This window comes from Gavia stellata, chromosome 6, assembly GCF_030936135.1.
Source record: "Gavia stellata isolate bGavSte3 chromosome 6, bGavSte3.hap2, whole genome shotgun sequence".
Classification (NCBI taxonomy): Eukaryota; Metazoa; Chordata; class Aves; order Gaviiformes; family Gaviidae; genus Gavia; species Gavia stellata.
Genome location: NC_082599.1, coordinates 18,462,750 through 18,584,645, shown reverse-complemented (window position 1 = coordinate 18,584,645; position 121,896 = coordinate 18,462,750). Strand labels below are relative to the sequence as shown.

Sequence of the window (121,896 nt, the reverse complement as noted above, 5' to 3'; positions counted from 1 at the left end):
TTGAGTTTAGTTACCTTTGCCAGTTATATTCCAGGTTTTGCACACTGGTAAACGTGTGTTATGAAAAAATTTCCACAAAGTCATTTTTCAGATTCACTAGAAAGAATAATATCCTTCCTTTGCTAGAATTTTAAAAGAACATGCATAAACTAAGGGTGTTTTGGCTTTTCCCTTCCAGATATTGAAAAAACAAAAATCACAAGAGCTGTCTGGCTATAAATATGCCATTGCATAAGCACATTAATATGATACAGTCACAGTATTTTGTTTGCTATTCCCAAGAGGCAAATTACAGAAGGATAGGCTTCTAAAACTTTAGCAGCAGTAGTTGTGAAGAAGCATAAATGTCAAAACAGAAATAATATACCAGGCATAATTAGATTTTTCAGAGTCAAATTCTACTCATTTGCATTATGAAAATGTGTAACACCATAGATATCCCCAAATCAACCAAGTAACTCCAAATTTATACCACTGTAAATGACAGCACAATTTGACCTCCAGATATTGTATTTTTTACTGAAGGGAAAAGAATAAGTATTTGTTATGAGCTGCCTGCTGCTGTTGTTTATAATAAGACACAGTTTGTCATTGCTGCAAGATGAAACTACATACTTTTCAAAGCTGAGTTCATGGCTGTGTAAGGGAACAGGATTTTTTAAGTGTTCTTTCTGGAATATGCAAAATCTGAACAATTCTGTTATAACTATCTGCTGGCTGTACAAGAATAATACCTTGAGGCAATAAGGAAAACTGAACTTTATTAAAAATTTCATAAAAGAAATGAATAGTAAGCTTGGAGAATAAAAGAGGGGCTTAAGAAACAATATGGCACTGCATTGTACTTTAGACCTAGAAAGATATAAACCTGTAAAAGGTTTTGACTTCATAAGTACTGTATAGTTCAATGCAAAGTCAAATGCTGCTAAATGTCTTTGGAAGTATCATATTTTGTTCTTCAAAGAGCATTTTATGAAATGGACCTAAGCTTATACTTTTGTTACTGCATCTTCTTTTTTGAAATATGTGAGAAGTGGGGAGGCATGGGAGGAAACAAAAATGCGGCTCAAAATATTGATTACTGAAGACCTGAAATACCTGAATTGAATAGCTCAAAAGAGATTTGAAATGGGATATATTACCTTTAATGCCTAAACCTTAGGCAAAGCAGCTGCCATTAATAATGGTTAAAAATAATTCCATTACCTAATCCTCACTGTGAAATTAATCGATATTTCTAGTAGAGTTATTAAGGGGTGTATCTGAACCTCACAAGGAAACTTCCATCCCCAAAAGTGTTCTTGCTTGTGTCAAACTAGTCCTTTGCCCAAAGGTCTTTCATGAAGAACAAGGACCAGCCTACAGAGGTGGACGAACATCAACTGCTGGTTTTAGCATATTCATGGTAGGCAAATAGTTCTCTTTCTCCAGAGCTGTTGACTTGGACACAAATATCCATTATTTCATTAAAAAATTCTGTAAGTAAATGTAATTCGATACTGTAAACAATGTAGAAAACTACTCCTTATGAAAAGTTCTACCCTTCTTAGACAACATCTTTCCATTCTTCATCAGCATGTAGATTTGACTTAGGAATTGTAATGCTAATTTAGTTCTTCATAATTATGACTATTAGGTTTTAAATAATTCATTCTCCCTCCTCGCTGGATTACATACTTCAAAAAGTAAGCTTTGCTAAAATTACATGCTCTTGGATCTGGTAGTTTACAGAACTTTCTCATAATGCTTATGAGACTATGGTCTACTTTCTTAAGAGCCATTTAAAAATATTTCTGTAAAATACACTGCTATGATTCAGACCCTTGAGGAAGCAATACGCATAATTGGTTCCAGCTTCTGCTTGCCACTTGCATAATTTAACTGACTCCTTTATCCCTCAAGTAAAATGAAGGTGCTCTTCAAGCTGGACTGGGGTGTAGTCTGGCACTGGAAGCAACTGCTAGAAAACTAAGACAGATGTGGGACACAAATGAGAACAACATGAAGGGACAGTAGCAGCTTACACACAGCACAAAATGAGGATTGTAAGGTAGCTCAGCACATCAGACTTCAATAGACTATCCTGTGCCATAACACCACTGGACTCGATAACCATCCCTAATCCATCTGTGAAGCGTAGGTCCAGGGTTACACTCAGGATCACGCTTGTCTGCCTTTTCTCCAGACATCACTTAAGTGTGCTCCTTCAGGCTACAACAGCATGCTTCCATACGAGATTTTATGTATCTCAACATTGCCAGGAATGCCTCATATTAGCAACTCACAGGCTCTCCATCAGTAGTTTTGTGAAACACCGAGAGAAGTGTGAGGATAGCAAAGCACTCAGACATGTTAAGCATCACACATTGTGCTCACTGCCAAATCACACTGGTAGCAGAGTACCATGGTGTCTCCTCTCTCGCACCTCAACTGATGGGCATCACTGGTCGGTCTTTCTATCACAGTTCCCAATGTTTACCTTCTCATACATTGGATCAAAAAAAGAATAAGAGCTGGTCATATTTATGATTGCTTTGGAGACTGCTCTTGTGGAGGAATAGAAACACAGCCTAGTTCAACACATAGATTATAATTTGATTTTACAAGCATGTGGTCATTCTCAACAGATACTCAGCAGACGACAGAGAAATGTCATATAATTTTCTTCCCTAACGAATGAGGTCTGGATCTTCAGTTTCAGATAAAGCTGCAGATACATTCCTGGATGTCTGCAACAGATGAGAGGGTCTCCTTTATTACCTGTACTCCACATTTGATTATTGCTAATCCTACATAGAAGTCATTGCAATGAGAATGCAAAACACAGGGATGGCAATGCTAATTAGTATTATATAAGAGCATTTAAATTAACTAGTAATTTGTGATATGTTCTTACAGGCTCACCAATGCTCAAAATTTGCCTCTCATTTACTATTTCATCCTTGTCTCAGGGCATGATAGTACTGAGTATTTTGGGTTACTTCAAGTGCCTCATTCTGGATCTGCAGATCTCACACTCTCACACATCTTCAGTGCAGAGGGCAGCTTCTGTTTCTGCACACAGCCATTAAATATGTTGTCATTTGCATCTCTTTTAAAGCCTACTTCCAGTGAAAGTCTGGGAACTTTCATTATAAAAATGCAGACTGCATTTCTCTTAAATCAATTAAAATGGGAAACGTCATTATAGATTTTCTCAGGTAAATAGAATTTACACATCAGCTGGCCTTAGAAGAGGCCCTTAATTTTTTTATTACTTTTTTGCAATTAACTCCTTGCATGCTCAAAGAATCCATATTGATACAGAGACCCACTTATCTTCAAACACACACTTCCCTTTGATCTGAGCTTCTGTCATTACTACCTACATGGGTAAAAAAGATGATAGATCTTAGCATGTAGCTCACAAGAGCTTTAGAAATCTAGCACTCAAAATGAAAAATTCGGAGAAATTAATCTGTAACATTCACGTGAGTGGAGCTGTGGTGTTCATAACATGGATTCGTCATTTGCCCAGTGTGGGAAATCCTATTTGAACACCTCTGGAAGTGTCAGCTCCTCTCCAGCAAAGCTCTCCCCTGGCCAGCTGGCTGCTGACCTTGTGGAATGTACTACTAGCTCAGCAGAGCAGGGGCTGATTTGCTCTAATTCCCTCTCTCTGGAGCATTTCTTTCCCACCAGAGGGCATGTACTGTGAGCGCACAATTGCCTTCAGAGGAATTTAAAATATATATTGTGTACTAGATAAATGAACTGACTCGAATGCCAAGATTTTGTACTCGATTCTATTCAAAGGGGCTATTAATTCATCCTGTTGCTCACTGGGTAAATTATTCCACTTACTACAAAAGCAATTGGGTTAGCATACTTTTGTTTGACTTCGAAGAGTGCTGGATGCGCAGCGCTTTTGAATAAGGCCATTCATTTATTTAGCTACTGAGCTAGCTGGTGGTACTGTACTGGTATTCACCCTCATCTCTGAACACCATGGAAGTAGTTACTCCCCAGGTTCCAGGCTTTTGAAATCTCATGCCTTACATTTCAATGTAAATAGAAGTCATTAAAGCCATTAGAAAAGTATGTGGCTGCAGTGGTAATTTAGGTGAATTATGTGGAACTAGGTGTGGGTAGGAGGATGGCTGTGAGGAGGGGAGGAGGCAGACAAAGCAGACTGCCAGGGTGGTGGGGAATCTCCTGAGGATAACCGAGGTCCATGAAATGGGTGGAATATGGCATGTTTTGAAATGTTCATTATCATGTAATTGTAGCTATACAAGCAGGGAAGAGAAAGGGTAGGAAGAAGAAGGAAGCAGAGAAAAAGAAACAAGGAAAAAATAAATGAAAATAATAAAGGAGATAACTGTTTCCTCAGTCCACACGGGAGACGCTCCCCAGGATCAGCACTTCAACGGTTTCTCGGGCCCCAGGACTGAATCCGCCATCACCCTGAGCAGCTCCGGGAGGCCCCTGGGGACGGGCTGGCCCAGGGGCTTCTCCTAGGCCTCAGCCTGGTCGCCCGGGCCAGCCGGCCGCCTTCGCGCAGCCCTCGCCCTTCGCCGCGAGGGGCTGCCGGAGAGGCAGCGGCCTGCGATGGCGGCGGGAGGAAGAGAAGGCGCTGAGGGGGGACGGGCGGCGGGGACACCTGCGTGGGGCCCGGCCGTGCCGCGGGGCGGCCGCGGAGCGCGGCGGGCGGACTACGTTTCCCGGCGTGCCGCTGGAGGCCTCGGGGCGGTGCGAGGGGAGGGGAGGGACATACGTGGGAGACATAACATGGGCGCCTGAAGCCGGGGCGAAGGTGGGAGCGGGTTGTTGGCGGGGTTGAGGGTGTTGCGGGCCGCGCTCGGCCTGCGGGGCGAGGCTGGTTCGAGGTGCTGGGCGGGTTGTGCCCAGCCCTGCCGGAGGGGGAGGGCTGGGCGCTAAGGGCGGGGGCCGGGCCGGGCGCGGCAGGGGCCGGGCACCCTGCCCTGCTGCCGGCGGGGTGTGGCTGCGTATGGCCTGGCGCCTCTCAGCCCTTCTCCCGTGCAGCCCGCTGCAGGCACCGCCACGAGGAAGGCTGAGCTGAGCCTGCCCCGCTGGACGCGGCCCGGCGGCCGAGCAGGAGGGGACGGGACGGGGACATGGCGGAGACCGGCTCCGTGCACGCCGCCAGGTTCGAGGCGGCCGTGAAGGTGATCCAGAGCCTGCCAAAAAATGGTAAGTGCGGCCTGGGAGGGGGCGGCAAGTGCGGTGCCATCGGCGCGAGGCCTGGCCACCCGGCTGGCTGCTGCGAGGCGGGCAGGGCCCGGAGGGCGGGGGGAGGCGAGGCCCCTCTCTTCTGCCGACGGCCGCTTCCTCCGGGAGCAGCGGTCCCCGGGCAGGGGCGGCGGCGAGCCCCGCCGGCTGGCCCCGGCCAGGGTAGTAGCGCCGCTCCGGGCCGGGCACCTGTCTGCAGGTGGTGTGACGCCTTCAGAGCTGTTATCATGAGTTCCCTCTGCTGAAAGAGTTACCAGAACGGAAAAGCAAAAAAAGAAGAATGTATCTTTTTGATAACAGTAATAAAAAAAAGTTGCTTATTACATAAATCATTAAGCCTGGTGTAAGTAAAACTGGGTTTGCTGAGGTACTGAGATAAAGGTCACTGTAAACTTCTGCTAATGACTAGAATTGAACCTCAAAGTATTTGATTTAATGGATTGGTTACGAATTTTCCCTGCCAGCTGTTAGTTTTGTATTTACATTTCCTACCTCTACAAAAGTGTGTTCCACAAAGGAAGAAGAGAAAACAAAAACAGGAGAAATGGTGAAACTTATTGAAAGTGCTGTCAAATACTGAAAGTAAACAAAAACACTGTGGAAGGCTGTGGTTTGGGTTTGTTGTGTTTGCGGGTTTTTTGTTGGTTGTTTGGTTTTTTTTAGTTCTGGAGTCTTTCAATAAGTTACTGTTTGTAACAGTAAAGTGAATTGCAAGGTACTTTGTTTACTGGGACCTAAATTTGTCCATGTAAACTGAGTGAAAGGACACTTGCTTTATGTTACTTATTACTCTTTTTTTTTTATTCTAATTGTAGAGTCTGACCTTAGGAGTAGTAAAGGTTATAGTCCCTTAAACTCAATCTGGAACTTGCTGTTTGTAAAGTAAATATTGTCAGTGGTGCTGGTTCATGGTAGATGAAGTAATGATGTTTCCGTTGTCTTAAATTGTACTGATGTCAATAAGACTGTAACAAATTGCAGGCTATTTTCTCACAGAAATACTAAGCTTGTGAAATACTCATAAATAGTCTTGATTACAATTTAATTGTATTTTAAAATGCTTTCACTAGGTTCATTCCAGCCAACGAATGAAATGATGCTCAAGTTCTATAGCTTTTATAAGCAAGCAACCCAAGGACCTTGTAACATTCCACGACCTGGATTTTGGGATCCAATTGGTAGATATAAATGGTAACTTTTCGTGAGTTGTTGTTTTGGGGTTTTTTATGCTTGGAGTGGAGATGTTTAGAAGAGTGGCACTTGGAGAAAGACTTTAGTGAGTTTACTTCTCTCTTAAAAAAAAAAAAAGAACATTCACAACCATTGGTGCTTGAATTTCTTTTCTGTCCTGTGTTCTAACTTTCTAGCTCAGATATTTATCTGAGAATTTATAACTTCTCAGAGTTGCAGGTGAAAACTTTCCCTCGGGTTTTGCAGGTGGGCAGGTTTTTCTTGGGCAAGCACCATCATGGTACCTCTGCATTGTTTATCCCATGTTGTAGAATGAAATTGTAGGTGCTCTGCAGAATAAGTGGTGTACGTGAGCGTCTGGAATTCTTTCTTCTCAAGTTTTCATGTATGATGTGAGCCTGAAGTAAGTTAAGTGCACATTGACAGCCATTGATATAGCTTCAAGCTCTTGGGGAGAGGTCTGGTTTATGTGTCTTTCTGGTTTGTCTGCTCAGTGGCAGGGCTTCCCAGTGTCTGTATTTTCCTTGTGCTAGGAAGACTTCTGATTCACCAAATTGCTGAGAACTGTTTGAAAAGCCATGTGACTTCTTTGCTTATTAATTTTAATAATTATTTGCCCTGAAGAACAAGTATTATTCTGTCTTCATGGTCATCTTGGGATCTGTGAAATGATTCCTTTGACTTCTTTTTTTTTTCTCCTTCCTTCCTTCCTCCCCAGTCTCCCTAAGTCAGGATGAAGGGGGTGTCTTTGCAGAGGACTAGGGCAGTAAGCTTCCACCCACCTGGTTGGTTGTAGCTGAAATGGGAGCCACCAACCTTGGGGTTTTGCTGTAAGTGGGACAAATACTATGGCAAGGGGAAGGGACAGTGTCCAATCTACTGTAAGATTGCATAAGGAAATGTTTTATTCCAGTCTGTGTTCTGACAGATTCCTTGTGCAATACTGATAAATTTGATTGGAGTTTTCTGTCTTGCAAAGCTGGAGAGGGGGAGATACTTTTAGGTCATAAGTAGCTGCTGTGGTAACTGGGGGCAATGACTAAACTATTTACCTACTAGACTGATGTGTCTTTCCCCAGTTGCTAAACTTGAAAAGGACATATTTTTCTTGTAGCCTGTACTAACTTGCTGACAACTGTTTGTAAGTGCTGACTGAAGTGTCTGTGCCTGCTCTTTTTCTGCAGCAGAGGGTCTTAAAAAAATAAAAATAAAATGCACCTAATCAAAAGGGAAATCTGTGTGTGTCATATCTGGGCTTGTTAACAACTTACTGGGTACAAGATCATAGCTGGTCAGTGGGGAGCGTTTCAGTCCCCAAGCTGTTCAGTTTGTTGCTTCTTTGTTGATGTACCACTATGTGATTATCCTAGCAAAATATATATTTGGACTTTAAAAAAAATTGTGATTTGTTGTTGCGTTTTATTTGTGTCAGAGAAACTTTGAGCATTACATAACTGACCTACTTAAGGCCAGGCTGAAAAAATCCAGTAGGCCTTGAAGATACTGAAGATGTATGGGACTTTCTTTTCTAGGGATGCTTGGAGTGCCTTGGGAGACATGTCCAAAGAAGAAGCCATGATAGCCTATGTTGAAGAAATGAAAAAGGTAAGTTTACTAATGATTGGAAGGGATCTTCTAGAACGAATGTTCTAGGAATAAATTAGGGAATGTGAGGAGGTTCTTGCTGACTACCACTGTCAAAGCTCCAGCTGAGTTATTCCCTATGTGAACTGTTACATTTCTGTACTATGCTGTTTGGCCTGTGGGGAGAAGAAAATTAAGTAGTTCCTTCTAAAGCTATAGAATTTAGGTTGTTTTCGGAGAAACACGAGAGCTCTAGCTGATATGAAGCTTAAATGACAGAGCTAAAGAAAGTGAAGTATTGAAATCATGTTAAAGGGGGCAGTGGGGAAAACAGTGGAACTTAAAGTACAACAAAAGAAAAGCTGATTTACTGCAAACTGCCTCAGTTCTCAGAGTTGAAAGAGGTAAGTGATACTTATCTTGGAAAGGAAAAAACAACCCTCCAGAAGGACTTCAGGAGCAAGAGTCTCACTCTTGTGACTGGAGACATGAGTATAATCATATATGTTGACTTAATCATATTTGATTTTTCAGGAAGAACTCAGCAACCTGCATTTTCTGCACTTGTAATGAAAATATTCCTTGTATGTTATATTTGCAGTCAAACAGTTAGAATTAAGTTATTTGGTCTGTCTTTTTCTGAATAGATGTGTAACTTGTAAACAGTTGTAGTTACTATATTAAGCAGGAATTGCAGCATTAACTAAAGTAAACATTCAGAATTAGTTTCTTGTCTTTTATTAACTAACCCTTTTCACTGAAGCTCTTCTAGGTGGTCTTTCCAGTTTAAAGATTATTTACTGTAAATCTGAAAAAAGTATAATTGTAATCTGTTATTATAATGAGGTTAGCATCAAGGAGAGAAAATGTAACTTCTACTCCAAATACACTTGCTTTTCTCCTAGGCCACTATCTTGACATTGAACTCTTAACATGTTTAATGATTGATACAACAAAAACTTTTACTAGGCAGGGAACTGGAGTCTGACTACTGCTGTTTTTCCTATCTGTAATTTTGGTAATTTGGTTCCTGCTGGTATTACTGTAGCTGCTTTAAAACGAAAAATAAACAACTCCAGAAAACACAGAAGGCCAAATATTATTCATTTGGTCAAAAATCCTCTAATTTTTAATAATTCCTTTTGAATGTGTGCCACAAGATACAGTGCTTCATTTCAAGTCTCTGGTTCAAAATGTGTTAATACTTCAGTAGAGTACCATATTTTTTCAGTGCAGTAATTGGTTTGGTCAGGACACTAAAACTAAGTGAAACTGCAATGTTTATTCTAAAAAAAACCCCATAGTAAGCCTCCTAGGAGGAAGTCTACTTACTTGATCCTAATGAAGCACAAATATTTTGCCTCTGTACAGATTAAATGTAGAGATTGGAGAGCAAATGACTTCTTGCCTTGCTCAGCTTTGAAACTGGGGAATCTGTTTACCCTGCTTTGGTGCTGTTTCAGCTCTCACATTTGAAATAGTAGCTTCAGCTTTTCCAACCCGATTTGATTCTACTTGAAATGTCAATGGAAGCGCATTTCAGATGCATCCACTGGATTGGTCTATCAGCACGTACAGCACTAATCCTTGTGGTGTTACTGTGGGCGTTCTGCTGTTGCTGCAAAGGTATCCACGTCTAAGGGGACAAAACCCCACTTGTATACTGATATCACAGGACTGTGTTTAAAGGTGTATAAGACTGCCATATTCTGCCCCCTCCCCTTGGGGCATGTCCCTAGCACTTGCACATTGTGTTTGGGCTATACATGCATCAGATGACCATGTCACAAGATACTTCTATTGTAAACTTGTTTCGTGGTTTTTTTTTCCCTTCATGTGGTGGCCTTGAAAATCGTAGCTGTTGAGGAATGTGTCTGGGTGAGGTTTTGAGGTGCTGGTGGGAGATGACCAAACATGTCTTGGTCTTAGCTAAGGTGAATCTGAGCTCAGGTGTACTTTGTTTAAGGTTAATTTATCTTCTAGGTAGCATTTCTGAAATTTTATATTGCAATACTTTTAAAACTAATTTATTTACATTTCAGATATATTGTTTTCTTATATATTAGAAATGAGTGATATCTTAGCAAAAAGAAGTATTGATGCTATATGGTGTTTCTAATTTAAAACAAGAGTCTTCATATATGAATTGTCTGACATCCAAAGAAAACAGTCATTCAGGATACATAAGAACTTATTTTGCACTTTCAGACTTTAAGATTGCATATTATGCCTAGTGGCTATTTAAGTAAGCAATTAATTTTGTTTGTGGAAGTATTTGCTCTTTTCTTGCTCACTGAAAAGCTAGCAGTTACAAAACTCTTACTTTAACAGAAACTGTGTGATCAGATTCCAAGAATTGCTCCAAGCTGCAGAGGGTATATTGAGGTCTGTTTAGAATAGATGAAGAGCAGACATTATAGAAATGCACATATGAAACAGTTTACATTGCAGACTATAGAAGTAAATACACAGTAAATCCCAGTGTTATTCTAGAATAGGTTTCTTACTTCTCTCAATGCTATTGAAGTTAAAAAATATCACAAAACTGTCCTGTCTGTGGTTCATATCCAGCTCTGTATCTGAGCACTGATCACTTCTCTCTAACAAATATGGAATGAATTATATACACTGAATAGATCAGAGAAGTGGCAATGAAACTGCAGTTCGATAGGATTGTTGTCTCTTGGTATCCTTGATTGGTTTGCAAGTGTTGACTTGTTACCTGCCAGCCTGCCTGGAGCTCCTGCTTTGTGAAGTAATGCTGTAGCTTTTGCTTCTACTGCTTAGTGACGTGCTTGGCGCTTTTGAGCAGCATGTTCTGTGGCAACTTGTACCTCCATCTGTGGCTTTCTTGGTGCTCTTCTGGAGGAGGAGGTGTACTGTAGCTGTTAGTTTGCTTCTACCTGAGTCTTTTCCTATAGCTATTGCCTCTTTAAAAAAATAATAAAAAAATAGAGGACGAAAGAGGAACAAAGCTGTTGGCAAAAAGCTTGGTTGAAAGGACTTAAACTAGAATGTGACAATAAAATCATATGCTTTTAAAATAATACTCAATTATTTAATATCTTCTGTTTAATCTATTTTAGATTTAAGATTTTTGCAGTCCTATCAGATGATCAAAGGTATTGGTTTTGTAACTTAAAATGAAGAAACTTACATCAAAAGAAGAGCTCCAAATCACTTCCAGACCACAACTTGGTTCTAGTTTGCTCTTCTAAGTATGTCTTTGTACTGTCCTAGTTTTGCTGTATTCTGTCCATTTTGTTGTTTGGGTTTAGATGGACCCAGAAGGGCACTTCTGATCTGCTCCTTACATTCCATTGAAGATGGCAGGGTTTGACAAATGTGAAAAATCCTCCTAAGAAAAAAGTCTTTCAGTTTCACTTTCTCTGTGGGAAGACTTGTCTGTAAAATAAATTGCTTCAGGTAACAGCAGCCTGTTGAACTTTGAGTTGGTTTAGTTTGAAATTGCTGAAATAATGGATTCCAAGATCTGCTAATACTGTGCTGAGGCTGTCCTTTAGTGTTGGCAAATGCATTAGCTCTCCCATCTTTTCTGCACCTAAAAAAAGTTAATACAGCTAGTTAAGATTCTTGTTTGGTAAATTAGTATTATGTTGTTTTCCTTTAATAAAAAAGTAAAAAAAAAAAAAAGAATGTGTTAAGTGACCTAGTGAAATATTACTGAGTTTTACAATGACCAGCAGTTTCTAAAATCAGTTGAAATGAATGAATCATTGAAATGATGTTTCATAAGATGCTTCATATTTTGGACTTGTGCAGATTCTTGAGAGTATGCCAATGACGGACAAAGTTGAAGAATTACTACAAGTAATAGGCCCATTCTATGAAATAGTAGAAGATAAAAAGAACAGAGGATGTGACCTAACCTCAGGTTCGGACAAATAACTTCCTTTTATACTACTAATAATCACAACTCCAGACTTTCTTGGGCTTGTTTTCTGTAAATGATTTTAAAGCTAAACATTGCATCTTTCTGTTCATTCTCTTTACCATATGGCAGTTCGAATGGAGAAAGTCTCTAAGTATTTGGAAGGTAGGAATAATAAATTATGTGTAAGTCCATCTTTTCCATTGTTTTGGTGCTGTAGTAGCTTCCTGCTAACACTTGTGACTTCTGGGCTTGCCACCTCATTAGGCTGGATTTTGTTTTATTTTGCTTTTGAGGTACAAAACAAAGTTAGACCCAGGAAGCTGCATGTTTAGGCCTTGTCTACAGGCTTTTTGAGCTGCTGAAGGGAAGCCTCTTCCCCCTCCAAAAAGGAGAGTATTTCAAACAAACAACTCCCCCAACCAAATCTGGTTTCTGCCTTTTCATTAATAAAAGAAACAACTAATGTCTACTGCTGCATCCTGATGTAGCTGTGGATTATCAAACTGCATGCCGAGCTGGTAATCCAGCTCTGTCATCTGATCTAAAACAAAAAAACCCACCCTACAATCAAAACCCATGTTTTTTTAATCATGGTTTCTCTAATACATACAGAATGTAAGATGGGTTTGTGAAACTTTCAAGTTAAGTTTTCTGAGACTCAAGTTCATGACGGGAATATCTATTTAAACATTTCAAATCTCTGACAAGTGGCAAACCTAGTGGTGTCATAGCTTTGTAAAAATCAGCGTGGTGTTTTTTATTTAGCAATACCGTTGTGAGAATGTTTGATAATAACAGTGATTATGTTACAGGTAATGTGTTCATAAGGTTGTGATATAAGGCTTACAGTTGTTTAAATCTGGCTTAAAATTACAGTTAAAAATTTAAATGCAACAGGGCAAAACTTGAAACAGTTTAAAGAAAACAAACCATTGGACAAATTAATTGGTTTAATGTGTTTAAGAAGTAGGAGTGAGTTGTTTAAGCTACCTTTTGTATGTGGCTTTTTTCCCTACCTTAAAGGAACATAGTTTTGATTTGGTTTTGGTATCAAGTCTCAGAGAAACAGAAATAGTTTTCCATTCCTTTTGAGGAAAGGTAATGGTAGAAGGTTTTAAATGGCCATTTTGAAAGCTGTGTGACTTTTTTTTTTTTTCAACTAAAATTGTGTGTGCTTCATGTCTGGGATTTAATGAGCTTGCCTGACAGCTGCATTGATGGGCAAGATTGTAAGAGTGTCAGTAGATCCAGGTCAGTGATCTGTGTAATAAGGATTTACTTGGACTTGGTGTCTATGGCACAGTGCCAAAAGCGACTTCTTAAAGTGACTTATCTAAGCAAACAGAGTATCATGGAAGTTAAACCATACCTGTTTCAATAACAAATCCAGCATACTTGTTTTTTAAAGAGGCAGCTTAAACATATGGCAATGTATGTAAAACAGAATAGCAAATTTCAGCTTTATCTTGTTCTGTCAGTGTTGCAATAAATCTGGTGATATGTCGTCATTCATACAGTTTAAAGCTGCAACATCTGATCATGCCACAACGAATTAAGACAGAATTTTCACAAAGTCTGTTTAACTTTTCAAAGTCTTAAATGCAACGGTAACCCTTTCTTCAGCACTGTTACCACTTCTCTGATTAAAAGTGAAGCTGGAAATAATTTTTATTGTTTACAGTACACGTCTCAAAATATTTCACAGAAGTATGGAAGCATGAGTACCTTCAGTCTTCCAGATACACGCTAAAGAATAGAACCAATCTGCCGAAGTTGTGTTTGAGATGCTGTAGACATGGGTGACAATACTGTTAAAAATTGACACATGGTTATGTTTTGATTGCATTAGTTCCTCTAGTCCTGTTTCTTCCCCTGTCCCCAAGCCCCTACTCTCTGTAGCTTCTGTTGTGGAAGGTGTTTTTTCATGGGCAGGCAATTGGTATGTTGTGGAAACTGGGGCCCTTCTCTTGAGTCTCTTACTTCATACTGTATTCCCCCCATCTTCTGACGCATTCTGTTCTGAGTTTGTCTTCCATTTTTCTTCCATCGCATCTTCATCTGTATGAAGATAATTATGTAGTTGTTTAAGAATTGCATGCCACTTCCTCAAAATCAACAGTATTCTCAAATTAGTCAGAGATTGTCTGGCAGTTTAGCGTACATCAGCTATGTCTGGTGTATCGTCTCTAGCAGACTGGCCTCAACATAAAAATGTAGCCTTTTAAAATTGAACTTCTACTCCTTGTGGTTTCACTGAAAATGTTAAATACAAACCATTGAAATACTGTGTTCCTGAATCAATAGAGCTTTTGGCTTTCCTTAATGAAGAACACTGAAGCCTGACATGCCAGCATTAAAATGACTTGTAACATCTACTAGACAACTAGGACAAACTTGCCGGATCCACGGGTTACAAATATCCAGACTTGGATGCGTTGGTAAAGAAAGGAAAATAGAGAATTCCCTCCAATAGGCTGAGCAAATCTGGGGGGTATTTCAAAAGCATGTAACCTGGGTAGTGTTTTGAAAGCTCATCCTGCAGCTGTGTGAGAACCTTAGGTTCTCTGGAAAGTTCAGTCAATAGTCTCTTTCTGACAGGTATGAAGTACTTCTTTCTAGAGAAAATTATTGACAAATTATTTTCAGGTCCATAAAATACCAGACATCAAAGAAGAAAGTGGGCTTTTAGCTGTCATAGCACTGCAGAAGAGAATAGGTAACTGTTGCAGTATTACAGAAGGACGCTTTTGTTTGCAGCTGCTGGAAGAGTAGAGGGAGGACTGTCAGGTAAGGGTGGGGTGCTTTAGAAGAGCAACTTTCTAACTTTTTGCACTTGCTAATAAATGCACAAGAAATCTGATGTCCAAGCCAATGCTAAAAAGACAAGCTTCAAAATGCTATTTCTCAGTGAATTTGAAATGTTCAGAGTGAGCATTCAAGCTTTCTTATGTTATACCTGAAGAAGCCAAAGGTGTGCTAGAATTGGCACCCTACTGATCTGATACTGGGAAAAAAATATTGAGAGTTTCAGAGCCAACTCATCCTTCTGAAATGTTTCCTTGAGAATGTTTGTGGATGTTTTCTTTTTTCTGAATCTTTTGTAAATCTACAGGGGGGCAAGAAAATTCCTACCTGACAGGCCTGCACTAAGTTATCTCAACAACTAAGCAAAATATTTGGAAATTGTTCACAAGTTCTTCAATAGACTTTTCCCGTTTACTCTTTCTGCTTTGTGACATTTAATCTGTTTTAAAATCCTGCTAAATAAAGATGACCCTTTGCCTTTATGCTGAGTAGTAGTACTCTTTGTAAGCCTTTGTGAAGACTGAATGTTGTCTCCAGTAATGACAAGTTATGCACTACAGAGGCTGTGGAAAGTTTCAGCATTATACTCCTAGCCTTTGTTGTCCTAGTGAGTGTTTCTCTCCTGAAAACTTTGCTGTAAGCTGTATTGCAGTTGCACCAGATGAAGCCCTGTTCAAACAAGGTGACTTGTATTGCTGCCCATGCTGGCTTTGGGCAGTGCTGATTGCAGGGTAGCATGTTTGTGCCAGGAGCCCATACAGGACACTGCCTCAGTAGCAGCTTGTGTGAATGGCAGAAGTTGGCCTGGCTCACAAGCAGATACGGCTATTTAACAGTTTGCTCAGTGTCTTCCTGCATTGGGTATGACAGCTAGATTTAAAAGATAATACTCACTGAGGTCTGTGTGCTTTTAGAACAAGCAAATACATGTGAACACTTCTATTTCAAAGGCAGTAGTTAGTACAGGACATAGGTATGCTTGGAGGGGAGGATTGCACTTGAAAAAAGTGAGTCTGTTCTTTATTGCTTTCCAGGTAGGAATGATTATTTCTTACTCTTAAATGCAATATATTTTCCAACTGTGCTTCTGTAGATTGCATATGATTAGTTTCTCTTTTCAAATAGTTCTATTTTCTCAAAGAGCTTCTCATGGTATTTTCAACATCGTTGCTTCATAATGGAGCATTTGGTGATACGCTTTTCCTGCTTGTGTGTGGGCCTCTTCTGTGAAACACCCTCTGTTTGCTTCCTAAGCTCACTCTTTCATTTCTGTTTGACTTCAAATATACTTGCTAAACTGATTTCCTTCTTTCTCCTTCTTCTTTTCCTAACTATGAGTTTTAAGGAACTCAATGGCTGTGAATCTTCTTAATGCTTTGCAAGAAAGGGGAAAAGAGCTAAAATCCCTGTTACTCTGAAATTGCCGTGCTTTAGTAGGATATGTTGAATGGGTAGCAGTACCACAGTTAAGAGGTGCATTAAGGCAGGGCAAGCATGGGGCAGGAGGAGCTGGTGGGTAGGTCAGAGAGGTTTTTAAAATTCCGTCCTTTAAACTTTTTTTCTTCTAATCTCCAGTGATAAGCTAACAGCTATAATCAAGGTTATAGATTATATTCAGGGAGGCTAGTGTGGAACTTACTATACAAATATTTTTGTTAATATCTCAGTAGTTTAATAGCTTACCTTCAGAAGCATCTAGAACACTGTCTGCAGTGTTTGCTGCAGGATGGGATTATTACAGGATTAAGGGCTAGGCCAGCAAGTGCTAAAGTCAGCAGAGAGTCTCAATGAGATGTGGATCAGTGTTTCAACAAGCTGTGGCTTGTCCTGTTGCAATATATACCTGCTTCAGGCTTTCCAGTTCAAATCTGAGCCTACTTTGTGATTTGAATTCAAACTGATGTTTTTATGCCAGTGCTGTCTAACAATGTTGGAAATTAGGGCAGAGCATCAGTATAGCTCAAGCCTGAGGATATCAACAGTTCCTCTCTCACACAGAGTAGTAGAGAATATATCACTACAGGGTGAGCAGCAGAGTATCCAAATGTTAAAATGTAAGAATAAAAATTGTTTATGTCAGAGTGGAGGGAGCTAAGAGAAACTTGCATGAAAAGAAAAGGCTCTCTGTATTCTGTTTCATGCTGGATTGTGTCCATAGGAACAGGTTTTGTGCATAGTTGATCGTTGGACCTGGATTTTGTTCCTCCAGACAGACAACAGTTCTCTGCAAAAGGGAAAATAAGTTGCCAAAAGCTCTTCAGGTTTTGAGAATCTAGCACATGTACCTGCATGCTATAAAATGTTGGTGTCTTACATTTTAGAGGTCTCACTTGTAGTTAAGATCTTGTGATGAGAGAACTGAAATCCAGATTTCTCCCAGCTCTGTTCTACAAAGACAAGCTACAAAGAAGTAGTAGACAGAGGTATGGGAGGCTGGGGAAGAACAGATGTAGGTAGTCATGTCTTGATTGCCCTCAGAAAAGTGCCCAGTGGGCATGGGCTGGTGTGTCATGCATAACTTCGTTATAGCAAAAATAATTACTTTAATCACAGCCTCTAAGATGTATGGAAGAGCCATCTGTGTTATCTGTGAGGCTGCGTTTAATATGGGCGTTGTAAAAGGCTGTTCAACTGGTAGGCTTGGAATAGGTGGCAGGAGAATATAATAATGTTATTTCCTGTTTGTTTTTTTGTTGTACAGGGCAAAACAATTTTTGATTTGGGCTACAATATTATAGACTGGAGTTTCTGGACTATAGGTGACTCAACAATATGGTTTTCTGTTGCTTTCAAGCATAATTCATTTTTCTTATAGGGTTCTGAGTTCACTATGTTCATGGTTTGCATTTTCTGGGACAAAACTCAATAGTGTAATGCTCATCTCTACTTGCAATGCAAAGTAAAAGTTCCAAATGTTGACTGTATCTCTTCCACATAGAAGAGAGCTTAGCAAGTCCTGCTCATTCTCCCAGATGGAAGTAGTACCAGACATGGGGACATCCTTGATCCTGGAATGATCTTACCATTCTTGCAAGTTACTATAAATATCTAAGAAGCAGCTATTCTTTGTGTTCATTCTCACACATGATCGTTGGCCAAGGTGTTGACAGTAAGTTGGCAAAGCCTGGATCCATTGGTCTCGCTGCACATGCATCATGTAACTGAGCTGTGTGTGCTTGGTGGCCCTGTACTGTGGATGTCCAGTGGCCTTCGTGGAACTACCTGCCAGTGCTGGGAATGGGGGGCAGCTGCTGTTCTCCCTGGACTGCTTTCTGCCGGGAAATTCCAGGCAGGCTGTCTCTACTAGCAGGAGGCTCAGGGTGACAGGAAGGAGGGAAGTGTATCTAAGTCAACCCAAAAACTCTGTAACCTTATTTGTATGGAAAGTATTCTGAAAATTCAAGGGAACAGGTACTGGTGATACGGATGGAGAAACTCCATAGATATTGAAAACTGTAAAGGTCCAGGATGACTAGTTAGTAATCCTAAATACCGTACTTGCAAGTTAATATTAATGTCTAAGAAGCTGCTATTGTCTGTGTTCATTGTTATCCACAAACTATTGTTTTGGTATTTCTAAATGGTAAATAAAAACATGGATATTGTTGATTAAATTGTTTTTTGAAATACAGTGGCATCCCTTCGAGTGTAACAGCTTGAAAAGCACATGAGCAGAGAGGGGAACAGTGACAAAACAAGGCTGTAGTCTTCTGGTGTATAGTTAAAGAGAAATAAGAAGGAGGAGAGGCTTTTTCTCTGTTATGGTAAAGTTTTAGGAATACTAAATAACAAGAAAGGCAGACTATAGAGGAAGATCTCGCTGCCAAGATCTGTGTGTTTAGTGAATACATTTTTCAGAGAACTTAAACTTAATGCACTTAAAATTAAAAGTGATAAAACAGTGGTAGTTGAAGTAAGGAATTTTTTATTTTTCTGTCTCATTTTTGACAGACCTTTCTAAAATTTCTTTTTATTTGTCATGGCAGCTTGTTTGAGTACTGTAGAACAGATGTTACAGAGCAGGCTGGGCCCCTGGAAATTGTCTTTGTAGTGTGCTATATTAAAAAGAATGGAAGGAAATGAGGGTATAGAAACTCTTGTTCTTCTAGCTGAAGAGCTTATTGCTCCCAGATGTTTGCATGTGCCCCTCCTTTCTCACTGCGATCACTCCTTGCAGTGAACTCCTTGCGGTATTGGGATACATCAGTTTTTAAAAAGGAGGTGGAGATTTGTGGAACGAAGTGTATTGGAAATGGCAGAATGTGGTTGTGTAAACTTGGTATTGAAGCAGGGAGCCTACTTGGATTAGTAACAAGCATGAAACATCAGGTTGTGACACAAGAAAAGAATTCTAGTTGCCTGATTATCAAAACAATTTTGTACAGCATATAGGTCTCCTTGAGACTTAAAAATTTTGGCAGAGCTTGAGTCTACTTAAACGGAGTGCAAAGAGATCCCTATATAAGGTGATATAAGTGTAGGTCATGGAAATACTCTTTTAGTGGCTAAGATCTTGTTGCTATTGAGCAGATAGAAAAGTTACAGTATTTTACGAAAGCATTTAATGTTTATTAAATGATGAGGGCATGCACAGCTAGTTAAATGTTTTATGATGTGTTTCACCTGCTGTTGTAGACTGTTTCCTGATCACTGGTATTTGCAAAGAGTGAAAGAGGCTGTAGGACTTGTGTGAGGATATTGTGTTGTGCTGAGCCACCCATCAGTACAGCTCCAGCAGTGTATGTTAATTTTGTATAAGAATTATGTGCCTGTTCAGAAAACCAAAAATATAAGGCATTTAAGAAAAACCTATTGGGCTAGGTTTTCTTTGTAAAATGACCCTCGAGCTGGGGCAGATCCACAGAGGCATTCGAGCCTCTAACTCCCATCTGGGTAACAAACATTGCCTTGAAATATACGGGGAGTTAGAAATCAAATACGTATTTTTGAGAAACTTGGCCCTGTTATATAGGTCATTGAGAAGAATGGTAGTGCTGCCTTTAGAGAAATACATTAGAATTGCTCTTAGGAAATCTCTTAATAGAGCTGACATAAGAAAATAAACATCTAGTGAAAGCTTGTAGAGAAGCTGTGTGTCTGTTCTTCACATCCTTTCCATCTCATCATTTTCTTTTGTTAAATTCTTCTTCCTTCTGTTTGCATGTTGTTACTATTACACAGCTCTTACTATATAGCATTAAAAAAACCCCAAACAATCTAGGCTTTTCCAGTAGAATATAACTCCTTGTGCAGCTACAGAGCAGTACAGCTTTAATTTAGAAAACTGTCACAAATCTCAGTTTGGTGTTGTAGGCAGTGACATGAAAATAATAAACTAAGAGGGATTCTATAGTATCTAAATGAGGCAACAGAAAAAGCTACTAATGTTTTGCCAGCAGTTGAAAGAATAAAGGGGTGGGTGGATGGGTGGGATTAGCAGAAAGCAAATCAGGTTTTAAAAGCTTGCTTGACTCTTACTATGTTAAAAGATACATTCCTCAGGAACTAGCCATTAACCTACCAGCCAGGACTGTAGAATTCACTACTAGTTGGCTCTGTTTAGTCTTTAACCCTATCACCCCCAGCATTAGTCATCATTGCTGGTTTCTTAGCAGATACTCAGACTAACAAGGAGGGTGGCAGCAAACCATGGGTTTACCATGTAGTAAAAGCAATTGGGGATGGACCTGACGAGCATAGCAGTGTAAGGGTTCTGAGGAGAAGTACACAATTAAGCGTGGTGTTTCAAGTGGCCAAAACTCTGTACAATGCTGTGTTCTTCAGAGTTGGCATCAAAGCAATGCCTCTTTATGGTCTTTAGGAGCACTGTTGCCAAGAATGACTTTGTGGAAGAAATATGATCCTGATGTATTTCAGTTATTCAGGTGTCCCATGGCATGATACCATAAATCTATTACTGTTGATACTTTCAGTTCCACCTCTTTATTTAAATATGTGTGATGTATCACTTAAAGTTTCCCCAAATGAATAATCTTATGGAAGTGAAGAGAGAACGTACTTGAATATTCAAAGACCTTCCCTTCAAAAAGAAAAAAAAGTGAATCTTAAGAAAAGCTTATGGTAGAGCTGGGGCTTTTTGCAACATCTTTGGTAGGGTGAGGAGGTTTACAGTTTTAATTAGCCTTCCTTCACAGCTAAATGTTCCTCCTAGTCTTGTCTTTCCTGTTTATTCCGACGACTGGGTAGGACACATGGATGATTGTGCCCCCACCCCCTTTTTGTTTCAAAGGGAAGGGTGATGTCTGCCTTACCATGCCAAGAGAGCTGCGTCTGTGCTTAATGCTCATGCTGTGAGGACTTAACTGCTACCTTATCCCCCTCACACTGCTGCTTCTCAGAAAAACATCTCGAGAATTGGGTTTCCCAATAAATGAAACGTGCTTATGAGAAATAAAGTGGGATTTTTCTCCTGTGAAACAAATTTCTTAGCAAATAAGAAGTGTTCTTCAGGGAGGAGAAAATGAGCATGTTATTGCTTATACTCGTGTAGTCTACAAGACAGATAATAGCTTTTCCAGTTCTCTTTATTGTAAAAAGAAGCATTTTTTTTTAATCTTCAGATGAAAGCTGGATTAAATAAATCCAAAACAGTGATGCAGGGTGCCCACAAAAACCTTACCTTGCAGTAAAACTAAGGTGAACAGGATATTTAACATATTCATTATTTCTATACAAGAAGTTATTTTGCCCTTTTTTTTTTTTTTAAAGCACTATGGATAAGCTTTGAAACTAGAGGAATGTGGGAAGGCTCTTCATTGCAACATTAAAGCAGAAAACCCTAAGCTCTAAATTACCGTGCAGCAAAGAAAGTAGCGGAGCTGGTTTGGCAACTCCAGTATAATTGGATATTATTTTGCTGTTAATGTTATGCCTAAACATAAGAATTAATCTTTCAAGGTTCTGACAAAGAAACATAGACATTATGCAAATGGAATGCTGTGGTGACAATTAAACCAGACAGAATTCAGCCTTGGAGTCAACATGTAAACTGTGCAAGTGTCTGGCAGAAACTGTCCTGTCTTTGTGCCTTAATCACTTTGTCCTAACATAGGAGGCTTAAATGATCATCAGGATGTATTTAACCATATCTTTTTTTGCAGGAGGTGGTAGAATTGTCCCTTAGATTTTCCATATTTTTTAAGAATATTTACCTTGCAATTCTTTGTACAGTCAGAGTAAATTGTTTGTGATCCTTGGAGTGATCAAAGATGTAGAAAACAAGGATTTAGCAGTTACTTTGTCTATTTCAAGATTTGTTTTTTTAAATATTTATGTAATTAGACATGCAAACAAATGCTCAGTGTATTTATTTCATCATCCTTTTCACTGAAATCAGAGAATTTATTTCCATATGCCCTTTGCTAGGTAAAGATCTATATAAACTTGAGTCGTCTTACCGCATTTTGTATCTGCTTAAATTGCTGCGGGAGAAGATGCATAGGATATTGTATTAATCTTCTTCAGAATCCTGTTGCTCACATAATTGAATAGAATGTTTCACTATTTGCCTTTGAATTGAGGGCAGTTTTGAAGCATTTCAGCCCAAAAGGGAACTTCTATAAAAACGCTGACTTCTGGGTTTAAAAGAACATGGCCACATTGGTCCTGCAGCTATACCATAAATATGGGTAATAGTCTTGGTCTGAGACTTGGTAGTGAAAGTGGCCTGCTGTCTCTTTCCCGTAGGCTTCCTCAGAATCATTGAGAATCTCTTCACCAGCAGTCAGGCACTCTGTGGTGAGCCACAAAAGAGTCACATTAAACCAATTAAGGAAGAGCTTACAGAAATAAAGCTGGCATTATTTGGTACATCTTCTAATATGGAAATACTATGACTAATAGTTTGAGGGGGGGGAGGGTTGTATATTTGTTCCTTTTAAAATACATCTTTTTTTCCTTTTTGAATTTTTTCCTAGACCTTAGTAATGTCATGAATTCCTCTCCAAATATAAAGGCTGTGAATGGAAAAGCTGAAAGTAGTGATAGCGGAGCAGAATCAGAAGAAGAAGGGCTTCGTGAAGAGGAGGAAAAAGAACTGCAGCTAAATGGAAAGGGTATGTTTTCTGCATTTGGGCCATAGTATCTTCCAAAGTTATTCTTAAGCACCTAAGTGGCAGAAAATCCCAAAGGATCCTGAATGCTGTACTTCTTCAAGAGAATTATATGCAAATACACGTGGATGCATGTGTTGAAGAATGGCAGCGTCTCAGCCTGGGTTATAAGATTTAGAATTAGTGCAAATTTGTAAGCTATGCCATAAAACTTTTGACTTGGCAAGGAAGGTCTGTCCGTCATCTAGCTAAAAGTCGATACCCTGTATTGTTTTGGTTTTTGTTGCCAGTGCTGTTTGAGAGCTGTGAATGGCTACATGCGCTGTAACAGTAGAATTGAAACTCACTTTTTTTTTCTTCAGACAAAATAAAACAGAACTTCCAGTGAGATTAATTTAGGGCGTCCATAAAGAGTTTTGAGAAATACCAGCATCAAGTGAAAATCAAGTGAAATTACATATTTAGAATTCTATACAGTTTTTCTCCTCCAGGGACATTAGTATAATTATTTGATTTATCAGAGAGACCTGCTTTGGATTTGCTTACTTATGTTTTAAATATTGTCTGCTCTTTATGTAAATTAAATTTTATATTTACACTTTTTACAAGAACAGAACAATCCCTGTGAATGTAGGAGTATTTATATATTTTGTTCTGCAGATACATTATACTTACAGTCCATTAGAAAGTTAGCTACTTGAAGGAATATGTTTTGAGCTATTAGATGCATAGCTTTCTATTTGCAAGGTTTTCTTGTTCTTTTACAGACTATAAGAATGTGAAACCAGAATCAGCAGCTGCTAAGGATTTGGAAAGTATTGTTACTAATGGCTGTTACAAGGACAGCTTTGTCCCAGATATGCAGAATGGCATCCAGACTAAATCTGCGCTGAATGGCTTGAACCCGGAGGAAGAAATAAAGAAAATGGAACCAAGCCTAGAAATAGTTAATAACAGTGCTCACCAAGGTATTGTCCTTGCAAGACCGTATTTTCATTTGCACATGTTTTTCTTGGAAAATATTTCTTTTCTTGAAAGCTTAATCCTGGGATTCAGATACTAGCAATGCTGTCTTTCAGTTGTAGAAACTTGAAGAAAGAATACTCCAAAAACCCCTCAAATTTAATACCAGTTTAAAATAAGGCTTTCTTTTAGGATCTCCTAAAGAAAGAGAGATTAATTCAGAGACAGAGAGGCCAAACCCACAGAAATACATTTTTTTTCTTTTAAAATCATTATACTATCTATGCAAATACTATTTGCCTTTGAAAGCTAATTCGTAGTGAAATGAAAATCACTATCTTATTTGTCTTTCTCAAAGGCTGAACATATTATAAATGCCAGTTTGTTGAAACTGATGTCTAAATAAATAGTTTTAAAACTAACAGATAACTTTAGGCAAAACTGCTTTATACTGACCTTAGGAAGGAGAGTGGAATGAACAAGGTAAAATTAAAATTATCAACTTAGAATGCAGAAATACCAAGATGAGGTATAGTTTTCCCGTTAGTAAAAGTTTTCCTATATTGATAAATATAGGAATTCCTGTAATTCCTATATTGATAAAACCTCTTTATTCAGAATCTAACTTTAGGATAACAATCGTAGATAAAAGGGGCATGAGTTGAAGCTCACCTAGACATTTTAACTCATTGCTTTACTCCTTGCCAGGGTTGGCTCACATTTACAGAGCATGTGTGCATCTCTCTTTTCCATACAGGTGCAAATGAAGAGACTACTGAAGAGGTATCAGCAACTCAGCACTTAACAAGCGATTCAGATAGTGAAGTTTATTGTGACTCTATGGAGCAACTTGGATTGGAAGAGGTAGGGACCTAGTATTCCTAGGTGTATTTTGAAACTGATATGCTTATTTTTAAATAGATTCCTATCTGTCAGGTGAACCTGGACATGTAGAGGTGAATGAAGTAACTCATGTATACCTTTCTGCTGTTTGGACTATCGTTTTTTGTTCTTTTTATTGTCAGTCTTTTACAACTTGGTTACTACTGATCTAAAAGCCTTGACATTTTTGCCCTCAGAATTTCTGTGAGGGGAAGATATCAAAAACAGTACAAAGAAAGAACTGTCAAAAACAACAGTACAAAGAAACCAAGGGCTGTGTCCACAAACTAATTTAGGGTCTCCTAACATATGTAGGGACCAGAATCCAGCTATCTCTAAGAAGCAGGGAGTGTCTTTGTAACAATAAGCTTTTTGCATGCTCTTTTCCTGGCCTGGTGAATCCTGCGTTTGTTTCTTAGAATGAATAAAGAGTAAGCCGTAGCAGGTGGTCTGTAAGTCAGTGCCTGAAAGTGGCCTAGGTCTAAAGAAGTGGGAGATGACAATGATTTCTGGGTTCTCTTGTACTCTCTTCAGCTATAATGTACATCTCTGACTTTCATATAAAAGGTGGGCACCAACTGTCCTGGCTTAGTTTTGACTGAATTTGTGTTCCTGCTCATTGTATTAACTGTAGTCTTAGTTGACTTACTGGCTTGGACCTCCTTCAGAGGTCCAGTTTAAGTGTGGATTTTGTAGATTGTACTCAAATGCCTAGTTTCCTGATTCTGGGGAGGAATATATGAATGATGCATGGGATCAGAAGGACCAGTAAACGCTCTAGTACTGCATCATTCTCTTGTCTAGCTGTTTCCTGAGGATCTAGAGAATTCCTTTTAGCAAATCAAAATTTTACCCAGCAATGAAATGTGTTGGGAAGGGTGATTTGGTAGAAGTGCTGCAAGCTCTGTTATCTGGGTGATTTTACAATCATCTTGTGTATCGTTCGAGCTTGTTTGAGATCCTTTAATTGAAGTAGGTGGATGATTTATCAGAATTTCCCAACCTGCATGAGAAAAGTTCTAGTTTTGAACAAAGTAACAAATATTCATGTATATGTAAATAAATATACAAGTAGAACTACAGATGGACCAATTCAAACTAGAAGAGGTTAATGTAAAGAATTAAATACAGCTTTTTATTGGAAATGATGTAGCAAACACTCTGTCCTTCAGTTCTGATGATACAGGTTTATGAACTGCTATTTGGCAAATGGGATTTTGGCAGCAGTTTCTATTACTTTGCCCCTACATTTGGTTATTTTGGCTTTTTCATGGAGTTCTTTTTCAGCTAGCTGAGATCCCCAGTCTGCTTCAGCATATACTTGTGCAAGTCCTTGTCCCTGCACTGAACAAAGCGTTGCTTGAACCACCTTAGGCAGTTCTGTTGCAGAACATGTAATTGTGACCTGATCGACGCATATGTCCTCCATTTTTAATATCTTCCTACAGTACCACTGATCTTGGGTGAGAAGTTGATAGAATACTATGCCTTTCTTTTGTTTGGTGAGGGGTACAGGGTGCAGCCAAGCTGTTTGGTACAGGTTGATAATAAACAACGTGATCTCTTTACCATGAGTGTAAACACTGCCTACTCAAGGTTGCTAATAGCACATGACTTTTGACAGTGTGGCTCATGAATCCAAATTAGGATACCACTTCACTGTCTAGGAAGCAAAGCCAACATTACAAAGGAAAACTGAACATATTCAGATCTTAATGTTCTGTTTTAGTGATTACTGAGTATTACTGTATGTTAGAAATGTCTAAAGTAATTACAAATGGTAACACTGTTTTGAGAATATTTGCCTCAAATGCCTCTTCAATCTGAAAAGAACGGTTAGATAAGAGTAAGCGCATTCCTCGGGCGAACAACTGCTCCTGTTAAGTCTTAATTCTGGGCAAACTATTTTCTTGAAGTGAAAGTAGAGGTGCTGCTGCTTCCTTTTTATTGCTTAACTGTCACATTTTACAGAATTTAATTACTTGCTAATGTTAATTTGTAGCCCTTGGAGATCATCGCATCAGCTAAAGGATCTTTAAAGCATTCACCCCATTTCTTGGATGTAAATCACAGTATTCTGTTAGAAAATACGGATTTTCCAAGGCGTGCTTGCATGACTTACGTGAATCTCCAACCTGGAAATACTGTAGAGGGAGCAGGTCAAGAACAAGGCGAAGTCAAGTGTGGAGGAGAAGATGGCAAAGCCAGTAATGGGGGCCCTCACAAGGAGAAGAAAGGTGGAGAAAAAGCGGATTTCTACAGTGTCAGAAGAGGCAGAGGTACTGTGCATGCCGCTTTTGTTTTCCCCTCTTCTGACTGCCATAAGCTACTGGTGCCTGAGAAGCACTTGTCAACATTGTCCAGTAAGATAGTCATGCCATATAGTGCTTCTGTCCTTCACAATAAAAATAGATCACAAAATCCTAATTACAGTGAGTAGCAATCAGTTCTGTCTTCAGAGTATTTATTTCATTCATAATAAGTATTACAAAAGGGTTTTCTTGTGCTATGGAGATCTTGTATAAGTGTATTGGCTTCTTCTGTTTTGGCTTACCTTAAACTCCAGCTGCTGTTTATGGCACTTGTCTTTTTAGAAGTGTAATCTTCAAAATCTGTCTATGCATGAGAAGAGTTTCTTTACAAGTTGCATACTTATTTTTAAATGCATATGCATTTATACCTTTATGGTGTTTTATTTGAAACCATGTAACATCTTGGAAAGGTGAACGTGGTGATCATGGAACATCAGTGACACATTGTTTTCTATATAATTGGAGTGTTAGCCACACCTTTGAGTGATTCAGATACTATCTCTAATGATTCTTATAACTTAATGAGTCTTAATCACATAATAGTCCAGATGTTCAATTTATGTTGGACCTCTGCTCTTTTTAATTCCATAATACTTCTAATACTGTCACCTAGGAGCAGCACCATATACCAGTGGTATGATCTGTAAAGTCAAGGATAGAGTTTATTTTTCTTGTACTTAAAAAAAAAAAAAAGCCAAAAGTATTTTATTTATATATAGCGTGCCGTATGGCACCTATATGTCATCAGATGCAAAAATTAAAAATAAAATCCGAATATAACATCTATGTTGAAAACCATTATGAAGAACATATTATAGTTTAACAATCTCCCCTTCTCTTTTTTGTTTTACTTATGTTTGCTACTTGCAGGCGGAAACATGATAGGCCAGCTGTATATAGTTCAAAGGAGTATTGTCGGTTTCAAACAATTATCTTTTCTCATCACTCTATTCCAGTGCTCTTTGTTTTCCAGCTGGAGACTGTGCCAAACTTAAAACACACCTACCCTTGATAATAAGACAGATCTTACTTTCTTTTCACTAGGGCAGAATTTACTGCTGAACTTGACTGGATGTGGATTCATAATTTTTTGCTAAATGTTTATGCAGTTGTAGGACCTTGAATGATACCGTCACACTGAGGCTGTAGGGAAACATCTCAAATGATGTTGCAGTAACCTGCCATTGCTTTTGAACTGTCTGAATATAGCCTATGATTTGGAGTACCACACTGAGTTTGGGAGGGAGAAAACTGAATTGTTAAAATGGAATTGGTAGCCCATTCTTTGTTTTATGTATCTATTTTTTTCTTCCTCAACATAGGGCATAGACTTCAGCCTCTAGGAGATGGTTCACAAGGTGGACAGATGGGTAGTGGAGGGGATGGAGAGCGCTGGGGATCAGACAGAGGACCCAGGGGTACCCTCAATGAACAGATAGCAGTGGTGCTGATGCGGTTGCAAGAAGACATGCAGAATGTCCTTCAGAGGTTGCATATGCTGGAGGCGGTTACAGCATCACAGGTATTATTCATTGAAGTGATTTGATTAATTTTTATTAAACTTCCTTGGTTATTTTTGTGCTTTTTTCAGATTAAAATTTCAGACAATATTTTCTTAAACTGTAAAGACTTTTCAGTTATATTCTGTAGTTTATTCCAACTTAAAATTTCTTATTGGTACCTACTCTCAGGAACACAATTCAGGACTCTTGTACATGTGAGCAAAAACATGCATTTTGACCTAGACATTAAACATATATTATTTTGCTGATTTCTGATTAGGCTAATCTTAACCATAGTTATTGATACGAATTAAACAGTCGCTATATAGAGTTTCCATAGTTAATGTTAGTAATACATGATCCCAGATAATTTCTTCATCAGTAGATCTCAAAGCATTTTCAAAGGAAGTGAGAAATTATCTTAATCTTCCAGACTGTTTGCAGGCAGAACTTCTGATTCTATTTTTCCGTTAGCAGAAGACTGATTTTTCATAGCATTCTTTCCCTGTGAAGTAATCCAGCTTTCTTGGAATTTCACATCATGTATCCAAGATAGGCAAAAGAAGTCTTAAGCAAGTGCAGATATTTATTGATGTAGTGTTTCTTTTTCCTTCTGTTTCAATGGAAATACTGTACATTTGGGAAAATAGGATATGCTGCGGATATAGTTGAACCAGCAACCAATGTTTGGCTTTGTTTGACTTGCTGATATGTTTTCATCTACCGGAGAATGAGAGAGCTGTACAAGCAGTATCCTATGGGATGCACATACTCCAAATGTAAGGCAGCCAGGGAAGAGGTTTCATTAAAATCATGATTTCGCTCTGTCACAGCTGTTCAAGAATCTGATGTTTGGATACAGATTGATTTTCTTTTTTTACTTGAGCAGTATATGGAGAAATAGTTAAAGATTCTTTCCCAGCAATTCATGCTGTGCTTGCTACCCTTACCTAAAGAGAAATGGAAGCTTCTACTTCACACTTACATAAATTAAGACAGACCTAGAAAACAGACTGCATTGTTTTCATGGAAGCACCACAATAGTGTATGGAAAGAGTCTTGAAAAGTTTCTGGTGGTACTTATTTTCTGGATTGCCTCAAAGTTTTGGAACAGAGTATTCTCTTTCCTTTATGCTGTTAGACATGCATGTAGCTATAGCTGAGGGCAGACTAAAACAGTGCTTTTTACCTTTGTATAGACTAGTGTCGAAACATGTAATCATGCAAATTAAGCTGCTGGGATTTCTACTCGGGGTTGCAACTGCTGGGACTCGACCAGAGTTGAAGTTGCGATGACAAGTTGAGCAGGGGGGCCTTGAAAAACTGTAAAGAGGTCCAGTAAGTGACACTGATTCATTTTTTTGACACACAGAGGTGTGATAAAAATGCTATAAAGAGTAATGGAAACATGAGAGGTAAGTTGGATATTAAGTGGTGAAAGGGGGGTTGCATGGGGGTGGTTCTGTTCCTTAAACTGTCATATATACAGATTGCAAAGCCTTCATAAGATGAAAAACTTCATATTTTCATTTTTTGAAGTGGAAAAATTTTAATTGCAGTTTCCTTTTTTATACTTACCAGCCTTTGTTTGTATTTAAAGGCAAAATTTGCAACACTACAGTCAAATTATCAGCCTGCATCCTCTGTCAAGGTAAAATACTGTTTTTTCTATTTGTAAAAAGCAGTTTGAATGGTGAAAAAAGATGAAATGAATATTTTATATCTAGCTCTTAGTATGTGCTTTTCCTATTTTCTCTCCCTTGAGTAGGAGATAAAAAATAATCTGAAGAAGTTATCTGAAAGATTAATCTTTTTTCTGGTCTTACTAGTATTTTCTACTTTGATACTGTAGCACTTGAAGTGATTGAGAAGTATTTATGTGGTATTCTACATGTACACACAGATTGCTGACTAGAATTTTTTTCTGTTTTCCTTAGAAACCATCGTGGTGGCCCTTTGAAATTTCTCCTGGTATTTTAGCTTTTGCTATTGTATGGCCATTTATTGCCCAGTGGTTGGTACATGTGTATCTTCAAAGAAAGCGAAGGTAAAGATGTGCATTCAATAGGGCATATATACTGCATTTCATCTGTTTAAACGAATATGTAGTATATCGTGTTATTTAGAACATAAAATACTGCCTTCACACATAAGAAGAATGCAAGGGTATGCTCTTAATAAGGCTTTGACAGTGTATCTGAAACATCAGGTCAGTATCCAAATGAGGAGCTTGATAATAATTGCTTTGATAAATCCTGTTTCCTTGAGTTCTTTGTTTCAAGACATGTCTTGCTTAATGTTCCATTGTATGTATCAGTGACTCATAGCTCTGAAGATACCAGGCTAAAGCAGAGTGTACAGTAGAGTCCTTGCTGTGGTTATGATATAGAAGGTGTATGTTTCAGTCCCAAGAACTCAAGCCAAATGCGCAACAAGAAATTCTGGAAGCTAGTAGGAGTGCTTTCCATTAGCTGGGAATTCTAGGAAGAGGCACGTGTAGTTCTCTTTGCCTTGAAAGTTTCATTTGACTTTATATGTGGTATGCTTTATATGTGGCAATTTAGGTTAAATCCATGAAGCGTGATGCAGGATACATAATTTCAGTGAGCATACACAAGTGGGTGAGGCTGGATAGCTTGGAAGTGTCTCCATGACATTCTTTGACCCTCTCACTTCCAATATCCTCTTGAGCCATTTTCACTGCTTCTAGACTCCCTAATCCCCTTGTGCCATGAGAAATTTTTTTCGTATCAAATCCTTTGCAGAGTCCCATCTGTCACCTATTTCTTATTTAACATTTACTACCACCTTACTACGATATTTTTGTAATGTCTACTTTTGACTTCCTTCAGCTGAAGGACACTTCTACTCTCATCTTACCTTTTCTCAACTCTCTAAGATCAGAAGATCAAGTGAATGTTCTGTAATTGCTATCTACTTACTTCAGGCTCACACCTGACTTTGTTAGCTTAGTATGCTCTTAAGTTTTTTCCTCCGTCAGTCTGCAGAGAGTCTGCATATGCGTAGATCTTACTGGAATTAACTTAAATTGTTCCAGCTTTTTAATGTTTGACAGTTTTCATGGTATAATTTTCTCTCATATGGTAAATCACAGAAACACAGAATGGTTGAAGCTGGAAGGCACCTCTGGAGATCATCTGGTCCAACCCCCCTGCTCAAGCAGGGACATCTAGAGCTGGTTGCCCAGGAACATGTCCAGATGCTTTTGAATATCTCTGAGGAGGGAGACTTCGCAACCTCTCTGGGCAACCTGTGCCAGTGTTCATCTCTCTTCATAGGAGATGCTCCAGTCCCTTAATCATCTTCATGGCCCTTTGTTGGACTCTCTCCCGTATGTCCATGTCTCTCTCGTACCTAGAACTGGACACAGCACTCCAGGTGTGGCCTTTCCAGTGCTGAGTGGAGAGGAAAGATCACCTCCCTTGACCTGCTGGGAGGGATAATGTAGCCCGCAATACCACTGGCCTTCTTTGCTGCAAGGGCATGTTGGTGGCTTATGTTCAACTTGGTGTCCACCAGGACCCTCAGGTCCTTTTCTGCCAAGCTGCTTCCCAGCTGGGCAGGCCCCAGGATGTACTGGTGGCTGGGGTTGTTCCTCCCCAGGTGCTGGACTTGGCCCTTGTTGTACTTCATGAGGTTCCTGTCAGACCTTTTTTCCACCCTATTGAGGTCCCTCTGGATGGCAGCACCACCCTCTGGCATATCAGCCACTCCTCCCAGTTTTGTGTCATCAGCAAACTTGCTGAGGGTGCACTCTGCTCCATCATCCAGATCATTGATAAAGATGTTAAACAGGGCTGGAACCAGTACCGACCCCTGGCATACACTGCTAATTACTGACCTCCAACTAGACTTCTGTCACCGATCACCACCCTCTGGGGCCAGCCCATGGTATTGTAAACAATACAGTGCTCACAAAGTCTACAGATCTGGCAGGGAGTTACCCTGTCTCAGAGCTGTCACTAGCAGCATTGGTGTTACTTGCACTGTCTGATGAAACCAGAGATTTCACTACTAAGGCTTTTAGGCAGTTACACACATTTTCCTTATTTTCTGCACTGGTAAATGAAGATTTCCATTTCATCAGTAAGGACAAAGTTTTTTAAAAACAGTACAATTTTTTTAGTATCTTAAATGAAGCTTCTATGAACTTTAGTGTTGTTTAGCTAATAGCTCTAGAATGGCCATGTTGTCCCTTGTAAACCTTTTTTGATCATCTATTCTGACCACCGTAGCACCCTCGATCAATTCACAGGTTCAGTCAAAAATCAGTTTTTAGAAAAGCGCCCTTTCTAGCAATTTTTCTAATATATTGTTCTAATGATTCAGAGCTTAAATGAATAAACAAATGGTACATTATTTTTAGTTTGGATTTGTCTAGCTTCAGCTTTCATCCATTGGATTTTTCTAGATCTTTACTTGACAAAGAGAGTCCATGGTGTGTTTTCCATGGGTACTTCAGTGCTATCACCAGGTCATCTCTTAATCTCTTGCTTAAACAAAACACATAAAGCAATTGGAATCTCATTTTAAATTTATTTTCCAGTCTTGGGATGATTCTGGTGGCTCTTTCCCAAATGCTGCATAGTTTATCAACATTCTTTTTGAGTTCTGGACACCTGGATTTGTATCATGGTCTACTAATGGTAATAGCAGTATCTCTGTGAGACACAGAGATAGCATAGCCCCAGATAGTCCTTGTTTTGTTTACTCATTCATGGATTGTATTAAGATGAGATGAACTTCAAGAATGGAAACAACTAAAGAAATTTCTATGTTCTTCAGCTTTCTTCTTTGTTTCTGAAGAAATCTACCCATAGCCAGAATGTAAGGTCTATCTGCTTCTGCATCACCTTTCCATCTGCAGTTCTATCCCCTTTAGCAATGGGTAGGAAGTTGATCAAGTACACTCAGAGAGAAAATGGAATTGCAAAACAAGAGTCCTTCTCTGTTGTCCCATTGCCAGTTTCAGCTTCTGCTCTGTTAAGGTGTGTAAGCTTTTAGGCAACAGCTGTACACAGTGCATATATTGACCATATCTATGTACTTTTGGTTTTAAAATAATGAACTGTCCTGGAGCAGAAACCAGGAGTCTGTGCTGCCATGTGAAGTTTTCTCATTGTGAAGCTGTGGAGCCATGACTCCTGAACTCTTTTGCACAATGGAGCAAATTCCATGGAACTGGTGGAGAGGAGGCCTTCTGTAGCCAACAGCTTTGTGTTTAGCTCATGTCCCTGGGAAGGGGTAGCTCAGCTCACTCTTAGCACCCTACTGTACAGCCTTCTGGCTGGTTTAGGTCTTCTTCTGAGCCGCCTAACCCATCTCATCCCTTTGTAGGGAACTTAGTGCGGAAAATCTAGGTATTCATATTGCAGTTTTCACTGGAGAAAGCTTGAAAACCTGAATCCTAAGGGCTCTAAAACCAGATCACAGACAGAAATATATTTTTAATAATAATGAGTTGTTTAGATTCAGCTCAGAATTTTAGAACATTCTGATTGCACATTTTCTGGAGTCACTGGAAAGCCAGCTCATAAGTGTTGGTCTGCTGTGAGCCGGCAAACCACTGACTGATGTGGCCAGGGGCTGTTCTGAGGAATTCAACTGCAGTTCAGAATTCTTAGTGATATTTTGTACTCCTTGGTCTAAATTGTGCCAGTTCTGTAAACTTGCAGATTCTTTTGTAACTTAAGAGGGCAAATTTTCAGGTATCTTGAAGCAGTGTTGTATTTTAATAGATTGAAAATCATTCACATGTAACCTTAATTGATTTGTTTCTTTAGATAAATGAAAAATCATCTCATAGGTGAAGGTACATTAAACTAATATGTTTGATTCCTCTTCTAGAAAACTGAACTGAGAATGCATGACTTTGCTTAAAGACTGCTAGGAGAAGATGGCCCTGGAAAGCGAAGGAATTCTGAATTCTCATAAATCTCAGAATCTGGGATGATGTTCCTTCTGTTATAGTAATATTTTGTACTACCTTTGAGCTAAACATTTAAGGACTAATATTATTGAAACTTGAATGATTCACAGCTCCTAGGTTACAAATAAAATAAATTTAATAATTCCATCCTCAAAACCACATGAACATTAATTATTTCAGAATGTGCTTGTGGATGGGTCTTCAGTAATTACTGGTCTTGCTGATGTCAGATGATGAGCAGAATATCATCTTTGTAAAAGAATAAGTGAAAAATATGTAAAACTGTCACTTTAATTTAGAAATAATTTTACAGTCACAACATCCCTGCCTGTTTTTCCACAGGGTTACATATTATCAGATGAAAGCACTAATAAAGTATGAATTCAATACATTGTAAGCTGTTGGAAAAATACAGTATAGCTCTGAGGAATTTAACTGGTTATTTTTGCTGCTAAACAAGTGTGGGGCAAATTTCCATGTAAATTGGTTAGAAATGAAGTTGAATCCTTCACTTATCCTTTAAGATTGTAAAGGAGATCTGGGAATTGATATATGTCTTGAAAGTTAGAGCCCTTAATAACAGAGGGACTGTCAAATGTAAGTTTGGAAACTGTGTGGTACAAGGGATCCATCTAAAGAGGCTGCACTTTATATTTTTAACTTTGATAATTGTATTCTTGTTGACAACAGCTTGTTTTAACTGAAATACATAGTTTAGGCACAAGGTGGTTTAAAATGAGATGAAAGTTAGCTCTGTAAGTACCCCTCAGATTTTAAAAAGCTCAGTGCACTCTAAGTTTTCTGTTGTCAGTTTATGTCAAATTAAAATAAGATTTAATCTAGCCCTAATCTGTTGTGGGCTTTTCCCAAGTCATATTGTGAAAAATGTCAGTTCTGGTATTTTTTTCTCTCTTACCCTTCTACTTCCTTTCAAAACAAAACTTCTCAGCTAATTTTGGTGCCGATTCTTTTTTTTCCCCAAGCATTTATTAACCAATATACAGATAGAGTTACAACCTTGTACAGTTTGCTTGATTTATACTTAACATATATTTATTTTAAAATTATCTAAATCTCTGGACAAAGAATTGCACTAAAATTAGATTTGACAGAAAACTAAGACATTCATTTGCTATAAAGAATTACATCATAACATAACCTGTGTTTAAGATCTGAATCTTCAGAAATTTTACCATATTATTGATGTGCTTTTGTTTTCTACCTGGACTACATATTACAAATAATTTTTGAGGAAAGTCCTTTTTTGTGCTTCCTGAAAATCTTTTATAGTTTGGAAAACATTTTTCATACAAGCTATACTGTATAAAAATGTAATCACAAATTTAATGTTTGTTTTACCAGAGCAATTTTAATCTTGCTTTTAGTTAAGTGAGGGTTTTTTTTTAAGAGTTACTTTTCCCCTTGTCTGATTTTCTTATTGTAAAGCTGAATTAAAAAATAAAATTATCATCAGAACCTTGTTGAAGACTGCTTTAACAATCAGCTGGTTTCATGTGCCAGAGATGAGTTTTGGCATGAGATGTAGTGAAAACTCAGGTTTGAACAAAGCTTATGCTGGAAGGGAAGTGCTGCTGTGACCTGAAGCCATTGTGCCTGTAGCTTCAAGTTCCTAGAGTGATTGATTTCTTATTGTGAAATGATAGAAATGATTATACAGGAAGGATACTCTAGCTTGAAGGTCACTTTAAAAAAGACCAACAACCTCCTCAAGCAGCATGTCTTCTGACAGGATGTAGCACCCTGGAGTGCCTCCTCCCCCAGTTCATACCCATGTTACATGTAGTTGACTAGCTTCTAGAGATGGTGCAGACATTCTCAAAGGTACTTAACTGTTAACTTCCTACTGAAATAAATGTAGGCATGTGTTATCCTTGTTATTTATTCATGTTTCAATAAATCAGTCCCTTAATCTTTTCTATTTTATCTTGAACTTTCTTAATGTTTAGTAAATGCTGTACATTGGATGCTTTGGCAGTACAGAACAGCCTGCTGGCTAGATTATGAAGCAGCAGTCTCAATCTTGAAGTTGTAATACAAACAGCATCACTTCTATAACTGTTTACTTGTAACTCATAACTGGGCCTCAGCTGCTGGGGGTAGAGTTCCAGTTAGCTGGTGTTTCATCTTAAAGGTAAGGAAAAATGATTTATTTTTTATAATTTGCCCAGATACAAAGAGGCACAGCTTTAACTTGGAGAAAGTGGCATATGCAGATCATTGGAGCTCAGAAGTGGGACATTTTGGTTAAGCTGGTGCTCTCCTCAGGAGGTCTGGCAGGCAAAACCATTTTGCATAGCACTGGAAAGATCTAGACCCAGCTCAAAATTGCACTTTTGAAGCAAATGTCCAGCTAGTTTCCTGCAGTGAATCAAACTTCATCTAAAAAGGACAGGTTTGCACTGGATGAAACCAGATGGAAGACATTCCACCTACTAATTGGTTGCCTCAGCTGAACACCTAACAGAACAGAGCCAGGTGTGTGTGTGTAGCTGTCCCACCCTCAGGGCCCTCTGTCTGTCTCCTTCTCTGGTCCTGTGGCAGCACAATAACTGCTGATGGAGACAGAGCCCCTGTCTGTTTGTGACTCATACTAGTTACCACAGAGGAGCAGACTCCCAGCAGGAGTTACAGACCATCTCAGGAATCTTTGCTCTCCTGCCATTAGATACACAGAGGTAGCTTGTAATAAAGATTGCAGAAGGGTGTTAGCAAGTTATGAACTGAAGGGCATACACAACTGTATTGGAAAGTAGTAGGTATTTCCCTACTTATAATCACTGGATAGGGGGAAACAGGGTTTCTTTGTGTAAAAGTCTACCTCCCACCCCCTCTCAACAGGGTCAAAAAGCATGACAGTTTAAGACAAAAAATACAAAAGCAAGCAACAGCAAGACTACACTATTTTATTTTATGTATTTACACAAAAGTGTGCAAAGTAAATTTTTTGAGAACATAGTAGAGAGGAAAATAATGCATTTTGGTGTAAGAGTAACCACAGGTAAACCTGATCATACTAAAACTGGATCCTACTAGCTCAAGAACACGCAGCAGCATTTCAGTATCTTGGCTGCTAACATTGCACAGTGTATAGGTGGGCCTAACAGCAAGTTATTGGACAACTATTACTACCAAGACTGTATTTCTGTATAAGAAAGTGTGACAGGTATCATCTCTACAGTTGTTTGCACACTTCTATCCAGCTAATAGCAGATAAACTCCCAAGATAACCTGGAAGCTAGAGAGTTTGTATATAGGTTATGCACATAAAGAAAGTTCAGGCCTTCAAGAGACACTATGTAACAGCTAGAGTACTTGCCAGGTGGTATTCCACAGCTTCTAAGGACCAGAAACTTTTGCCAGCTTACACAAATATTTGTTGATTACTAACGAGAAGAAACTTTATATCTCTTTCAGCTACTACATTATAGCTTTTGTACTTTTCCCTGTAGTATTTCAAGTCAAGCTATAAGTGGGGCAAAACCAATGGGATTAAGAGTTAAGGAATTCCATGTTGAAGAATAAATCTAGGATTCACCTTTTTAACAAAAAAAAAAATCCTGCCAAATCCCCACCACACACCCCAACAATCAACATGTGAAATTCAACTCCATGTTTGCCATAATTAGGATAAATGCAAGATATTGAAGAGAAGGGGGTATTGCAAGTCTTCAGTGCTAATTGTGCAGAATTTAACAGTTCTAGACAGCAGTGTAGTGAGAACTTTTTACATTAAACATTCTGATTTGTCAGTTGGCCTATTCATTGTTCTACAAAATTTGTTTTTTGATTGCATTATAAAACTATGGTAGAAGAACCTATACTTTATTTTAGAATAAGTCTTTTATAAGGTTTCAGGTTTTTGTAAGAACAAAACAGTAAGTTAACAAGATTCTTTATGCCTAATGTTTTAATGTACTCTCATCTCTAGCTCTATACACTAGCATTAGATTACCTAGAAGACTTTTAGGCAGTTCTGTAGTTCATTATGATTGGTTAAGAAAAAGCTCAGATAGAAGCTTACTTGACCCTTGCAGCTGTTTGTTTCAAGGGATTAAAGCTTATCATCTTTAACAAGTCATACCACTGTAACTATTTTTTTTCTACCTTGAGGGGAATGTATTATACTGCAAGATGGGAACCAGTTGTAACCATTTGTAAAGGACTGAAGACCTAGAGCTGTTGTGGTGTTCAGTTTACATTATTTCCTAAACACATTTTTAGAGTATTTTCCTCAGCATGAAACTGAGATTCATTCTTTAAGACTAGCTTTCTTAAACCAGATTGCTAGAAATGGAAAAATAAATTGCATAAAATACCAGTGATTACTTAAATTAAGGTATTCTTCCTCCCCCAGTTTATATATTCTAACTATAGGCAGGAAAAATGCTAAAAAGAACTTATCATATTCAGAGAACATTGTCTATGGAAACTGCTTCAGTAATGTATTACATTTGATTGCTTGTACCTTATTCATGTAACATTAATTTCAGTAATATTCAACAATTCAGAAGTTTTCTGGAACTGAAGCCCTTAGCAAAGGGAGTGAGAGTCACTATGTGTTTTGCAACTTGCCAAGATTCTGTTTCACTGTGTTTGAGCTATCACATCTAGGGCTGGGATTTGTCATTCTGAGCTGTTAAGAATTAGCTCTCTTTTTAGTCCTTCTAGGAAACTTCCTTTTTCTCCACCATTCCCATTCCTTTCCCAGCTACCTGAGGGGACAGCAGGAAGCCTAGCAGACATTGCTTACTCCGAATTCCATCAATAAATCTTATCTTCCAGGAAGCAGGGCAATGAAGGGACAACTCACTCCCCCTGCAAGAAGGATCAGTTATGGAACTCAAAAGCCACTTGGCAAAAGTCACTAGCAAAATGCTTAGCTTTGGCACATGGCCACTGATTGGCACCACCATCTAGCACAAGTGATCTTTATCTAACAAGTACAAACCTGAAAAATAAAAATCTTTAGTAAGTCAGCTGAGAAATATACCTATGCAAAAAAAACATTGAAGATAATTTAAACAGAATTACCTACAAATAAACCTCTAAAACCTCACAGATGCAAGTTTTGTGTTGCATTTAAAAGTAGATTTAAGTATACTTCCCCCTAATTAGGATTTATAATACTGAATGTATGCTTGTAACTTAAGCTCTAGTAAAAATCTAAGATCTGGTTGTGAGTTTACAGAACAGTGTTAATTTGCAATACATTATAGTCTTTACTGTATAGCAGCTTCAGTATGAGTAATACTTGTTAGCTAACACACAGGTGATTTTTTGTTTTCTATCATCTGACATGAGTGAGCACAAACACACATACTCAGCATTTTCTATTTAAAACAAGTAATTGCTAAAATGTATGCTGTTCAGTCCATGTTAACACAGCATAAGTGGTTACAATGCAACAATTTAAACAGAGCATTTGTTTAGCAGACTTGCCTTAAGTATCCTTTCCCTACCCCATTTGTACAGGAAAGGATAATAACCAGTGGAACTACTGTCAGTCTCACATGCCACATCTAACTGAGTTAACTTGAACAACACTGTCTCTTTTAACCCTTCTTGGGATAAGATAAACAGAAGACAGACATTTCAATGCTGCATTGAGACTTCAATTTTCCACCTCAAATAGAAACATCAGTTTTGCACAGTGGATATATATTCAAACTGGTCTGAAAGGACTACTCCCAAACAAGACTGCCATCACACTGAACCACCAATAAGTAAGTTACAATTAGATACAAGTATCACGCATTTATGTCCTTTCCCTATTATATTTAACTGGGTAATAACTTCACACCTCCTAACTGGAGTTACTCATTGCTATTAAAAAAAGCCCCATCATTGCCAAGTGTTACTAGCTCCAAGAAATACAATGCTCTGGCCTCTTAGTAAGGTGCAGTGAGTGAGATAAGAAGTAGCATGAAGGCACTTGATACCAGCTAAGTTTCATACAGTAGTTTCACTTTAGAATAAAGGATACAATAATAAAAACAGACTGATAGCTTAAAACACACTCTAAATTTGGCAAGGAAACTTAGTTAAGACCAAACTAGTGTTATAGGACAGCCTGTAAGTGTGCAAAAACGTGGAAAAAACTCACTTGATGCTATAAGCTAAATCCAGATACAGTCAGGTGCTGAGCATTATTCCTAGCTTCAAAGTAAGAGGTATCAGTTTCATCATCCGGCTGAGGTATAAAAGGCATAGTTTGATTCTGTAGATTATCCCAGTCCACACCATGAAAGAGGGGGTGATGTTTCAGTTCTGAAACAGAAGTTCATGTAAACATTATAAACTTCATTTTGTCCAAGTCCCATCATCACGTTGTTCCCTCAATGCATGACTGTCAGTAGATTTGCTGTATTGGCAATACACAAAAGTGCAATGGGGTTTTGATTACCCCCAGCCCCAGTGGGATCAAACTATTGGCATGCCAACTAACCATCTTCCCCTAGAACTGGAGAACCTATTCTACACAGCATGGAGTGGATCAGAGGGTACCCTAGGGGCATTTCTCATGTTAGGGCACCACAGAAATTTTAAGCATCACTTCAAAGTCTGTTTCTAATTGTGCCAAAGTTTGTGCTGAGTAAACATGTGGGAGTCACTCCCGCCCTTCTGCACTCCAGGCCACCTGCCTTTTCCTAGCTCTTGGAGCCATCCTCCTCTGCTTTGTACAGTCCCCTTTGGCCTACCACCAGATACAGAAGTCTAAACACTCTTATGGTGAAGTTACCACAGACCACCAGATTCTTCTTTCCCACCCTGAAAGTGGGATAACTAACCAAGCTGCAAGACTTTGTGACTTAAGAACTCCTCTACCCTGTCCGTTCAGACCAGAAGGTGACTTCCTGGCACACAGGATCTGATGTGTCTTTTGCATAACCTGGAAACACCACTCCCTGGTGAAAGTGGCTTTGCTACTTTGATTCAATCCAAGAAAGCACCTTTTCAGCTGAGTGGGACACAAACCCATGTTTTTATCACCTGCACCACAAAAATCAGAAGCCAATAGAAAAAAAATAATAGGACAGGTAAAAAAAGAAAAAAGTCACATTTAGAAGGAAGTAAAAGTTTGACCAATGCAAACACTCGCTAAAAATTTTAATTCTAACCACATACCACAGGCTGATAGGCAGCAAGACATTAACACTTGCTTATTATTTCTATATTTCCTGATCAAATAACATAGGACAATATTAAAGTTTATTTTAGACAAAAGCAACAAATCAGAGCGTTAGTCTTCTAACAGCTTCAGCAACCATACACCCAGCAGGACACTGCACAGATCCATTATCTCAGAACCGTACATCATTCTGCTCTTAAGAAAGTTCTCATGTACTGAAAGCCGTCTTCAGCTGAAAAGGTGAGCAGACTTCATTGCCTTCTTCCAAAGAGATATTAATGTGTACCATAGCCAGCAGTCAGCTCCTGCCCATGTCTTTGAAGAAGGGGCAGGGGGTGGGGGGTGTGTGGAATCAAACCTAAACTTTGGATACCAGTGTTCTCTGCCAAATGCTGCTTTAAAGCTTCTCTTATCCGGAAAGACTGAACTCATAGAAGCACAGCACTAGGACATGACATAACTGGGATTTCTCAGTAAGTTAGGCTTCACACTGGAGAAAGAGAGAGGGAGAGCCTGTGTGTGGGGAAGGGGAGATGACTGTGATGGAAACTCCATTACAATAAAGAAAATTAATCGTTGTCCTGAAAGCTACTTGTCCAACTTCACTTCAGTGGCCTATAAATTGGATAAAGAGATCAGATACAGTTAAAGGTCCTGAAAAAAAATTAATTTCCAAGAATTTCAGACTGAAAGAAACCATTATGTCATCTAGTTTAAAATTCTATGCATGTCAGGCAACTAGATTTCAGCCTATTATCCAGGAATAAAGACAATAACTTCTGTTTAACTAAAACACCTTCAAATTAAGACATTAGATGCTTTTTGGGAGACATTGAAGACCCACAGAATTCCCTGTTGACATCATGATCTTCATTTAAAACTGTGTGCCTTCTCTAATTTGAATTGGCCTGGTTTCAGCCTCTAGCCTTTAGCCTCTTTATGAGTAAGCATTCCCATAATAATTTCCTTCTCCAATTGATTTCTTGGGCAGTTTTCTCATAAGATTTCTTCCTCTTTTTCCAAAACATCTCACTCTAAGCTTCCTTCATGTTATCAATTTTTCTTATAGAAAAATAGAGTTGCTGTTATAACAGCAAATATCGAAAGTTCTACAAAAATAGCAGAGACTTTGTACAGTATATATTGCCTAACTCTGTGTTCCCCTCTACATTAAGTAAAGACAGGCTGATTCCTAAGAAAAAATCCTTTGAATTAACTTTTGTAAGATGCTTCTCTCCCAAATTATAGGCATTTAATAAAGGTTCCTGAAATCAGTTAGGTCATAAACTCCAAATACCTGTTATGAGTTACATAAGAGTGAACTTTGGTACATCAGATGTCCAACACTAAACATCCATAGCAAAACAGCATTAAAGCAAAACAAAAGTTCAGTTAAAAACCACCACACTCCCAAAAAATTTCCTCATATAAAAGGGTGAACTCCCAGAAGAACTACAGAAAATACCACAACTTAAGTGTTCTGGCACTATACATGGAAGCCGAATAGGCATTAAAGTTTTAGTCTAAGTTTCAGAAAGAGGACATGACCACTTGGAAATTTTTAGTTAGTTGCAGAGAACACAAGAGAATTTTAATACTAACCCTTCAGTCCAGCTCTCTTAGTACTGTCAATTGTTAGAAGAATATCTACTGCATTTTGGGCATTATCAGACAGCTTTTCTTCACCCTCAGGCCAGGGAATATCTACGGACAAAGATGCAGATGAGTTGGTAACTCAAACCATAAAACAAATGTTGGAAATACATACTTTCCCTGATTATTGAAACAGATTACCTCTTTTCAAAATATTTTGGAAGACTTGTGTTGGTGTTTCATCATTGAATGGTGGAATTCCAGTTAGAAACTCAAACAGACAAACTCCAAGGGCCCACCAGTCTACAGCAGAACCTGATAAGAGAAATCCAGGTCATTACACGAACACAAAGGTTTAATGATATTTGCAAAGATTTGAAGATTAGCCATAGCAGAAATTGAAGACTGTTTAAGTCCTGCAAAATTTCTTGGCAATTAAGGAAGAAACAAAGTAAGTTGTACTTAATAATCATGCAGAAGATTATAAATATATTAAAGGGCTCTTTAAAGCCAGTCTACTCCTTAGTTCATTATAGGTAATACCAGGGTTTACTGATAAAAGCAAGGGGGCTCTTAAGAACAATCTAATTATCAACTCCCATCACAGAGATCCAAGAGCTGACTTCTCCAAGAGATTGTTTTGTGATAAGAAACAGTTGTCTTTAACAACTGCTCTAGAGCCTGGATGAATGCTCCATGTTGTACCCCATATCTTTCTCTCAGTTCTTTGAAAAGACTCCAAGAATTTTAACTATTGAACTTAGTTTTCATTTGTCTAAACTTATGTTAAAATATCAAAGACAGCTTGCAGAATGAGCCAGCATGCAAGAAGCTGGACTTACTTTCCATTAAGGAAAATGTTGGTTTTCCACATTCCAGTTTTTTTTTTTCCAGACCCATCTTGTTAACCCACATAAAAACAAGCAGGCAAAGCAATCCTAGACACCCCTGCATGCATTCTAAGCTTTGCACATCTTTAAGCCATGCCCACTCAACTGTATAAAGAATAGATGCCGCACTTGCTGCAAGAAAATCTTTGAAAGAGAGTAAGTGTAGTTTTTCTTGGCTTTTTTGGCATATAAAAAAATCAAGACACCTCCAAGTTAAGAAAATAAATGTTTTGAGCCATTTCAAAAGGACTATTGTCTAAGTTTAGAAATGCTGAAAACCGAAATGTATAACTAGTATTCTAATGCACTTTTAGCAACTTTTAGAGCAGTAAGAGTGCCCCACCAAGCTGAGCATATCAAAGCAGTGAGATCACATCCACTGTTAGAGGTATGTGGATGTTCAGATAAAATATTCCCAGCTTCAGTGAAAGTCTAGTAAGATCATAACTCTGAACAATGTAGTAACACAGGTTTCAGCAGCAATTTTTCACACCCAAAGTTTAACTAAAGATTAGATTAACTCCTACCATATCCCTGCTAAATCACATCTATCAATATTTGAAGAAAGAAACAGAAATACCAGGTCTTGAGCATCTAAGCCTTCTTCACCCATACATAAAATAATTCAGACTGATAGCATAAAGTGAAAGGAAGCAATGAGAAGTGTCTCTGGTTTACTTCCTGTTACACAATGTCTTTAAGAATGATGACTTTAGTCCTGAAGTATAGGCTTAAGTGAGATTTCTGATAGCCTAGTCACAGTGATACTGATGTTTCCTGAATCTTTTGTGGAAGCATCACACATCCTTATGTGCAGTGTATATTGGACATATCTTTCTGTACAGAAACATTGTTCACCCAAAGAGTTTTCTTGGAAATTGTGATCTAGTTATACTTTGACTGTTCACAGTTATGCTGAACACTCCATTTCTGCACAGTATATAGTAAACTCAGATCAGAGTCCCCACATAGACAACGAAGCAAGAACATTACAATCATTGCAAAAACCCTAACAAAAAGAAATATCAAATATGATTTTCTGAAGGCATAGGAATACAGATTTTTCTTAAGGTAGTAACAGTAAAGAAAGATAGCAATGTTAAATCCAAGTTAAGAACAGAAACAAAATAGTTTTGTAACTTGATTATAGTTTAGGATTACTATAGGCAAGCTTAGGAAGTGTGGGTAAAATGAATGGATAGTGGGGTGGATTGAAAACTGGCTGATAGACAGAGCTCAGAGGGTTGTGATTAGTGGCACAGAGTCTAGTGGGAGGACTGTAACAAGTGGTGTTCCCCAGGGGTCAGTACTGGGTCCAGTCCTGTTCAATATATTCATCAGTGACCTGGATGAAGGGATAGAGTGTGCCCTCAGCAAGTTTGCTGATGACACAAAACTGGGAGGAGCGGCTGACACACCGGAAGGCTGCGCTGCCATTCAGCATGACCCGGTCAGGCTGGAGAGTTGGGCAGAGAGGAACTTTATGAAATTCAACAAAGGCAAGAGCAGGGTACTGCACCTGGGGCGGAATAACCCCATGCATCAGTACAGGTTAGGGGCTGACCTGCTGGAGAGCAGCTCTGTGGAAAGGGCCCTGGGAGTCCTGGTGGACAACAGGATGACCATGAGCCAGCAATGTGCCCATGTGGCCAAGAAGGCCAATGGCATCCTGGGGTGCATCAAGAAGAATGTGGCAAGCAGGTTGAGGGAGGTTTTCCTCCCCCTCTACTCTGCCCTGCTGAGGCCGCATCTGGAGTGCTGTGTCCAGTGCTGGGCTCCCCGGTTCAAGAAGGACAGGGAGCTACTGGAGAGGGTACAGCAGAGGGCTACAAAGATGATGAGGGGACTGGAACATCTTTCTTATGAGGGAAGGCTGAGAGACTTGGGTCTTTTTAGTCTGGAGAAGACAGGACTGAGGAGGGATCTTACCAGTGCTCATAAATCCTTAAGGGGTGGGTGCCAGGAGGATGGGACCAGTCTTTTTTCAGTGGTGCCCAGTGACAGGACAAGAGGTAACGGGCACAAACTTGGTCATAGGAAGTTCCATCTAAACATGAGGAGGAACTTCCTTACTTTGAGGGTGGCAGAGCACTGGAACAAGCTGCCGAGAGAGGTTATGGAGTCTCCTTCTCTGGAGATACTAAAAACTCGCCTGGGTGCATTCCTGTGCAATCTGCTCTAGGTGAACCTGCTCTGGCGGGAGGGGGGTGGGGTGGGTGGGGGGTTGGACTAGATGATCTCCAGAGGTCCCTTCCAACCCCTATCATTCTGTGATCACAACTACATTTACAAGCAAGTTGACAACACCAGAAATATTTAGTCAGCAAATGTTTTGAGCTCTGAAGCCAGAAAACCCTGGCTTCACTGAAGGTAATGGGAGATTTGTCATTTCCTGACATAAAACCCAGACTCTGCAAGTTACCACTGAAGAACTGAAAACACTCAATAATTGCATGGAAATTGCCTCGCAACCAAGTTTCACATTGTCTAAGTAGCATTGATTACACTTCCAAACTATTATCCAGCTTTAATACCTGCCAAATAATCAGGATTCCTAAATTGAAGTGCAAAACAACAACTACATATGTTTAGTAATTTTAGTAGTTACAGTTAAATTGTTACATTAACTAAAACAACATGAAGAGATTTATTTTGGCTGCATATAGCAGAATTTTGTTGTTCTACAGATTAGTAATCACTATTTCTCAATGAAGATCTCATCTCAATTTTCCTATTACTATTGGCTCTACAAAATATAAGTATATTTTTTAGATGGAAATAAAATGTAATTACAAATAAACAAATGTGTCAGTGATACATTCAATTTATTTTTTGTTAATGGTTCTTGCAAGTTAGCAGGAAAATTTCAGACTTTTTGTTGATCTCAGTGGAGTTCAGGATTTGAGCCAAAGAAATTTATGCACTTCAAAGTTGTGCTATTTTATTTTCTTACAGTATTTTGCCAAAAAACTTGATGGCTACTTATATGGAAGATTCTGCCAGAAGTCTTAAGTGTTTCATGAGGTCACTCAACTCAATAACTGATTTTAATGCAACTTTATAAACTTGTCTGGATGCACGTAACACTTTAATATCCATAAACATGGAATACATTCTAAGAATAATTGGAGGCTTAATCCTTTCATACTAAAATTCACGAAGTTCCCCCTCCCCACAGAATCTTTAAGTACACTCAGGATGACCAAGTTGTGATTAAGCCACATACAAGTCTCAGGCTGCTTAAACACAGCTTCCAAAGCATTAGATTAGCAGCAGGCAAGACTCTGCTGGACAGTCAAAACCTCCGGTCATGTGAAAAAAGTAAATGAAAGGAGCTGTTGAAGCAAACACAGCCATCTATGTTGGCAAAAGCTAAGCACTAGGTATTTTTAAAGAATTCACTATCATATTACTTGAAGGGTTTAGAGCTCTAGAGACACTTAGAAATGTAAATATGTCACAGTTCAAGTATCTACAAACTCCATGGTTTGTCTATCTTACCATGAGGCTTTGTCAAAAGCAGCTCAGGTGCCAGGTAGTCTGGGGTCCCTAGGATGCGTTCACCTTCTACTGGGGCAGCTCCTCTTCTTACGCTCTTTGGAGTCCTATATGGTGTGCCAGCATCTCCCTGATGAGGTGTCTTAAAAGATGCAATAAAGATTTCAGGTGTCAAACAAAACCAGCTGAGAAACCCCCATAGCCATTACTAAACCTGAAGATAACAGTTGATACTTCAGTTCAAGTCAAGAACATGTCACAAAATGTACATATGCTGAAAAAGTATGTGTTGAATGTTCTTCCATTTCTTTATCTTGACCATTTTGAAGTATAAAAAGTTAATTAATGACTACTCTTTAAGAAAATTTTCCCTAAGTTCTTCCTCTAGTATCAAATCCACAAGCAGTGTCTCAAAAAAACCAAACCACCCAAAATTAAACTCCTCTTTCAAATTCAAATCTGAAGATAACCTACTAAACAGAATGTCAAAATAGCCTTCAATTTTAGCACTGAGTTCTTAATATTAGCCAATGAAAAGCAAGCATGTATGTCAAATACCCATAAAATAAAAAGGAGAATCCCCACTTTTCTCACATACTGCATACCAGATGTACTCAAAATATATTCAATGAGCCCTTTAATTTTTAACCTGTATCCTATGGGTTGCATAATGCCGGCAGATGATTTTCTGCTCAAGTTAGACTTAGTGAATGTTTACCATCTACACAAACCTTCTCAAAGTAATTTGGGACATTATTTGAACATAAAATATGCAGGCTTGCAAAGAGATCAATAAATTCTCACAGCCAATAGGCTGACTGCAATGGAAGATTGCTTGTTATGACCTGGAGGTACTACTAAATTATCTTGCAGAGAGTCTCATTCTTTATTTTTCCATATATCCTTAATTCCCATATATCTAGTATAATTTTGTTTCCAATTTCATCTTCAGTGCAGCAGAGATGAATTCATTATCACTATGCCATAAAGGTTACGTAATCCACTATTAAAATAGAAAACAGGTAATCAGATCACAACGATGGGACTTTAAGAAGAATCACAAAGTACATAAAGAGGTATCCTCCTGTCCAAATCTAAGTTACAAAAACATATAATGCCACAAGTCATTTATTGCTCAGGAGATGAAGTGCATAGTATTGACTCCATTTCAGCTGAATGCAAGCTAAGTTTCATAGTCAATTACAGATTTATGCAGATCAAACAGAACCTAGCAATTCAGACAAAGACGTCAGAAAAAAGGCTTCCCCAAAAATAATGTCTTGAATGTCCCCTTTTGGTACACTAAATCATTCAACACACTGCTAGTTCTGTTAGCAAGCTTTAAATCCTACAACTAGAATCCAAGTAACTGGATAAAAGTCTTGTAAAGCTATGCCAAAATGAAACAGGAAACACTGAAAAGTATACTTTTACTTTTTCCACACTGGGACTCTAACTTACTTTAGGACAATAAGATTTTTACTTACTATCAGAAGGATAAAGGCCAAAGAAAAAACTTCATAACCTGCAAGTAGCTATTACTGTTCACGTTAATCTTTGTAATAGGCTCGTAATTGGTACTTGACAGTACATATTACACCATCACTTTCACCAGGATAAAAAAAGAAAATAGCAAGCACAATAGCAGTTACTAGCAGCATTTGCAGACCATCTCAGGAGGGATGCAAGATAAAAAAAGGGAAAAACTAATCAAAGACTCCCCCTTACATCAGGAAACCTATAATTACTCACAGTAAGTACCAGACTGCACTAAAAGTAGGATGAGACAAATAGCACAGGCTTTCTTTATCAGTTTACTGTAACAGCAAAGGACTTCTCAGAGAGGTGGACAGACAATGCATGTTGAGGCAAACCGATGGACATACAGTTATTGCTAAGCTCTTACAGAAATTATAATTTTGGCCACACAAGTGCAATAAGTGAAAGCCTGTCAGCAAAGGTCACTTTGACAGACTAGCTCAAACCACTTTAATTTTCCCTAAATTAACAGAAATAATTTCAGATCACTAATGTTTAATGCATGCATGAAGTTTCTACATGTCTCCTTACATACCTGATAGATCCTATACGGTCTTCCTTTCTGTAATGGAGTAATAGCTGTTGGGTAAGAGCCACTACAAGCAGGTGAAAGATCCATTATATCTAAGGAAGCCATGCTGCATGGCTCAGATACATTGGATATATTAATTGGACTATTATAACTTCGAAAAACAACAGCACTTTTTTTTAAGAGATTCAGTGCTTCCATCATCTTTTCTGAAGGAGAAGATACTGTGTCAAGGTAAGTTTCTTTCATGTGTTTTTGGTCATTATCCTTTCCTTGATGCAACAGCTTGTGGTCCTGGACAGCATGTCCTTCCTCTCCATTTTCTGAGGCATCTCGGGACTCTGGTGATGTTATTAGCATGCCTTCTGGTTTTGGTTCCTCAAAGGAGAGGTCTTTAACACTTTTGTCCAAATCTAAAAGCTGCTTTTCTAAATGGCTTTCTGTAACAGACATTTCAGCAAATGATAAGTCAGAATCTGCACTGAGGATGCCTACAGGTTTTCCATCGTCAGTGCCTAAAAAACTTGAGTTTGTGTACTCCTTTTTATCATCCTTTTCATAGTCTGCATCCAGATCACACATAAGATTTTTGGCTATAATTGGAGTAAGTGATTTTTCTGTTTGCTGGTTACCAATAGAACTCTTAACTTCTTCCGTGCTTTCGCAGGTGTCATGTAGGCATCCATCATCACAAAGCATTAAGGATTGAATTTCTGTTGTCAAACCTGTCCTTTTGTTTGCTAGAAATTCTGAGATCTGACAGCCACGTTTATATTCTGCATTGCTTTTTTTAACATAGTTAAATTCCTGACAAGGACTAGTGTCAACTAATTCAAAGCTTCTTTTTACACCTGGCTTTTCAAAAATTTCTTCCTCTTTGATAGTCTTGACAGACTCATTCTGACTTGAAGGTGACTGTTGTTGATTGGAAGTTTCTGCTGTTTCATTAGTCATCTCTCTTTTATTTATGAGGTGTTTTTCTTCCCAAATCTTATTTTCAGAAAGGCATTTTCTGACTATGCCTTTCACATCCAGCGTGGTCACAGGAGTATCTGTTATATCAGAATGTTCACTTCCCAACTTCTGCCTACTGCCAGAATCATTGCTGCTGATGGGAGAAATGGCAGACTCCAGTTCTTTTTTCTTTAAAACTTTAATACCTTTGCTATTCAGTAATTCTACATTTGAAAGGAGAGCTGACCCACTGTTACTTGTTTTGCCTGTTGTAGAACATAGTTCATCTTCATTTTGCTGCAAATGAGCACATTAAGTTTTGAGTACCAAGAAAAATAGGATTACAGCATTATAGAAATGTGTCCTTTAAAATACCTTATTTCCACTTCCACAAAGAACTGCAAATTGGTAAGCATTACTTATTTTTTATAACCACTAGTAGTGACAAGTGTGGCATGATACATTCAAAAAATTAAAAACTAAGTTAGGGATAATTTGATAATTTGACTTTAAGAACATAAGCTTGCTAGAATACAATAGAAAATGCAATCTTTTTAAATGCCTAAGGATGAAGAAATATAGCAATTAAAGTGTATTTGCATTTTTATGTTAATAATTAAGCTACAGAAGTTCTCAGTTTCCAAGAAACCCAAACTAAAGAACCCCATCATAATACCCTATGGCATATTATACTTCAGAGATGACAAAAGGAAGAAGTCTTATACTACTAATATTTTGGTAACACAATACTAAAATAAGGTTTTGGGAAATGGACAGATAAAACAAAGAGTTATAAATTGTTTTATACATAAGTTTTTGTGTGTGATCTAAATAGGAATCATGGCAAGGGACTAAACAGCACAACAGCATTTTCTTTTCAGTCTGTATTTCTACAGAATTCACTAACAGTTTAAAACAGGAGAAAGTATTTTGTATCAGTATAATTACTGGTGTTAGGGTTTTGTATCAACTAACCTTCAATAATATAAACCTTAAACTTTTTCACTTTAATAGCTAGTAGAAGTTTGAAGTGCGTTTTGTTATTTTTCCTCAAGTTCTGCCTTTTAAAGAAATTCTTTTGTCTGCATGCTGAGTTAATAAAGCTGTAGGGAGCTTTATTATTGTCAGCTTCCAAAGAGCCAGTGCTCCCAGCATTGCCCACCTTGTAAAGAATAGGGCTAAACCAGTGCTGTCCAGCAGAAGCCTTCTCTTTCATGCTTTTGCTGCAGGCTAAATGGCATTTGCTTTTCTTGTTATGTTGCACAGAACTACTATTTGTTTGAAGAAAAAGAAAGAATACTAGTTTGATCCAAAAACTCCTACTCAAAGATTACAAAACCTGCTCCTTATCCTGTAGGAAGACTTCTCTACAGTTGAAATAACAGGGGGAAGTAAGTAGAGGAGATCTGCAACAGTGCATATACAAGTACAACCTAATTTTCATTTATAGTGGGAAGATGAAACAGTCCTGACCTCTACATCTTTCTCCCACCTGGGGCTGCTGCAGCATTCTGATTCCATACTGGACAGATATGTGTGTGACTGACTACCAACACTGGAGGTACCAAACCTTTTTCTTGACTGAAGTAGAGTAGGAGTTAAACTTCTCACTGGCATCATAGGAGTTAACTGGGAAGTATCAAGACCTTGAGAGAAAAAAATAAAATCAAAATTTGATACAAATAGGCAACATATATTAACCAGCTTCACACTATGTCAAGCTTTCATATCAAAGGAAGTTATGGAAAGTTATCCATGACATCATAATTTCTCATCATCTTTCCTTCATAGCCAATTCACTCATTTTCTGAAGTAGGGACTTGCCAAGAATTTAAAAGCAATTGAACATTAGCACCATAGCCTTCTTCCTCATTTCACATTAGAAATGAGAAAGCAGCAAGATAAGACAATTTAAAAGGCTTAGTATACTTACATGTTTTGAATAATTTAGTTGAAAGAGGAGTATTTTCCTTTTGGACCATAGGTAAGGGAGAAAACACTCCATGCAGACTGTCAGATGATTGACTTGAATTGCACCCTGGCATTTTCATTCCAACAGGAGTATACTATCACACAGGAAGAAGCATAGTTAAGAAGTTAATGGATCCTGAACAAAACATCCAGGATTGAGAGTGTAACTTCACACGTTCTTTATTACATTTGCATTGGAGCTTAGCCATGCCCGTTTACCAAATTTTCTGAAGCACAGCTGATAGTCAGCAATTTGAAATCTAGTCCAAGGTAATCACTTCAGAACTTCAAGGCACTGGAAACGTAGTAAGTCATTCTACCAGCTGGCAGAAGAGGTGCATGAATAACCTTATCACTCCTATTATTACATTTACGATGATAAGTAAACTAAAAGAATGAAGTACTTCAAAGACAGTGAAAATTACTTACAAAGCCCAGAGAACTGATGAGAGACAGCAATTGTCCTGGAGTACGCGAGTAGTCTTGTTTTGGTTTTGCCATTGATGGTGTAGTAAGAATATCTATCATATTTATCTCTACAAACAGACAAAAAAATATGAAGCTGGTCAGGTTTTCCTTTTGCTATTAAATAAGCAAGATTACAGGTATTTACTTAAGTTTTATCAAGAGGGAAAAAAAATAGTCATATACCTAACAAATACACAAAAGAAGCCACCAAACTCAAGAGAAGACATACCCATACATTCTTATTCAACACAAACTGTTTCTTCCTGTACATCCATCATAAAATTACAATTTATAAATACAGAAACTGTAAAAGTCCAATTTCTTTTCCAACATATTATGTTTTAAGTGTTACATTTTCTAACTTGATACCAGCTTTGGTTTTTAGGTAGCAATTCCAGCCTGTGGGCTAAGATGGTAAATTTGATGCAAAGCCTGCCTTCTCTCCCAAAGGCATCTCAAAAAAGCTACAGACGAATTTTTCATAGGTTAAAATTTAACCTTAATACCATTTTTTTGCTCACTAGAGGTAAGTAGGCTTATAGCTTACGTATCACATTCAACTAGAAACAATAATCTATCCCATTAGAACTTATCAAGTAAAGCAGTGTATTATAGAAAATAACAGTATACTTAGGATTTTCCTCTATACTCGTAAAACCATGAATCAGAAACACCATAGACAACTCTGAATTTCTACATTCCTTTAACTGTATAAAAAGGAAGGATGTACCCACCAGCAGCTGTCTCAAAAAACTAAACTGGTGCTGTGCAGCATTTGTTTGGCTGATATGGCTAAGGGGTTGGAGGTGCAAACTAATTCAGGAACTGGCTATTCACCTGCAGCCTGTTTCCTGTGCCAGACAGTCATTTGACTATTCAGCTATATTTTCTGCTACTTGAAAACAGTATGTTCATATGCTAAAGCACTTATTTATCATCTTCTGTTAGGGACTCACCACATCCCCCTGTCCCTCACATTAATGTCTGGAAGGTCCCAGTTCAGGATGGAAATTAATATATACAAGGACAGAGAAACATGAACTTAAGGACAGAAATAGCCAGAGAAACACCAAGAAAAAGCCAGAATTATTCATTCACCATTTGAATTCTCTTAGTGGACTTTATAGAAAACTTTGAAATCCATACCCCTAAAGAGAAATGGCTCTAGGTTATATCTCATACACCCTTGTCCCAAAGAATAAATATTTAGCTTCTGAAGTGCAATGCATAGAGCAGACCCTTTAGTAGCATGTATCTTATCTGTACTTAGCTACTAGAAATCAGATATTAGGCCAACATTTGGGCTTATTTAATCACAAGCTGTCCTCTACAGGGACATAAACCATTTAAGAATATGGGAACATGACACAAAAATACATTCTAATACAACCAAAAGGATAGAGACAACTCTTACCTCTGTTCAGAGTAACTCTGGAAAGCCCAAAGTCTGTCAACTTTATATGGCCCTGATTAGAAATGAGCATATTGTCTGGCTTCAGATCCCTGAAGACATGAATATAGTTGAAGTTAGCAAAAAGATAACTGAGCAATATTACGAAAGTTAACTGACCAGAAACACTCAACACAAAACATTGATTATAGCTGTTTCTCAGTAACATCTATTAGCCAGCAGAAGATTCCAACTGGAGGAATGCACCAGAACAATTAAACATATCTAGCAGTAAATATTGTACAAACATCTCAGGCCTTGTAAAACCACCATGCATGTCAAGAGAGTTGCGCATTTTGTGTTTCAGCGGGTTTAACAAGTGTTCTTCATAAGTACTACCATCACAACATTTACTAATGTGTAGCTCCTACACATGACAAACCTCTAGTAAATTTTTTCACGTGTTCCCTGTAGCACTACTGAATGCAGCAAAGAACTCTCACTACAGGGGGAGCATTAGTGTAGTCAATGTCCCTTTGTCCTACAGTTACATGCTTGCAGTATCCAGACAGTCATTTAAAAGCCAGAGGGACAGGGGACCTAGAAGGCAGCACAGCTGCTAACGCACCACTGTGCTGGGGGAAGAGCATGCAGGCAGGGGAAAGCAGTGTATATTTGTCTGCTTAACATATATGGACAGATTTTATTTTAGGTGTTGTTTCATGACATTGCTGCAGTGTACACATGCAAAAAGAGCTTCCAGAAACTCTAGCAAATGAGATAGCTGTTACTATGAAATGGTAATTGGTTACATGTTTGAGTGAAAAATTAAAACCCTAAACTACCAAATACTTATTTGCAAAGAGAAAAAAAAGTACGTTTTACCTGTGGATTATCCCATGCCTGTGAAGATAGTCGAGAGCCAATGCTGCTTCAGAAATATACTTAACAGCCATTTCTTCATCAAAATATCCATAAATATGGAGAAGAGATTTGACATCTCCACCAATAAGGTACTCCATCACCTGCCATTCAAGTGTTTTAAATTTAACATTTTAAAAAACACATTTCAAATTTGCAAGTAAAATATAAAATAGCTTTCACCCCTAAGAAAATATAACTTCAAAGAGTGGAAGCTGATAGAAGTTTCATTGTGCTAACTTCATTTCCCACACAATACTTTTCACTTGGGTAAAATAATTAAAGCCTCAGATGACAGAGGACATGAAACATTCTCTTTTAATAGACCATTTCCTTATTTTATAGTATTTGCCTAGCCTATTGACTATTTCTGTAGTCAGCTCTCAAATAACTACTGCAGTCAGCTTTTGAATTAACTTCTGAAAGCTTTCTATATTATAGAAAATAAACTGCAAAGCACTTTGTGAAACTCAAGGCCTGAAGCCAAAGACACCTGTTCTATACAAATTAAAATATCAGTGATCTCAAATGATTTTGCAAGCGTTTATACACAATAATAAATTCAGACCTGAGCCTTGTGAAATAAGTGCAAATTTCCAGAAATGTATACAGTAAGACCTACTGTACATTTAAGACCTAAAAAAGACTGTTTAATAATACACACATCCAAAACAAATTATGCAAACCCACACGTTATTATGGCCCACATCATATTCAAGATAAAAGAAAAGTCAGTGGGGCTTCAGAAATTCACTCTTCAATGGCAAGAATGAATTTATGGGGTTTTGGTCAAGAAATCTCACCAGTACTTAAATTCTAATATACAATACTGTTCCATATATATGACTCTACATCTCCTTTACAAATCCTTCACCCTGAACTCCTCTACTTCACACAGCAGTTAGAGATTCCAGGAAAACAAGCCACAAAATGCATTGTAGGAGTGCATAGCAACCTCACCTCAGAATTTAATCCAGCTGTTCATTGTGTGTGCTTACAGCAAACCAAACAAATTACGCTAGACCCTTTGCAGACAGTCTTAATCCATACTACCTTTGTGTGGACGCAATATATAAAACCATATTCAGGTCCTACCGTACTCCACAGTGCTCCATGTGGACTAGCACTTAGTTTTGCCACTCAGTTATCCTCTTGTCATCTAGGCCAACTAACATAATGAATTTTGAGCACAGGCAAAGAGCAAAACAGGTTTCCTTTAAGTGAGCCACAGGGTATCTTTCAGTCACTTGGATCCTGCTTGAACAAAATGGTTTCTTGTTTTGTTTTCCCTAAGATTTCTACATATTCCTAAAATAGATTAGCTATTAGAAAAGACTCTCCTGTAAAAGAAGGAAACACAGGTGGAAAGATCTCAGGGGAAAAGAAATATTACACTTGTTCGACCACTCTGAGAAAGAAGAAAGTAAAAGTGACTAAGGAATACCCACTCACTACCATAAAAACATGTTTTCAGACATGAATACAGTTCTGAGCTCCATTTTCAACGCTATGATAAAACACCACAGCCATTTTTTTTACTCACTAAATAGACGTTATTGGCAGACTGAAGTGAGTAGTATAAGTGCACAATGAAAGGACTTTTACTGAGAGCCAATGCATCCCTCTCTGCCTGGACCTGGTGAACCATGTTTTTGTTGATCATGTCTGCTTTTTTCATCACCTGAAAAACAAACCAAAGTCAAGTAGATAAACATTCTTTTCTTTGCTCAACCAGCAGTTCTTTAGTAAATTCTTTTATCTCCATACTTCAAACTTGCATACATATAAAGCAGAGCTATAACTTCATATACACACAGTATTTTAAATGACAGGTTATTAGAGAACCTTTTTCATTGCTCTTCTAGTTCAGTCCTGAATGGAAATCACACTACCAATATTTACTACAGTTGTACACACTGGAAAGAGTGTTTAGGCTGTATGTGAAATTAAGCTGCCTTGACTTAATCCTTTTATCCACAGTACACAACTCAGAACCAGGAAAAATTGTTCAATGCTTAGACATGCACTTGCTGACCAAGTCCTTCCATCTCTTCAGAGGCTGAGATATATGGCCTGAGGATTGAAAATACAGTGCAGGAGTAAGCCATCCCATCTTGATATCCTCAAGTGCAAGACTGCAACTATTCTAGCCTCCAATTCTTAACATTGCAGAGAAAGCAAGTGAACTTTTGCTTAATTTAAAATTCACAATCAAGTCACTCAACAAATATTTATTTCCTTGTGAAGAAGCATCAGAGGCATGCAACTCACAATGAAGAAATAACAAGCTTAACCATGAATTACGCCCTAATTCCTGTATTGAATTACCCCACTATATATTGATGCCCACTCAATATTAATCTTGAATAGAAAAACGCATAATAGCACAGCTGATTGGTACTTAGGCAAGCATTGCACACTCATTGGAAGCTTGCCCACCTTCAACATCTTTGGTCCAGATACGTACGATGATATTAAAGCAAGTTTAATTTACCCATTCTCTATGCAACACAACTGTAGAAAGTTGAGTCTACAGCTACCATCACCATTCAATAACAGAATTTGATAACATATAAAAATAGCAAGACATAAGAAGTGTAATTTGATACCTTCTATGTAAGTGTTGACCTTAACTGTAAAAACATTTAGCATATGTTAAATTCAGTAGCTTGAATAATCCATAAGTCTCACTGCAGTAGGGATAAAGGATTTACACAAAAGCTTTTAGGTCACAATACTTTCAATAAACTTGCATGAAATACTTAAGTAATGCAATTGAACCACTCTATATGCAGCACCTAAACTGCAGAAAATTAGTTTACACAGCTACCTTCACTATTATCAAAGTTGATAGAAAAAAAAATCCAAGACATACACAGAATGCATAGAACTACACTTTTAATAAGTGTTGACCTCAACCGTAGAAATATTTAGCACATGTCAAATGTTGTAGCTGTGAACAATCCATAAACTGCAACAGTGATCAAGGATTTACACAAAAGCTTTCGCCTCAAAATGCTTGTAATAAAATAATGTAAATAGACCTATACAGCTCTGAAGAGCAATGCCTATTTTCAATGACTGTTTTTATATTTCCTTTTCTTTGTGTACTATGCAGCTGGTTATAATCCTTTTAATCACAAAGTCAAGCTCGCACAAGCCATCAGTTTTTACTACTGACAAACCTAGTTTTTAGTCCTTTGTGTATCAACATAAAAAACGCAACTTTTTTTTTCTTAAGTGTGTGCTCAGCAAAAATCCTTTTTATAATTTGTTCTCTTTATACGTCTCAGAGGCAAGGCTTTTCATTCATGAACAAATGCGAGATCGCCCTCCCAGTGGCTGGACAGCAAGTATTATAAGTTATAGCAAGTATTTACAAGCAAGAAGCCAATAGCCCACTGACGCTTTGGAAGGCTTTTGGCACAGTTTCCTCGATATTTAAGGTACTTCTAAAAGCAGTTGTCGTTATCGCATGCCTCCTAACCAAAGCTTCCAGGCGAATAGGAACGTGAGGAGGAAGCTAAACACAGCTATCCTGCCAACTCATCTCCCAGGCACTAGGCTTCTGCCAGCGGATCAGCAGCTCCTCAAAAGCTCCAGTGCCGGAAGGCAGGGGGACTCATGTCGGGGCACCCCACGGGCCTTGGGGGCTGTCCTGCACGGGGCGTCCCCCTTCCCCGCACGGGGCGTCCCCCTTCCCCGCACGGGGTTAAACGAAAGCGGCGGGCGGCGGCGCCGCGACACCAGGCAACGAGGGGGCCCCCGAAGGCGGCAGAGGGCGGGGAGGCACCCCTCGCCCCACACGGCCCCTCACCTTCACGGCATAGAGCCTCCCCGCCTTGCGGCCCAGGTACACCTTCCCGAAGGCACCGCGGCTGATAGGTTTCACGATGGTGAACTCCTCGATAGAAGGGGGCCGGGGAACCTCGATGCGCCTCGGGCCGGCAGTTGTGGCGGCGGCGCCCCCCTCCTCCTCCGGCCGCGCCTCAGCCGCCGCATCCACCGTCCCCATGTCGCGTCCTAGCCCTGGCGGCCCGCGCCGATTCAAAGCGGCGCCCGCCCCGCCCCGCCGCGTCACCAGCCAACGGGCGAGCGGGGGGGGAGGAGGGCGGCGCTCTCGCGAGACCCTTCGTGCGGCGACCGTTGCAGCCGCACGGAGGCGCCTGTGAGGGCGGTGCGGAAGGCGGCGCTGGTGCGGAGCGCTCGGCAGCCCCACGCAGCCCCGCCTAGCCCCGCCTTCCGTGCGGCAGGCCGCCGCGGGCCTTGCCGCGGGCAGCCCCCTCGCTCACGCGTCCGGGCATGGCTGGGGCGCTTCATGTGCCCGCTCCGGAGCGCGGCCGCCGTCGCCGTTAGAGACGCTATGGCTGCCGTTTGCACAGGCCTCTGCGTGGTCGCGGCTGCCGTGGTGCCCGTCCTCCCGTCTCACCCGTGCGGTGCTGCTCCGGGTGGTATGTGGTGAGCAGTGTGCTCAGTTTTGCTCACAACCAGGAGGAGTTAAATGTTTGCTATTGACACAGGCAAGCTGAATAAAGTTGGCTGCAATGTTAGCTTCGAGGTTTGTGAGTGTTGCTCCAGTGCAAGTATTTCTGATAGGCTTTTGTCACTATTTCTCGCCAGACTGTATTGCCTCATTACAGCCTTCCCAGCTTGATCAGAAGGACTCCTTAAAAATTTCCTCATTCTCTTTATTGTATATAGCAATTAAAAAAAGCCCACAGCATTAATTCTGTGGTTTGGGTTTGTTTTTTTTATTTTTAGAATGTTCCATTATGATGAATTGTCAAAGCTTTGATCTGACTAATAACGGCTCAATTTGTCATCTAGGTTTCCAATTTGGCTGTAGATTGTTACTTGCTATGAGCAGACAGACTGTCCTCTCATTTCCGTGTGATGCTTGAGGGTGTAGGAATTCAAGAGAATTCGGCGTGAGACATTAAGGAACAGTGGCGGCTCCCCAGGCACGTCTTGGTCTGGGCACTGCATGACTGCCCTGTTTCCAGCCCACATACACCCCCAGGCTGGAAGTCCTCGTCTGAGGAGGCGTGCAGGCGTTTAGGGGTTTAGAAGAAGCCCTGGGGCTCAAAGCACCCTCTGCTTCTGCAGAGGTGTCAAAACGCAGGCGCGGCCCGAGCACGGCCTGTGACCAGCCCCGCTGGCCCTCCCCGGCCGGCTCAGCTGACAGGCTGCAGGCCCCGCCGCCAGCCTTCCTCACCCGTCACCCTTTGCCACGAATCGCCCCTCCCTGGCACTTGCCAGAGGAGCCCGGCTCGGCTCCGCCGCTCTCCGCAGGTGGTGATCCCCGGGCAGTGGCAGGCCTGGCAGCTCCGCCGCCCCCGGGTGACAGCGGGCACGCCGCGGGGCCCTCCCTGCTCCTCGCCCTGGGCATCCCCGAGGCCTGGCTGCGCCCGCACCCCTCCTCCTCCTCTTCCCGCCGGCCTCGCTGCTTTCCGTGCAGGCGGCCCCGCCGCTCGGCCCGGCCTTGTCCCGGCCCGGCCTTGTCCCGGCCCGGACGCACGGCTCCCCGAGGCAGCGCGCGGCTCCCCCTGCAGATGGGCCTGCCCGGGAGGATGGTTTGCCCCTCACCCCCCTCCTCCTCCTGCAACTGATGGTTTGATCCTGCAGGCGGCGTAGCCAGGAAAAGCGGGAAAACAAGGGTTGCTAAGCGACCTGGTGTGAGGCGGTGGCTGGGCGGGGGTGGGGGAAAGGGAGAGGCGACCCGGAAGCTCTACCATCTTCAGCCGCTTCCGGGACAGCTTCGGGCCTGGTCACTGCCGGCCGTAGGGGGCGGCCATTTTCCCTCAGAGGGGAGCCGTCGGGCCCTCCTGCTGGCGGCGGTGGCGGCTGCCACAGCGACTGAGCGGCGGAGGCTGACAGGCGGGCACGGCTTCTACGTCTGGGCAGGGAAGCGGAAGAGGGTCCTGTGGTCGCCGCCGCCGTCCCCGCCGGGAGGATGTTTTCCTTCTCAACTGTGCAGCCTCAGGTGAGGGGGCTCGCGGAGCGCACCGGCGGCGGCCCCGGCCCGTTGCGGTGCGCCGTTCTCCGCGCTTGGGGACCCTTCTCCACCGGGCTGCGGTCGGGGGCTTATTTCGTCTCCGGGTAGAGGCAGTGGGGCTGAGCGGAGGCACTCGGAAGACCCGGGGGTTGTGGGCCTCGGCTGGAGGAGCCGAGATCCCGGCTGCCACGTTTTTGGGGGCGTTGGAGAGCATTGAACGAGGTGTGGGAGACACATCGCGGGGGGCTGCCGGCTCGGCGGCACCGAGTGTCGCAGCGAGAAGAGCGGAGGGGAGGGGGGGTGCTACAGCGGCCTAGGATTCTTATCTAGGAAAAAAAACGTAAATGGAGGAGAGAGGAACGTACAGTAAAAGCTTGTAAAATCTGAAATGAAGAAGAAACCTGGAGATGGCGCTTTTTAGTATCTGTTTTTATAGTAGAAGCAAGGAGAGGTGTGTGTGTGGTGTTTTTACAGCAGAAGTTAAGCTGTGCTGTTAATTGTCACGGGTTGTTGTGGAAACCAAAAAGAAATTACTTAGAAATTAGAAGAGTTAGTGAAGGAAAAGGCCCTCAATTTTTTGTTATATAGAACAGTTTGTATGCAATCGGGAAGGCATCTTTTATTGGGTAGTGAGTTGGATGGGACTAGTGGGTTTTATGGACTTTGATCTGAAATGTTGGTTTTATTTTTATGTTTTGTGTTAGGGAGATTAGATTGTGATAGTCTTATTCCACAGTGGGATTTGATTATTCTTTCCAGATATGGAGAATGTGTTAATTGCTTTTGTTAGTGTAGAGAAATGACAGAACTTTATAATGATATTTCTAGGAATGTGTCATTCCACCTTTTCATAGTGGGAAATGCAGGAGGAAAGCTTGGTTTGTGGTTGGGATGCTGGCTTTGACCTCTAGAGGCTTTATGGTTTTACCACAAACTCCCAGAGTTTAATTATAACTTTTGACAATTAATTCTGAGGCAGTTTTCATGTCTCACAGCATTGTCTCTCTTGATCTTCTGTCTAGTCAACACAGATGGAAGTTCTTGCAGAAAGACATTCATAGGCAGAGGCTTAATCAGGTATTGTTCCAGCAGCCAGAGCTGCACCCCAACTCTCTTCCCTAGTAATGTGTATTGGGACTGAGGCATTTTGGAAGTGTTGGGATTATTTGTACCGTATAGTCACAATAGACATAGTCATGTGCTAGAGGAGGAGCCCTAATATGTTGTGCACCTGGGCTTCTGTATCTATTCATGAGGTCATGCCACTGAGTTGACTGAGTGCTGCTGAACTGCAGAATTGACTGTGATATGTGTATATGCTCCGTATGCATTAGTTTGATAATTAGGTATGTTGCTACAGTGGGATCTCAAGGAAGAAAACATAAAGGAAACTTTTGTGAATAACTTGTATAATGCAGGAAAAAATACAGGTATTTCAAGTTATAAAATTATTACTCCATAGATGAAAATAAGTATTGATTGAAAAATGATACAGGAATCAGTAGTACTTAAGAACGATGATCTCTGAATTAGTAAGATGTGGATAAATCCTCATAATTCAAAGCTATTCAAAAGCAGCCACTGAGCTTTCTGTTCAAGTTGGTTCAAGGGGAACCAGCTTGATGAGATCTGTTGCTTGGACATCTGTCCAGGGATAATCTAGAATTTGCTATGTTACAATATTTCGTATTGAAGTCTGAAATTAAGGCCTACCATTAAATAGATGGAATACCTCATTTACCATTCTTTTTCTGTTCATGTTGTTCGAAGAGCATTACTTCTCTTCTGTGGCTGTGTTGTAAAGTCTTATCAGAATGGTGATCTTAGTTTTGTCTTGGCGACACCAAGGCAGGCTCAGGATTATTTTAAGGGAGCATTTCTTCCAAAGAGGAGAAAGTTCCTAAATGACAGTAACTATAAACAGGTTTTATATGTTTCAAGAGATGGTGTCAACTTGCAGACTTTTCAGTGTAGAAGTTGTTTGCTATTGTTTTTCCTCTCTTTCTGTCCCCATATTGATTGTGTTTCCTTTTCATGTCTTTTATTGCTATGTGGGTAAAAAACACCTATTTGGAATGTAAGTTGATTGACTGTGATGGGGGCGTGGTGACTACAAGGGAAAAGCATTGTTTCACAAAGTTTTGTATTTTATTTGCATGAAATGATTGTTAAGTTCGTAGTATTTGTTAGAAGACAGCAACAATCCTTATTGTTCTGTCATCTGTTTACAACAGCACATATCTAACAGCAAACAAGTGATTAAAAAAAAAGAATTGAAAAAAATATTCTGAAGGAAGTATTAAGTGCAGTAGCAATTTTGTTTCCCTGCTGTTTCAGCTGAGAACAATATATAAGAAGCTGTATATTTTTTTTTTTGTAACTAAACATTGTCTTAGGTGCAAATTGAGGGCAGTCTTTGCATCTCCTAAGTGTTGATGATCTGTACCTACTTCTGTATTTGCAAATGTAGTGATTATTTTCTTTAAACCGTGCTTATGTTTGAAAACTAGAAAGTGTAGCCTCTTTCTTTTTTTTTTTCTCTTCCAAGCTTTGTCAGCTTCTAATGTTATGCATACTTAAACTTTCTTTTTTCTTTAAATAGAGATATCAGGTGACACTGTGGTGTTGAAGCTAAGTTCATGTGGTTTATTATGAAGTCCGCAGTTAAAAGGCAGCATACAAGATACGCAATTCTAAGTCAGGGTTTGGAATGGAGATATGTTTAAATAGTTTAAAAAAGCTTAAATCATGATCTGATTTTTTTTTTTCCAGGCTACTGTTCCTCTGAGTCACCTTATCAATGCCTTTCATTCACCAAAAAGCTCCACTACTACTGCCAGCACAGCATCCGTACAGCCTGTCCAGAGGGATGCTTCCCCAGAGCATGATCCTCAGAAGAGTGAGGTACTAAAAACCTTTGGGAAAGGTGGTGGCTTGCTTTTAACTGAATTAAATCTGAATAATAGCAGTTTAAGTGACTTTAATATTTGAGCCGTTTTATAAAATAATGTGACTAAACGAAACAGAATGTTAACACATAGAATGTAACTTTCTGACAGAACTTCAGTCAGTCGGTGCTTTGGCAGTAAGGATTCTATGAATATACAGTATTTCATTAATAAGAAAAAAAGCTAGTATTTGTCTCAGTAGTAATTTGCAAATGGGGAGGGGATTTGTTTTCACTTTCAACTTACTGTTACTTTAGAGCAAGAAACATTAACTTTTTTGTTAATAAACCCCTTATTGTCTTTTCTCTCTCTTGAGTTCTAGCAGTTTGTTTCATTATTGCTTGTGAGAAAATGGACTGTAACTTAAAATATGTTGAGGGGTTTTCAGAGATTAAATAGCATATTTGCATGTTTTCTTATTTTTCTGTTAAAATATCTTTCATTATCATTAGGTATTTTTTGTTCTTCACATTGAAAATCAAAATACAGAAAGTGCAAAGTAGCATCGGATCTTGCCACTTCTCTTTCAACTAATTCCTTACGACAAGTTTTCTAACTAAGAAAATTTGTGAGGAAAAACATGGAGTCTCTCACTAACTGCAGAACTTTGGAAATCAACATGGATTGTAGTAATCATCCCTGTGTTGTGATTCCATTGTTGGGGGTTTTTTTTTGTGATCCTGTATTTGCTTCTGGTGATAAAAATTGATTGCAGCAGGAGACCTGGATTATTGAATGAAACTAAAAGTGTGTGTCATTTATTCAGTTCTATATTTGTCTTTCTACTCAGCAAGAGAATCTGGTCTCCTTGAAATAAAGGAGTTTTCACATTTAATATTTTCTCTCTAATTCATCATACAGCTGTTTGCTTTCTCCTAGCATGATAAAAATATAAAAATAATAATTAAAAAAGTCTCTCTTTAAGAACTTTCTTTAAAACTACTTTAATTAAGTTGATTATTTAAGTTTAGGTTTATTATAGTTGAAAGGTTAAGTTCAAATTAAAAAAAGGCAAATACTGACATAGTACATGCAGTTCTAATATTGAATAAAGCTGAACTATTAGAATGGCAAAAATCATTATTTGAGAATGTGAAGCCTCTCTGCTGCGAAGTTAAATCTGTATTTGGAAGTAGTAACCTCTTCTGAAGGGTCACAGAAAATGGTACATTTAAATTTTTTAATCTTCTCCTCCCCCTTATCATTTCAGTAATTTTCCAAGCAATTATTAAGCTGAAGTAGGAAGGCTTGATCTGCTCCTTTAAACTATGTGTAAAAGTCAAATGATGTTTAAAAATCTATTTGTCCCTATTTTGAGTATAAGTGGACCAGAAGCAATCTATCCTAGCCTTTAAAACAGAATACTTTGTTTATTTATGAAATCGATTTTAAACTATAAACTTTGAATATGGTGGTTTTCTGGATGCATCTAGGAATCTGTTCTAAAAACACTTCTTTTGACATTTTATTCAAGTATTTCTCATGTATGTCTTTTTATTGGAAATCTAATTTCACCTTGAGAGTAGATCAACACAAAGCTTACATAAAAACATTTTAGGAAAACCAAAAATAGAATCCACAATGCTCTAACAATCAAAAATTAACATCTGCAAGTACATGTAGAATACAATATGTACCTCTCAGTTAAGAAAATGTTACTGCAGAAGCAATATTAAGCGGCTAATAGATATTTTAAAGGGGCCAAACCAATACGTATTTTTAAAACATACTCTCCCACAAAAAGATTTTTTTCCTATCTGTAAAATACAAGATTAAAATTACTTTGATCAAGGTTACTTCTTTAGTAACTCCAGTGTATGTGCCTTTACCTCCTTGTGTTTTTTCATAGTTTCTTTGTTTTGTAGGAAATCCCAGATCCTAGTACTTACCCTTTTCCCCATAGAAACTTTTGCCTTTCATTGTGTGTCTACCCAGCTTGTGGCTTTTTAAGATTTTGACTCTGGGTATAGTTTCTAAATACCAGTCTTTGTGCTGCTGCTAAATCTGTGCTACCTGAAAAAAGGCTAGCCCCTAGAGAAAAGGGGCTGGGGGGATTTTGCAGTTTGCTCACTTAAATGAAATATAATGGGTGGCTATTGCTGTACATCTTTCCCCCTCACACTCTCCATTTGCTCTATCATAAAGAGTTGGAAAGCTGCATTATTTTTTTTTTTGGTGCCTGCTTCAATCAGGGAGTAGGAAGTTGTTAAAAAGACTGAATTGGGAAGCAAATATACTTGTCATGAATGTACTGTGACAATGAAAATATCAATGTGTGCGAATGGAAAAGTTCTGCATTGACAGGAGCATTGACAGGATCTCCTTTCATTCATTTATCTTAATTTAAATATTTTTTTATTTCAGTCTGAACTGTGAAATATAGATGCTGTATCAAGCCAAAAAGTTAACTCAGTTATTCTTATTTTTTTCCCTAAGATAATCTTAAGTAAATTTTGAACATTTATTTCTATTTTGCAGTCTGTACTTAATTTAAGAGATCTGGGATTGTCTGACTTGAAAACTAACCAGTTCAAAGAATTGGTGAACAGGTTGCTTCCTGGGTACTGTGCAGAAAACAAAGTCTCTTCGCAGTGGCATACATCATACATCTCTGCCGAGTCCTTCTTTGAAAATAAGCATGGTATGTTTCAGAGTAAAGTGCTTATGAGAATTGATAAGAATTAGATTATAATGGTGAACACAGTTTATCTTTAATCTCTTGTGCTGTAGATAACTCATAGTTTTAAAAAAAATCTTCAATAAAAAGAGTATTAATGGTTTTTTTTTGTTGTACACAGGTTGTCTCTAGAGTGGTGCTTTTGAATCTTGGGAATTTCAGAAAATTCAACCCAGTTTTTGGAATTGTTTCTTCAAATTCAGATTTGAAGTTGGCTGCTGTTAAACTAGTCTGAACTCAGCTGTAGTACAAGTGCATTGTCTCTTAATGTTGAACCTGAGTTATGAATTTTTTCACCAAATAGAAGAAACTAGATTTTGTTAATCTACTAATGTAACACAGTCATGAACATCTCCAGTTTACATTAAGTTATTCCTTTTTTGCTTGAAGCAACATTACACAAGGACATTAATTAGAAAGGATTTCAGGGTGGCAAGCTGTTAACAGTCCATGTAGCGTATTTCATTGCTGAAATAAACCAAGAGTGGTTCCTTACCGCTCTTGGTTAAAGATGTTTTGCTGGGTTAGTCTAAAATACAGGAAGCAAGGCCATTGTAGATGCTTGAGAATGTGTTAGAAAAAGAAGCATATAAGCTGACATTTGAGATACTGCCTACATAGTATTGCAGTTGGGAGAAAGAGCATAAAAATAAAATCTCAGGGCTGCTATTAGAGAAGAAGTATTAAATTGCATTGCGATGCGAGATGTAAAAACATTAGCCCAGAGGTAGTTCCCTGAAGAAAAAAGTTGCAAATGCTTCAAAGCTTTGATAGATTAACATGGAAGCTCACCAGACTGGTTGTTTCATTCACAGTTGAAAAGGCAAGGTTACAGTGAAAACCTGCTGCAGGCAAGGGAGATGCTAAATCTTCAAGAACATACTTTTGGTGTAGGTGACACTGCATGCTATGGATGACTGTTACTATTGATATGTGTATGTTGTGAATATACTTGTGCATAAAGTGAGGAGAGTATTTATATTTTTTAAACTAATGTGTTCATAATTATGTTGTATTAGATTAGCCGATACGCGGTACTGTAGAAGATTGTGGAATATACAGCGTTGTAGAATTAATAGCTAATCTTTTTTTCTCCTTCCCATAGCTCCTTAGTATTTCAGTTGTTAGCTTGTAAGCTGTTATTACAATTATAACTTCAAAAAATTTAGTAGGAACTTTCAGCGTTCTTTTTTGCTGTTCTAGATATATCTAACAGATGTAATAACTTTCTCAGAATATGTAAAATAAACAAAAAACCCCACCCTCTTTATGATTACATAAGCTTCTGAATTACTATGGAAGAGACCACATGTAGGCTTGGCCTCAATTTTTTCCTCCTCCCTTCCCAGGTCTCTGATGTTTCTTAAATAATTCTTCTCTGCTAAATGAGGATGAGTTCTTTGAGCTTTTGGTAACTAAACAAAAGATAAATGGTAGTCCTCTTGTCTTGCAGTCTATAGTGTGCTTGAAATAGTATCTGCTAAAAACTTTTTCACTGTGATGCTCTTTTATTTATTTATATATTCTTGTTTCTGTATTGCACAAGGACTGTACAATTAAGTAGACTTAGTATAGTTTAAAATGTTTTCATATGTTACACATAGTCTGTTTTAAAATGCCTGTGAGCAGTTTGTTCTTTAAAGCCTTTGAAACTGAATGATTGGTTGAATGCTGGTCCTTCAGCTTCATGAAAGTCTTTGGATTCCTGTCCAGTCTAGATAATTTTATTCAGTTCTGTACAGATATGCAGAGTTTTCTCTCCCAGATACAGCTTCAAATTCAAGATTCTGGGTACCAATATTTTTGGAAGTTCTAATTAGAAAAAATTCTGGTGTATTGCAAAGTGCCTGACATAAGTTAATGCAAAGAAGTTAACTATCTATGTACTGGTAATGGTTAATTTGTTTAATTAAAGATGCCTGAAAGACCGTAGTAAAATAGAATTAATATTTGAGAAAGAAAAAACAACTTATGTGAGACGTAATGTTTAGTTGCCATTTAAGATAGGGTGTATTTACACTTTGCTGTATCTTTTTACAGGTTTCGTGGATGTTTTCAGTGCTTTACGCTCATCTTGTTTGTACAGACAGCATCCTAATCCCCTCCAAAATTTCTGTTCAGATGTTCGGTGTTGGCCAGGTATACAACAATAAACTACACTATTTTTAATCTCTATGGTATCTTTTTAGTCTGGGAAAGTATTTTTACTTTTGTCTTAGAGGCATCACTCAGGAAATACTGGTAAACTTCCAGAGGGAACTTTACATTGATATTAACACTTTAAATCATGAAGTTATTTTTGCATTTTAGTAGTATGTTTCCAGAATTAAGTTAGTAAACATGGTGTAACTATAGAATCTTGTTCACAGATGTCAAGTATTTGTGGATCGTATTCTTAAAAGATGATAGATGAGCTGACTACTTTTGAATCAATAAATATGTTGAATCTGGTATTCATCCAGATGAACTTTCTAAGGTGCTTGGTGACTGGTTTAAACTACTCCTGGATGTATGATAGGTAACAACAGGGCTGCATTAGCAAGAACATAATCAGGAGCTCAGGGAGTTCAGGTATTGTCCTCTATTTAGTTCTTCTGATGATACATCTGGATATTCTGTATGGTTTTGTGTCCTGTGGTTAAGAGAGAGATGCAGACAAAATGGATGTAGCCCGGTGATGGGCCACAAGGAAGGGTGCAGATTTTCGAGCGTTTAATGTATGGGGGAAGCTGAAGGATCTGAGGTTTTAAAGTTAACAGAAGAGAAGGCAAGAAGGCAATAGACCTGTATTAGTTACCCTTCTCTTGTACACATCAAAGAAGAGGCAACAATTACAAGTAAAAGCAAAGGAAATTTGTGTTAGAAAATTTTCACAGTGAGAATGGCTAAGTTCTGAAACAGATTGTCTGGAGAGGTTGTGTTATCTTAATCCTTGGAGGTTTTCAAAACTGAGCTGGATGAGATCTGGAGCTACCTGATCTGATGTTGCAGTTAGACCTTTTTTGAGCAGGGGTTTGACTAGATCACCTCCAGAAGTTCCTTTTATCTGGTGTTATTCTATGATAACAGAAGGCTTAGTTAAAACTATATAATTGACTGGTATTGGTGATTATTTTAAAACATAGTAGTGAAGGAAGATAAATATCCTTGGCTTTAGTGACTTATGTGATAAAATCTCCATCACAAGGTCTCTGATTTGGTAGAAGATGACATATAGTGCTATAAGCTAACTGTGTTTTAAATGGTGTAATTTCTTCTGTCAGTTTCTAAGTTAACAGCACACCTAAGCCATTCCAGATCTTTTCAGGGCACCTTATCAGCCAGGTTTTTAGACAAAGCTTATCTTAGAGCAGGAACCTTAATTCCCATCCTTCTGGATTAGTTTCCAAACGTTTCATGTTTGTCAGCCTGCCTGGATTTAATTTGGCTGTGTATCTCTGGACTTCAGTAAAGCCTTCGACACTGTCTCCCACAGCATTCTCCTGGAGAAGCTGGCGAATCATGGCTCAGACAGGTGCACTATTCGCTGGGTAAAAAACTGGCTGGACGGCCGAGCCTGGAGAGTCATGGTGAATGGAGTTAAATCCAGTTGGCGGCCGGTCACAAGCGGAGTCCCCCAGGGCTCAGTTTTGGGGCCGGTCTTGTTTAATATCTTTATCGATGATCTGGAAGAGGGGATTGAGTGCACCCTCAGCAAGTTTGCAGATGGCACCAAGTTGGGTGGGAGTGTTGATCTGCTCGAGGGTCGGAAGGCTCTGCAGAGGGATCTGGACAGGCTGGATGGATGGGCCGAGGCCAACTGTATGAAGTTCAACAAGGCCAAGTGCCGGGTCCTGCACTTGGGTCACAACAACCCCAGGCAACGCTACAGGCTTGGGGATGAGTGGCTGGAAAGCTGCCTGGCGGAAAGGGACCTGGGGGGTGTTGACTGACAGCTGGCTGAATATGAGCCAGCAGTGTGCCCAGGTGGCCAAGAAGGCCAACGGCATCCTGGCCTGTATCAGAAATAGTGTGGCCAGCAGGAGTAGGGAGGTGATCGTGCCCCTGTACTCAGCGCTGGTGAGGCCACACCTCGAGTACTGTGTTCAGTTTTGGGCCCCTCACTACAAGAAAGACATTGAGGTGCTGGAGCGTGTCCAGAGAAGGGCGACGAAGCTGGTGAGGGGTCTGGAACACAAGTCTTATGAGGAGCGGCTGAGGGAGCTGGGGTTGTTTAGCCTGGAGAAGAGGAGGCTGAGGGGAGACCTTATAGCTCTCTACAACTACCTGAAAGGAGGTTGTAGAGAGGTGGGTGTTGGCCTCTTCTCCCAAGTGACGAGTGACAGGACAAGAGGAAATGGCCTCAAGTTGCACCAGGGGAGGTTTAGACTGGATATTAGGAAAAATTTCTTTGCTGAGAGAGTGGTGAAACACTGGAATTAGCTGCCCAGGGAAGTGGTGGAGTCACCATCACTGGAGGCGTTCAAGGAACATGTGGACAAGGCATTGTGGGACATGGTTTAATGGGCCTGGTGGTGTTTGTTGGCTGATGGTTGGACTTGATGATCTTGCAGGTCTTTTCCAACCTTAGTGATTCTGTGATTCTCCTCTGTTCCCTGAGATGGTGATAGGGTTGGCCAATTGTCTGTAATTCACAACGTGAGCTCCTGATTATTTTAACAAAAAAATTTATGGGAAAATATATTGTGAAACAGTAAGCAGTTTGCTTGCAAGTTTAGATTACAAACATGATTCATGATCACCTAACTATCCATTTACAGTACTAAAATTTGTCGGCTTATTTATCCAGTTTGTTACTATTAGATCCATAAGTGTCTTTCATACAGTTCTCTGTTTTTTACTTTTTTGGTCAGGCATCTTAAACAGATTGCTGTTTGCATTTCTCTTCACTTTTTACTGTGGACGTTTTGGGAAGATTATATTCAGTTCAATAACTATGGTCTTTTTCATATAATAGTTTCTGAAATCTCTTAGGCCTTTTTTTTAGTGGTAGTAATGGATAGCTTTTAACTTTTTTATTTATTATTACAGTTTACATACAATCACGGACCTTTAAGACTTTGAGATCAAGAGCAAGGCGTTTGCAGTCAACATCTGAACAATTCACAGAAACAAAAAATTCACTTTCTTCACTTTTGAAGGTAAATATGAGTAGCATTATGAAGGTTTTGGGTTTATTCAGACCATCTCTTTCCCTTCAGTGAACCTTCACAGTTTACCAAGGGTGTTTTGTTTCACTAGTGTGAAAAAATGCCTTGATTCTAAAACTTAAGCTAATGCCAACATACTGTTTTTCTTACTAATATGTAGATTTGCTTCATATATCATCAATAAAAAGATTATTTGAATTTTTTAGGATAGTAGTTTCAGAGTTTTAAACTCTAGAAATAAAATTCTTGGTATTCTGTTTTTGTGGTTTTGTTAAAAATAGCTTGGAGTCAAATGAAGTATTCCTTTAAATAGCAATACAGCTAGTTTAACATACAAGAATGTTTTTTTTTTTTTTTTAAGCAGTTCAGCATGTGATTGATGCTTTAAGAATAGACTTACTTGTGGCTAGTATGTTTTTAAGATACAAAAATTTTAAACTTGTTTTTTTATGGATTACAAACTCACTTATATACTTTTAATTCGGCAGATAACTATCCAGGCTTGGGGTAGCCAAGCACTTAAGAAAACCAAGTTAACCTAGGTACTCTTTGCTTCTAATTGGTTGTATAGAACTCAGGCTAATTAAAGCATTTGATCTTATTGTGTGTGTAAATTAGCTTTGGACTCTCCCCTTCTTCTAGGCATATGTGGTTTATTTCATCTCTGAACTAGGTATACTATGGATGAAGATAAACCAGAGCTAGCTCCATGCAGTGCTGCTCTTAAATTTGGTAGGGCATATGAGATGTATTTGATCAAGCTCTGTCAAAACTATACTTACGAAGATATTTCATATTTGGAAATATTGTAAGTTGATTTCATGAAGCAAAAAGCGTAAGCTAATGACTCCCACTGAATCCAGTGTACAAAGCTAGCTGTGAACAAATATGCCTTAGGCTGCGTTTTCTGTTTGGAACTGGGGTCCAGGAGGGCTCTGAACCTGACCTGTTCAGCAAAAATCAGGGTGCCCCTGCTTGGAGCCATTGTGATTCCACACTCATGCTACTGCCCTGTGTTGTCTAACTAACCCCATAGCACCTGAATTATATGCTTTTTTTATTTTATTTTTTCCCCTCACCTGTGCTAGCCAGGTACTAAGTTACCTGTGTATCAAGACTTACTGTATACTAATGCTGCTGTGGAAAATATTTTAGGGCTTTATCCTGAGAAAGCGAAGAATTGATGTTGAAAACTTAGATACACTAATGAAAACAAAAAACATCCCAGAGGCACACCAGGATGCTTTTAAAACTGGTTTCGCAGAAGGCTTTTTGAAAGCACAGGTATTCCTGCAAAAAACACTTGGTAAGTTTTAGTTCATGTATCTTGTCCTTGCGTACAGAAAGTGGTTTATTTCAGCCCATTTTAAAACTTTTTTTGTTTTCTTTTACAGATTCCTTAAGAAGATCACGTTTGCTTTCTTTCTTTCTCTTCGTTCTTTGTTTTTACCTTGCTATATATTCGTCATTTTTACCTGGGAAAGGCTCCTTTTCTGATGCTGGTTAGTTAACTTTTTTCCCCCCACTGTTTCACTTGCTTTGTTTTTTCCATCAAGTTTAGGACAAATTAAATGTGTTTTGACATTGTGATTGTTTTAGGATAACATCTCAATTTACTAATGAAAGAGAAAAGTTATTTACTGCTTTTGGCTACAGCCTGTCAGACAATAGTGTGACAAAATGTTTATAGAGACAAAGTAGTTGTCTGTTAGTATAATTATTTTAATTCTTTTGGTGAAACAATTACATGGAACCAAGCAGAGAAGAAGTCAGACTGTTCACCAACTATGTATTTGTCTTTGAATTTAGATGATGCATTATCTAGGTAAGCAGTAGGCAAAATGGTTTGATTTTATTTGTAATCACAGCCTTGTTTATAGCAGCTAGGTACTTGTGTGGCCAAATTGTCATCTTGAGAAATCTGTTGGAAATAGCGGAACGATCAAAGGCTGAGCTAATGTAAATGGAGAATTTCAACTTCATGCTAAGTTGTCACCTGGGTCTCAGGAAAGTTAGGGTATGTGCAGAAACACTGAGGAAGAACTTCTGGCTTTGTGTACCTGCTTTTGGATGCAGGGCTTTCTGTACTACAAATGACTAAAAAGCCCTGACATCACTGAATTAACCGCAAATATTTTAAAGATTTTCTTTCTTTAAATGTATCTTATTCTCGCTGGACACTTGTAAATGAAAACATGCCCTTTTAAAAGGGCAGGTGTAAAGTTAGTGGCTTAATGGTATGCATTCAAGTGCAAAGTTCAGTCTTGGAATGAAATGACTTCATGTGTAAATTTGTTGTTCATCGTCTGCTGTTTAGTACGCTTTCGAACATCGAGTATCTTTGATGCAGCAGTTGATCCAATCCAGCTGAAAAATGTCACCTTCGAACATGTAAAAGGGGTAAGTTCAAAAGTAAAGTGTGTATGAGTTCTTGCTTAAGTAATCATTGTGAGCCTGAAGAATGTCTTACTCTGTTCAAGAAATTTCTTTGTATGAACTGAAGCCTTATATATGTTGACCACTCCAAGATCAAGGAGGGTTTTAACCACCCTTGTTCTATTTTCTATCTTTGTGGTATTTAATACCAACTCTTGATTTGTTGAATCACATTTTTAAAGGCTAGAATAGTGAAAGGTAGGCCATAAGTATCCATGTTAATCTATTTTTTGCAGAAGTTGACCAATAGAAGAAGATGGTAATGCCATTTATCCTTTCTCTCTTAGTACCATCTCTTTTGGATATCTGATATTAGGACAGAAGATACAGAGATTCCCAGAAAGAAGTGGGCATGTCAGTGCTGATGGGATAGCTTTATTTTTTCTTTTCAACTGTTCTTTGGCTGTCAGTGGCAAAAGGACCACCTCCCTCTCTCCTTCCCCTTGGACAAATAGATAGAATTAATCTCTTTTTAACTAATTAGACTAATATCTTGATGTAGAATTTTTGATTCTGTATTTATCTTGTTGGTCTGATCTGATCTTGAACTCTTTGGTTATTCCTTCAGTATTATTAACTGTAGTGTTTACTGATTATTCCTGAGAACAGTTCTAGGAAATAGGTTGAATTAAATTCACAGACACTCGGTATCCACACAAATTCTGTAGTACACTTATCTCCTCTTTCTGTTGTGTATTTTTGATCAATACACAATTAGAGACTTAGAGTTGTCCAAGTCTCTAATACAAAACTCACTTACGAAAAAGATGCAGTATTTTATAAATGCTTAGTTATATTTTATGGCATATATTTAATGTGTAGGTTGAAGAAGCTAAACAGGAATTGCAAGAAGTTGTGGAATTCCTGAAAAACCCACATAAATTTACTGTACTAGGAGGTAAACTTCCAAAAGGTAAGAATCATTGCTCAGCAGAAGTGAAAATCGTATGTAGCCGTGGCTATCTTTGTAGCTTTGTTCTATACTGAATGACTAATTTACAGCCTAGCTTCTGAATATTTTTTCCTTTAGTTAGGGAATCAAAAAAGTATACAACCAAAATGGGCCTAAATACTACTGTTGTATTTAGCTTGTATTTGGGGAAAAATAGTGAAATAATGTTAGACATAGGTAGTGGATTTCCTTGTTTGTTTAAAATATTTGAGGAACAAATGAATCTTCAAAGAGAGTTGCGAAGGCTTCTTTGTTAAAGGATACCCTTAAACGAGGTACTTAGGGGTGGGGGAGTGGAGATTAAAGTAGTTATGTTGCATGCTTCCTGTCTGACCTTCAGTTTCCCATATGTACAAATTGGTCATTACTGCCTACCCCCACAGAGAATTTGAGGTATCTGAGATATACTCAGATAGGAGAAGCAAAGATGCCTGGATACATCTTACATTTGGTAGAAATTCAATAATAACATTGGGGGTAATAAGCTATGACAGTGCAAAGCAGTGGACTGTAGATTCCAGGCAAAAGGCCTTTCAAAAATCAAACTTGTGTTTATCATTGTTAGCAGCCTTCTTTACAGCGTTAAGAATCAAAGCTGCTTTGAAGTCAGAGTAAACCTTTTAGAGATGATGTACTGAACTACAAAAATTCTTCTACTTTGTCACTGAACATAATACAGGATTAAAAGAAAAAATTACTGATAAAGTTATGCATAATTGGTATTAATGCCTTTTTGAGTAGAACTTCATGTAGCCCAGAGGTTTTTAGGTCTGTATTTTCCCCCTCCTTTAACTGTCTCTATAAAGCTACATTTTTTTAAAGTTAATAGCTTCCTCTCACCAAATTTTTTAAATTCTATTGTACCTTTTCTCATCTGAGAAAGATAAGTAACATAAGTTTAGTCTTGTAAACTTATCCAAGGTAATACAAAAATGTCCAAAAAAGAACTTGTATTATACAAATGAATATGTTAGGCTTAGACAAAACTTACTGTGCCTTCTTTAGTTATTAAACTAATATATAGTTGTCCTTTATCTTGAAAGGCAGGGTTTTTATGTAACTGAACTCTTAAAAGGCCTTTATTTCTTCAGTACGGCTTTCAGCACCTTTAGTGCTTGCTAACTGCTTTAGACTGTTCAGAAATAAATGTTTTCATTTAAAAGGGTGATTAAGCTTGATCATAGTAGAAGGCCAAATGAATCTGAAATGTGTCAACCTGATAAGTCTGTTTCCTGTTAGTGCTCTACACTGTTTACAGTCAGTTACTTGGAATGATTTAATGAAAAAAAAAAAACAAATTTCCTCTTTCAGAAATGGCTAAGAAAATGTTAGTTTGAAGAAGACATTATTGGGGATTCAGCTGCTAAACTCAGCAGTAGCTTTGTAGAATAATTTAGGCTTCTGTTTTTATTTGATAGTCTTACAAGTCTGTTGTTTCAATATGGGTCAGAGTGTATCTAGATCTGTTATAGGAAGCTTCTTCAGACTGCAAGTAATGGGCAGTATCTGAAATGGGATCTTAATGGCTTTTTGAAGCCAAGTGTAAATTATTTCTTCTAATGCATGGAGGAAAGAGTACTTGTGTAATAAGACTGTGTGGGTTTGTTGGTTTTTTGTTTGTCTTTTTAGGTATTCTGTTAGTTGGACCACCTGGTACTGGTAAAACTCTTCTTGCACGGGCTGTAGCTGGTGAAGCTGATGTTCCATTTTATTATGCGTCTGGATCCGAGTTTGATGAGATGTTTGTTGGTGTAGGAGCCAGTCGCATCCGAAGCCTATTCAGTAAGTTAAATATTTGTGGATTTTAGATCTTTTAACATGCAAGATTAAGTATTCAATATCTTTTACAAGGTTTGATTAGGTACAGTTCTGGTTACTGGAAAGTAGTAGTGTATGACGCTAATAAATAAAACTAATTGTGTAGGTAAATCTCAGAATTCTGTGAGTATCAGTTAACTGTAGAATCTTGTTAGTTGTCAGATGAAATTATAGCAAAAAATTTTAACTGATGTTACAACACTTCCAGAGAGAATAGAAGTAACTTAATTAGAAATGTAATGTCCTATAAACTAAATGGAATATTTTAAATTGTAATTTACTTACTGTCATATGTAAATTATTGTAAATTTGAATTAAATGGTAAATTTAAGATAAAAAATAGTGTTAACCCTCTCAATTTCTTCCCTCATATTTTTATATTGTCTTTTTTCTTTCTCTGAATTAGAGCTTTACAGGATCACAGTGTAGCACTAAGCTGAGATTTCCTTTCTCACACCTGTCAACAGGCCCAGAATAAAGTGCATTATAATGAAAATTTTTAAAATTAATTTTTAGTTTCAAAACTTTCACAGAAGAGGTTTTCTATTTTAAGTATGCAAGTAAATATTATCAGGGGAGGGGGGAATTCAACTTATCTTTTAAATGGAAGATTGATATTGTCAGGCATATACAATGTAGGAAGTAGTTTGCATTAGTAGAAATGTGACTTGCTTCGCATGGAAGGAATGCAAAATATAACACATGTTGTACCTTAAAATGTACATTTCTTTCTGTTGACTACAGAAGTTTAGGTGACTGACTTGTACATTAATATCAATGTTACAGATATGTCTAGCTGGGTAAGATGAGTTGCATCCTGGTGTGCATGTATGAGTTGATGGTCTTAAAGTTTATTATTGCATTTTTATTTTGTGTTTTTAATACCTGTAAACTTGAGGGTGAGGTCTTCACTGTTAAGTAACGAGCAGGTTCTATTAAAATAAGTTAGTGTTCAGACCCATCACATTTCATAATTATTTTTATTTAATAGGTCAGTGTTCTTTACCCAAGCCTATGAAATAAACTGTTGTTGGGAGTTGATACAAAATACAACAAATTCCTTAATTTATTTTACTAGTAATTTCTTGTAGCATGATAAGAATAAGCTGATGTGGAGATGAAGAACGTTGCTTCTCTTTATCTTGCTTTATTTCAAAAATATATTTCATTCTTTTAGGCTAAAATCAAGACAATTTTGGTGATGTCTAACAGAACAATTTATAATCCAAGAGTAATAGAAATAGTAGAATCCTAAATTACATGATACAGTGTCTGTTCTTTTGTGTGGTTGAAATGTCCTTCTGCTATTTTTCTTTTGTTAGGGGAAGCAAAAGCAAACGCACCATGCGTTATATTTATTGATGAGTTGGACTCTGTTGGTGGGAAGAGAATTGAATCTCCAATGCATCCCTATTCAAGACAGACCATTAATCAACTTCTTGCTGAAATGGATGGGTAAATATATGGATTCTGAGGGCATAGAAGGTGCTTGACTGACTGGTATTTCAAATATTTGGGTGAATTTTTCTTCGTTGACAGCTTTGACGTTTTTTGTAGTTTTTTTTTTAATGCTTTTACGGATAAAAATTTTAAGATGCCCTTATGACCACTTTCTGGTACTGCCAACAGTAGCGTTAATGACCTTACTGTAAAGAATATAGAAGCTTCTGAGTTGTAGTAGCACAATAGCTGCAATTATTTTAAATCGTTTCTCAATTTTTTAGGCTGGCTATATATCTAAAGGAAGAAGTTCAACTCTGAGATCAGGGCATATTTTTAACCAGTTGCTGGGTTAAATGTGGTCATTCTTGGATTGCATGTTGTGGTTTGACAGCATGTTTTCGACTAGCTGGTTGAAGTCATCCAGGATAAGAAGTAGAAGTATTTATTGACCAAAAAAGGTATAAATTCTGTCTCCAAAAAACCCCCAACATTCCCACCTGGTTTTTTTCCATACAGGTTTAAACCTAATGAAGGTGTTGTCATTATTGGTGCAACAAACTTCCCTGAAGCATTAGATAAGTGAGTATAATGTATTGATCACTTCTACAGAGCACGTATTAAAAAACAAACAAAACCCCCACAAAAACAAAAACAAAGTTGCTTATGATAATCTTCAAGTATTACAGTGTTATAGTTGGGATTTTTCCCTCTTAAAAAGGATGTGTATTGACCAGGTTTTGGCATTTAAAAGGTTGTTGAGTTAAATATGGAGAAATAAGTAACATGATTCTAAGCATCTAAAATTTCTGGAAGTTTTTCTACTTAAACTGATTAGCTGCATTCCTTGTTCGCAATGCAAAATTTTCAAATGCAAAAAAACCCCTCAGAATGGGTTGGTAATAAATATCTTTCATCTGTCTTTTTACAGACAAGAAAAACGTATTCTTTGCATCTGCACACCAGACATAGTCTATGCAGATGTCTTTAGAAATATCAAATGGATTTTTGTTCCTTATATACGTTAGTAACAGTTTACTGCAGCATTTTTAAGTCAATGCATTAAATTGTCTTTTCCCTTAGTGCTTTAATACGTCCTGGTCGCTTTGATATGCAAGTTACTGTTCCCAAGCCTGATGTAAGAGGTCGTACAGAAATTCTGAAATGGTACCTTAATAAAATAAAGTATGATCCATGTAAGTAAATGCTTTACTGTAATATATTTTTATGTAACAGTTTTTATACTGGATTAGGCCACTCACGTATTAGTCCTTTATTCCATCAGCAATTGTGGCTTTATCACGTGTCTTCAGTAAAGAACACAAAAATTGTGTAGTACGTAGTGTTACGACAGTTTTCTGAGGCAGTGTTTCTTTCTAGTCCCAAACAGTTCATAGTGTCTTAAGAATTAGGCTTCGTTTCTTCTAAAGCTGAAAATTTTTTGTTTAGTGCATTATTTTTAATAGAAAATGATTCTTGCTTACAATTCGACCATTTCTTGGTATTTCTTCATGATACAAGCTTTTTCTGGTCCCTAATGACAAGTTTGTTTGCTTTTTCCCCACAGCTGTTGATCCAGAAATAATTGCACGAGGCACAGTAGGATTTTCTGGAGCAGAGCTTGAGAATCTTGTAAATCAAGCTGCCTTAAAGGCAGCTGTTGATGGAAAAGAGATGGTAACCATGAAAGAACTAGAATTCTCCAAGGACAAAATTCTAATGGGTAGGATTTTATACAACAGACATACATGTATGTTACAATACACACAGGGTTTCTAGTGTGATTAAAACTTTTACAGAGAAAGAGAGAAGGTTTTGGTGGTTTGGTTTGGTTTGGGGTGTGTGTGGGGGGGGTTGTTTTTTTGTTTGTTTGGTTTGTTGGGTTTTTTTTACACAAACAAGTGTTCTGTTAGTTTATTCTGAATAGAACCTTTTGAGACCAGAGAGCAGTATGTAAAAATCTAGTATGGAATACGTTCTTTAAGACTTGATACTTATTTTAATCAAAAATGCTGCATGTTGTACTTGAGCCTAGAGGAACACACAGGCTTGATTTCTTACCCTTCCCATACTTATTCCTAAAGGACAGGAGAGAATAAATGACCAGAAATCTGGAACTTCTGCTTAACTAACTTCTTGTGTGATAACACAAAATTTAAACATCTGTGATGTATACACTAAAAATCTGGTCTGTTCGTACTTGAGAGAAGAAATGGAATTTTCTCAGATACTCAGACTGTATTTTAAATCTATTCTTTTAGAAGCAACTTGCCTGTAGAGTATATTGAGGTCTATTTTAGACATTAAAATCCTACTCGTAAACATTTTGCACTTAATGAGTGTTGGTTTAGTTTTGCTTGCATGCTATTCCTCAGCTATTTTGTGCTCTGTTTGAGTATATGTAGTGTGTGGATTGTGGTGGTCAGGTGTACAAAAAAAGTTTATGTAAAGATCCTCTTGTTTTAAGGACCTGAACGTAGAAGTGTAGAAATTGATGAGAAAAACAAAACCATCACCGCTTACCATGAATCTGGACATGCTATTATTGCATATTATACTAAGGATGCAATGCCGATCAACAAGGCTACAATCATGACACGAGGAACAACACTTGGGCATGTGAGTATTTCTAGAATTTTATGTTGGTTTAGTATTGTTGAGGAATTTGCCAACAATGCTATTTGTTGTAATTATGTTAATGCTTATTGTAATATGTTGAAATACTCAGTTATCAGCAATCCCTTGGAAAACTCAGTGGTCATCTTTTCTGTGTGATAGAAAGCTTTCATCCTTCATTTTGAAATAAAATAGCAGATGCTAGTATAATAGTTCACATATACAAGGAAAAAAAATGTAAGTATGTTTGATTCTGCTGAAGTTAAAATAGCACCCAACAGTGAAACTTTGAAGAATGTCTGAAGGACTGGAAAGTAGAAGTACTGCTCAACTGTACTTTCAACACAAACATCCTTTATAAAATTGTTCCTTGTCCTATGTGACTTTGTCTAAACCTAACTGGTTACCTACCTTGTTTCTAGCATAAATAACCCTAAGTTTTTCTATTCTGCCTTCAGCTGCCAAACATTTGAACAGAAAAATATTTCTATTATGTCTGTTTCTGTTGAACTTAATCCAAGCTAATGTGTTCAGTTAAAGAAAATAATTGGCCTGAATCTTCCAGGCAAGTTGATTTGTGCTCAATACAAGTGTATGGAATAAGGAGAAATGGATAGAATAGATTGTTCTGTTTCTTCTGGCGGTAGGTTTAAGTTGCTTAATTTTATGTGGTGCTCATGGCCTCTAGGAGGCTATTTCAGCTGGTAGACTAAGCACCTCCAAGCAAACCTGATGAGTGCGTAGACTAGGAGGAGGCCCAGAGCATTCAAATTGTTGCATAAAAGCCCTTATATCTGCTTTGGATAGAAACAAGAATATTTTTTAGATTATTTCAGTATTTCTTCCATTTATTGTTACCTGACCACAGTTCTGTGCCTTACAGGTATCTTTGCTCCCAGAAAATGACAGATGGAGTGAAACTAGATCCCAGTTGCTTGCACAGATGGATGTCTGTATGGGAGGAAGAGTAGCAGAAGAGCTCATATTTGGAAGTGATCACATCACAACAGGTCAGATGATTGGTAGTTAAAAGAATTTTTGATCAAAGGTTGTGGACTGGCATGTTTAACTTGGTTTCAATAACGTAATTTACAACTGTTTGCTGTCTAGGTGCTTCCAGCGATTTTGACAATGCTACTAAAATTGCAAAACTGATGGTGACTAGATTTGGAATGAGTGAGAAGGTAGTATCATCAATCCTTAAATATTTATATGATACAAAGAGATGTCTGTTCTGTAACTAAATGCCTATTTGGCTGTCAGTGATCACAGAGACTAAGTAGTTCTGGAAAAAAAGAAAGTAAACCGTATGACTGGCCCTGCTATAGAGAACTCAACTAGAAAACCTGTATATTTGACGGTTAATTTTTAAACTTGCAAGATCTTCACCTCAAAATTACCTTGAAAGTTACAAATATCTGCAGAAAATGTTTATAATAAAACCAAACATTTTAGAATTGAGGATAATCTTGGTTTTGGCGCGCGGGGTGGGGGGAGGCAGCAACAGCATTGAATTTTCTAGACTTCTATCGAAACTTCTTTAGTCGTCTTTATTACCCATCAAGTGTTAGTAGCCTGGGGATTTTGTTTCATTTTCTAAATAAGAACACGCTTTATCAGGATCTGTACTGTGACCTGTTGAAATAGAACTGTGCAGTGACTACATAGTTGATGAATAGGCTTCTTGTTTTGCTTCTGTTGCAAGCACTTTGGCAAGCATTTGATTAACGATTTTATTTGCTTGCATGTAGAAGCAATAGTTGAGGAAGCTCTTAGTGTTTTATGTGTATTACTGCAACAGTGGCAAGATAATGATTTTTTTTTGTTGTGGTTTAGCTTGGTGTAATGACCTATATCGATACGGGGAAAGTTAGCCCTGAAACTCAGTCTGCAATTGAACAGGAAGTAAGAACACTTCTACGGGTAAGATTGTCTCCCCTTCTGCTCTGATACATTTATTTTGAGATGAGTTGAGCATCAGCTTACTTGATTATTCAGTTTGGTAATGTGTACTGGTGAAAATACACAGGTGGATGGAAGTATTCACAGAATCACAGAATGACAGGGGTTGGAAGGGACCTCTGGAGATCATCTAGTCCAACCTCCCCGCCAGAGCAGGTTCACCTAGAGCAGATTGCACAGGAATGCGCCCAGGCGAGTTTTGAATATCTCCAGAGAAGGAGACTCCATAACCTCTCTCGGCAGCCTGTTCCAGTGCTCTGCCACCCTCAAAGTAAGGAAGTTCCTCCTCATGTTTAGATGGAACTTCCTATGACCAAGTTTGTGCTCATTACCTCTTGTCCTGTCACTGGGCACCACTGAAAAAAGACTGGTCCCATCCTCCTGGCACCCACCCCTTAAGTATTTATGAGCACTGGTAAGATCCCTCCCCAGTCCTGTCTTCTCCAGACTAAAAAGACCCAAGTCTCTCAGCCTTTCCTCATAAGAAAGATGTTCCAGTCCCCTCATCATCTTTGTAGCCCTCTGCTGTACCCTCTCCAGCAGCTCCCTGTCCTTCTTGAACCGGGGAGCCCAGCACTGGACACAGCACTCCAGATGCGGCCTCAGCAGGGCAGAGTAGAGGGGGAGGAAAACCTCCCTCAACCTGCTTGCCACATTCTTCTTGATGCACCCCAGGATGCCATTGGCCTTCTTGGCCACATGGGCACATTGCTGGCTCATGGTCATCCTGTTGTCCACCAGGACTCCCAGGGCCCTTTCCACAGAGCTGCTCTCCAGCAGGTCAGCCCCTAACCTGTACTGATGCATGGGGTTATTCTGCCCCAGGTGCAGTACCCTGCACTTGCCTTTGTTGAATTTCATAAGGTTCCTCTTTGCCCAACTCTCCAGCCTGACCGGGTCATGCTGAATGGCAGCGCAGCCTTCCGGTGTGTCAGCCGTTCCTCCCAGTTTTGTGTCATCAGCAAACTTGCTGAGGGCACACTCTATCCTTTCATCCAGGTCATTGATGAATATATTGAACAGGACTGGACCCAGTACTGACCCCTGGGGAACACCACTTGTTACAGTCCTCCCACTAGACTCTGTGCCACTAATCACAACCCTCTGAGCTCTGCCTATCAGCCAGTTTTCAGTCCACCCCACTATCCATTCATTTTACCCCCACTTCCTAAGCTTGTCTATGAGGATGATGTGGGAAACGGTGTCAAAAGCAGGTATTTAATGTAGCTGCAACTTTGAATCTCTGCATATCAAAACTTTTTGGTGATTGTCATGCACAAGTAGTGAGAAACAAGTTGGAGGTCTTAGGTTCTTTAATATATGCATTAACACTTCCTCTTGTCTTTGGTTAGGATTTGTATTTTGCCTCTTCAATTCATAGGAAGAAAAGTATGGCTATAAATTGTTTTAGAACAGATGTGAATGTTTTGTGTTACTTCCACATTTCATAACTTGCAGCTAAATAATTTTGTACAGAATCACAGGAATTGCCATATCAGATCAGAGTTGCCTTTTCCAGTATCCTGTTCCTCACGGTTATTAGTATCAAATGCGTAGGGAAATTTGTAACATTCGATAATCACAGAACTTCCAGATCACTCTTCTGGTAATCTGAATTAGTTTGATACAGGCAGGAGAATTATTTATATCGGAACACTTAAACGATTAACACTTTTGCTGTAGCTGTTTTTGAACTGATTTGGTCATGTAAGAACAATCTATGTAGAACTAAAAGTTAAAAGTTGAAGCTGGTAATGCTGGCAATGTGCATCTGCTTGCAGCAACTGGTAACTTGTTGGGTAGCTTTCAGCTAAACTTACATAATACTTTGAGAGTTCTATAAGCTTTTAAAAACTTCAGACTTTGAGGAACATTCCTCGAATGCTGTAGCGCTGCTTGTAATGTAAAATCAAATACATTTAATCAGCAACTTTTCAAATCTATTAAGTCTTTCTAAGTCATATGTAAAAATACTAAGGTTTGTCTCAGGATTTTATTTTTAGTCCCACTTATGCAGAATGCAAAGGTGGCATAAAGTTTTGGGGTTTTTTTGATTAATTATGCCAGCTAGATTTTAAATCTTTGTGAGACAGGAGCTGTGCTAGCTATGAAATGTAAGGTACAACTTTAAATGTTTGTTTCAAGCTGTATTTACCTGGAAGCAATTTTTAAAGTGGAATCTTGCTGTTGTAAAGTCTTAAAATCTCCTTCCACCTTTTTTTAATATTAGGACTCATATGAGCGAGCAAAGAACATCCTGAAGACTCATGCAAAAGAACACAAGAATTTAGCAGAAGCTTTATTGAAATATGAGACTTTGGATGCCAAAGAAATCCAAATTGTTCTAGAGGGAAAAAAACTAGAAGTAAGATGATAACTTCTGTGATACAGTAACTGATAATTTGAAGAATGTACATCTAGCAATGCAGTAGTCTTATGCAGCATAGCCTTTTTTCCCTTCCTGATGTGTGTATGGCATTAGTGACACTTCAATATTACTCTGTCTCTTGTGAGCTTCTGTTACTCATCTCTTTGTTGTGTCTCATCAGAATAAGACACACAAAGCAAGTTCCTCATCCTCTGCTCCCTATACTCTTCCCACAAGAAGTTATTCAGAAGGACAAATCTCAGGGTTGAATTCAGCGTTTTGGTTTAGTCAAATGTGTTGAAGCTGAGAAGAAAAACATGCAGATATACTGGTATGTTTTGGCATAGCTTCCTGGGTCGTGCTGCTACGTGTGCGTTTGAAGTGATACCCCACAATATGTGCTATGGAATGTTTATGGATACTGACAGACTGATTTGTAAAACAGTAGTATGTAGTCTAACTAATGCTCATACTCTGTTTGAGGCTAGAGATCACTTTCAAAGACGACTTCTTACTTAGAAATGTAACAAAACATCTCTAAGAACGAAGCAGCTACACAGTGCATCTCTATTAAAGGGAGTTGTGGGAGCTGTATGTTAGACAAAAACATTAATAATTGTGTTTTCAGTGCTCTTGGGGTTAAAATACACACATGTATGGCTGGGAGAGAAATGTTAATGTAAAAACAACAGGCTAAACATGTCTAAGCTTCGTTGGACCATGTTTGGGGCAGAACCGTGGCAGGGATAAGAGAAATACCTGTGACCTCTGATGTGCTGCTGACAAGATTCTTAGATTTTTTTTTTTTTGTTTTTTATTACTGCAGTAGATGGATAACAGTGCTTTGATGACAGTGCTTTTACACTGCTGGAGATTTTAGAGAACTAGTTTCTACTAATACTATGTATGGGCGTTTGATAATCCAACAGATAATTTCTTCAAAGAGGGCAGTAATTACTCACTAAAGAGTAGTTCAGAAAATGTTTGAAGCATGTGTTGTTTCAAATAACATTCCCAGTTCTGTTCTACAGTAGAAGTAAGGAAATAAAACCTTCTCTTTCAACCCTTACAGAAACCTCTGGAAATTCTAAGATAATAAGAAAAAGTTTTTGAAAAGAAAAGCAGTTTCCAATCAAGTGGAAGCGATTGCTAGCAATTATATGCCAGTATTCTTCTCATCTCATAGAACTGGTTTTTGGGAATAACACATCTTGATCATAATCTTTCTGCACAATTAAATGTAGACTCTTGGGACTATAAACTTCTGTTGCAGAGAGGGCCTTTATTAGCGTGTTAATGTTGAAGGTTACCATACTTGGACATGAAAATAGTTGGGCTGGTGCCAATAAATGTGAATGGAAATTGGTAGCTATGCTTAAAACTAGAAGTAACATAGTATTTTAGAATTTTCTGAGTGTAATGCTTGATTATAACCTAGTTTTTTAGTAAGAGCACATGCATTTTTTTTTTTCTTTCAAAACCAGGATAACTTTCTATTTGCCTATTTTTGTCAGCTTACTATAGTGACATCCCAGTGCAGTGTGGGAGAACTTCCAAATGTTATAAAACAGTATACCAAATGTCTAGGCTGACTAGTTACAGTTGTACACATATTTTAGAAATACACCAACAGAAACAGAAATATACTGCATATTTGGCATCTGTTTTTGGAGTAATAAAGGTTAATTTTAATTATGCATATTGGTTTTCTTTTTATTCACTGTAAATGGTTATAAAATGTAATAAGTTCCCTACTGTGTAAATTGAGGTGTATAAAACATTTAAACTTGTAAATAAATTTAAGAATGACAGCAAGATTGCACTCTCTCTAATTAGATTTCTAGGGAATGTTCTCCCTAGAAATTCAGACTTTTTTTTCAATTGCTGCCTCAGTAGTGGGACTTGGATAGGAACTTTTCCAGCTAAATAACGTGAACCTGCATTTAGAAGCAAAAGCAAAAAACTTTACTTTTGAAGTCACTAAAATCTATATTGAATGATCTGGTTTGGGGGGTAAGTCCTTGAGGTCTAACTTTTCTCATTCAAAAGCTTCTTGCTATATGCAAAGAAGTGAGCACAGTCTCAGAAAAAAAAAAAAAGGTGGTATCTCTTTGGGTCATGAAAGAAGATTGTTCGAGATTAGCTGTCAAGTGTAAAAGGTATCTTTACTTTCTGGCCAACTTAACAGCAGAGGTGTTATTGAAGAGTTTACTGTCATACCTAGATAGTTGTGTGCCTGCAGTATCTGGGGTTTCAAAGAAACTTGTCTCTTTAGGCATTGGGTTTGACCTCTGGTGTTCTCGGGTGCATCTAGGAGCTGAAACTCCTCCTCGCATAATCATTGGACAGAGGTAGGAGACCACTGTATTGGGTTTGCGTGGCAAGGTTTTGGTAGCAGGGGGTGTGTCTGCTGCAGGGGTGGCTTCTGTGAGAAGCTGCTAGAAGCTTCCCCTATGTCCAACAGAGCCAATGCCATCTGGTGCCGAGATGGACCGGCTGCTGGCCAACCAAGGCTGGGCCAATCAGTGACAGTGGTAGCACCTCTGAGATAACGTATTTAAGAGGTGGGAAAAAAACTGCTGTGGAACAGCAACTGCAGCCAGAGAGAGGAGTGAGAATATGTGAGGGAAACAACTCTGCAGACACCAAGGCCAGTGAAGAAGGAGGGGGAGGAGGTGCTCCAGGTGCCGGAGCAGAGATTCCCCTGCAGCCTGTGGTGAAGGCAGGTTCTCCCCCTGCAGCCCATGGAGGTCCACGGTGGAGCAGATACCCACCTGCAGCCCATGGAGGACCCCACGGCAGAGCAGGTGGATGCCCAAAGGAGGCTGTGACCCCATGGGGAGCCCATGATGGAGCAGACTCCTCTCTCCACAGGTCCTGCCAGGAGCCCACACTGGAGCAGGTTTGCTGGCAGGACTTGTGACCCCGCGGGGGACCTGTGCTGGAGCAGTCTGTTCCTGAAGGACCGCACCCTGTGGAAAGGACCCACCTGGAGCAGTTCGTGAAGAACTGCACCCCATGGAAAGTACTGATGTTGGAGAAGTTTGTGGAGGACTGTCTCCTGTGGGATGGACCCCACACTGGAGCAGCGGAAGAGTGTGAGGAGTCCTCCACCTGAGGAGGAAGGAGTAGCAAGAGACAACGTGTGATGAACTGACCACAACCTCCATCCCCGTCCCCCTGTGCTGCTGAGGGGGAGGAGGTAGAGAATTTGAAAGTAAAGTTAAGCCTGGGAAGAAAGGAGGGGTGTTTTTAAGATTTGGTTTTATTTCTCATTGCCCTACTCTGATTTGATTGGCAATAAATTAAATTAATTTCCCCAAGTTGAGTTTGTTTTGCCTGTGATGGTAATTGGTGAGTGATCTCTCCCTGTCCTTATTTTGACCCATGAGCCTTTTGTCGTATTTTCTCTCCCCTGTCCAGCTGAGAAGGGGAGTGATAGAGCAGCTTGGTGGGCACCTGGCATCCAGCCAGCGTCAACCCACCACAACCACAAAGGCAGCTTCCAAACATCAGTCGGATGGTGAGAATAACCTCAGTTCCCTTTAAGTACATGGCCTCATGTTGTTGAAAATAGGGCAGAGCTAGGTGCTTTGATGGACTGGTTGCTTTTTAAATAGCCCTAAACTGGTCACAAGCATGGTGGCACATAAAATAAGAACTTAAAAGAAAATGCAAACTTCCAGTGAAAGATGTGGCTTGCTCTGTCTGGCTGCTTCCTACCGTGTGATGTCCTGAGTCAGCTGAAAGGTCACAAGAGTTTTCTAAATCTTGATCCATTAAACTGGCTGTAAAAATAGAGCAATCAAGCCATTGGTAGCTGTCTGCTCTCTTGACCTGCTCAGAAACCTCTCCTAGAAGCAAGTAGAGCTATTTTTGCATCTAAAACATGGCCAAAGAACAGGGCGAGAGGTGAGAGTACTCACTTCAAGTAGACCACTCGCTCTACTTCCCTCAGAAGTAGATTTCCACTCTCTTTTTCCAAAAGCATCACTCCTGTTCCTTCTGTCTAGTGTTTACTAAGATCCTTCCTCTGGTGTTGGCTAATGGGAGTGCATCATCTGCTCCTTTGGTAGCTTCATCAGTGCAGAAATGGCTGTATCATTTGCCATAATAAAAGCACTAATATGGACATTGAAATATTTAATGGGAAAAGGGGGGACTCTGGTGCATGGGTTTCAGGGGTTTTTTGGTTTCGTTTTGTTTTTTCTTAAATCTAGCTTTGTGGTTAGTGCCCTGTCCTGGAAATTTAATGCTGCTGGCTGTAATACTGAGATTCAGTGATGCACCATATGGGCTGTAGTAGCACTGGGTTTTGACTTCCACCTCAGGAGCAGATTTCTTTTAAGATTGATAGTAGTTTTCAGTCTTTGACTACTATTTCAAGAACTGCTTTTCCTTCTGTGAACAAAACTTGCTCTTCAACTCTGGAGTCTTGCAAGACCTGTAACTTTTTCTATAAACATTTACCCATTATTACAAAGCTACTTTCACAATATTCAGCTGCCTTAGTGATGCAACAACATGCCCAGATTTGGTTTGAGTATCTTTCCAGGTAGGAAGGTTCCACAGAAAAACTGGAATGAGAAGGAAACATTCTTTGGAGATAGAAATTTGCAGGAAAGTTCAGGATACCTTTTGCAAAGAATTTCATGCAAGAATTCTCAGACTGTTATAGGTAGGGGTGTGGGTGGTAGGGCGAGTGGTGGTTTTGTTTGTTGTGTTTTAATCGCCACAAGGCAAAAAAGCCTATTGCTCTAGGACCTAGGGATAAAAGTAGGTATGGAAAGATGCATCAGCTGAAGTGCACTTCTGTCTTTATGCACATTAAGTACTCCTCCAAAAAATAGCTTTGTGCTTGATTTCATTTTGCTTTTACAAAGGGATGTAGGACATGTCTTAACGATGACTGTAGTTGTTACTCTTCAGAGCATCTCTACAGGTTTTATTTTTATCCATCATTGTAGTATCTGAGCAACTAACATAAACCAGTATTCATATATTCATAACAAAGTTTTGGGTAAACTCCATGTGGTCTCCGGCACTTTTTCCCCCCCCCAATTTGAGAGGGCATGCACAGAATCAAAATTTTTGGAGAAGTTTTGGGGTTTGATTTTAATTTCCTTTTTTTGTGGTAACTTGGTTAATAACAGCTTTTGGACAGAAAGTTGCTGGTGTTCTTTTATAAATGCTTTTGTTGCGTTCCAGATTCAGCCAATATTGAGTAACTGGTCAGATAATTTCTTCTTGGCTGTCAGTGATTTATCTTGAGCTTTGTTACGTAGCTTTCATAATGACTCTTAAGTGGAAATTTAAATGAATGCCTGTAGACTGTGATTCACTGCTCTGAAAATTAGTATCAGTACTTCGTTTGTCCTGGCAGTTAATTTTTAATTTCTCAGTGACTTGTCTTCCAGTCTATTGTCCCTGTAAACAGAGACATCATGAAGGAAACAGAAAGATTCTGCCCTGCCTACTGGGTCTCATGCAACTGGTCAGAAGTCCACACGGAACAGAGGCAGACCCTGGCTTTGTCACACTTGCTGCATCTCTCAGAAGAAACACTCCACAGCTGCAGATTTGGACTGAATGATTTAATAACTCCTACACCAATTTTTCCAAAATTACAAACATCAGTTACCATCATTCATTTGATTTCCAACAGGTAGCTCATTAAATTGGCAACAAACTATGTACTGTCTTTTCATCCAGTGTCCTGTCCCAACAGGTTAAAAGACCACCTCATATATTCTTAGCTCTTACTCAGTGAAAGCACCTCTGCTCTATCAACTTGTCACAGGATGGGTTGTCACTGATGAACGCAATAGAATTTATGGGTTTATAGTTTCAGGACTGACTGGCTTAAACCTGAGTTGTTTTTTCCTTTTGTACTCGATCAGGGTGTGATTCTCTCCAGTGAATCCTTGCCCTGTCATGCCATGGCATAGTGTCTTCCATGGTGGTTATTCAGGAAGTCCACAGAAGTTCAATCACTTACAGCATATCCCTTTGCAAACTGCAGCCTACAGAAGCTACACACAATCTTCTTAAAGATACATGAAGTTTAATCTTAGCAAGGAAACAGGACACCAAGAAAAGAAGGATTTGAGTACAAAATGTGAGTCAGTTTGTCTTCCCTAAGGGTTTTTTGTGCTGCATTAGGAGCCGAAGCAGACTTCGTCTCCTGAAGGCTTATGAATCATTGCAGTCTGAGGCAGTTCTGACCTATTGTAATCTTGCTGTAAAATCTCCAGGTCTGAGCCTCTTGGGAGAAAATTGTCTTCAGGCTCAGTGTTGGGCTGAGTTTCAGCATCAAGGTAAACAGGCAGGAAATGTAAACCAGTGGGAGTTTCTCTTCCCTCCTGTGTACATTGCCTGACAAACCTGTAACATAGTCCATTAAGCTGGTGCAGTGGTCAGTGTTTATAGTAATTTTAATACTTTCAGTAAACAAGTCACAGAAAAAGGTTTAACAACATTAAAGTGTTAGTCAAGCACACACAAAAATGAGAAATGCAAATCCATTCTGTGCATTTTCATTTCTTCTTCTGTTATTTTTCTTGCCTGGCTTTTCTGAAGCCTTTGCTTCCCTGTTGTATTTATTTTTCTGTCCTTCATTCTCTTCATTTCTTATACTCCCTGAAAGTCACTGCATTTTAATCTACATATAATAAATACATAATATATTACATTTAACTTAGTCATGGACAATCTTTATCATTTCTAAACCTAAACTCTAGCTTTTTAGATTTGGTGTTCTGGGGTGATCTGCCAAAGTTTCCAAAAAAGGTTAAAAACACTGGAATAAAAACAAGACCGTGAAGAGCCCCAAACAAAATAACAAGCAACATGATCTTGAAAAATGTCCTAAAAATATACGTTTTTGCTGCAGCCAGGACAACTACTCCTAATATAGTAGAAACTGCACCTTGTAATACTGGGTAACCTAGCAGGGCCAGAGCTTCGATTGCCCTTTTATTGGCTGATGACTCTCCACTTGTAACAAAGGCATAGGAAATATGAGCAGAAAAATCTACTGAAAACCCTATACAAATGACCAGGTTGATCATGGATATGGAATCTAGATTGACGTTCCAAAATGTCATGAAACCAGCAACACCAACTATAACAGAAGCTATAGCAAAAGTCACCCACAAGCAACACAACGGGTTGGGAATTAGCAAAAGTGAGACAACAAGCATTGCCCCGGCAGCAATGACAACATTCTGAATGGTGTTCTGCACTATTACCAAATACTGGTCGTAGTATATGAATGCTGGGTGGTACACCATTAATGGAATATTGCACTGCTTGGCTGTCTCTCTTAACTGATTGAGAAGATTCTTCTCATCAACAGCTGAGGTCACATTGACCGTCTGGATGAAGAAACGTGAAGCTTCTATTTTATCCTGAGTCTTGTTAATGTCCCACTCAAAACTGGGAACAATTTGGAAGAGTGTAGATAAGTTACTAATGAAAAGAGACCTATTGTTTATATTTATGAAATAATTTTCAGCGAGTTTTGTGTATTCTCTCAGCCATGACTCTGAGAGGTTCTTATCTACATAGGATATGCCCTCTAAATTCTGTGTGCAGTTCTCAATGCCAAGACGAACAGTCTCATTCCAGTAATCTACGCTTTCAGTAATGACAACCATGACCCTGGGTCCATATGCTGAGAAGTATTTGTCTTCATCATCATAGTATGGAATAATGTAAGAGTCATCACTCGCCAGATTTCGAAGATCGATGCCTTCCCTGATCTGAGTACATCCATAAATACTGCCACCCAAATATGCTCCGTACAGCAACACCACAAGTAGCTTGATCCATTTATTTGTAAAAAAGGGACCATAATACTTTTTAAAGAATATGCTCATTGGATGTTCACCTTCTGGCTGAGATGACTGCCTAGAACAGCTGCCTATACAGCAAGCATTGTACAAGCAGGACTTCTCAGCCTGATCTGTATCTACTCCCACAGGCATGCAAGTTAGCCAGTGTCGGTTTCCTTGCTCCCTTTTGTGATTTAATACAATAATTGCCCCAAAGAAGGTAATGGTATATAAATAGCAGAAGACAAAAGCAGTGCCTGTATAGAGACAAAATGATCTCACGGATGGAAAAGCAGTCCAGGTGCCAATGAAGAAGGCCAAAACATCTGTGAGAGTGGTGATGGTCACAGAAAGTGCTGCTTCTGCGTAAGTCTCGGCCAACCGAGATTTAACATCGGATTTCTCTTTTTTTCTTGAACTTTGTTCCCAGGAAGCGATCATGATGAACATGTCATCAACACCAACTCCTGCAAGAGGAGAAAAAGTTAATGCTGCATTGCAAATGGCAGCTTCCACTAACACCCAACAAAAGTACAAAATTAATCACATTTAAGTCTGCATAAAATTTTGAAAAAGAAAATTAGGCTATTAACATTGCTTTAGTGCTGATGCAAGTTAAACAGATACAGGAAAACAGATCCTTTGTGTGTAGCTGAATTTATTACATTTCAGAAACTCCTGGTGACCTGATGGGTCGTTGATCCCTCACCCTACTCTGCTGAAGGACTGAGTACTCCTAGTCCATCTCTGACAAGTGTGTTGTATCTGCTGTCCAGATGTCCAGTGATGTAGATTACATAGATTTAAATACATTGGTTATTCCAATGCTCAACTGTCCTTATCGTTAGAAGTGTCCCCCACTATCTCTGGAATCTCTTCTTCATCACCGCAACAAATCAGAGCAGTAATTTCTTGCTCTGCCTTCAGCAGACAGGGAGAACAGTTGCTATCACACAGCAGTACAGTGGTCCTAGTTCTCCAGTGGTTTGCTTTTTTATGCTCTTTGCTCTCCCCTTATCTTCTCTCCAATTTATCTTCGAGCATCTATTCATGATTTATTATTCATTTATCTTCACATTTATACTGATGCGTCCACATATATTACCCACCAGAGTCCTCGGAAACCCTGCCAGGAAGACTGGGTCCTGGGCTAGAGTTTTTGCTAAGACACAAGAGTAAGTGAGCCAAAGTTTAAAGAGGAAGAGCCAATGTGCTTCTCAGTTCTGCTAACTCTCGAGATTTTAATCACAGACCTCTCAGTATTTTGCCAATGTTACTGAATCAAGGGCTCTTCTATTCCCTGAAAATTAATCTCACAAAAAGGGGAAGCAAGACTGCGTGAATAAAGGAGCAAGCATAGATGCTATAGCTAAGCATAAATGAATAGATGAAATCACTATCTGCTGCCTGAACAGGCAATTGCCAGTAGACATGCAAAGATGAAGCATGTCAAAAGGTAATACTGGATGGCAGCGAGCCAGGCTGCTTCTGGAAAGCAAGCAGGCTTCAAAGCAATTCATCTAATGTACTGATAATTTGTTTGCTTTAATACAAGGAAGACAAAATTCTGCATGTTATTTATAAAGATCTGAAGAGACTGGCTTAAGCCCTTTTCCAGATATACAAAAGGGTCTTTCTGAAATTTAGAGCCTCTGCAGTTGATAAGCAAACAAAAGCAAATACAAAATGCATTTGAATTATGCAGGAAACAAAGAAACAATGCGTGCCCTGAGGAGCATTTGCATTAGACATCTAGTATGACGCAGAGCCTCTATCAACCCGGGAGTTCCATGTGCTTTCCTCAACATGAGACCAAGACCAAGAGAACATCACATGAATTTATCAAATAGGAGACCAGGTAAGGATTTTAAAAGCAGTAATTTATTTGCAGCAACATTATCTAATGGTATTTGGAAAGTTCAGCACTGGCTGTCAAGCAGTCTGTGCAACTGTGATGCAATGATACTAACCTCCTTGTGTTTTTAGGGGGAACTGGTTATAAGAATGGTGCATCACTTCAGTTGTACAGCTAAATGAGACTGTTTACTACATAGTCATTATATTGCAGAGGAAATTTCACATCTTATCAAAACGAGGCGGATTTCTTATTTGAAATTACAGACAGTCCTGCTCATTGCTTAAACCATATTCAGGCACAATTTTATCTGACCAAAGACTACACTCTGAAAACGGCATACAAAAACTTACCGTAACTTACCTCCCATATTCACCTCATAATACAGGTACTGAATTAAGTCAATGCTAGCGTAGCATGAGCTGCACACTGGACACATGTTCCATGGTGCTGCTGTTGAGCTACCCTGAGGCTGACTATCAGCAGAGAAGTAGGGTGCTCTCGCTGTACTGCAAAAAGAGGTGGTCAAGAGGTGGATGGTTTAGGGAAGACCTTTGCACCTGCTTAAATTGCTGACGAAGTCAGCAGTCCCACAGAACAGTACTAACAACAAACTGTTTTGGGGTAGACAAACTTATCCAGAGCTAATGAGATATGTAAATGCTTATAATAAGCCTATAGAAAACAGCAGGGGATGATACAGAGGAATACAGTGACAGCACCCTGTTAAGCTCACCTGAAGTATTGGCACTAGTTAAAGAAATGATTAATCAGCATGGCTAATTACCAGGGATGCTTGAACAATGCCAAAAATGCTAACCTTACCACCCTCTCATTTATAGTTTTCATGCTGTTGCACTGGAACTAGAGCAGGAATAATTTTTTGGGAAAAGTTGCCCTTCCGCCAGAGCCCAGCTCCAGTCCCAGTCTGGGTTCGCTGAGCTGTGCAGCTCACCAGCCTGTAGGAGCTCAGAGGAGGCTGCACCTCCAAGTGTCTCCTCCCCTCACTGCAGGATGGAACTGCGTATGATCTGATGCTCCTATCATAAAAGAGTAATACCGTCAGGTTGTTTTAACTCCACTTTAGTCTTTGTATCTGAATCTGACTTGCTTTTTCTACTTACCTAGAATAAGAAATGGTGCATTTGCCACAGTGACCACAAATGGCACTCCACAGAAGAGCATCAATCCAAAGCTGCTTAATACAGCTAAACCGGCAGAAACCACTCCACAGCATGCAAGCCAGATATTATTTCTTATACAGCTCAGCCTGAAAATATTTTAAGCAATATCTTAGTTACATGTCAAATATTTCACCAAGGTGTTTGGCATGACAAGTGAATATTCTGCAGAGATACCGACAGCATCCTGTGAAAAGAACTCTTGACGAAAGCTGCTATTTGCAGGACAGCTCCCAGGTGTCAGCACCGGATAAGATTAATTTATATAGGAGGTGCTAAATACATTATTACTGCTAGTCAGTTATATACATAAGAGTAAAGATGTGTACTGATCTTTGCATCAGTAACAAGAGAGCTGGCAAAATGAAGATACGTAAGCTCTACCAATGAGAGGTGAGATTTAGGGTGACACAAAAAACTGAATTTTTAGAAGCTCTTTCCTTTTACACGGGTTCTTGGTGTAGCATATCTCTGTAGTACAGAAGTATCTCCCAGGGAGTAAGTGCTGTGTACAGAAGCTTTCTCAACATACTGGCTACCAGCCATTTGCCAAGACACCCCCAAGGGCTGGTTCAAGCATTCCCTGTGAAATGGGGGAGACTTTGCATCTGATGTTATCGACAGCACCACACTGAGGGGGTAGAGAGTTGCCTCTTGCCTGATTAGTAATATTTTCCAAGCTGTAGTCCATTTCTGAACTTTAAGAGAACCTCTCGCTTCCAAGGCAAGAAGCATGTGTTGGTGGAATCGTCCTCGCTCTACCTGCACTCACAAATGACTGGATGCGAGATGGCTGATGTCCAGAAATTGTATAGCCTAATGGGCATGATGCTTGATGCAAGCACTAAACCAGTAAGCCCACCTTCCAAATAGAACTTCATTTCTCAAGCACAGCACACAAACACTGCCGTACAGTTGTCAAATGTACAATGGTTCACCTTCCGCCAGCACAAAGAAAGGGCAGGCTAAGTTCTTTGTGGACAGCAGGTAAGGCTCAGACTCTACTAGCAAGCAGAATACCTAAAGCTGTACCCAGACTTGCAGTAACCTATGAAGCTAGTGCTCATTTCATCTGTACTTTAACAGACCAGGTGGCAGAAAAAAAGGTGCAAACAGATCTTAACATGGTATATTTCCTCCTCCCTCCCCTGCGTCCTTCCCTTTTTAAATGGATCTTTACAAAGAATTAGTATCTTGTAGGCAGGATGAGGATAGAAGCTACGAATGAAGCAAGAAAGTATTAGACTAACCTTAGCAATAGCACCAGTTACTCCTTCCCTGCCCCCAAATGATGACTTTTCTGTTTGACTTTTAAGCATCTTTTGTGTGAATGTCTCCACTGGGTATGCCAAGTTGAGCTGGTAAGTTTTATTCAACAGAAGAGCTTGTGCAGAATTATGCTGCTGCCAGGCTGGCTAGATCATGCTTCTGGCCCCCTTCCCGCATAGGGTAAAGCAGAACCCTTTCATAATTAAAAATGCTTACTTTGGCATACTGTTTTTCAGTGCCAAAGCTACAGCACCTCAAACCTCTTACAAAGGTAAAGAGTAGGGGATTGTTTCAGTTGTTTAAATAGTTCCAAACCTCCAAAATAGTTCCAGCTACAAAAAGGATTCTTATAAGACGGGGACTAGAGAAATGACCGATGGCTTCAAAGAACAGAAGAATGGATACTAGCGTTCAAGCTGTGCATATCTGAAATGAACGCTTGTTCAGGTATTTGTCTGATACTTATCATGAACCCCATTTAAGCAGTTGGAAAAGACACACAAGTAGGAGAGAATCAGCAAAGAAATACACGTTGGTTATTATTACATGAAGTTAGCAGCTTCAAGAATTACTTCACTTTACAAGAGCAGAAACCAATTTAGGCAAGGTAAAGAAGAGCAGAGTTCACTCCTCATTGATCCACAGCTTAGAAGACATTTTACCTTAGGCAAGAGACGACTGAAAAGGTTATTGTCAAGAAATACGTTATGGAGAAGAGCGGGATCACGCTTTCGGTATTTCCTTCAAACTCCTGTTGTCTGGACAGCGAGGTAAAGTAAGTCACCTGCTCTTAAAACAAGAAGGAAAGAAAAGATGAAGCACTTCTCTTTTTCTTGGTCTTTATACACATGCACAGGCAATGCTAAACATCATGTTGGCATTCACACATTTCTGTGGCCCTTGCAACCCCCAGAAGTGCTGCTTGCACTGAGCAGAGGCCAAGGACGGTGCATTGGAAGAGCAGCGTGGAGTGGACAGACACTGGAAGCATTGCTCTGAGCGCTGCAGCCAAGCCTACAGGCCGGCCCCCGCCTTTTTCCTCCACCAGCTCCCTCCTGGCGATCGGGCAAACCGCGCATTTCGTGTCTCGGTGACCCCCGCACGGCTGTACCCAGCGCTGCGTTACCTTAATATAGGTGAATTTAAATGCCGCCAGCTGCGAGGGGATGTCCTGCAGGAAGGCTTCCAGCCACCGCTGGCTCTCCGCCGCCGCGGGGCCGTCCTCCCGCAGGTAATACACCAGCTTCAGGGCCCGCGCCGACAGCACCCACCCGCTGGCGTTCGTCTGCACGCCGCCCAGCGCGGCCCCCAGGAACATGCCGTCGCTGACGGGGAAGGTGAGGTTCTTCAGGTCGGCCGCCACCGCACGGACCAGCAGCTGCAGCAGCCGGTCGGGGCTGTCGCATTCGCCCCAGCTGCGGGCGCAGAGCTTCCTGTAGCCGCGGGCGCGCACTGCCGCGTCCAGCAGCAGCACCTCTTTCCACGCCGCCGGGGCCAGGACCGAGGACTCCATCGCCACGGCGATGAGGGCGGCGTAGGCGCCCTCGGTGGGCAACCGCGGGGCGGAGAAGTGCTCCGAGTCGGCGAGGAAGTGCCGCTGCACGAAGTCGCGCTCGGCCTTGGCGGGCCCCCACGTCGGCGTGAACTGTGCCTCGATGTCGTTCGCCTGCCGCTGCGGCAGGAAGAGAAAGCCGGCGCCCAGGCCCCCCGACACCAGCAGCGGCACCAGCACGAAGGGCCAGGGGCAGGCGGCCACGACGCTCCCCAGCCCTTCGAAGAGCCGCCTCAGGGGCCGCTCCACGCAGTTGGTGTTGCGGCAGGAGCAGCCCTCCGCGGGGCGCCGCGGCTCCGGCATGGGCGAGGCGGGGGCACGGGCTGCCGGCGGCAGCTCCCCCGCTGCGGGCGCGCCTCACGCCGGGGTCCGGCGGCGCGGACTCTCGCTGCGCGGGAGGAGAGCCGCCCTCTCCCCACGCGGGTCGCGGAGCAAGTGAGCCTTCGTTAGCGGCGCGAGCAGGGCCGTCCCGGCGGGGCAGGTGGCCGCGCCCTCCTCCGCTGTGACTCACCGGGACGTCCACCGCCTCCCCGGGAGAGGCAGGCGGGGACAGGACGCTCCCCCCGCCGCGCCCCGGGCTCGGGTCTCCGACGGGCAGGCGCGTGCTCCCGCCGCGCCCCCGCCTCCCCCGCCGGCTTTGGCCTCGAGGGAGCCCTCTCCCGCCGTGGCCTCGGTGCCGTTACGGCGTCTCTGCTGCCGAGCGCTGCCTGGAGCCCGGTTCTGCCGCCGTGCAGGCCGGCTCCCGCGGGGCAGGCTGCAGGCCCGGCTCAGCCAGACCCGGCCCGGCTCCGCTTTCCTGGAGCGGCGGCGGGGCGCGTCGGCGATGCCCTCTCTTAGCCTGTGGTGATGGTGTTTCGAACCACTCTCCCATCCACCACCTCCTACCTGTGCACCTCGGTTCCTGCCCCAGTCAGCTGCCATGGCTGCCTCTGAAGCTACGCCAAAAGCCAGGATCTGCAAAACGATCTGCAGTGAAGCAAAACAAAGTGCCTTTTTGCACAGAAGAGCGTGAGGCACGGGCACTTACCTCTCTCTGCTGCCATTGGCACCATGTTGTTTGACGGCTCTTGGAGCCGCTTGCTGATGCTGCTGGGGAGTCCTCCCAGCCAGGTGCCTTCACTGCACCCTTTCCTCTTGCTCAGGCACTTGCCTGGCCCCTCGTTTACCATAACACTGTAGTCCTGCAAAAAGAAAGGGACCTTCTGTGTGTGTAATGAGCTGAACAAAATCACTGGGGAGTCAGGTGAGCCTGTTGCAAGGGGAATAGTGAGGTACGGCAGGAGGAAAGAGCACAGCTGGTAGCAAGACTGTGTCATGCACAGTTGTCTCGTGAAAGCTCACGTGTAGTGGAGAGCTGGGATTACAAGTAATTTTGGAGTTTGCATTTGGGATCTTGTGCCTTCAACTCCCTGTAGTAAATAGGATTAATGTGATCCTTGGGTATGTGAACAGAGAACAAGCCTAGGGAAGGAAGTTCCACGGTATATAATGGAATCAATTAGACTGATGTTACAATATTAAATCCAGATCTAGCTTCCATGTTGTAAGAAAGAAGCTGCAAAATTAAAAAGTGAGGGATAAGGTGTAGTGATCCTGAGCAGGAGACCATTGCATATGGAGGAGTTAGGAGATCGCATAGCAGTGAGCCTGTGCTGTGCTGCACGCCCAGCGTGGCCCTCAGGCTGTGCTGTGCTGCACCAAGTCCTTGCCCGCACAATAACCTCAGCCAGACCATGGTGACAGAGGACAAGCAGGCAGCTCCCACTTGGTACCAGCGATTAGGCAACCTAGACTTCTTTTTCTTTACTGTTTTCCCCAAATCTGCTTCATCACTAAGGATTATTCTTCTGCCTGGGAGAAAAACATAGAAAGTGTTGATGTACATCTTGCTGTGTTTGCTCTCTTGGTAAACAAGTTTACAAAACAGGGGAATGAGAGCTGAAGAAGCAAAAGACTTTGAAACGAGGTTTAGTGAGTGCAATGGGCGAGCCACAAAGATCTCAGTGGTGTGGTACGCTAGAGCTTTGTGCAGTTAACTATGATAGAAAGCATCTTTCCAAGTCCAAAAAATACCCTGCAGCCTGGTGTTCTTGACACTGGTAAGTGACAGTGATTTGAGTGCCCTCTGGCAGAGGAGAACATTAAGCTGAGATGTGCCACTTCTGGAGAGGTGTCTAGCCAATTAGCTAATAGCTCACAGACAGGCACTTCCTCTTCTTGCCCTTCTTTGAAAGAAGCAACTCTCTCCTCTCCTCTTCTGCCAGTACTTGCAAAGAAAAGTTGTAGGTATTTCTTCTCTGTCATCCTAAGGAGACAGGCTTGCCACCTGTGGGCATAAAACAGCCAGGCAGGCTCTGAGCAGCATTACAGATCTCCCACTGTGCGCAGCATTTAGCGCAGGTTGGATCCTGGTGATTCCATTTTCTGTGCGCAGGTGTTCTGCGGAAGGTACATCAGTTCTGAGTTTCTCTGTGGGAGAAAGGCGCTTAGAAGCTATTTCCTGTAGCTCCTAACTTGTTGAAATCTAAGTTTTTTAATGAATCTGACTCCAAACTGGTAGCTTCTTCCACATTCTGTTCTCAATGTCCTTGAACATATTTACATCATGTTAGAGTAAGAGCTCTTCACACAGGAGGAATCTGTCCTCAGAAAAAAGGGGTAAGATATTTGATGTCATGTAGACGCTTGATGAATTCTTGTCAAAGAGTTACCCAGCTGGATAAGATAGTCTCTCTTATGTGGAGGTAACTCCAGAGAAAAACAGACCTGTGTCTGCAAATAAACTATAGAGATACATCTATCCCCATAGCCAGGCACCAAGAAGACTTCTAGGATAACTTGGCAGTGGACCAGGTTGTGGATGATCCACTGCCATTGCAGCAGACATGAAGAGACAGTGTCCAGCTAAATGCTTTCACTGTAAAAAACAGCTGTAAAGGGTTATTGAATTTTTTAGGCTCATCAAGACAGAAGATAAAAACCACTTGTCATGGCTTTAGGAATTTATGTGTTCCCAGCTGGTCACAAGTGGTGTTCCCTAGGGCTCAGTATTTGGGCCAGTTCTGTTTAATATCTTCATCAGTGATCTGGATGAGGGGATTGAGTGCACCTTCAGTAAGTTTGCAGATGACGCCAAGTTGGGCAGGAGTGTTGATCTGTAGAAAGGCTCTAAAGAGGGATCTGGACAGGCTGGATCGATGGGCTGAGGCCAATTGTATGAGATTCAACAAGGCCAAGTGCCGGGTCCTGCACCTGGGTCCAACAACCACATGCAACGCTACAGGCTTGGGGAAGAGAGGTTGTGGATGTCCCTTCCCTGGAAGTGTTCAAGGTCAGGTCGGATGGGGGTTTGAGCAACCTGGCCTAGTGGAAGGTGTCCCTGCCCATGGCAGGGGGGTTGGAACTAGAGGATCTCTAAGGTCCCTTCCAACCCATACTATAATGCTAAGAAGAGTGGCTGGAAAGTTGCCCAGCAGAGAAGGACCTGGGGGCGTTGGTCGACAGCCGGCTGAAAATGAGCCAGCAGTGTGCCCAGGTGGCCAAGAAGGCCAATGGCATCCTGGCTTGTGTCAGAAATAGTGTGGCCAGCAGGAGTAGGGAAGTGATCATCCCCCTGTACTCGGCACTGGTGAGGCCACACCTTGAATCCTGTGTTCAGTTTTGGGCTCCTCACTACAAGAAGGACATTGAGATGCTGGAGTATGTCCAGAGAAGGGCAACGGACCGGTAAGGGGTCTGGAACACAAGTCTTATGAGGAGCAGGTGAGGCAAGTGGGGTTGTTCAGCCTGGAGAAGAGGAGGCTGAGGGGAGACCTTATCGCTCTCTACAATTACCTGAAAGGGGGTTGTAGAGAAGTGGGTGTCAGTCTCTTTTCTCATGTAACAAGTGATAGGACGGGAGGAAAGGCCTCAAGTTGCGCCAGGGGAGGTTTAGGTTGTATATTAGGAAAAATTTCTTTACTGAAAGGGTTGTCAAGCATTGGAACAGGCTGCCCAGGGAGGTGGTTGAGTGACCACCCCTGCAGGTATTTAAAAGACATGTAGACATGATGCTTAAGGACATGGTTTAGTGGTGGACTTGGCAGTGTTAGGTTTATGGTTGGACTCGATGATCTTAAAGGTCTTTTCCAACGTAAATGATTCTATAATTCTATGATTCTATGATTTGCTGAAGTTTCTTTCTGGTTCCTCAGGAGCTGGAGACAAGCTCTGGTAGTGATCAGGAGGTAGGAAATGGCCTAGTGGCAGAAGCTACCCAATCAGGGTACCCAGTACATTGGGCACAGGTAGGTGCCTTTAGGTTAACTCTTTCTGAGGCTTAGGGGTCTGACTTACAGCGTGGGAAGATGGCTCCACTAACTCTCAATTCAGAGTAGTCTTCAAGCAGGAGGTACATGCCAGTCTTCTCTCCAAGAATCTGGTTTCTTGTCCTTGTTCCCTGGCTTATTCGTGCATTTTATATTAACTTCTAATAGGATAAAATCTGAAATATTCCTTGGGGCAGGGCCAGGAACTGGACTACAGGACACCCGGCAAGTCATGTTTTTCCTGTATTTGTGCATGAAGGCACAAACCCTCTCCTGACAGTTACGTTGTGGTTACTGGATCTAAGACTACTCAAGATGAAGAGGAAACTGAGCACAGATCTCCCTTTCAATGGGCAAGTGTTTTCTGCTAGGCTAATAGATAAAAAAACAGGTGATACTGCCACCTTTTGCTGCCAGGCTTTGCAAAGAAAGTAACTGTTGTTCTCTTCCTTTCATCATACGGTTGGTGATTGTTGGGTGTGTGCTGTGATTAATAGGGGCATTGGCTCTTCAAGGAGACTTCACCTGGTTTGCATTTCCCACTGGCTTAGAAGGGATTTGGAGGCCGGATGATAAGTTATGATGGTTCTCTGTGTGTGCACAGAACCATGGGACTTCAATTCAGATATTTTAGAAGATGAAGAGATAGGAAATAAGGGAATTCAAACTTCCTGATTAGAACACTTATCTTTGAACTTTGATATTTAAACTGACTTATGATGTATGTTGGCTGTAATCTTTTTTCTCAATAGTGAAAACATAATCAAATCTGATTTTTGTGTGAATGTGTGTAGCTGACAAATACAAGTTGAAAGCACCTCATAAGGACTATGACAAAATGCGAACATGATTTCATCATGTGGATGCAAGGCACTGCCAGTGTCTTTGCTGTAAAATGTCCAGGGACATTTCAAAGTGAGGTTCCACATGAATTACAGTGTGGGATGAATGCCACATACATAAATATTTACAGAGCCACATTTCTTTGTGTTTCCCAATGCTAATGAAATGGTGACAAGCAAAGCATATACCTGTCATGCCAAGAAGAGAGCTGAGAGGGACAGCTGGTGCTATTCCTGCCTCTCGACAAGATCTGTGGGGACCCAGAAATACAATCCAACCAGCACTGGGGCATTTGTACCCTGCAAGAAGCAAGGACAAAGAAGGAAAATTCAGCCCAGATCTCCTTTAGGCATAGCCCAGGAAGGCTTGCAGATACAGGCAAGGTTTTGGTCATGGCTTGAATGTCACGGTGGTTCCAGGGCTGAACCAGCACCTGGCTGAAGACACAGCAGGGTAGGGAGAGCAAATGCAGTTTCTAGCATGTGTGACTTTCTGCACGGTGCTTTGAAATTAAGAAACAATGTATGCCTGGCTGGTGAGACTCCTCACTTCACAAACTTTTTTTTTGAAAGCTTTTTCAGTTTGCCTCCTTAGCCTCCATCTCCCTCTACTTAGATTAGGATCCATTGACGCGCAGAAACAAACTTTACAACTCGGAGATTGAGTTATAAAGCAGGTATGTTTATTTCGGCGCCAGGTGCAAGGGGATTTCTCCTCAAAGCTTGCACACCGTTTCGATAAACGTTCGGATATTTATTATACCAAAGCATACATATTCATAGGGTTACACAATACATACGTATAGGTTGGGGGCAGAGTTAGTTTAGAAGCTTGTGTAATTTTGCGCAGACTCAGATCTGTCTCTGGTGGTCTTTTACTTCTTCAGGGGTCTTATCTTCCTCTTCTTTTTCTGTCCTCTTAGTCATTTACACATGCTCTCGTCTTACTTACTGATTTCAGCAGTTTTTAACAAGTCCTAGCCAGTTCTGTGGTAAGGCTAATATGGCAGTTCCTGGTATCACTTTCTCTGCCTAGCAAATTTTAACACATACCAGTTGTAGTAAGATTGCAATTCCTGTTTCTTACCTTTTTTTAATGTTAGTTCTTGACACACCCCAGCCCTTAATAAACTTTATTTTTAACAGACATTACAAGCGCCAGCCTAAATAACAAGATAAGCAAAACCCAATAATATCCAAGTGTTTAAAAGTAGATAGTTATATCCCTGTATCACCATCTCCTGCTCTAGTTGTGCTTGCCTGTCTTATTTGCTCACAAACTCAGTGTGGAATAATTATTTATTTTGAAGGGTAGGTTGTCCTCAGTAATGCAAAGACAAACATGTTCTGGTCTGTCTCTATATTCCTCTGTCTTCCGAACATTTACTGAGACTGGAAGTGATTTAAACAATTTTGTAGAATCACAGAATAATTTGGGTTGGAAAGGCCCTCTGGCACTCATTTCATCCAGGCCCCACTCAGAGAAGGGCTGGCATGGGTGTTAGGCCAGGTTGCTCAGGGCTTTGTCCAGCTGAATTTGGAGTACCTCCAAGGATGGGGACTCCAGAGCCTCTGGGCAACCTCTTCCACTGTTTGACTACCTTCATCGTGATTTTTTCCCCCTCAGAATTGGCCAGGTTTTGGTAGCGAGGCTGCAGGGGTGGTCTCTGTGAGGAGAGACCAGGGGCTGCCCTGAGTCGGTCACAGCCAGTTCCAGCCAGCTCCAGCAGACCTACCGCAGGGCATGGCCCATCCTCAGGGGAGTCTGTGACACCTCTGTGAAAACGTCTTAAATTAAGGGTGGTAAACTCTGAGCAAAAGGAGAATCAAGGCTAGAGCAGGAGGAGAAGGAAGAAAAAAGACCAGGCTGGAGTAGGAAGGAGGAAGAAGAGAAGACCGTGCCTGGGCAGGGGCTGAAGCCAAGTGGCTGCTTGAGCAGGAGCTGAGAGGTGCAACCTGAAAGGGGCTGCTGCAGGTGAAGGAACCACCACGCACGCTCTGGCCCCAGTCTCCCGCGCCGCCCGACACCTCACCAAAGGGGCTGAGCGTAGCGTGTGGTGAGGGGACTGAAGAGCAAAAAGGGCGGGGGAAGAGGTGTCTGGAGGGAAGCAGGGGTGTTTTCCCTAAGGGTTGGTTGGTTGTTCTTGGTCTTCTTGGATACCAGAATCTGTAACTAATAGCTTGTTAATTGGCAAATAATTTACATTCATGGAAATTCCCTGAATCAGTAAACAATTTTTGCCTGTGACAATATCTTACTCAAATTTCTCTTGATACAACTTGTGACTGTTGGTGCTTGTCCTTTCCCAGGACAAGGATATTTGGACTTTCAAATTCTCAGTCAGAGCTGAGATGGCTTATTTCTGCCCCTCTCTTTGGAATGCCAGGACAGAGGGCCATTTCTATATCCAGGCTGCCCATGGAAAGTGCTTTGCCAATTGTGTGAGATGCACTGGACCCTGGAATAAAAAGAGTGACATCAAGAAGTCTTTTATCTCATTCCTTCCACTGTAATGCAGCATCTGGTATGCCTGTGCCATTTCTGAAGGAAATTTGACTACCCTGTTCTTTACAGGGCCCACCATAGTACCCGACAATAATAGGGAAGTTGTGTCCTGTCCTGTCCTGTCCTATCCTATCCTATCCTATTCTTTCCTTCCATCTGGATGAGGCAGGAGTGCTCTGTGGTCTGCCTAGCTACTGCCTCTGTTTGCATGCATGCATGCCTGGGTGAAAACAGTAGGACTTTGCTACCTGTGCCAGGCAGCGACAGTCTGTGGCCTTGAGGTTACATGACTGCAGATGACGTGGGCAATGCAGCACTTCAAACCCCTGTATCCAAAGCAAACAGTCTAATTGTCAAGCTGTGGGCTATCAGCTGGGAGATGTGTGCCCTCTGTGTCCTCACTACGTAGTGTGCAAGAATCACCTTTCATGGAGCCTTCAGGAAAATGCCCACAAAGGAACGATGTGGGTGGCCGGGTGATGCCGGGCAGCCAAATTGGAGGTGAATTCCTGGTTTCCTCCAGGGCAGCTTATCTGTTTAGAATACACAATTCCAAAGAAAACGCAGAAGTTATTCTGGCACCAGGACTCAGAACTAACAGATGTTTATTCATGTTGAATGTCTGCTCTTCCTTGCTTTGGGAGCACACAGTGACTCTGTGAAATTGCCATCTGCTGAGCACTGGCAGGATGAGTGTCTGCTGCTCCTCTGCTTGATGATGAGACTGGTATTTGCTGTGAATATGGTAACCTTAGGCATTATGTAGGAGGGGACAACATCAACACAGAGACAGCCATGTCATGCAGAAAGCTGTCGCTGCCTTACATAATGTGTCCAAGCTGTCAATATGTGTTAGGCATGTTCTGAGGCCATCTTGGTGTGAGGCTTTTCAGGAATTTCTATGTTTATTTCAGTTTTCTTTTTTATTTTTAGGAAGAATGAAGTTGTGTAAGTATTTTTACTGTCTGGGTCATGTGCTGTTTCTTTTGTACATTATAGTGATGGACAGAATTTCAGCTTATCAGTATAGGATACCAGAAAGGCAAGGTGAGTTGCCAGATTTTATTACTTTAGCTCCGGGAATATTTCTTTTCAAGCTGACATAAAGAAAAATTCCTATCTCCACTGTGATTTCAGAATCATGAGGTTTTCCATGAGGACCGCTCTAAATTATACTTTTAAAACCCTGGAGTGCTATGAGTATGATGTAACGTGAAGATACTGAAGAACCTAATCGACTTTTGTAATGGTACTTCCTTATAAAAGGTGCATAAAATTTCACTTTCCTTAATGCTTATAAATGATTTCACAACATACTTCCATGAGAACTGTAAAAAGTTTGCCTCTCTAATCATTGTCCTATTAATAAGGAGTATGTTATCTTTATAGGCTGCTTTTTTATCACATACATGTTTATAAGCTTCCTCATAAAATGGTCAGTCAGGTCTTGAAGATCTTCAGGAACTGTAAGTGCACATTATTTATGGAGAAAAACTGCAGAGTGAAACTACAGTGCCTCTCTCTTATTCTTGCTTTGATCAGCCAATGTCCATTTGGGCTTTGTAGTTTTTTTAGTTTTTTGAAACACTAAGTTATTATTTTGAATATTTATGTATCAGAGAATACTGATCTAACTAAACTTTGATTCAGTGGAGCTCAGATACACAACAAAGATATTGAAGGGGGCTAACATGAGCATTTATTTTGTTGTCCATGTAAGGGATGACCTTTCATACCTCTCCCCATTTCATTTATGGGAAAGTAATTTTATACTTTCCTGAGAAGGAAAGCTTCTGCCAACCACACAATCAATGTAATCATTGCCTTTCTGTGCCAGTGTTTCTGTGCCAACAGGATGTTAGAGAAGTTATCTCCTTCTCAGGTCAATCCAGGCTCTCCAGCTGTATATTTATTATGGGTGTGTGTATCAGAATAATATTTCCTTCTGTTGCTGATGCATACATGGAAATCCACTTGCGTGGCTCTATCTGTGCCTATGCCTATTTTTTTTTTTTTGACATTTAAACTTTTTTTGGGAGTCAAAATATTTGCAGAAATGTCACTACCTGGGTAACCTGCTTTACATACAATATCCCAGAAACCTGTAGAGAATTTCAGCTCCTTGAATTGCTGTCAGCTTGGGAGCGCATTCCCTAGAATGCTGACATGTCACACAGAGACTGCATGTCCTTGGGAAAAGACCTTTTTGGTTGCTGAGTAGTGACAGCCATGTTAGATACTACTTCTCATAAATGAACCAGAGTGCATCCTGATAGTACCTTGGTCTTCCCCTGGTACTTTCATCTTTCTTTACCCTTCTCTTTTTCCTCACTGATCACCTACTGGAATATTGTTCAGGGAAATCACTCCTGTTCAGTTAGCAATCTTCTCAGATTACTCATTGTAAGACACAAATGTAATCCTGGCCATCTTCCTTTCCATTTCCCTTTCTTCGATAGGAATTATCCTCTAACTGAGAGAGTCCTTTTCCTTCCTTTCCTAGGCCATTCCTCAAGTGCTCATTGCTTCCACTTGGAGTGGGATTGCATTGACCACCTGCATTGGTCAAACGTCCGACTCTCTGCAACACTCCACTGTCTTTGTTGACCAGACCTCCATAGATTGTAAAGGGTGCTTAGACACTCATCTCCAGTGTCACCGTACTGTCACCATCTAGAGTAGGTGGGCAATTCTATGTAAAGATGCTTCAATTTATGTGTGCTACATTTAGTATTTAAATCTGCAGCTGACTCCTGGCCTCATAGTCCACATGCCTGTCTGCCATTTCCATAAACTCTGTTTAGAAGAATAATTTCTTATAAAGGACAGTTCTGACAGTAAAACAAAAGTTAGGCTGTCCATATTCTTCTGGCTCATTTTAAGATTACAGGATTACAGAAACAAGTTTTTAGGAAGAGCCAAAGTGCCACATCTGGAGGGTAGTGGTCAAGGGCTCAAGGTCCAGATGGAGATCAGTGATGAGTAGTGTCCATCAGGGTTCCGTATTAGGATCAGTACTGTTTAATCTTCATCAACAACATAGATAGTGGGATCGAGTGCACCCTTAGCAAATTTGCAGATGACACCAAGCTGAGTGGTGTGGCTGACACACCTGAGGAACGGGATGCCATTCAGAGGGACCTGGACAAGCTCAAGAAGTGGGCCCATGTGAACCTCATGAGGTTCAACAAGGCCAAGTCCAAGGTCCTGCACCTGGATCGGGGCAACCCGCAGTATCAATAAAGGCTGGGGGAGGAAGGGATTGAGAGCAGCCCTGAGAAGAAGGACTTGGGGGTACTACTGGATGAAAAATGACATGAGCCGGCAATATGTGCTTGCAGCCCAGAAAGACAACTGTATCCCGGGCTGCATAAAAAGAAGCGTGACCAGCAGGTAGAGGGAGGTGATTCTGCCCCTCTATTGCTCTCTGGTGAGACCCCACCTGGAGTACTGTGTCCAGCTCTGGAGTCCTCAGCACAGGAAAGACATGGACCTGTTGGAGCAGGTCCAGAGGATGGCCATGAAAATGAGCAGAGGGATGGAACACCTCTGCTAGGAGGAAAGGCTGAGAGTTGGCGTTGTTTAGCCTGGAGAAGAGGAGACTCCGGGGAGACCTTATTGCAGCCTTTCAATACTTAAAGAAAGATGGGGACAGACTTTTTAATAGGGCCTGTTGCGATAGAACAAGGGGTAATGGTTTTAAACTAAAAGAGGGTAGATTTAGACTAGATATTAGGAAGAAATTTTTTACAATGAGGGTGATGAAACACTGGAACAGGTTGCCCAGAGGCGTTGTAGATGCCCCATCCCTGGAAACATTCAAGGTCAGGTTGGACAGGGCTCTGAGCAACCTGATCTAGTTGAAGATGTCTCTGCTCATTTCAGGGGGATTAGACTAAATGACCTTTAAAGGTCCCTTCCAACCCAAACCATTCTATGATTCTGTTTCAAATCCCTTTGAGGTCTCATGCATTATTGTGAATGGGCTGAGCTAAAAAAATGGAATCACCTTCCATAACCTGGGACTTTACACCTGAACAGGCAAGCAACCCTGGCAAACTGATGCACCACCTGATAGAAGGGTGCCTTGCTTACCCCCAATGAAAACCAACAGCTTCTAGCACTGTACTGAGGCCTGGCCTGTGCCTATTGAGCCACAGTCCAGTAGTCTCAGAGGACCATGGTTTAGGAGGGGACCCAAACTGCATCTGAGGACACCATGGTTGAGATAGGGACCCAAGCAACAACAACTACAGTAATTGCCCCAGTAATGAAAAAGAAAGAGTGGACAAGGAGAACGAGTCCATATCATTGATTAGTAAGGGAGAAGGAAGAAGAGGAAAGGTTTGATCAAGAAGCCAGTCGTTTGACAAAGAAATTGGAGGAAGGAGTGAGAGAATTCAGGGAGGAAGTGGAAACTGCCCGGTCCCTGACCTCATCAGAACTTTGAGACATGTGGAAAGATTACAACCACCAGCCAGGTGAGCCTGGCTGATCTGATGCTGGGATAATGGCGCTGATAGTCAGCAACTGGAAAGTAAGGAAGCCCAACAGCTGGGATCCCTTGCTAGAAACCAGGGAATTGAGAGAGGAATTGGAAAAGAGGCAGCAATTTGCAGTCTCTGGAGATGGCTCCTCTCAAGAGTGAGGGCAAGATATCCGTTCCAGGAAGATCTTGTGAGCTCCCCAGGAAAGTGGACTACTGCAGATGAAGGCATTCAGTACCTGAGAGAATTACCGGTGCTGTAAGTCATCTACAGTGATCTGGATGATGATGATCCAGAGGATGTTCTGTGCACACGGGCCATGTGGAGGAAGGTGCCCCAGCATCATATGCTAACAGCTTGGCAGCGATGTATTGCCCGGATATGGATAAATCAGCTGTGGAGAGAGTGTCTTCTTGGCTCCAAAACTTTGAAGAAAATCTCTGTACCTCCTCATTCCTATGGGCCAGCGCCTTGGCTGTCAGGGGTGCCCCAAGGTATCAGTCCTCTCCTGCCCCAGTCAGAGGGAAAGGGAGCTCCAGGCGCATGCTGTGTGTCACACTCTGGTTCTTCCTGTGTGACCAGGAGGAGGACATGAGGAAGTGGGATGGTGAACCCACTTTAAGCTGGAAGCCTGTGTATGTGAACTGCAAGGGAAGACAGCTGTTAAGGGGCTACCCAAGAAGACTGTCAGCGTAGTTGCTGTAGAGATACAAGAAGGCAATCCGTGATCTCCCAGACATAGAATGACTGAAGTCACCTCCCTTGATCCTAGTTGAAGGGACTTCTGGTCTGGCACGGCAAGGATCAGACAGTGAATACTCTGATGAGGAAGAGGAATAGAGGGTCCCTGCCTTCAGTCAGGAGGAGGAAAGGGATGGCCAGGTATACCGGACTGTGTGGATTCGATGGCCTGGCACATCAGACCCTCAGAAGTATAAGGCTTTCGTAGACAGTGGTGCACAGTGCCTCATGCCATCAGGGTGTAGGGGCACAGAACCCATCTGGATCTTCCAGAACCCATCTGGAAGAAGGGAGGGGTGGGGGAAAGGTGTTTTTAAGATTTGGTTTTATTTCTCATTACCCTACTCTGATTTGATTGGCAATACATTAAATTAATTTCCCCAAGTCAAGTCTGTTTTGCCTGTGACGGTAATTGGTGAGTGATCTCTCCCTGTCCTTATTTTGACCCATGAGCCTTTTGTTGTATTTTCTCTCCCCTGTCCTGCTGAGGAAGGGAGTGATAGAGCGGCTTGGTGGCACCTGACATCCAGCCAAGGTCAACCCACCACGCCTGTCTTCCTTTCTCAGCTTTGTGATTGCCCTTCTCAGAGAGTTCTTGTCACACAAGATACGCAAGATAACATAACCCTGGTGGGGAGTGGCCTGCTGAGGGGTAAATCCTTCCTTAGGGGGATATTGGGTCAAGGATGCATCATCTTCTTTGTGCTTTCATTTGGAGCAACATCATGGTCTCTGTCTCTGAATGAGACCTTCTCTGTGATTTTGAAGGTTTAAAGGGGCATTTTTGATTCTCCTTGGTTTTTTGTTGGTATTTTTTTAGGTCATGCAGGAAAATATGCAGGTGACAAAGACTAGACTATGATGCCTTCTAGGGTAATTTTCTATGATATATGGTGTAAAGAAATGCCATTTCAGTTTGCACTTTGAACCTTTTCTACAGCTGTCAGAAGAAATCATAAATTGTTTGAACTTTGCTCAATATTTCAGTATAATAAGGGAAAAATAATCAACTATATTTTCGGGAAGCTGTTTTATTTCAGTATAACGTCTGTAATTATGGTCACAGGCAATTGTAAGTTTATGACATTTTGCACTTTAAAACTAGCTGTATCAGCACTGAATGTTATGAATGTTTTAGAAGGGTATGCCTCATAGAATTTGTAAAGCAAAGTATGGTATAACTTTATTTTACCTTCAAAGAGAAACTTTTTTACATAGGGCAGACTCAGGTCTTCAAGGTGGCATAATGTGATTTCTTTGTGTTTTATGAATGCAGCAGAGAGAGTCCTTCTCCTCAGTTCAGCCTCTGTCACATCCGTAACATGACTTGGTCCAGAAAAAGCCCCACCACAGACTGGGAGAGAAAATTGTCAGTGAATTTTTGACACTGTGGGAAGCCATAAGCTCTTTTCTTTTATATAATATACTATATAGAAAAATATTGGTATCAGCTGAGGTTTGAGCCATAAGAGGATTCATGTTTACAAGCAATGCCAAAAGTGAAACTTGCAGAACTGCTGCATCTTTTGCCTGAGACCCTTTGACCACCCACTTTAGGGGGACTGCCAAGCTACACGTACAAACAGGGAGGCACCTAGATCGTCCCCTTTGCTCTGTATCTAAAAGCTGCATGCAGCCTTTTGCTTACTCATCTCTCTTCTGTCCAAAAGTCCTTATGCTCTGTGGCAGACCCTTGTGCTGTGCTGATGCATTGTACATGTATGTGTCTGTGTTCTGGGTCTGGTTGGGATGGAGTTAATTTTCTTCATCGCAGACCGTATAGTGCTGTGGTTTAGATTTGTGACTGACAGGGGTAGGTTATTGCTGAGCAGTGCTTGCACAGAATCAAGTCTTTCTGTTTCTCACTCTACCCCTCACAGTGGTCTGGGGGTGGGCAAGAGGCTGGGAGGGACACAGCTGGGATAGGTGACCTGAATTGACCAAAGACATATTTCATACTACCCTCCGCAACAAAGCTAGGGGGAGTTTCTGCAAAGTAGCAGTTGCTCGGGGACTGGCTGGGCATCAATCTGCTGGTGGGAGGTAGCAAGTGAGTGCCTTTGCATGACTTGGTTTTTTTTTTCTTTCCTTTTCCTTCACTTATTAAACTGTCTTTAACTTGCTTTTTCCAATTCCCTCCCCCATCCCACTGGGTGGAGAGTGAGCAAGTGACTGGGTGGGGTCTTAGCTGACAGCTGCGGTCAATCCACCACAGACTGTCACATTTACCCAGTTATAAAGAAAAATGAATCTCTAGCTTTGCTATGGCAGCAAGAACTGATCTCTGCAATTTCAGATTGTGAGTGGCAGAGCTGGGCTACTTCTGCTCTGCTACCCACTCCGGAAATCTAGCACAGAGATTTTCCTATATTGTGGTTCGGTTTTGCAAAGTCTTGAGTTTCTTCTGTGAGGTACAGAGATGTCTGTCACATTGTCATAGCATCAGAAGGCAATTTGAAAGGTGAGCAGTCCATTGCTCTCCACAAAGTAGGATGAACTGTGTCTATATAATTTCTGAAGAAATCGGAAGTTACTACTATTAGCCTTTTCTAAAAAACTTCAGCGAGGGAGCTGGGTGCTTCTCTTTTCGGTTTTATCCTGGGTGAACTGAGAATTTTTTGAGGGATTGCTCCCTAACTGTATCTGATCATCATCCTCTATCAATTTGCATACAGCTTCTCTGTGTGTGGGGCAGAAAAACATAACCATGCCTTGCACTTTGGGCCAGGGAGGCCCTGCAGAAAGAAACAGGTGACTCAGAGGCACCATCAGTCATCTTAGGCTTGTGTGGAGTCAGTAAAGGGATAATTTGCTTTTCTAGAACCATGATATATTGCACCCCTCCTTTTCTAGTGCTTATTTTTGTTTGTTTGTTGTGTTTGGTTTTTTTTTCTACCAGCACAGTAGAAATTTCCAGATATTCCTAGCACTGTCTGAATTCTTTTGGTAGATCCTCACTGATTCTGCTGGGAGAAGGAGAGGGTAAATCAAAACCTTTGGGACCTGTGTCATTTTGACCTTGCTTGCTGATGAGCACTGTGAATTTATAAAGAAGACTATAGCCAGAAAGAGGGATAAACTGTCATTTGGTGGGTAGGTCCAGTTTAAGACTTGGGTGGTGGACACTCACCTACCTGATAGGTTTATGGCCTTTAGCAGTGAATTTGCAGGCTGCAGATAGGTACTTCTGTGCACCTGGAGTTAAAAAGAAGTGAACAGCAACAAGGTGAAGAAGTGCCAACTTCTTCGAAGTAAACAGCAACAAGGTGAAGAAGTGCCAACTTCTTCAATAGCATCTTATTGATTACAGCTGCTATCCAGGAGGGGTAGAGCAGGGGCATGAGTCCCTTTAGCTGGGTGGCTGCATAAGGAGAATGAAGAGGATGTCAAGAGGGCAAGCACAAAGGAGCTTGAGGCTAGGGTGTTCATTTGGGAGGTGGAAATGATTGATTCTGGTTCCCAATCAAGACTAAGGGTTTTATCTGAAACAGTTACTGACTGAAATAATTCAGGGTAGAAGGTCCAAACCTCCCTAGAGATTCCCTGGTGCCTGGAATAGCATTGTAGGACAGATGACTTGGAACCCCATTATGGTGAACAATTTATTAGCTCTGGCTAATGGCTGAAAATGGGTGTCACCATCTCCAGTGTCACAGAGTCACAGAATGATAGGGGTTAGAAGGGACCTCTGGAGATCATCTAGTCCACCTCCCCGCCAGAGCAGATTCACCTCGAGCAGATTGCACAGGAAAGCGTCCAGGCGAGTTTTGAATATCTCCAGAGAAGGAGACTCCACAATCTCTCTGGGCAGCCTTTGTTCTGTCAACCAGAACAAAGTTAAATGAATGTCATCAGTGCTGTGTTTTGAAATGGCCCACTCATGTTGGTTGAGATAGGTGTGCTCTGGGCCTGCTAATCAGATTGACTTCATAGGAGGATGCAGCGTATAGTGTGTCTGCCTAGAATCTCATAGGCTTGTCTAGAATGTGTTGCTTGCTCTTTCAGCCCACAGCACTTTTGGGTGTGAACAGAATGGCAACAACAGGAGGTCAGGGACCTTTTGTGCTGAAATTAGGGCCATCTTGTCAGTTCACCTCCAGATTAGATGACTGCTGGGTGAGCAAGTTTTTCTTATTTTTTAATCACGTTGTATTTTAAGTGCCTAACTTTCACTTTAATCCTGGTGTAGCTATTGAAATCCAGTATAGCTACAATAGATCTATTGTAGCTACTATTGTAGCTATACTTTGCAGCTCCTTTCCTGGAAAGCCGCTTTCGAGCTGGGAAGCCCCCAACATACACTGGTGCATGGACCAGTATAGCTACAAAAGATCTAACAGATCTTTCCAGCTGCCCAGCTGCAAAGCAGCTTTGCAGGAAAGGACCTGGGGGTCCTGGTGGGCACCAAGTTGAACATGAACCAGCAATGTGCCCTCACAGCAAAAAGTGCTTTTTAGACACATGTAAGATATCGGGATACTCAAGTCAGCTTCAGACTAGCCATCTTGTGCATCAGCCTAGTAATGACATCAGGGAAGTGGGTTAATTTAGTTAAAGAAATCATTAAATAACTCCCAATAAACCCAGAATTCGGAAAAGTGAGTGACTGAGATTTACAGCTATGAAATGGAGAGCAGAATTAGAGCTTTTTAGAGCAGGTTACGAAGCTATTCAGTGGCAGAATAAACTGCTGCTTCTCAGCACAGTGGTTTTTTGTGGTCTTCTTGGAAAGAGTTGGGTCCTATGACCAGGGAAGACATTAACCATATATGAACTCTCCTGGCTCATCCAACACTGTGTTTCCATTACAAAGTCAGAAGAAGAGAAAGATGAGTTTGGGTGGTTGGGGTGAAATCAGATGAGGGAGAGTTAAAAAGGCATCTAGCAGAGACTAGGGGACTTGATCCCTTCAGAGGTTACTTCTGGATATTCTACTGTTTGTTTTGCTCTTAAGAAGATGGCAGGTTTTAGAAGGAAAGCTCAATATTGCTTTTAATGTCCTGGTGGACTTAGAAGTATTTTGGGACTGTTTGTCTTTGACAAAGCTTTTTATGCTTGCATACTTAAATGCTTCTGCTCCATAAAAGAATGCAGTTGTGGAATCAAACATGAAACTCAGGTTTTAAGTTTATAAAGAGTTTGTGATTAGTTTTCACAAATGGTGCTTCAACAAATAGATGGGACTTCATACACTAGTTCAGATTTCTTGATATTAAAGCAAACCAAACTGAGGTGTTACTTTAAAGACAGAGTTTTTTAATAAAATCTTTATGGGCTATTTCACAGCAAGGATATCTCCAATTTATTGTAAGAAGCTAGGTAAGACAGAGATTTTACTCTTGTCCTGGTGTAAAACCTGATTTCATCAGGAATTTACTACTTCAGGGAAGTAGTTTTGAACTTTAGTCGGGGCCACTGACTCATCACATGACTCATTTGCTTTTTTTCCTTTGAAAGGCGTTAGCATTTTCACCACATTTTAGCATGCGTATTTGAATAAGAAACCTCACAGAATCCTATATAAACAACTTCCAGAGACTCAGCCTATTAGTACACCCTACTGGGATGATATAAGGTAAGAGTTACATAGCTCACTGGATAGCTCTATAGATGCTAATGACATATGTTAAAATTGGAAGGTCCTTATTTTTCTGTTATATGCTATTTAAGTGCTACCTTAGGAACAATGCTTAAAAGTACCTTTGTGATAAAGGTATCTATGTTAGGCTTTGCAGCTTTAGGTTAGCAATGAAATTAAAATGTGAAATAGAAAAAACATAGAAATCATAGACAATTTTGAAAGAACTAAAAGAAAACAATTTTTATAGCATTTTAGAATTTGTATTATTGGTAAAATAGAATTTGCTCCTAGAAAGCCAGATTCTGGTCTCCTTATTTTTGCTAGGTGGCTTTTTAACTTTCTCTGTCGTAGTTAATGGAACAGAGAAGTAAATTTTTCAAAGTGTGAATCTGAGCAGTCACTTTTAATTTCATGTTTCATAGCAAACCTCCAAGAAATGGTAACTATGAATGATGTGTAGGGCTGTAAAACGGTCTCACCTCTGCTTCACTGTCGTCAGTCAATAACTGAGAAGGGCTCTTTGGGACCTACTGTGGTATCACTGAGATGAGAATCTATCACCACTGCCATGAATCCCCTAAAATCCCTTTCAACATGAATCTTCTTCTCTTTGGGGGGTTGAAGCAAGTCCAGGAGGAGTGAAGGGTTCTGAGGTGGGCATCCTAGTGAGTTCTAATTAATTTAATTGAACTGATTTTTATCTCACAAGTTCCCTTCCCAGAATTGAGGAAAAAATATCAGCTTTAAATTCAATACCAAGGTATTTAATTTGATCCCAAACAATTTTTTTTCTTTGCCATCTAATTTGTTGAAAAAATTCACATTTTATTGTGAGTTGCTTCACAACAGAAAGCTTTCCCTGTGAAGCTGCAAATAAGATGAAAGGCTAGTTATTCATATGGCTGTAGTGAGGCTACCTGGAGACTGCACGTTGTCAGGAAAACAGAGCTCTTGTAGCTGTTGTTAGCTTTGACCATGGTCTGTGGGGGTTAACTTCTGACTACAGAGGAAGCGGATTTAGACAAAAGCTAGGCAGCGCTGGGATCCAGCAAAACAGAGCTCTGAATAAATGTTTTCTTTCCAGGCACTTTTCCAGGGTGTGGAAGATGCACCTTTTGTTCCTTCAGCTACTTGATTGTCTGTTGCCTGTTTACGTGGTCTGATTTTAACTGGTATTTTGCAGAATCTGTTTGGGAGATCTGCTTTGTGAATAGGACAGAGATGATAGAGCTGAAAGTGTGCCTTGGTCAATGCACAATTCAATTCTGTATGCAGGAAGTGAAGCAGGACTGATCTAAGGAGAGGCTCAAGAGCAGATCAGCTGGTGGCAGTAGCAGAGGTTAAACAGTAAAAAGGAAATCTCTGTGAATGAGGAATTCTGGGGAATTAGTCAGGGATTTTTCTCTAAAAGTAGAGACAAGAAGAAAATACTGCCCAGCTCTCAACTGTGGGGAGCGTCATTTCTCATTGTAACCAATGATAGATCATTTAAGATTAATCAAACTTTGAACAAGTATGTGCTTTTGTGGGAAGTTCACCTTTTAACCTAATATTTATTTAATGATGAATGCATAATTGTTTGAGCTGGCTGACACTTATACCTGTATTGTGCAGCCCAGGAGATGGAGATCGAGACTGCAGATGAAATTGCTGTTGTGGGAATAGGATGCAACTTTCCTGGAGGTAAGTTTTGGGTCAAAGCAAAGCAGGCTGCTGAGTGAACATTGAATAGCACGATCATTTATTCATATTGACATGGAGGAAAACAACGTGTTCCTCCCTTACTTCTGTAGAATTCCTTGCTTTGCTGCTTGTAGTATCTTTTTAAAAGGTCATGCTGTGGTGGAAATGAATTGGTTCAAAATTGTCTGCTGACAGACAGATCTGCAGTGCTGGTTGTGGGCAGGGCATTGATCTGCCCACATGAAACTCATACAAATGAACTGGATGGATCTGGGATGATTGGAGATTTCTGCATGTGCACTGGCTGGATGATTGTGCGTTGTTGCAGGACTATGCATCCATAGGGACAGGACAGATCAAGGGCCTGTCAATATCACCAGCTCTGCCTGTAATACAAATAGGTTGGATCTTACTAAAATAAAGTTTCCTGCTTTAGTACAGTATAATAATCCAGGGATTGGAATACAGTTCTGTCCTTGCAAGTCGTTCAGCCCTAAAGGTGACCATGCTAGTCTTTCCCTTTCCTTGTTCTCTTTCTTGCTTTCACCACATTTTAGTTCTTGGCTTCACTTTGTCTAAGATTCAACAGGTATATGTGGTACAGCAATAACTATGTGGCCCATAGCCAACTGTGAGCAAACATGAATGGTTCTGAATCTAGTAAAGTGCTAGTAAATACAAAGCAGCAGTCTCTTGCCTGAGCATTAATTTGGTGCAAGCCATTTGTTGGTCCAGATATGCCAGTGAAGGGACTCTCTTCAGAAATGTTGTTCTTAATTACCTCGCCATGCAGTAAATGAACACGTGTCCTGATCCTGCACTGTGCATGCTCAGAACTGCGTTTCTGAACTTGCCTCAAAAGAACCGTTGAGTGATGGGAGCTGTTAAACTACCCTGTGTCTGGCTGGTGTCTGTGGCTGTGTCTATGATGATCGAGTAACCATGGGAGGGCTTAGGTGGGAATGCTGTCCTGCGATCACTGTTACTGACTGTTAGCACAGTCCCCAGCCCAGCGCTGGCCCACGTTAGTTAGAGCTCTCCCAGTAAGTGCTTGGGCATGCCACAAGTTAGCACCTGCAAGTGACTGTTTCCAGAGTGAGTGTGGGTGAGGCCACTACGTATGTTGGGGGCAGTGGAAGCTGGGAGGAGGAGAAATGTGGCCCACTGTGTGGGTGCCATGTTAGTTGGTTTCAGGGCTAAGAAGAGGGCCTAGATACATCCTCAGTGCCTGGAGCTGGAGCTCTGGATCTCAACCAGTAGGGACAGGGTCCCTCAAAATCCAGTAGTGAAGTATTGGGCTCTGTCAGCGTTGAATATATACATACTTGTGTGTTTTATTTAGATTCCCTTCTAGTGTTAGGGACAAAGGATGACGCCTCTGGCATTTACCTGTTATTTGTAAACTCAGTCTGTCTTCAGAGAGCTAATGTCCAGAGATAACCTTTTGCTGCCAGTGGAGCTGCCTGAGGAGTGGTGCTGTACCGATACCGAAAGACCTCATCGTACCTGTGTGGTCATTAAGGACATGATGCATGTATATAGTAGATGCAGTGACATGGTAGGGAAATGGGGACAGCAGAAGATTAAGGATTTTGTGGGGTTCCTTTGCTTTTAGGCAAGCAGTGAAGGGATCAGTCATGCCTTTTCATTTTCCTTTCACCAAAGAATGATCATTTCTTTCTCTGGTGATTCTACTTGAGCAACCTAGATTTACATGTGGGAGTTCCTTGTGTGAGTGTGCATTTCTGAGTCTGAATGGGGAGGGGGAGCACATACTTTAATGTACTTTAAAACCTTTGTACAACAGGTGATGGAATTGACAATTTTTGGAAAGTCCTGGAGGAAGGCAAAAACTGCACAGTAGAAATCCCCCCTGAGAGATTTAATGCCAAAGAGTGGTACGATCCAGATGATAATAAGCCAGGAAGAATGTGTACAACGCGAGCTGCTCTTCTTGATGAGTGAGTCTGTTACTATGCGGTGCCACTGATTTTTTTTTTTTTTTTTTTTTTGTACTTAGACTAACGTGTCCAGCCTTTCACTGTGCAAGGCACAGGGAGAGCTTATAAATGGGACCTAGGAACCAGCTTTCTTTTATCTCACGTGTTGAACATGCAGCTGTCAAAGTGCAGGAATTCCTGGTGTGTGATATTGATGAGCAAATTTAGTTGCAGGCCGTGTTAAGCACATATGTACACGGCTGGGAACACATACGACCTTTGATTACATAATCGAACATGTATGTACATACCGCACCATGTGTTGAGATGTCACCTGTCATGTGACAGGGGTGTCTGCATTTTGGCTATACAGAAGTACACATGCATTGTGCATGAGGGGGTATATACAGGATCTGAGGTGGGCTCCAGCCTGCCAAATAATTCGTATTGTCTATAGTACTATG

General features: G+C 40.4%; 5 protein-coding genes across 6 annotated transcripts in view; 3 read left to right on the top strand and 2 right to left on the bottom strand.

Moving 5' to 3' along the window:
• The first annotated feature begins 5,101 nt into the window (after positions 1-5,101).
• On the top strand, positions 5,102-36,261 carry ACBD5 (acyl-CoA binding domain containing 5). Of its 2 annotated transcripts, XM_059818325.1 has the most exons (13): positions 5,102-5,193; positions 6,303-6,423; positions 7,956-8,028; positions 11,791-11,902; positions 12,032-12,064; positions 22,645-22,782; positions 23,547-23,747; positions 24,500-24,606; positions 26,627-26,903; positions 28,259-28,458; positions 30,039-30,089; positions 30,376-30,485; positions 34,307-36,261. In XM_059818325.1, exons 1-13 carry the CDS (start codon positions 5,118-5,120, stop codon positions 34,317-34,319), a joined length of 1,512 nt encoding a protein of 503 aa, XP_059674308.1. In that variant the 5' UTR covers positions 5,102-5,117; the 3' UTR covers positions 34,320-36,261. The 2 variants fall into 2 exon arrangements, with proteins under 2 accessions (XP_059674308.1, XP_059674309.1); XM_059818326.1 differs by lacking the exon at positions 12,032-12,064.
• Positions 36,262-40,293: 4,032 nt separating this feature from the next.
• MASTL (microtubule associated serine/threonine kinase like) lies at positions 40,294-54,480 on the bottom strand. Its single transcript, XM_059818588.1, has 9 exons — positions 54,395-54,480; positions 52,942-53,048; positions 52,475-52,607; positions 52,015-52,187; positions 49,594-50,838; positions 47,523-47,661; positions 43,333-43,446; positions 43,141-43,242; positions 40,294-40,676 (listed from the first exon to the last, which is right to left on the bottom strand). The coding sequence occupies exons 1-9, from the start codon at positions 54,462-54,464 to the stop codon at positions 40,519-40,521; spliced, it is 2,241 nt and encodes a 746-aa protein (XP_059674571.1). The 5' UTR covers positions 54,465-54,480; the 3' UTR covers positions 40,294-40,518.
• A 6,678-nt stretch (positions 54,481-61,158) lies between these two features.
• Positions 61,159-87,476, top strand: YME1L1 (YME1 like 1 ATPase). The gene is made up of 19 exons (XM_059818498.1): positions 61,159-61,274; positions 64,059-64,190; positions 66,713-66,875; positions 68,952-69,050; positions 71,943-72,052; positions 73,217-73,367; positions 73,456-73,563; positions 74,379-74,461; positions 75,320-75,410; positions 77,079-77,231; positions 78,590-78,722; positions 79,227-79,289; positions 79,791-79,903; positions 80,275-80,430; positions 81,175-81,326; positions 82,207-82,333; positions 82,434-82,507; positions 83,160-83,246; positions 85,516-87,476. The coding sequence occupies exons 1-19, from the start codon at positions 61,245-61,247 to the stop codon at positions 85,657-85,659; spliced, it is 2,169 nt and encodes a 722-aa protein (XP_059674481.1). The 5' UTR covers positions 61,159-61,244; the 3' UTR covers positions 85,660-87,476.
• A 4,878-nt stretch (positions 87,477-92,354) lies between these two features.
• Positions 92,355-99,648, bottom strand: LOC104250761 (patched domain-containing protein 3). Its single transcript, XM_009811164.2, has 4 exons — positions 98,920-99,648; positions 98,456-98,577; positions 96,468-96,613; positions 92,355-93,955 (listed from the first exon to the last, which is right to left on the bottom strand). Exons 1-4 carry the CDS (start codon positions 99,646-99,648, stop codon positions 92,355-92,357), a joined length of 2,598 nt encoding a protein of 865 aa, XP_009809466.2.
• Positions 99,649-119,376: 19,728 nt separating this feature from the next.
• LOC104253326 (phthioceranic/hydroxyphthioceranic acid synthase) overlaps positions 119,377-121,896 on the top strand; it is an 11,573-nt gene continuing 9,053 nt past the window's right edge. The window contains 3 exon segments of the mRNA XM_009811810.2: positions 119,377-119,409; positions 119,411-119,492; positions 121,300-121,453. Of these exon segments, the coding sequence (XP_009810112.2) occupies positions 119,377-119,409; positions 119,411-119,492; positions 121,300-121,453 (269 nt within the window).

What these genes read in the sequence shown, in the direction of transcription:
- YME1L1 (XM_059818498.1), top strand. Translation starts at nt 61,245, where the DNA reads ATGTTTTCCTTCTCAACTGTGCAGCCTCAG. An exon ending in TCGCATCCGAAGCCTATTCA is followed by an intron (nt 77,232 to 78,589) that starts GTAAGTTAAATA and finishes TTCTTTTGTTAG; the next exon opens with GGGAAGCAAAAGCAAACGCA. An exon ending in GATTTGGAATGAGTGAGAAG is followed by an intron (nt 82,508 to 83,159) that starts GTAGTATCATCA and finishes GTTGTGGTTTAG; the next exon opens with CTTGGTGTAATGACCTATAT.
- ACBD5 (XM_059818325.1), top strand. Translation starts at nt 5,118, where the DNA reads ATGGCGGAGACCGGCTCCGTGCACGCCGCCAGGTTCGAGGCGGCCGTG. An exon ending in CAGTGTCAGAAGAGGCAGAG is followed by an intron (nt 26,904 to 28,258) that starts GTACTGTGCATG and finishes TCCTCAACATAG; the next exon opens with GGCATAGACTTCAGCCTCTA. An exon ending in AGGCGGTTACAGCATCACAG is followed by an intron (nt 28,459 to 30,038) that starts GTATTATTCATT and finishes TTGTATTTAAAG; the next exon opens with GCAAAATTTGCAACACTACA.
- LOC104250761 (XM_009811164.2), bottom strand. Translation starts at nt 99,648, where the DNA reads ATGCCGGAGCCGCGGCGCCCCGCGGAGGGCTGCTCCTGCCGCAACACC. An exon ending in TCAGTCGTCTCTTGCCTAAG is followed by an intron (nt 96,614 to 98,455) that starts GTAAAATGTCTT and finishes AAATATTTTCAG; the next exon opens with GCTGAGCTGTATAAGAAATA. An exon ending in TGCACCATTTCTTATTCTAG is followed by an intron (nt 93,956 to 96,467) that starts GTAAGTAGAAAA and finishes CTCCTCTTGCAG; the next exon opens with GAGTTGGTGTTGATGACATG.
- MASTL (XM_059818588.1), bottom strand. Translation starts at nt 54,464, where the DNA reads ATGCTCATTTCTAATCAGGGCCATATAAAGTTGACAGACTTTGGGCTT. An exon ending in GCTTTTGACAAAGCCTCATG is followed by an intron (nt 43,447 to 47,522) that starts GTAAGATAGACA and finishes TTCTCTTATCAG; the next exon opens with GTTCTGCTGTAGACTGGTGG. An exon ending in TAAGAGAGCTGGACTGAAGG is followed by an intron (nt 40,677 to 43,140) that starts GTTAGTATTAAA and finishes CTTCTGTTTCAG; the next exon opens with AACTGAAACATCACCCCCTC.